Below are 144,179 nucleotides of genomic sequence, written 5' to 3'. Positions count from 1 at the left end.
CTGTGTTGGTGAGGGGAAAAATAGCATCATAACACAACATGAGGCTATTTAATTGTTTAATTGCAGTTTTATTAGAGTGTAAATTTCTGGGAGAGAAACAGGCAATTTACTCCACTGATATTTTCCCGGCCTTTCCTGGATCAGGATTCCCTAACCCTAACCGTAACCCTAATTCCTCAGGAATTCTGGGAGTTGAAGTCCACAAGTCATAACAGGGCCAAGTTTGTAGACCCCTGCATTAAGGCTTATTTTCTGGTTAGGCCTTATATTTGGGAAAACACGGTACTAAATGCATCCCTCTGGCTGACAATCTTAACTGGGGATTATTTTGGGGGTAGGACTTATATTTTGAGTCTTCTGAAAAATCAGAAGTGCTATTTTTCTAAAAAAAAAAAAAAAGGTGCCAGAACACCATTCTGAGCGTTCTATGAGAAGGAAGGAAGGAAGGAAGGAAGGAAGGAAGGAAGGAAGGAAGGAAGGAAGGAAGGAAGAAAGAAAGAAAGAAAGAAAGAAAGAAAGAAAGAAAGAAAGAAAGAAAGAAAGAAAGAAAGAAAGAAAGAAAGAAAGAAAGAAAGAAAGAAAGAAAGAAAGATATAAAAATTTCAGGGGCAAGGCTCAGTTCAGTTCAGACATGCAACTGAGGCTTTGCAGAACTGACTTCAGAATTCCTGAAAATGCTGCAGATTTTGGTTTTTCCGTTAGAGGGCAGTCTCCCCCAGGATGTCTGAACTGCAGTGCAATTCATGCATTTTTTTTGCTGCAAATTGATTTCACCCTACTTTTCCAAACCAACATGCCAACTTGGTGTCCTTCAAAATCCACTCTGTTCCAAATTTTATCATGCAGTTCTTAGGTTTTTGTTTTTTGTGGCTGCAGAATTTCCTCTTTAGGAAAACACTGCACAAAGCAACACTCTAGGTATGAGCGCAAATAACACCAAAATTAATTCTGCTTTTTAAGGTAAATAAATGGTATATGGGGCAGAACTTGCTTATTTGACTGAGGAGTCCCCAGGTACATGCCACCAAGTCCTATCAGGATAGCAATAGCATTTAGACTTACAGGTGAAACTCGAAAAATTAGAATATCGTGCAAAAGTTCATTTATTTCAGTAATGCAACCTAAAAGGGGAAACTAATATATGAGATAGACTCATTACATGCAAAGCAAGATAGTTCAAGCCGTGATTTGTCATAATTGTGATGATTATGGCTTACAGCTCATGAAAACCCCAAATCCACAATCTCAGAAAATTAGAATATTACATGCAATCAATAAAACAAGGAGTGTACATAGAACAATATCGGACCTCTGAAAAGTATAAGCATGCATATGTACTCAGTACTTGGTTTGGGCCCCTTTTGCAGCAATTACTGCCTCAATGCGGCGTGGCATGGAAGCTACCAGCCTGTGGCACTGCTGAGATGTTATGACAGCCTTCAGCTCTTCTGCATTGTTCGGTCTCATGTCTCTCATCTTTCTCTTGGCAATGCCCATAGATTTTCTATGGGGTTCAGGTCAGGTGAGTTTGCCGGCCAATCAAGCACAGTAATCCCACAGTCATTGAACCAGGTTTTGGTGCTTTTGGCAGTGTGGGCAGGTGCCAAGTCCTGCTAGAAAATGAAGTCAGCATCCCCATAAAGCTCGTCTGCGGAAGGAAGCATGAAGTGCTCCAAAATCTCCTGGTAGACGGCTGCGTTGACCCTGGACTTAATGAAGCACAGTGGACCAACACCAGAAGATGACATGGCTCCCCAAATCAACACAGACTGTGGAAACTTCACACTGGACTTCAAGCATCTTGCAGTGTGTGCCTCTCCATTCTTCCTCCAGACTCTGGGTCCTTGGTTTCCAAATGAGATGCAGAAGTTGCTCTCATCAGAAAAGAGGACTTTGGACCACTGAGCAACAGACCAGGTCTGTTTTTCTTTAGCCCTGGTAAGACACTTCTGACGTTGTTTGTTGTTCAGGAGCGGCTTGACAAGAGGAATACAACATTTGAAGCCCATGTCCAGGATCCGTCTGTGTGTGGTGGCTCTTGATGCACTGACTCCAGCCTCAGTCCACTCCTTGTGAAAGTCCCCAACACAATTTTGAATGGCCTATTCCTGACAATCCTTTCCAGGCTGCGGTCATCCCTGCTGCTTGTGCACCTTTTTCTTCCACACTTTTCCCTTCCACATAACTTTCTATTAATGTGCTTTGATACAGCACTTTGGGAACATCCAACTTCTTTTGCAATTACCTTTTCAGGCTTTCCCTCCTTATGGATGGTGTCAATGATGGTTTTCTGCACAACTGTCAGGTCAGCGGTCTTCCCCATGATTGTGATTCCTACTGAACCAGACTGAGAGACCATTTAAAGGCTCAGGAACCCTTTGCAGGTGTTATGGCTTAATTAGCTGATTAGAGTGGGACACTTTGAGCCTAGAATATTGCACCTTTTCACAATATTCTAATTTTCTGAGATTGTAGATTTGGGGTTTTCATGAGCTGTACACCATAATCATCACAATTATGACAAATCACGGCTTGAACTATCTTGCTTTGCATGTAATGAGTCTATCTCATATATTAGTTTCCCCTTTTAAGTTGCATTACTGAAATAAATGAACTTTTGCACGATATTCTAATTTTTTGAGTTTCACCTGTATATACCGCTCCATAGCCCTTGACAGCAGTCTCTGGGCAGTTTACATAGCATTATGTACATATAGCCCCTAATAATCTGGGTCCTCGTTTTACCAACCTCAGAAGGATGGCTGGCTGAGTGAATCTTGAGCCCCATCAGGATCAAACTCCAGGCTGTGGGCAGAGTTTGCCTGCAATACTGCAGTCAGCCACTGCGGAACCAGAAGCATGATGAGTTAGCAGTTAGCTTTCTTTTAAGTAAGAGAAGCAGTCAGCCTCTCGTTGCCAAAAGTCAGCCTTGAAATGTCGAAACCCGAATGAATGGGTTTACACCCACCTTTTGTGGTTTAAACATTTAAACCAAACATTAAAGATTACACCTACCTTTTGTGGTTTTAAACCTGTAAGGTTTTCTCTGTCTGTTTGTTCCTCTCTGTTCTTGAGAAACTTTATTCCCCACCCCAACCTTTATTCTTTTCTAAATTAAAAATAATAATTAAAACGCTCATTTTCTCACAAGGTGCCCCGTGATTAAATGCTTTGCTAAGACGGCTTATCTGCCTTTGAATTTGGACCTCTCCATTCCCAGCCTTCATTCCCATGGTACATTCATTTAACTGTAATCGTTTTTAAAAGCCCCCCCCCCCCAACTTTCTTAATAAACCAGCTGCCTTCCACAAAATAATTTTGCCACTCAGATATTGCGGATAAGAGGATATAAACGAAAGATTAATGAGATAATGCTTGCAAATAATGTTTATCTTTGACTTACTTATCAAGTTGACGTTCACCCATCTTAAAGTGGCCGAGACTGAGAAATGCTGCCCTAGACAAATACAAATACAAATACAAATGCTGCCCTAGACAAATACAATGTTAAAATCCCCTTAAAATCATATGGATCAGTCCATATTTTTTTTGCAGGTAGTCCTTGAGTTATAACTGTAATAGAGTGTAGGAGAAGAGCAGGCGGAGCTGGAGGGCAGAGTTAAAGGTGTCATCGGTGTGGAATCCTTGCGTTGCCACAAGAGACCCAAGTTTTGAATTGTATTCACCCTTATCTACTGCCAATTTAACATTGGCCATTAGTTGAGCAGATTCTTAAAAGTAGTCCTCGACTTACAACAATTCATTTAATGGCCATTCTAGGCTACAACATCATTGGAAAAACTCAGGGAACGTTTGGAGAGATGGTGCTTTTATAGCTTTATGCAAGGCAGACAACATTTCTTTTCTCTGCAGGTAGTTCTCGACTTACAACAGTTCGTTTAGTGACCTTTCAAAGTTAACGGCACTGAAAAAAAAGTGACTTATGACCGTTTCCCACACCTACAACCACTATGGCATCCCTGTGGTCACATGATCAAAACCTGGGCACTTAGCAACTGACTCATATTTATGACGTTTGCCGTGTCCCGGGGTCATATGATCCTCTTTTGCGACCTTCCGACAAGCCAAGTCAACGGGGAATCTGGATTCGCTTCAGAACCGTGTTGCTAACTTAACAGCTGCAGGGATTCACTTAAAATCTGTGGCAAGAAAGGCGTTAAAATGGGGCAAAGTTCACTTAACAACTGTCTCGCTTAGCGACAGAAATTTTGGGCTGTGGTTGTAAATCGAGGATTACCTGCCTAGGTTGCCATCAAAACAACTCCTCTGGGCTTCGAAGCCAACAAACGATCCTGGCGCCTGACACGGAGCCTGCCAACTATTGTCGTACGTTGTGATGCTCATAAAGCAGGCTATCTATCTTGTGATCAGATTTTACGACCTTTTAAGTCAATGCCACAGTTGTTAAGTGAAGCCATCGTTCATGGTGGGGCACGTCTGCTGCAAGCTGGAAGCGAGCGCTAGTTTCCACCAAAAACATTGTGAATTGTGGCTACGTGCGGACCGCACGGGACACTGCAAACAACTGCAAAAGTGGGCAGTTGTTCAGCACCCAAAATGCAGTCATGTGACTGCAGGAGGTGGGGCAGCCATCAGAACTTGGGAACCAGGTCATAAGTTCCCTTTGTGGAGCCTGTCATTACGATGAACGGTCGTAAGTTGAGGACTACAATCAGTTCTCGACTTACGACCACAGTTGAGCCCCAAAATTTCCACTGCTAAGCGAGGCAGTTGTTAAATGTGCTTTGCCCCATTTTACGACCTTTCTTACCACACTTGTTAAGCGAATCACAAGAATTGTTAAGTTACCGTAGTCACATGGTTGTTAAGTGGATCTGGCTTCCCCTTTGACTTTACTGGTCAAAAAAATGTCGCTGGGACCCGGGGACACTCTAACCGTCATAAATACGAGCCAATTGCTAAGTGTCTGAATTTTGAGGATGCTGCAACGGTCGTTACTGTGAAAAAAAAATGGTCCTAAGCCACTTTTTTCAGTGCCATTGTAACTTCGAATGGTCACTAAATGAACCGTTGTAAGTCGAGGACTGCCTGCCTATTTCTGTGTGCAAAGAACCAGCTCACAGATTGAAAATGAACATACGCCTTCAAGATGGGTTAGGTGGAGCTGGGGTTTCTTCCCGACATAACCCAAGCTGGGTTTAGTCTTAAGCTCAGTAAGCTGCAGCTTAGGCCCTCCTAGTCTGAAGGAGTCTCTCAAAATTTCATTGTTTTTTCTTTCTTTCCTGTGTTAGTTTTAAGGTTGTTTCATTTATGAAAGCCTTCAATAAGTTACACCCTCTTGCATGGCCCACGTGACTCCATGAAGACATTCTTTGCTTCTGAATGCATTCCCAGCTTCCTCTCAAGAAGAGCCCTTTTCCCCACCCAACGCAGGTTTTGTTCCGCCCTTTGGCAGCATTCCTGCCAAGCTGACTTGGGACGCAGCCTTCTGCTCTGTTGGCACTTGCCAAGCACAGCCTCTCCAGCAGAGCTTCTCCACCTTCGCAGCGTGAAAATGTGTGGAGTAGCCAGTGTGCTGGGTTAGAGAATTCTGGGAGTTGAAGTCTATGCATCTTCAAGTTGCCAAGTGACTAGGGAGATTCATAATAACAATAACAATGAGGAGAAGAAGAAGAAGAAGAAGAAGAAGAAGAAGAAGAAGAAGAAGAAGAAGAAGAAGAAGAAGAAGAAGAAGAAGAAGAAGAAGAAGAAGAAGAAGAGGAGGAGGAGGAGGAGGAGGAGGAGGAGGAGGAGGAGGGGAGGAGGAGGAGGAGGAGGAAGAGGAGGTGGTGGTGGAAGGGACCTTGGAAGTCATCTAGTCCAACCCCCTGCTGGGGCAGGAAACCCCACACCATTTCAGACAAATGGCTGTCCAGTCTCTTCTTAAAAACTTCCAGTGTTGGAGCATTCACAAATTCTGGAGGCAGGTTGTTCCACTGGTTAATTGTTCTAACTGTCAGGAAGTTTCTCCTTAGTTCTAGGTTGCTTCTCTCCTTGACTATTTTCCATCCGTTGCCTCTTGTCCTGCTTTCAGGTGCTTTGGAGAATAGCTTGGCTCCCTCTTCTTTGGGGCAGCCCCTGAGATATTGGAACACTGCTATCATGTCACCCCTCACTCTTCTCTTCGTTAAACTACACATTCCCAATTCCAGCAACCGTTCCCTATATGTTTTAGCCTCCAGCCCCCTAATCATCTTTGGAGAATAGCTTGACTCCCACTTCTCACTCCTCCAGGTCATGGTTATCCCAAAGGTGGTTTTTCAAGAGGCAACTGGACTTTCTTTGTTTTTCTCTGAAGACGTTTCACTTCTCATCCAGCAGAAGAAGCTTCTTGGATGAGAAGCAAAATGTCTCCAAAGAAAAACAAGAAAGTCCAGTTGCCTCTTGAAAAAAAGCACCTTTGGGTCAAGTTGCCAAGGTTGAGGAACACTGCTCTGCAGCTTTCCAAAACCTCCCTAATGGCCCCACCATTTCTCATTCCTGTTCTGGCCACTCTGTGGTCTTCCTATACAGAATAAGAGTTGGAAGGGACCTTGGACGTCTTCTAGTCCAACCCTCTGTTCAAGCAGGAGACCTTATACCATTTTGGACAAATGACTGTCCAGTCTCTTCTTGAAAACCTCTGGTGCAACCCGCAACTTCTTGTGCCAAGTCGTTCCACTGATTAACTGTTCTCACTGTCAGGAAATATCTCCTTAATTCTAAGATGGATCGCTCTTTGATGAGCTTCCATCTGTTATTCTTGTCCCCCCCACCATCACCTCAGGTGTTTTGGAGAACTGATCGACCCCCTCTAGGTACTCAGTGGTTGACCAATTTTAAATTTGGAGTTCTAATTGCAATTCATACTTCATTCTCTTTTCCAAACTGTGTTAATAACATTATTAAACCCAAACAGGCTAACTCAGAAGCAAATACTGCATCCAGTTCTGATCAACAGAATATAAAAAAGATGTTGAGATTCTGGAAAGAGTGCAGAGAGGAGCAACAAAGATGATTATGGGGCTGGAAGCTAAAACATAGGAAGAACAGGTGCACGGATTGGGTATGTGTAGTTTAATAATAATAAAAAAAGAGTAGAGGTGATAGCAGTGTTCCAATATTTGGAAGAGAAGAGATGGTCAAGCTATTCTCCAAAGCACCTGAAGGCAGGACGAGAAACAATGGATCGAAACTAATCAAGGAGAGAAGCAATCTAGAATTAGCGAGAAATTTCCTAACGGTGACAGCAATCAACCAGTGGAACAACTTGCCTTCAACAGTTGTGGATGCTCCATCACTGAAGGCTTTCAGAAAGGGACTGGGCAACGATTTGTCTGAAATGGTTGAGCAAGGGGTTGGACTAGAAGATCTCCAAGGTCCCTTCCCACTCTATGATCTATATGTTCTATGTTCTAAATCCACACTGTGTGGGTTAAAAGTTCCTTCAGTGTGATAGGATCTTCAATGCAACACAAATGGATAACCAGCATTTTGTGAACATCTTCAGGGATAAGCAGCAAACATAAGAACTAATTTTGTAATGGAGGTTGGAGATTAAATAATCCCTCGTTAATGCTTGGAGAGGAAATTAACCCCCTTCCCCTCTTTTTTTCAGTATTATAGCTGATCCTACTGTAGCCACTAGATGTCTCCTTTTGATCAACCACCCAGGAGGAGAACCTCGCCGGCCCATTCCTGCTGCCAAGATAAGCTGCTCTCCACCCATCCTTAAATCAACAGAAAACGACATGGGCATAAAATTGGCTGCCCCCATTGCCAGCCCCTAATTCTGATCCACAAGGTAGGTCAGCACTGTCCATCAACGCAGAGGAAATTCTCCTCTTTCACCAAACAACCTTCTGCTCCCACTCAAAACTCACTCTGGCTCTTGAGGCTCAGCTGAAGAAAGGGAAGAATTGGTAGAGGCAGACACTGACTCTGCTTCCACGCATGTTGCAAGAGGTCTGAAAAACAGCTGCCAGTGATTGTGAGAATTTGGGCAGAAAAGATCCCAGTTTACCATAGGCTTCCCGTAATATGTTTTTCATACCAGATGATCTATCTATCTATCTATCTATCTATCTATCTATCTATCTATCTGTCTGTCTGTCTGTCTGTCTGTCTGTCTGTCTGTCTGTCTGTCTGTCTGTCTGTCTATCTATCTATCTATCTATCTATCTATCTATCTATCTATCTATCTATCTATCTATCTATCTATCTATCTGGAGAGAGAGAGAGAGAGAGAGAGACAGACAGAGATGGATGATAAATAGAAGGTGGAGAGAGAGAGAGAGAAATAGATGATAGATAGAAGGGCGGGATATAAATGGGATTAAAAAAAGTCAGGATGATTGTACCAGTCCACAGCCTCTTGGGAACTGGGCCACAGAAGTGGTGGGCAAGAATGCAAAGCTTCATTTGTGCGTGCGCAGGATCTAGGTTGCGTGCATGATAGACAGAGATAGATAGATAGAAGAGAGAGAGAGAGAGAGAGAGAAATAGATAGAGATAGATGATAGATAGGAGAGAGAGAGAGAGAGAGAGAGAGAGAGAGAGAGAGAGAGAGAGAGAGAGAGAGAGAGAGAGAGAGAGAGAGAGAGAGAGAGAGAGAGAGAGAGAGAGAATTCTGCAGGGACCACCTCATTAAGAAAAATATGTGTTTTTTTCAATTGCTTGAAGCCAGTCTGGAGAGACTAGAGGGAATGAGACCCCACCATCCTAAAATGGCCGATGTTTTCTTGTCTAATTCTATTGTGGTGGAGTGTGTGTAAGTCTGGATCCCCAGGAGGAAATGGCTGCATCCCAGAGTGCAAACTGGCTGCTAAGGTTAGTTACTTCAGTCAGGAGGAAGAGGGCTAAAACGGCTCCTCCCTATAGAATCAGTCCATAGTGATGCAGAGAGTTTGGCAAGTTTTCGGTCTGTAAGCGAGGAACAATAATGCGAAAGTAACTCCACATGCTTTTTCTTGGTTCCTACAGAACCTGACACCCCCACCCACCCACCTGACCTGGCTGTAACCAACCACCTGGTTGGTGTAGCAAGTCAGGTTGCATCCATAGTAAAAGTATTGCAAAGTATTCCCCACTTAAGGAGGAAAAATGCTACTTTCCCACCGGGACCATCAAGGACAACTTCAGATGGACTCTAGTATGGATTAAAATGGGATCACATTATGACCACATTCCTGCCAAGGCAGGAAAAAGATTGCCAGGGCAAGTTGGCTTGAGATTACTGGTGGCTGTATGAATCTTCTCCTCATAAGTGGGCAAAAGAGAAGCCCAAGATCCGTGAGTTGCCTCTTTCAATTACATGGAGAAACTACTTCAGTGGGGCCTCAAAGGTGCTATTTCAAAAGGCAACTGAACGTAGAACATATTGTAGAATAATAGAGTTGGAAGGGACCTCAGAGGTCTTCTAGTCCAACACTCTACTCAAGCAGGAGACCTTATACTATACCATTTCAGACAAATGGCTGTCCAGTCTCTTTTTTAAAGCCTCCAGTGATGGAGCACCCACAACATTTGAAGGCAAGCTGTTCCATTAATTAATTGCTCTCACCATTAGGAAATTTCTCCTTAGTTCCAGGTTGCTTCTCTCCTCAATTAGTTTCTACCTGTTGCTTCTTGCCCTGCCTTTTGGTGCTTTGGAAAATAGTTTGACCTGCTCATCTTTGTAGAAGCCCCTCAAATTTGGGAACATGTTCTTCCTTAGTCCTTATTTTCATTACGCTAGGTAAAGGTAAAGGTTCCCCCGCACATGCATGCTACTCATTTCTGACTCTAGGGGCCGGTGCTCATCTCCGTTTCAAAGCCGAAGAGCCAGCACTTCTCCGTGGTCATGTGGCCGGCATGACTAGATGCCAAAGGCGCACGGAATGCTGTTACCTTCCCACCGTAGTGGTCCCTATTTTTCTACTTGCATTTTTACGTGCTTTCGAACTGCTAGGTTGGCAGAAGCTGGGATGAGTAACAGGCGCTCACTCTGCTACGCGGCACTCGGGATTTGACCCGCCAAACTGCCGACTTTCTGATCGACAAGCTCAGCGTCCTAACCCACTGAGCCACCGCGTCCCTTTTCATTACACTAGACATACCCAATTCCTGCAACTGTTCTTCGTATGTCTCCAGCCCCCTAATCATCTTTGCTGCTCTTCCCTGCACTCTTTCCAGAGTCTCAGTATCTTTTCTGCATTGTGATGACCAGAACTGGATGCAGTATTCCAAGGAAGCTCTTACTAAAGCTTTGGAAAGTGGGACTGCTGTAGAACTGAAGAAGCTTCTTGGATGAGAAGCAGAACAAGGAAAAACAAAGTCCAGTTTCCTTTTGAAAAAGCACCTTTGGGACAACCATGACCGAGATGACTGAGAATCACCCCAGATATTTCAGTGGGAGTTTTCTGCCAAGCATTCAATCCCAGATAAATAGGAGGGTGACTTTTGAGGGCAAAATCAATGGATTTCAGGGGCAAACTGGAAAAATTGGCCCCAGATTTAAAGGTCATGTTGTCCTACCTGAAAATGGCTTAATAAAATCCTGGACAAGTGAGTGATTTCCAATGCCGAATCAGAAATTATGCCTGCTATTCACAGGAAAGGACTATGACTTGTTCACCACTTGAGGGTTTGCATTGCCTCCTTAATGTTTAACCGCTCTAAGATGCCTTCTGCTTTTATGGAGAAATCAATTCCACAAGAAACGCTTAATGGATTTTTGTTGTTATTTTCCAATCCGGCCCTCTCCCTGCCTCCCTTGCTGCCATGTTGGATATGTAAAGGTGTCAGGCACCAGAAAATGCTTTTACTTGGAATCACGCACACCGTCCTGTTCCACTTCCCCTTCTGTAAAACAGCCCGAATCAAAGAGAGGCTTAAGCTAGGAAAACTCACAAGGAAAGTCCTGAATCTTATAGAAAAGAACATCCACTTTATATGCTTGCAAAAAAAATTAAGAGCCAAATTTAAAAATGTCCCTGAAATTGACTGCTGGTGCTGGCAGGAAGCTTATCAAAGAGAGAAGCAACCTGGAATTAAGGAGAAATTTCCTGACTGTGAGAATAATTGGTCGGTGGAACAGCTTGCCTCCAGAATTTATGGGTGCTCCATAAATGGAGGTTATTAAGAAGAGATTGGACAGCCGTTTGTTTAAACTGGTGTAGGGACTCCTACTTGAGCAGTGGGTTGGACTAGAAGACCTCTGAGGTCCCTTCCAATCCTATTACTCTACGTCCTATGTCTCAGACCCTCCCTGTTGTCACTGCTCTTTCCCACTTGCCAAACTGCAGAGGCGGTGCAGAAGACGTTACATGGATTCTTCACTTCACTTCACCCTTAGAGGGAGGGGATCTATGTTGTCTAGTTTAACGAAGAGAAGGGACAGCGGTGACATGATAACAGTGTCCCAATATCTCAGGGGCTGCCACAAAGAAGAGGGAGTCAGGCTATTCTGCAAAGCCCCTGAAGGCAGGACAAGAAGCAACGGATGGAAACTAGTCATGGTGAGAAGCAACCTAGAACTAAGGAGAAATTTACCTGACAGAACAATTAACCAGTGGAACGACTTGCCTCCGGAAGTTCTGGAGTGCTCCAACACTGAAAGTTTTTAAGAAGAGATTGGACAACCCCTTGTCTGAAATGGTGTAGGGACTCCTACTTGAGCAGTGGGTTGGACTAGAAGACCTCCACGGTCCCTTCCAACTCTGTTATTCTCTTACTCTGTGTTTTTGCAAAGCGGTGTCAAGAGGGCTTCACTTCAAACTTTCCTTGAATATTTGTCTACCAGAATAGCTTAGAAAAGAAACTGGAAGCCATATCTGGGGAGGAGTTTTCAGACGAAAAAAATAGCGAGGGGTATCCATACGGTATCAGACACACCTAGGACATAAAACATAGAATAATAGGATTGGAAGGGACCTTGGAGGTCTTCTAGTCCCACCCCATTGTCAAGCAGCCATCTTGAATTTATTTATTATGCCCTATGGACTACCCTGGGCCACAAATCGCTGCCCTCTTGCCCAACGTTTGCTTTAGGGAGGCAGATAGACCATGCTTGGTGATGGGGTGCGGCTGAGACCTCAACCTCAAGAAGAGATTTCCACTTAAATCAGTTGCTATTTTTACATTGGAAAAATATTCCAGTTCTGGCTCATTCTTGTTTGCTTCCTGGTGTTTCCCTTTCACAGGTCATTCGTTTTTATTTTATTTATTTGGCCATTCCATTTTCCAGTTGAAAACATGGATAGAATTACCTAAGCTTCACCCTGTTTACTGTCCCAGCAGCCGAGCATAACTCTGGTACATTTTTATTCTTAATACAAAAAACCCAGAATTCACTGAGAAATGTTTCTGGCAAATTTTGTCTAGACTTGGCCCTTCTCGGCAGTTAGATGTCATGTTTACACCAGGGGTTTATCTCTGCGGAGTCAATTTCTTGCATTTAGTAAATGTAGATAGTCCTCGGTTTATGACCACAATAGAGCCCAAAATTTCCGTTGTTAAGTGAGATGTTCGTTCAGCGAGTTTTGCCTCCGTGTAGGACCTTTCTTGCCACCGTTGTTAAGTGAATCATGGCAGTTGTGAAGTTAGTGACACGGTTGTTAAGTGAATTTGGCTTACCCCCTTGACTTTGCTTGTCAGAAGGTCACAAAAGGGGATCCCACGACCTCGGGACACGGCAACAGTCATAAGCGTGAACCAGTTGCCAAGCATCTGAATTTTGTTCACATGATGATGGGGCTGCTACAAAGGAGCTAACTGTGAAAAACAGTCACGAGTCACTTTTTTCAGGGCCATGAACTGTTGTAAGTCGAGAACTGCCTGCAGAGAAAGGGGATGTTGTGTGCCTTGCACAAAGCTATAAAAGCACCTTCTCTCTCTCCAAGCATTCCTTGAGTGCATGAAAGGAAATATTGTATATTCTGGTTTATGACCTTTTTTTTCTCCCAATCTTCCAATTATTCTGGCTTTGCAAGAGAAAACCCAATTAGGGCAGCTTTCAACTGCCAGCCTCTTAACAATCCCAGGAAGGTAAATGTGATCAGAGCTTCACGTTAAGTCCAGTCGCAGTCTCTTTTAAAATCATTTTTGATTCCAGCTTCGTCTGCGCCACGGGTGCAGATGCATTTAATGAGGTGTTTCAGGAGTGGGTCACACGCTGCCAAGAAGATGCTAGATGGAGGTTTGGCTGCACCAGAGCCGTGAAGTAGACCTCTGGGTTAAAAGGCTGCTGCAGCGCCTCTGTGTTTCAGGAGGCAGCGAGAGATAGCCGTGTTTTCCCTCAGGTGAAATGCAAAATGGCCTCAGTGTACCACTGACCCACGAGAGCAGGGAGGCAGGGAATGTCGGGGTCCCATCCCCTAAGGAGGTACACCTGGCGGGACCCAGAAGAAGGGCTTTTTCCATGGTGGCTTCCTCACTTTCGAACATCATATCCACCAACATTAGTGTCAAGATTGATGTTGTGTACTGGGTTCTTTGCAGCAAGCAGGAGATGAGGCGAGAGAGTTCAGGCGGGAACATGCTTTATTGAATGCAGGAACTGAACTGTTAACCAAGGCTTCTACACAGCTATTTATACTCTGGCCACTAGATGGCGGCCAATAGGATTAAAGGAACCTATTGCCGCCCTAGAGCCAACCAATGGTGGTCCTGGAGATGGCTTGTCTGAGGAACCAGCGACCGTTACCCAACTCCCTGCTCAAGCAATCTCACAGCATTCAAAACCCACGTGGTACAGTTCAAGTAAAACCAGGCCCAAAACATTACAGTTGAGACTCTAGAAAGAGTACAGAGAAGAGCAACAAAGATGATTAGGGGACCGGAGGCTAAAACATATAAGGAACGGCTACTGGAATTGGGTATGTCTAGTTTAATGAAGAGAAGGATGAGGGAGGACAAGTGTTCCAATATCTCAGGGGCTGCCCCAAAGAAGATCAAACTATTCTCCAAAGCACCAGAGGGCAGGACGAGAAACAACGGTTGGAAACTGACTAAAGAGAGAAGCAACCTGAAATTAAGGAGAAACTTCCTGATTGTTAGAACAATTAACCAGTGGAACAACCTGCCTCCAGAAGCTGTGAATGCTCCAACACTGGAAGTTTTTAAGAAGAGACTGGACAGCCCTTTGTCCGAAATGGTATAGGGTTTCCTGCCTGAGCAGGGGGTTGGACTAGATGACCTTCAAGGTCCCTTCCAACTTTTATTATTATTATTATTATAAGTTTCCGACTGATGAACCCAACCAAGTAAACACCTTCAAGATGGTCCGATCTCTTAATGTTAAACTTTATTGATTGCATCATTTTGGCGCATATGAAAGCAAAACCAGCTCTGGCAAATATCGTTGTAAGAAAGTGTCTCTCAGGCCAGCCAGACACCTGGTGAACTGACCTTGGTTCTCACGGTCTACCCTCTCAATCACGGTCTGTCCTCTTAATCTTAGGAGCCGGCATTCCGTTGCCCTTCCCTTTCCCCCAAGTTCGATGGTAAATTGAGAAGCAAGAATTTGTGGCAACAGCAAAATTGCCCATCAAACCTTGACAATTAGACTGACCTCCACCTTGACACTTTTTTGCAAGGCCTTGAAGGCATTTGCCAACAGGTCTGGGGAACCCAGAATGGGATGGAGTCCATTAAACGGCTTCTTTGATTGATGGTTGTCGCTAAGGGGGAGAGATATTGTTTTTAATGTTTGTATATTGAGTTTTTATATTTGTAAGCTGCTCAGAATCACTGAGGATGATGCTGTAGCTGGCAATAGTAATAAGCTGGTTGCCAAGCACACAAAGTGTGATCATATGACTTTGTGTATGTACGTGCACACACATATATGTGCAGATATCAAAACTCTGGAACTGGGTCATAAGTAGCTTTTGGGAGGGTCCAGTCACTAAGTCACTAAGCCAGTATGTAGCCTTCATAATGACATCTCGTGATTATGTGCAGACATCTATGAACCCTGATAGACACTAGGTTTGTGGCGATATCTTTCATCCTTGCCCTTTCTTATTCTGCTCAGACGGGATCACCTCCACTTGTTATTCATTTTTAGAGGAAATTTCACATTTTGGAAAACCTTTCCATTGTGACACATCTGAGTGCATCTTTTGCTTCTGCTCCTGAGAGCTTAGAATTTGGGGATTACAATATGACAGAATAACAGACAAGGGACCTTGGAGGTCTTCTAGTCCAACCTCCTGCCCAGGCAGGAAACCCTATACCAGGGGTAGGCAACCTTGGCTCTTTTATGACTCATGGACTTCAACTTCTGGGAGTTGAAGTCCATGAGTCATAAAAGAGCCAAGGTTGCCTACCCCTGCCCTATACCATTTCAGACAAATGACTGTTCAATGTCTTCTTTAAAACCTCCAGTGTTGGAGCACTCACAACCTCTGGAAGAAAACAATTCTGATTAAACTGATTAATTGTTCTCACTCCTTAGTTCCAGGTTGCTTCTCTCCTTGGTTAGTTTCCATCCGTTGCTTCTTGTCCTGCCTTCTGGTGCTTTGGAGAATAGCTGGACTTCCCTCTTTTTTGTGGCAACCCCTCAGATATTGGAACACAGCTATCATGTCCCACCTAGGCCTTCTCTTCATTAAACTAGACATACCCAATTCCCGCAACCATTCTTCATATGTTTTAACTTCCCCTGATCATCTTTGTTGCTCTTCTTTGCACTCTTTCTAGAGTCTCAACATCTTTTTTATATTGTGGCAACCAAACCTGGATGCAGTATTCCAAGTGTGGCCTTACCAAGGCTTTATAAAGTGGGACAAACCAGCATCTAAATCCTGAGGACTATGAGAGATGATCATTTTGGAGATGGTTGTTCGCAGACTCTATCCAAACAAGAGATGTGATCTCCAACTTCAATTCTCCTGCAGAAAAGTTGGGCTAATCCAGGACTGAGTTTTGCAATATGTTAAATCCTAAACCTGAGTCAACAAAACTCGATTCCTGTAGTTGTGTAACATGCTGCGCCAAGGATATCACATTATGCCTTGATGTGATGGCTACGTTCACACCGCATGCCAAGCCACAAAATATCCAACTGCATTTCAGTCCCATGAATGTTCTTCTGTGTTCAGACTTCTGTTCTTTGCCATTTGCTACTAATTCGGGCACTAGTTGCCAAAGCTGTCTTCAAATTAGAGAGTTGGAGTCATTTCAACCAAATCTACCAGGAATCTTTCCATATCAAATTGGAAAATTGAACTGAATCTTCTAATCAAAATCTGATGCCTCCGCTTTTGCACGGCTTCCTGCAAAACCTAGGTGGGTGAGAGGGGCAATTTAGAAAGTCAGCCCCTCAAACCTAAAGCATCAAGCAACTTCAGTGTTGTTTCCATAATCAATCTGAAGTGCTGAATCAAGCTTTCTTTCTGGAAGCAATTGAATCAGACGTAGTTTGCAGAACTCCCTTCATTTATGTCGGCTGACAAAAATCTACTGCCTTCAACTTCCCCTTATCATATGTATTGTTTGTCACACAGCAAGGTGTTTAAACGGGATCTGGCACTTTTATACACCTATTGAGTCCCCCAAGAACCTAAGGCAGGCAGATATTGTTGTTTTAATAACAGTCAAGGTCTCGTTGTAGGATGTAAGCTGTTCTGAGTACAACTGCCTTTTGCAACTGACTGATGTTGAATTTGTCAATGCCGATGGTGTTCAAGTGGTGCTCCAGATGTTTAGGGATCATACCAAAGTTGCCAATTGGATCTGTCTTTGCTTTCTTTTGCCACAGCTGTTCTATTTCTATTAGCAAGTCTTTGTGATTTTTTTTCCCAGTTCTTTTTTTTTGCTGTCTCCAGGGACTGTCAGGTCCACTATCCAGACTTTTTCTTTTTTTGTCTTTCTTATCAGCAAGTGTTAAGTCTGGAATGTTATGTGGCAGAATTCTAAAGAGTCAGAGCCCTTTAACTTTTTCATTTCCTATTACTTCGTTTACTTTGTGTCCCACCAGTTCTTGCTTGCAAGGAAATGGTATTCCTTGCAGGTATTCTGAACGCACTATTGTTGCTACTTTGTCATGCCATTGTATGTAATCAGTCTGTGACAGTGGTGGGATTCAAATAGGTGAACAACCGGTTCTCTGTGTGGATGCCACTTCCGGAAGTCCATTCTGGGCCTGGGCAACAAAAGATTAGCTACCGGTTTCTGCCGAAGTGGTGCGAACCGGCTGAATCCCACCACTGCTCTGTGATCTTCTTGTTATTATTATTTATTAGATTTATGTGCTGTATGATTCCCAGCGACAGAGGGCAGTTTTGTCAACTTTTCAGTTTTACAGGTTTTCCAGAAATATTTTAACATTCAATAAATCAGCTATTTGCCTAGATAGACTTGCCTTTCAAAGAGGTGTAAGCTAATCAAGCGATCTCTCCTAGCTTTCTTTAAGCACAATAAATGCTATGGATGGTGTTACTTTGGTAATGAAATGTTTGCAAGAGAACCACCAACCTCAGAGAGCATCAAGGACTCCACCTCCTCCTCCTCCTCCGTCTTCTCTTCCTCCTCCTCCTCCATCTCCTCCTCCTCCTCCTCCTCCTCCTCCTCCTCCTCCTCCTCCTCCTCCTCCTCCTCCTCCTCCTCCTCTAGCACTGATGATGTTACCTAGTTGGGTAATGAAACATCTTGAAGAAACCCACCAAGCTCAGAGAGCACCAAGGACCTACATAGCTACAAATTAGCCTTGGTGGAACAGTGGGCTATTGCCTCCTTAAGTAACACGAGCTGCCTGCCATTAGTGCAGGTTCGAGTCCCACCAGGCTCAAGGTTGACTCAGCCTTCCATCCTTCCGAGGTAGGTAAAATGAGGACCCAGATTGTTGGGGGCAATTAAGCTGACTTTGTAATAATGCCGCTTGGTGTGTGTGTGAAAGCCCTAATAAGCAGGCATATACATAGAATGAAGGCTATTGCTAAGCATATTGATTTGTGCTTAAATTGTAAGCCGCCCTGAGTCTTCGGAGAAGGGCGGGATATAAATGGGATTAAAATAAAATAAAAATACCCTCTTCTATCAATATCGCTGATGTATTTGAAATAAGCAGTTCCTGGAGCAACAAAATCAGATTATTTCCAGAACTTGTCACAGCCAAGTAAGAAATGAAACCTCTCTCTCTTTCCAACCTTTCCTATTTGGGCAAACTATTCTGGGCAAGGTCTTATCCTGGTGAGGATAAATGCATCCTCTTCTGCTGTAGTTAATATCTTCAGCACTCAGCAGCACACATGCCTGTTTTTAATTAGACTTTCCAGCCTTGTTTGTGATGTAAGTTGAGATTTTTCCTCTCAACTGGCCAGAATGTTTCATGGCACCAACAGAGTTGAATCGCCAAGTCTGCATCTGCGCATCTATGGGCAAAGTCAGACAAATGTACGAACAAAAGTTGCTGGCGCCCTGACACCACAATTTCAAGGTTTCCAGCTTCCTTTAAAAAAAAAAGTTATGCGGCTGTCATAGAAACGGGGTACGATCCTGTCAAATCTTTTTGCAGGCAGACTTTCTGAGACAGCCAAAGGATGTCATGGAAGCAGGGAGTAAACTAGTTTTTTTTCCCAACCCTTGCAACGTTTAGACAGATAGACTTCAACTCCCAGAATTCCCCCAGATAGCCATGCTGGCAGGGGATTTCTGGGAGCTGAAGTCCACCTGTCTTAAATTTGCCAGCGTTGGGAAAACTTGGTGTGAACAAAACCAAGAGGATAGCCGCAATGGGCAATTAAAGCAACCCCCACCCCCCACACACATACTTTCGAGATGTGTTGATGTACACTGTGTTGATGCTGCAATTCATTGGGGAATGAAGTGTTATGTATTGGGCTTGTGGTGTTACACCACGTGCGTTGCTGGAGCAGCTAACGGCTCTCCAGCAACCCAGACTAGCTGTCTCCGGTTCTGCAATTGGTTAGCCCCAGAGTGGGTTCAAACCTATTGGCTGCCACCTAGGGGCCAGTCTATATATTGTGGCTGGTTGCAGCCCAAGTTCCAGTACAGTTCTAGCAAGAATAAAGTATGTGTTATCTTGTACTCAGCCTCGTGTCTTCCTTCCTGCACCCAAGAGCCCATGACTTAACATGAAGATCCATTAATGAGCAGCTAAGAAAGACTGAGGGGTTCTTACACTGAAACTATCCGTTGCAATGTTTCTCAACCTTGGCAACGTTAAGATGGGTGGACTTCAATGCCCAGAACTTCTTAGGCAGCATATACTGCTGGGGGAATTCCGGTAGCTGAAATCTGTCCATCTTAAAGTTTCCAAGATTGAGAAACATTCCAGTGCATTGATGATGTTATTAGTTGGGTAATGAAAAGTCTGCAAGCAAGCAACCAAGTTCAGAGAAGATCATGGACCATAGAGTCCTCCTCTTCCTCCTCCTTTGCTCCTTTGCTCCTTCACTCCTTCACTCTTCAAAGCCCACTCCATTCTAGCACTGGTGATGTTACCTGGTTGGGTAATGAAAAGTCCGCAAGCAAACATACATCCTTGGAGGACACCAAGGACTCCACCATTTAACCCTGAGCTACAAATATTCTCTTATATGGATTTATGGATTTCTTCCATTTTTATCTTCCTGGAATCTAAGACAATCATTTGATTTTAAGCGACCGCTCTACACCATCACAATAGAATGTGTAGTTCTATTAATGTCCTGCTACATATCAGTTTGCACATATATGAAAGTTTGCACATATATGTTTGTATCAAGGACCCCACAGTTCAATCCTGAGCTACAAATACTCTCCACTAGTAATATGTGCTTTGCACATAAAAACAGGATGAGCTTTGAGTGCACCAGAGTAGGTGCCATTTTTACTTTTTCTTGACCTGCTCACAGGTGATATGGATGCAGGTTGGAAGCCCCCAATACTCTGCAGAAACACAGCAGTTGAACAAAATAGAGTGACTGGCGTTCTTTTCTTTTCTCTTTTCTTTTCTTTGTTTGCTCTTCCTCATAAAAAATGTCCCATTGTTCTTCATTTTTATTAGCTTCAAGCATGGCATCCCTGTCCTTTTGACTTGGATAAGTGCATAATTGGTAGAACGTACGCAAGGCCAGGCCTCTTGGGATGAGGGCATACAATCACTAGAGACAGGGTGAAAAAGTAACTCTTCCAGCTTAATTAGATGTTCTCAGAACCAAACCACAGATATTGCATTACTTCAACCAAACCCGTCTTTCTGCATAGACTATTAACTCTTCCTGACATGTTTTTAGTCCTTACTTTTTTTCCTGCATCTTCTGTAATGGCATAAGAGAGGAACCCCTGAGTATGCTTCCAAACCTTCCATAGCTTTGCTGTCTTCACCTCTCCATTTACAAGTTCCCCTGGCACTTCTAGGCACAAACTTCATTTGTCAATTTCTATCAAATGTGAAAGATCATGTGAAGGCCCTAGTCAGCTGATTTATTGCTACTCATGCCTATGCACAGGGATCTTCTCAACTAGTGGTTGACAACCTGCTTGGTGTTAGATAAGGGTCAACAGAATTCAAGGGAGATTGGACATGGTTTGTGACTATGTAGGCATTTTATGTTGATCCCACTTTTGACTCCACCCCAGGTTCTGCCTCTCTTCTACAATTTCAACAGAGTCCAGAACATTAAGGGTTTTTTTTCTTCTACTACTCTCCACAGCTGGTACAATTCTTGGACTTGCCACCCCATGATCCTTGGAGTGCATGAGACTGAGCAAAGTTGATCTTCTCCAGCTGGTGAAGTTGACCTCCACTCTCTGGAGCATTACCATCAGCAGGAGTAGAGATCTCCTGGTCGAAAAATAGTCAAGATGGTGCGATCAAAGCTTAATCTATTTCTTATGTCTGTCACGCAATGACCTTTTTGACCATAATCTGTGTAGAATCCAGGTCAGACTTCATCTCCTTATCCAGAATGCCATGATTAAAATACACGACTTCAGCAGGCATGCTGATATTACCTAGTTTTTACAAATGCAAGAGGTGTCAGCACAACAGTTTCTGTTCTCGGAATATTTAAAGCAATGAGTTAGGAACTCCGGGTTGGAAAGTCATTCATTGCAAGCCCACGAAGTATGAAGTATTGTTAATTAGGAATGTGAAAAATTAATCAAAGTCAGCTAGCGTTCACAATGACTTTCCAAAAGTGCAAGTATTAATTCCTGGAACTGTTTATGATTCATAAAATTGGCAGGCGCAATTTCTAGCCTTTTTTTTCAATTATATTGCAATCAGGATAGAAAATTAATTAATAAACAATGGGTGTGAACATGACTGGGTGGCAGCTCATCAACTTATTTGTTTAGAATAAAACAATTAAATGTCAGATGGGCCTGTTTTTTGGACAAAATAAACTTTCATTACAACTAGTTTATTTTAAAATGACACTGGATATCCACTTATAGTTCTCCATTATGTCAATATTACTAATTTTATTTTTACATCAATTCAACTGCTTCTTTTTCTTGATCTTCCTTCAGATCCCGGAATATAGCAATGTAACATAGTGATTATATTTTTTTCTTTTTTAAACAAAAAACAAAAACAAAACCTCTTTTACTTGACTTCTCCAGCTTATTTCAAGACTGATTCAAATTGTTATAAATCCAATATTTCTCTTAGTAGTTCATACCAGCTTTTTATCTTTGTATTTTTAAACTTTAATCAAAAATTTTATTAAAGGAAGAATATTTCTTTTAGTGATAGGATTTAATCTAGGCTTTGCATAAGTTAACAAATGGGAGAGAATGTGTGATGTATGTTTAAGGTCATAAGGATCCAACTTCCAATTAAATGAATATTTATTATTATTTTCCTGTTTATTAGGGCTGCGCAAAGAATCTCAAAATGTATTGCACCAAGAAGATTGGCACCAAGCTTGCAGGCCAAACAGTGGCTATCTCCTAGACCTACTGTAGCTTAAAATGTGTACAGTTTTTCCAGCTGAAACCTTGTCTTAGAATGGAGAGTGAAAAACTTGCCTCTTCTAGCTGCTAATCATATCCAATCATCTTCTGCCTCTTTGCCCTAAATAGTGGGCTTCACAATTTCACAATTCTCACGCTATATCTGGTAAATCAGTGGCTGCCAACCTTTTGGGCACCAGGGACCACTTCCGTCGAGGGCGACTTTTCCATGAAGTCGGGGGGGGGGGAGAGAGAGAGATGGTTTCACATGCTGCCTGGATGCATGAATGAGACCTTGATCACTTGTGCGGTCCAGTTCCTGGTAGTCTGTGGACCTCTGCTGGTCCACAGCTCGGAAGTTGTGACCCCTGTGGTAAATGTCCTCAGTTTTGTCTTCTTTGGCTGCTGCGTTTTTTAGTTTCCTTGGAGAGACTTGTGAATTTATGGGCTACAGAGATGCCACTAGGCTGGAGTAATCTCTTGTTAGTTTCTAAGATGTTTTAATGCATGGCAGAGTCGTCCTTTCCATGGGCTATAATAGTAGTGCTGTGACTGTTTGTGTGGGTAGATATTTCTTTATTAAACTGTGGGGGGGGGTGATGGGATGATGTCCAGATTTCCAGGAGGGAGAAAGTGCATTCCAGAGGAGTAAGAGACAAGGTAGTTTAAATTTAATCACCCCATCAGAATGATTCAACGGCTGTGCTAGACACACTGGTATGTTAATGAACTGTGAAGAAGAGGCACTTCTCCTGAAGGTATGGACGTAGACACACTCACACAGTATGCAAACATGGCCACACCATATTGATCTGGATGCTATTTGGAACCCCTATGTTGTGATTCAGGGTCAGCCTGTGGGTTCGGCATTTGGGTCGGATGATTCAGAGGAGGAGGAGGGGGGTGTTGGAGAGGTTGCTGAGGGGGTTGGAGAGCTGGATGATGAGAGCCCTCAGCCAGGCCCCTCCCACCTGGTCACGACGCAGACCCAGCTGTGTGAGCCTGACAGCGTGGATGAAGATGACCCACAGCTGGCCCTGTTCAAGGACGCCCGACGCAGGAGGCAGTCAATCAGGAGTAAACAGAGGAAGGCAATGGGGCACCTCGGAAGGAGGCAGAGAGAAGCCACGCCCTGAACTGTATAAAAGGGGAATGCGTGGGAGGGCTGGTTTGCTGAAGGCAACCGTTTGAATAGTTCCTGTTTCATGGTTCGTGTTTGCTCTCTTTGCTCTCTTTGCTCTGTTTATGTTTTTATGTTAATAAAAACATAAACCGGCAAGCGCGGGTTCAATCTTATTGGTTGCTACCATAGGGCTTGGCTATATATTGGGGCTGGGTGCGGCCCAAGCTCAAGTACAGTTCCAGCTTGAACAAAAGAATGAGTTTCTCTGTACTCAGCCATGTGTCTTCATTCCTGCTCACCAGAGCCCACGACATAACAGGTACTAGTCCACAGCCTCTTGGGAACTGGGCCATGCAAGTGGTGGGCGAGCATGCAAAGCTTCTGTTCTGAACCAGCCACTACCAGCCTTGTAATAAAGCAAACCCCTGTTCAAGCAGTAGAGACTGGAGAGCGTCTGAGGTTGCAAAGCGTTTGCCAAGTTTAATTCACAAGCAAAACAACAGAACAAGAAACACAGGAACTTGAATCCTCAAGCGGAAGGGTTGCTTTCAGCAACCAGCCCCTCCCCAAACACTCCTTTTATTTAGAGTTCAGGGCGTGGCCTCCCTCTGCCTCCTCCCGAGGAGACCCGCAGCCTTTCTCTGCTTGGTCCTGCTCGACTGCCTCCTGCGTCGGGCGTCCTTGAACAGGGCCAGCTGTGGGTCATCATCCTCCGCACTATCGGGCTCACGCAGCTGAGAAGAGGTCCCCGGCTGAGGGCTCTGCAAAGCCTCCAAGCCATCATCAGCCGGTTCGTCTCCCTCCTCCCCCTCATCTGAGTCATCCGATACATCTGACCCGGCTGCCGGACCCACCGGCTGGCCCTGAGTCATAACAGCTTCATTTGTGCGTGTGCAGGATCTAGGTTGCGTGCATGAAACAATCCCCTCCCGCCGCCTCCGTTGCCAGTCCATGGAACCAGAAAGGTTGGGGACTGCTGCTTTAGTTCATCTTGATTGAAATAAAATTTAAAAGATTTTGAGGCCCATGGATGCAAGGGAGAAGAGGCATTCTTAATAGCATCCCAAAGGAGCTGTTTTCTGAGATTCTCATTAGAGCCGAAGCTGTTCATGAAGCTTCAAGTCTCCCGTGAACTTCCTCCTGGTTGAGGTGAAGTGGCATCCAGGCCTGGCTAGCTAGAAGTAAGGAGAAATTTCCTGACAGTGAGAACAATTAATCAGTGGAATAGCTTGCCTTCCAGGGCTGTGGGTGTTTCATCGCTGGAGGCTTTAAAAAACAGACTGGAGAACTGTTTGACTTGGACGGCATAAGGGTCCTGACCTTGAACAGAGGGTTGGACTAGAAAACCTATTGATTAAGTGCTTGGAGATAAAAACATATGAAGAACGGTTGCAGGAATTGGGTATGGCCAGTCTAGAGAAAAGAAGGACAAGGGGAGATATGATAGCAGTGTTCCCGTATTTGAAGGTCTGTCACAAAGACGGGGGTGGGGTGTCAACCTATTTTCCAGAGCCCCAGAAGGCAGGACAAGAAGCAACAGATGGAAACTCATCAAGGAGAGAAGCAACCTAGAACTAAGGAGAAATTTCCTAACAGTGAGAACAATTAACCAGTGGAACAGAAGTTGCCTTCGGAAGTTGTGGGTGCTCCATCACTGGAGGCTTTCAAGGAAAGACTGGGCAGGCACTTGTCTGAAACGGTGTAGACTCTGCTGCTGTGCAGGGAGTTGGACTAGATAGATGGCTTCTGAGGTCCCTTCCAACGCTATTATTCAGCGTTGTATCTAGGTTACCTCCGAGGTCCCTTCTAGCTCTACGATTGTTCAAAGTAGCAAGCAACAGCCTCAGAGGTGGCCAGACCACACAGAAAGAGCTGGAAGGCTTCTCTCAGCCAGCTCCTCCTTGGAGAAAGGCAAAGGAAGTGGGGCAGGGGAAAGAGGGCTGAGTCTCCAGCCCCAGCTCCAGCATATGCCGCAAATTATATGGGAGAATTTTTAAAGGCAGCTGTAACCAGAAAGCGCCCATTGGATTTTTTTGATCTTTAAATATTTGGAGTGACGATCACGAACATACTTTGTAGCTGACGCCCACGTGAAGAAATACTTTCTTTGGCATCCAGCTGTTGCCCCCAATGATATATGTCTGCAAAAAGCTGTAGGAAATATTTCCCACAATAAACAGCTAATTAGAGGATCCTAAATTCTCATCTGAAGACATTTTTAGATATCCCTATCAAAGGGAAGAGAGCTGGCATTGCTGACTTTTTGTTTCGGCTGGCCAACTGCTGTAAATAAAATGTTGTGCTGATCAACCCACCCACCCACCCACCCACCCAAGTTCAAAAGCTGGAGAGCCAGTTAAAAAGTTGGGATTTGCGGGCAAAGCTTTGCAAATGCACACCATTCTGATAGATTGAAAGGTCTTCTCTAATGGTTGGAGAAAATAATATATGATATTGGATGTTCTAGTCTTTCCAATATCAAAGGGTTGCCAGAAAGAAGAGGGAGTCAAGCTCTTCTCCAAAGCGCCTGAAGGCAGGGCAAGGAGCCATGGATGGAAACTAATCATGGAGAGAAGCAACCTGGAACTAAGGAGAAATTTCTTGACAGTTAGAACGATCAACCAGTGGAACAACCTGCCTCCAGAAGTTGTGAATGCTCCAATTCTGGAAGTTTTTAAGAAGAGATTGGTCAACTATTTGTCTGAAATGATATAGAGTTTCCTGCCTGGGCAAGAAGTTAGATTAGAAGACCTCCAAGGTCCCTTCCAACTCTGTTATTCTGTTATGCTGTTAGTCCAGGGGTGTCCAACCTTGGCAACTTTAAGACTTGTAGACTTCAACTCCCAGAATTCCCCAGCCAACCATGCTATTTGTAGCTCAGAGCTGAGTTCATCAAAGGGCAACTGGATAGTTTTTCCCTTGAGGAAGAAGAAGAAGAAAATGTTTCACTTCTCATCCAAGAAGCTTCATCAGTTCTGATGGCATGGGATCAGAGCTGATGAAGCTTCTTGGATGAGAAGTGAAACATTTTCTTCTTCCTCCTCAAGGGAAAAAAAACTGTCCAATTGCCTTTTAAAGAAAAGGGGAAAAAAGCAGCTTTGAGACAAGTAGGACCTGGATGACTGAGAATCTCCACCAGGCATCAGAGTTGAATTGTGGGGTCCTTGATGTTCTCTGAGTTTTGCTAGCTTAGGTTTGGACCCACTGTCAAGCTGGGAAACATTGATGTAGCGTCATCTATGGAACCTATGGAACCGCTTGCCGGTTGAGCTCCGGACGGCCCCCGACCTTCGCTCCTTCCGGCGCGATCTCAAAACCTTCCTTTTTGAACAATCCGGCCTGGCCTGATGGGATGGGGTTGGGTTTTTATAAATGTATCTTAACTTTTAATGTGTATTATTTTACGGGCATTGCTATTTAATTACTTTTAAATTTTTGTATCTTGTTTTTATTATGTATTGCCCTGTTCACCGCCCTGAGTCCTTCGGGAGAAGGGCGGTATACAAATTAAATTATTAAATTAAATTAAATCTAACCAACACCTCTCACCAAATCTCATTTTTGGGAGGAAGAGTTTGCTATTTAATTGATTTGCAGACTGGCCTCACCTTTTGTTTCCTAAGTGAGATATCGAGAATCAAATGTGACAGCTGTAGGAGGACCTTTGACTGAGGGATTGGTATATTTGTGCCATTATGACAAAACAGCTCATGTGTCAAACTCAGGCCTAATTTAACTTCGGGTCCTTTTTCTAGTTTGTGTGTACCTTTGCTTCAGCGTTCAGTTGATGAATGTGGCGGGCATGATAAGTAAAAATGGAAAGGGGGGGGGTTGAGAAGGGCCAGTTAATTAGAAATGTCTTAAGAAAAGATAAATTGATTTGTTAGGACAGTTGTGTTTCTCTTTTGCTAGAGTTTGTTTGACATCTGTTCCAAAGGTGCCTCTGGATCGACCAGCAATTGCATTGAGAAATCAACGTTTCCAATTTTGGATGGTAGACAAGTTTTTTTGTTTTGTTTTTTTAAGGAAAGAAAAAAAGAATGCTTCTATTGAAATACTGGGAGAGACAAATCAACATGCCGTAGGGGATGAAATTTCAATAGCGCTTGAAAATCATTCACCTCTAATATGAGGCTTGGTTGATTTGGGAACCAAAATCCAAATGGTTTCAGGTAATATTAGGAAACAAGGAAGAGGGTGGGGTGTTAAGGAGCTGGATCGTGGCTTATTTGAAGTGGAGCAGTCTTGGATTGATAATACAAACCAGCTTTATGGAACTTCAAGCATGAATGAAGGAAGGAAAAGTTTTTTGCAGTCAATATCCAGCAATGCCTTAATAGGTAAAGGTAAAGGTAAAGGTTCCCCCGCACATGCCTGCTAGTCATTTCTGAGTCTAGGGGCCGGTGCTCATCTCCGTTTCAAAGCCGAAGAGCCAGCGCTTGTCCGAGGACGTCTCCATGGTCATGTGGCCGGCATGACTAGACGCCAAAGGCACACGGAACGCTCTTACCTTTCCACCATAGTGGTCCCTATTTTTCTACTTGCATTTTTATGTGCTTTCGAACTGCTAGGTTGGCAGAAGCTGGGACGAGTAACAGACGCTCACTCTGCTACGCGGCACTCGGGATTTGACCTGCCAAACTGCCAACCTTCTGATCGACAAGCTCAGCGTCCTAACCCACTGAGCCACCGTGTCCCTTCATGCCTTAATACCACTAAGATTTTTCTCATGCAAGGGAAAAAATACAAGTTTTTATATACAAGAGCATTTTAGGTCCGCAGTCCCCAATGTTTTGGTATCAGGGACCAGTTCCATGGAAAATAGTTTTTCCATGGACTGGCGAGGAACTGGCGGGTTTCATGTGCTACCAGATCCCGCGCATGCGCAGATGAAGCTTGGTTCCTAACGAGCCATGGACCAAGCCCAGTCTCCACAGCAGGGATTGGGGAATCCTGTTCTATATGGTCCTTATTTTAATGCAAATATTCCTTCTGGGTCTAACGGAAAAAGCTTTGGGGGAAAAATGGGAACTCTGATATTATATACGGTGACAGCAGCAAGACTGCTCTATGCACAAAAATGGAAGGATGTTTCAATTCCCACCATGGATGAATGGCAACACAAGTTGATGGAAGGAGCAGAGGTGGCTAAATTAACTGTTTTCATAAAAGACAAAGAATATAAGTACTTGTGTTTCTACTTGGAAGCCACTTCTGGATTTTGTGTTTGAGGTGGGGGGGAAAAACGATGCTGTGATTTGGGATTAGACTGATTTGCTGATACAGAAATGGCTAGTTCATACTGCTATAGAAATGTAAAAAGTCGAGATTCGATGTTAATGCCTTATTTTACTGCAACAGAGAGAGTCGGAAGTCAATGTCTTTTTTTTTTTCCTTTCCTCTCCCTTTCCGCACTCGTCTTTTTCCCCTTCCCCTACCGTTGTTCCTTACTATTTACTTTTGTATTTTATGTTATAAGTGAATAAAATTATTTCAGTGGGAAACCCTGTTCTGTGTGATCCTTGCAAGGCTCTTTTCTATGAGGCATCGGAGACAAGTTGCTACTGGTATATACAGTATGTTATATCAAGTTATATCACGGGGGAATTTCGCTCGGAAAGCTGATTGCATTGTCCTGCACTGGTTTGCATTCTTTTTTATTTGGTTTCATTTGATTTGATATTTTCCGCATGGTTAGCTGTGCAGACTCACTAAGTGGAGCTGGCTAGCCTTATAAATTCTATAAATGATTAAATAAACAGCTTTCAATTTCCCCCCCGCAATTGGTGCCCTTCCTTGGTCTTCCGCCATTCAAAAAAAAAATCACAAGGTTCAATGTTGAATGTCAAGATTGTTGGATTGATTTAGCTGGCATTCATTTATTTTCTACCCAGGCATTTAGAAAGCCTGGTCCAATTACCCCATTTCTCAACTGAACTGACTTCCTTTAAGATGGATGAAGTGTTCACGCTCAAAAGAGCACTGATTTTACAATTTTACAAGGCATTGTACTTTTCTGTGAAGGAAGAGGAGAGAGATCAGGATTCTGAGCATCAATTCTCCAACTGAGAAAGGGACCAGCAATTATTGAAACAATCAACAGGGTGAGTTGCCTTAGGAAGGCACGAGAAACAGACTTGGAAGGGATCTTGGAGGTCTTCTAGTCCACCCCTTGCTCAAACAAGAGACACTATACCACTCCAGACAAGTGGCTGTCCAATCTCTTCTTGAAAACCTCCAGCAATGGAGCACCCAGAACTTCTGGAGGCAAGCTGTTCCACTGGCTGATTGTTCTCACTGCCAGGAAATTTCTCCTTAGTTCTAGGTTGCTTCTCTCCTTGATTAGTTTCCATCCATTTAGGTCCAATAAGATCTTAGGTGGGCATCTCTTGATGAGGACGAAGTTACAAAGTCATAGACTGGGTTCAAGCCCCAGGCTGATTCCCAAATCCCAGATAAACCAAAGACAATGGCTGTCTTTGCATCACATGTGATACCCAAATAAGTTCACAACTTTCTGGCTTATTGCAATGACCAGGTTCTCCAGGCTGCTGAAATAAGGGCCCCAGTACTGCTCCAGAAATGTCCAACGCAATTTTAGTCCAGCTAATGCTTTTACAAACCTAGCAATTGTGTCAATGAATCGCCTTGGGCTGGTGTTTTTTTTTCCCTTTCCATTCCAATAACAAGGAAATACTTTTATCGCTCCTAACCAGCCTTTGGGACTTGAATTCTCTTTTTACAAAAACATTGAGACTTGAAAGCCTCACTTTCATACCGTGTGCCTGGAGATCTGACCTTGCTGCAAAGAACTCCTCAGGCAAAAATCTGCCCAGTTGGGCCTCCTCAAGGACAAAATATCAGCAGCAGGTTGGGTGAGAAGTGAAAATATTGTCCTCAGAGTCAGAAAGAAAAGGGTTTCCCCACCGTCAGAGATACTTGAAAGGCTGCCAGGAGCTTTGGCATTCACTTCAAAGAGATACGATCCAAAATATTATTCGGCTACAGAGAAGCACATGAAACACACACATTCAAGGAGCCTAAAGCAACCGTCTTGGTTTCCAGCATAAGATGTCCCATGACTGGGTGGAAAAGGCAATGTCTCCTTCCACTTGCCCATCTCCTTGGGGGCCAGATGTCCACCCAAGATGAATCAAGGCAAAAGTGGAAGCCTTAAAACCCAAAGGCTTTTGCCAGTGGTGTCACCTAAGCTTCTAGGTTGCCACGGGCACCCTCCATGTGCATCCAGTTTTGGTCACCACATTATAAAAAAAGATGTTGAGACTCTGGGAAGAGCACAGAGAAGAGCAACAGAGATGATTAGAGGGCTGGAGGCTAAAATATATGAAGAATGGTTGCAGGAATAGGGTGTTGTTGTTAGCTGCGAAGTTGTGTCCAACCCATCACGACCCCATGGACGACGTTCCTCCAGGCCTTCCTGTCCTCTACCATCTTCTGGAGTCCATTTAAGTTCACGCCTACAGCTTCAGTGACTCCATCCAGCCACCTCATTCTCTGCCATCCCCTTCTTCTCTTGCCCTCAACCTTTCCCAGCATTAGGCTCTTCTCCAGTGAGTCTTTCCTTCTCATTAGGTGGCCAAAGTATTTGAGTTTTAGCTTCTAAAGAGCAGTCAGGGTTGATCTCCTCTAGGACTGACCGGTTTGATCACCTTGCAGTCCAAGGGACTCGCAGGAGTCTTTTCCAGCACCATAAGGAATAGGGTATGTCTAGTCTAATGAAAGAAAAAGGACCACAGGTGACATGATAGCAATATTTCAATATTTGAGGGGCTCCTACAAAGACGAGGGGGTCAAAATATTTTCTAAAGCATCAAAAGGCAAGACAAGAAACAATGATTAGAAACCAACGAAGGAGAGAAGCAACCTAGAACTAAGGAGGACTTTCCTAACGGTGAGAACAATAATGGCTTGCCTTCAGAAGTTGTGGGTGCTCCATCACTGGAGGGTTTCAAAAACTGGACAAACATTTGTCTGAAATGGTATAGGGTCTCCTGCTCAAGCTGGAGGTTGGCTAGAAGACCTCTGAGGTCTCTTCTAAGTCTATTATTCTATGCTCTATGTTCTACAAAGCTCTGGCCACCCACCTCAAGCATGGGTTGAACTTCTGACTTCAGCTATGGGTCCCACCTTCAACGAACGTGAGCCTGTCCCTTCTGATGATCCATCCCTGCAGCCTCTGAAAGAAATTTTGAGGAAGCTCATCTCTTTTGTCAATGTGGTGATTCACAATAGGACATTTTGGTGCCAAAATGATAAGTAACCTGAGCAAATGGTTAGTCTCTTCTAAGAATGCTTGGAAAAGGTAACCGTTAATGTGAGCTGATCTGATCTGCCTCCTGGACTAATGTAAAGATGAAGCTGCAATTTTCTTTTGGGTTTCATGCTTCTCTGAATGATTCTGGATGCAGCTACAACGGTTTTCATATATTTTGCTGCTATTTTTACATTTCTCTTCCACCATCCTTCTTAGAACCTAAGATATTACTCCTGATTGATATTATCCCTGTCCATTTTATCCCTTCAGGTTGGTATAATGGTTAAAGGCACCAAGCTAAAAACCAGGAGACCATGAGTTCTAGTTCTGCTTTAGACACAAAGTCGGCTGTGTAACTTTCGAGCGGTCACACTCCCTCAGCCCTAGGAAAGAGGCAATGGCAAGCCCCTTCCAAAATCTTGCCAAGAAAATTGCAAGGATTTGGCCAGGTAGTCACCAGGAGTCAACACTGATTCAAAAGCATATGTAGAAAAGCCTACACAAAAGCACACAAAGCCACAAGAAGGCAAAAAGGGCAGGCACTGTGTTCCACGGATGATACTGTACCTCAACACTGAGACATGTCTGACTATTGACCTTTTTTCATAACTTTTTCGCTTGAATCAAAAACAGAGAGTAATTTCTCCAGATCACAGCTGAATTGGCACACCCAGAATAACAGACCTGAAGGGTCCCTGGAGATCTTCTAGTCCAACCCCCTGCTCAAACAGGAAACCCTATACCATTTCAGAAAAAAATGGTTGTCCAGGCCCTTCTTGAACATCTCCGGTGATGAAGCACCCATAACTTCTGAAGGCAAGCTGTTCCACTGGTTGATTGTTCTCATTATCAGGAAATTTCTCCTTGGTTCTAGATTGGTGCTCTCCTTGATCAGTTTCCATCTGTTACTTCTTGTTGCACTTTCAGGTGCTTTGGTGGATAGGTCAACAACCCCCCCCTCATCTTTGTGGCAGCCCCTCAAATACTGGAACACATCTATCCTGTCTCCCCTAGTCCTTCTTCCTTAGACTAGACACTCCCAGTTCCTGCAACCGTTCTTCCTATGTTTTAGCCTCCAGCCCCCAAATCACTTTTGTTGCTCTTTTCTGCGCCATTTCTAGAGTCTCAGCATCTTTCTGTCCGTTCTGTCCCTTATCATTTCATCTCTGTTATAACCAAGTCCAGCATTAGATCCAAATGAACAAGAAAACTGTACTTTGAAGTTAACTGTGTCGCAAGACACAGATCTCCATGATCGTGTAAGACAGGGTTGTCAAACTCAATTTCATTGAGGGCCGCATCAGCATTGCGGTTGCCCTCAGGGGGCTGGGTGGGTGTGGCCTGGGTGGGCGTGGCCTACTGGATGGGCGTGGCTAGAGTGCATGTGGCCTACTGGGTGGGCGTGGCCAGCTGTACATCGTTGGCATCAAGGGTGCCTATGGGGGCCTGGGCAGGAGTGGGACAGATCTGAGGGTCTCTGGCAGTTGGAGGGTCTCTGGGCCAGGGCCAAGGCAGTGGGGGCCGTTCCCTCACTGTTTCCAGGATGGCTTCGTGGGCCGCATGAAACCACTTCGCGGGCCAGATCTGGCCCCCGGGCCTTGTGTTTGACATGTCTGGTGTAAGAGATCAAAGGGAGCTGTGCAATGGAAGAGGAGATAGCTCCACTTTTGCTCATCAACTACAAAGCTGTTCTTTATCAGAGGACCCTCCCTAGTTTTCTTCTCTTCCTGGAAGGAGAAAAGCCAGTAAAAATTACCTTCCAGGTATCATCCACCCAATAGTGAATCTCCTCTATGATCTCCAGTCTACGTGAAGACTGAGCGTGTGCCAATGGCATGCAGTAACTGGTCCACGTTTGGTACATGCCCAGCTATTGCACAAGATCTTCCATCTTCTTCACTGTTCAGTAAAGCAGACTGGCATAAAAGCAGCCAACTTGTTCTGTAATCTTACTGCTGCAGTTCAGAAATGTGGATACCAGAGATTGGTATTTTCTGATTCATAAAGGCTTTGAGCAGTCATAGACGATGTTTAGGTTGCTGGGACCCTTGGTGGGCAAAGGTATGATCTACAGTAGGTTAAGGGGTATCCAATCTTGGCAACTTTAAGACTTGTGGACTTCAACTCCCAGAATTCCCCAGCCAGCATCATCTAGAGATGGACAAAGCACAAGACTAGAGGGCCAAGGATAATTGGGGGTGGTGGGGGGAGTGGGTTCAAAGTGGTTGAGGGACCTTATGGAGACCTGAAGCTTGCGTTACATCGTCTTGGTCCTTATTTTCATTTGTAGGGTTTCATATGGGCTACCAAATCTGCCTTTCAAAAGTCAGGACTGTCACTAGATGGCAATAGAGGAAGACAAAAGTGACTTTGATGCCACTGAAGCTTTTTCCAGCTGAGATGAAGTTAGGAAAGCTGGATGAAGAACATGCCTAGGACATTAATCTTTCTGAAAATGACTATAATTACAACATCACTTTTCTTTTTGGAACTTTTTCTTTCTTACTCCTAAAAAGATCTTTAAAACTCCAGGATCCAGGATACAAGTAGTTTGGCCTTCTCCTCCCTCTCCTCCTTCTCCTCCTCCTCTTCCTCCTCCTCTCCCTCCCCCTCCTCCTCCTCCTCCTCCTCCTGTAATACTACTAAATGGTCCTTGATTCCCACCAATCTCTCATCTTCCACTGCATGAGGTTCTGGCATCAAAGTGGTCAAGTAATATGATTCTGGAGGACAGTCAAGATAAGAGATGCATCTCAACGGCACAGAGGAACTGAACAAGAATCGTCCGATGACTAAGAAGAACAGGGCTTACAGGTCTAACATGGTCACCAAAGACCATCCAAGCTGGTCTGCTTGTCCTCTTCCCCCTCACACTTTTTTTTTAATCAGCCTGCCAATCAATTGGCACCTGATAGCCTGGCTGCTACTGCCTCCCTGCTGTGGTTTTTTTTTTTTTTGGGGGGGTGGCTTGGCCTTGGACAAATGAATGGCCCCTTGTTGGAGCCGAGTTCGCTTGCATATCGCTGTCAGCCAACTCGGCTTTGATTCCCCTGCTTTATTTTCATTCGGAAAAGCGATGGCAAGGAGGGAGGGAAGGAGGGGTGGAAAGAGCTTGGGGGGAGAAATTAAATAGGCCTTTTTGTCAACGGGGTCAAATAGATGCGGCGTTGCAGGGCTCTTTGTGCATAACACTATGCATTTTAGCATCCCGGTTCCCATAAGAGATTGCTTTCCTGGAATGAAATAATAGCTCCCATATTTTTTATTTATGGTACCATAAATAAGGCGGTATACAACCTAGCTAAGAACAGCACTGACATTTTTTTTCCCCCTCTGAATGTCTCCCTTGAGTTTCAGATTACCCATGCTTGTTCTTCTGGGGGCTGATGGTTTTTTTCCCATTCTTCCCTCCCCAACCCAATTTTCTATGAAACCCCGTTCAGATGCTAATGGTTTCAATGGCCCCTGTCTTCCTTCACTTCTCTTCTTACGTGTGCAAAAAAGCAGCCTTGGTGTGACGTTTCAGGGGACAGACCTGGCCATCAAGTGCAAGATGGAAGAGGCTGAGCAGTTCAGCAGTTGGTGAAACACTGGAGAAGTGCAAGCTCTGTTCTGGTTAGTCGTTGGAAACAACATGCGACATAGAATCTTAGGGCTGGAAGGGACCTCAGAGGTCTTCTAGTCCAACCCCCTGCTTATGGCAAGAGCCTCATACTATCCCAGTCAAACGGTTGTCCAGTCTAATTTTGAAAGCCTCCAGTGATGGAGAACCCACAACTTCAGAGAAGCCATTCCATAATAATAATAATAATAATAATAATAATAATAATAATAATAATAATAATAATAATAATAATAATAATAATAATGTTGGAAGGGACCTTGGAGGTCATCTAGTCCAACCCCCCTGCTCAGGCAGGAAACCCTATACCATTTCAGACAAATGGCTGTCCAGTCTCTTCTTAAAAACTTCCAGTGTTGGAGCATTCACCACCTCTGGAGACAGGTTGTTCCACTGGTTAATTGTTCTAACTGTCAGGAAGTTTCTCCTTAGTTCTAGGTTGCTTCTCTCCTTGACTAGTTTCCATCCATTGCTTCTTGTCCTGCTTTCAGGTGCTTTGGAGAATAGCTTGACTCGCTCTTCTTTGTGGTAGCCCCTGAGATATTGGAACACGGCTATCATGTCACCCCTCACCCTTCTCTTCATTAAACTACACATACCCAATTCCAGCAACTGTTCCCTATACGTTTTAGCCTCCAGCCCCCTAATCATCTTTGTTGCTCTTCTCTGTACCCTTTCTAGAGTCTCGACATCTTTTTTACATCGTGGTGACCAAAACTGGATGCAGTATTCCAGGTGTGGCCTTACCAAAGCATTGTAAAGTGGTATTAGTACTTCACTTGATCTTGATTCTGTCCCTCTGTTAATGCAGCCTAGCACTGTGTTGGCTTTTTTGGCAGCTGCAGCACACGGCTGGCTCATATTGAAGTGATTGTCCACTAGGACTCCGAGATCTTTCTCACAGTTACTACTATTGAGCAAGGGACCACCTATACTATACCTATTCATTTGATTTTTCCTGCCTAAGTGTACAACCTTACTTTTTTCACCATTGAATTTCATTTGGTTAGATAGTGCCCAGTGTTCGAGTCTGTCCAGATCCTTCTGTATCTTAAGCCTATCTTCTTGAGTATTGGCTATTCCTGCCAGCTTGGTGTCGTCTGCAATTGATCAATTGTTCTCACTGTTAGAAGGTTTCTCTTTAATTCCAGCTTGCTTCTCCCTTGATTAGTTTCCATCCACTGTTTGTTGTCCTGCCTTCTGGTGCTTTGGAGAGTAAGTTGACCCCCACTTCTTTGTAGCAGCTCCTCAAATACTGGAAAACCGCTATCATGTCACCCTTGGTCCTTCTTTTCATTAAACCAGACCTACCCAATTCCTGCAACTGTTCTTCATATGTTTTAGCATCCACTCCTCTAATTATCTTTGACGCTCTTCTCTGCACTCTTTCCAGAGTCTCAACACCTTTTTTTTTACATCGTGGTGACCAAAACTGTTCTCACTGTCAGGAAATTCCTCCTTCGTTGTAGGTTGCTTCTCTCCTTGATTAGTTTCCATCCATTGCTTCTCGTCCTGCCTTTAGGTGCTCTGGAGAATAGGTCAATTCCTTCTTCTCTGTGAGAGCCGCTCAAGTACTGAAAGACAGTTATCATGTCCCCTTTAATCCATCTCTTTGACGCAGGGTTAGGCAACATTGGTTTGTGCTTAAATTGTAAGCCGCCCTGAGTCTTCGGAGAAGGGCGGGATATAAATGGGATTCAAATAAATAAATAAAATAAATAAACCTTGGCTCTTTTATGACTCGTGGACTTCAACCCCCAGAATTCCTGAGCCAGCATAGCTGGCTCAGGAATTCTGGAAGTTGAAGTCCACGAGTCATAAAAGAGCCAAGGTTGCTTACCCCTGGGCTAGACACACTTAGGTTCCTCAACCGTTGGCCATATGATTTAGCCTCCAGACCCCTTTTCATTTTTCTTGCTCTTCTCTGGAGCCTGACACAAAGCACACGGATGGTTGTAACAGGTTTGCTTTGCACTGTGTTTGAACTGGGGTGGGTGGGAACACCGCTGCTTTTCAGTAAAAATGCTTCGCAAATGAAATGCAAATTATGTGCAGTGCACATTAAAAAAAAAGAACGCAAATGTTCTGCAAGAGCAGTTTTATTCAAGGAAACGAGAGTTCGGTTTCCATTCTCTATCTTCCCTAATTGTCTTATCTTGTCAGAAGAAAGTTGCAAAGTGTGATAACGCGTTTGCAAGATGCCACAACTGTCCTAAATGCAACCCAGAGGCTAGGTGTGCAAACTGTGAAGAAATGAACCATTTCCCCCTTCATTAATATAAGCAAGGCTTTGAGGTCCTAAAATGAGTCCTAAAACGACCCCACTAAAAGGAACATCTCAGGAGATTTTTTTTTCTTTTCTTTTTTGGATTGGAAAATGTCTCAGCCAGCAAGCTTGGGAGAAATGGAACCAGTTCAAAACAGTAACCTCAGTCCCGTCTTCAATATCATAGTCAGCTCAAGAATAACACCAAGAGATTTTGTGTGTTTGGGGGCAGGGGAACATTGCTATACATGCTAGGAATAAAGGATGAAAAAAAATACTTTGCAGGGGAAGTATCTATGAAGATTCTCAGTAATCCAATTCACGGTTTTCCCAAAGGTGCTTTTTCAAGAGGCAAATGAACTTCCTCGTTTTTCTTTGAAAACGTTTCGCTTCTCATCCAAGAAGCTTCTTCAGCTCTGACTGGATGGAGGGGAATGGAAGAACTGAAGAAGCTTCCTGGATGAGAAGCGAAACATCTTCAAGGGGGAAAAAAAAGAAGAAATCCAGTTACCTCTTGAAAAAACACCTTTGGGTTTGCAGGGGAAGAGAACTTTGGAGAAATAGAAAGCCAGATTTCAACTTGGCATTAACAGGAAGGTGCTTGATATAGGGTACCAATGGAGCTGTGTTGGCTGCTTCTAGTCCTCACGCAAAGATAAGCCATCTTAAAGAGAAGGTGCGTCCTTTTGTTAGAAAAATAACACAATCTATTAATGAACCCGCCCATTCTTCCCTTTTGAATCTTGCCAGTGTTGCTTTTCTAACATTCCTGCCTGTCTTTACTCTTTTATTTTGCTTCTTTAGGTCAAATCATTCCTGCCAGGATAATTTGGTTTGGGGTTGTTGTGTTTTTTTTTTTTTGGTGGGCGTTTGAAACTGGGCTGAGATGCAACTCAGACAAGGGTCAAATGTGGCTTTACGGCAGCAGCTTGCCAATCGTAATCCCAGAACCAAGCCCAAATCTCCTTGGATCAGTTCCTTTGGCAAACTTTCTGAAAGCATTGAGTGTCCCCAACATTTCTTTTGAAAAGTAGAGGGCTTGGTGAACTGGCGTATCAAAAACAGCCTCGTTTTCAACCTAAGAAAAAGTAGAGATCGTTGTCAACTTCAGAAGAGGCAGGCACAGCCCCACACCTCTGTGTATTAATGATTCACCTGTGGGGGTGGTTAGCAGCATCAAGCTTCTGGGTGTGCAACTAACGAGTAGACTGGCTTGGTGGCTCAACAGCGAGACACTGGTGAAGTGGGCAGAGCACCGCCTGCACTTTCTGCGTCGCATGAGAAAAGCTCATCTTCCTTCCCCTGTCCTGACCACTTTCTACAGGGGGACGATGGAGAGCATCCTGTCATACAGAAAATATTTACAGTTTGGAAGCATCCCTGCTTCAGACAGGAAGGCGGTGCAGAGAGTGGTGAGGATGGCCGAAAAGATCGTTGGCAGTTCCCTCCCTCCCATCCAGGACGTAGCTCATAAGCGTTGCTTGAACAAGAGCCTTGGTGGAGCAGTGGGCTAATGCCTCCTTAAGTGGGCTAATGCCTCCTTAAGTAACACCAGCTGCCTGCAATTAGTGCAGGTTCGAGTCCCACCAGGCTCAAGGGGGACTCAGCCTTCCATCCTTCCCAGGTAGGTAAAATGAGGACCCAGATTGTTGGGGGCAATTAAGCTGACTTTGTAATAATGCCGCTTGGGGGGGGGGCGAAAGCCCTAATAAGCAGGCATATACATAGAATGAAGGCTATTGCTAAGCACATTGATTTGTGCTTAAATTGTAAGCCGCCCTGAGTCTTCGGAGAAGGGCAGGATATAAATGGGATTAACAAAAAAACAAAACAGGTTCCATAAGATTGTCTGGGACACTACACAGTCTCTTCACGACCTGTTTTCCTTGTTGCCTTCTGGGAGGAGGCGGCTCCGTGGTATCCGCAGCAGAACATCCAGATTCAGCCATGGTTTCATTCCATACAGCATTAACCTTGTGAACTCTGAAGCTTCCTCCTTCCGCCATGTATTCAAGATGGACAGCCTTTTGCAATTGATTGGTGGTGAATTTGTCAATGCCGACGGTGCTCAGTGGTGCTCCAGATGTTTTGGGATTGCACTGAGGTGCCTCTCACTATTGGGGCTACCTTTGCTTTCTTTTGCCACAGTCATGCAGGACTTTGTACAGGCAGTCCTTCACTTACAACAGTTTTTTTAGTGACTGTTCAAAGTTACGACGGCACTGGAAAAAGTGACTTAGGACCATTCTTCACAAATATGACCACTGCAGCATCCCCGTGGTAATGTGATTTATATTTGGATGTTTGACAATTAGTTCGTATTTATGACTGTTGGCGTTTCCCAGGGTCATATGACCACCTTTCGCAGCAAAGTCAGTGGGGAAGCCAGATTCACCATGTTACTAACTTAACAAGTGCCAGTGATTCACTTAACAAACATGGCGAGAAATATCATAAAATGGGACAGAACTCACTTAACAAATTTCTTACTTAGCAACATAAATTTGGGGCTCAAATGTAGTCGAAATTTGAGGACCACCTGCGTTTTCTTATCTTCTCCAGTTCTTTCTCTTCTCTTCTGCTGCCTCCAGATACTGCCATGTCCACTGTACATTATTATTTTTGCTTCCAACTGCTGATATGCTGATTTTTAAAAAAAAAAACCTAACCCAGATCTGTTTCTGCTGCCCTCATGGGAAACTCGACTTTCTGCTGAGGTTTTGGAGGCAGAGAAGTGAGCCAAAAGCATCAAACAGACTGTTTTCTGTTTAAATATATATATTGGAGAGAGACTATTTTAGTTAATTCTTCAGCAGGACCAAAAACGTCTGGCACAGCTTATGCCAATGATTCTCAACCTCAGCAATTTTAAGATGGCCGGACTTCAGCTCCCAGAATTCCCCAGCCAGGCAGGGAATTCTGGGAGCTGAAGTGCACACATCTTGAGAAACATCATGTTGTACAATTGTAGGGGAAAAAAACTAAGCAGAATGTTTAATTGTAACTGGACACAAAGAGTTGGAGGAAAAATATGATTTTTAGAGTTGATTCTAAAAGAGGTACCTGGTTCTCAAACGCACATCTATGTGACAATGTTAGTATCACATGAATGCCTTCAAGCTGAGTAGGCTAAGTTAATTTTTAATAATCATCCTCGCTTGTTTTGGTTTAAACAGGTATCAAACAAGCAAATCCAAACCCAAATCCAATTAGAATTAAGAAGAAATTTCCTGGCAGGGAGAACAATTAATTAGTGGAACGGCTTGCCTCTAGCAGCTGTGGGTGCTCCAACACTGGAGATTTTCAAAAATAGATGGGACAACCAATTGTCCACAATGGTATAAGGACTCAACCAGCATAAAGGATAAAAGAAAAAAAATCTATTAACAAATCAATCAATCAATTTCATATTCTTGTGGCTTATATTTCTGTGTATTTTTCGGGCACAGGGCTGGCTAAATTAAGAATTAGGCAAAGCCCAAAGGAACCTGATTTGCAATAGATTGCACTGCATTGTGGTGTTGATTGATATTAACAGAATAACACACTTGGAAGGGACCTTGGAGGTCTTCTAACACATCCCCCTATATAAGCAAGAGACCCTATACTATTTCAGACAAATAGTTGTCCAATCTCTTCTTAAAAACCTCCAGTGATGAAGCACCAGCAATTTCTGAAGGCAACTTCTATTCCACTGGTTAATTGTTCTCACTGTCAGGAAGTTTCTCCTTAGTTCCAGGTTGCTTCTCTCCTTGATTAGTTTCTTTTCCTACCTTCGGGCGCTTTGGAGAATAGCTTGACTTCCTATTCTAAAATATTATTATCATGTCGTCCCTAGTCCTTCTTTTCACTAGACTAAAAAGGTAAAGGTTCCCCCGCACACGCGTGCTAGTCATTTCCGACTCTAGGGGCCGGTGCTCATCTCCGTTTCAAAGCCGAAGAGCCAGTGCTTGTCCGAGGACATCTCCATGGTCATGTGGCTGGCATGACTAGATGCCAAAGGCGCACGGAACGCTGTTACCTTCCCACTGTAGTGGTCCCTATTTTTCTACTTGCATTTTTACGTGCTTTCGAACTGCTAGGTTGGCAGAAGCTGGGACGAGTAACAGGTGCTCACTCTGTTACGCAGCACTCAGGATTCAACCTGCCAAACTGCCAACCTTCTGATCGACAAGCTCAGCGTCCTAACCCACTGAGCCACCGCGTCCCTACATATATGTGTGTGTGTGTGTGTGTGTGTGTGTGTGTGTTTGTATAAATCGCTTTTTTCCTTTCCTTCTTTTAAATTGGATTGATACATTTCTTCTGAATCCTCCTTAGAGAATTGGCCTCTGCTCTACCTCTCACCCTCATCACCAACCACAACTGCCTGAACAGCAATGCTCTTCTCCTTTATTTTCCAAGAAGCAAACAAACAAACTGAATTATGTTTTGGAGAGATCTTGAAATGATTTGAAACCCGTATCCCATGGCAAAAAGAAAGCGAGAAAGAAATCGCAGCAAAGCAGAAGGAAAGGATGATCCTAGCAGAATTAGAGAAAATTGCTGTTTCTGAATGAAGGCCTTTGATCTGCTGCTGCTGCAGAAATTTAGGAGATGTATCTGGGAATGAAATAAATAAGTGGGAATTATCAGGACATCTCAGATCTCTGAGGAATGGCATGCCATAATAATCCTTCTGGAGAAGCAGCTGTTTAATTCTCTCCTTCCTTTTCATCTGGGAAGGCTGCAGTTCATCTTTCCTTTGTTTGATCCAAAATAGGTATTTTGTTCTGTCCCAGAATTTTACAACGTTTGGTCTTTTGGCCACACAGTCATTGCAAATCAAAGACAACCATACATTTTTTAGCATTAATTAAAGGGAGCAACTGACTTTTCCCCAGATTAAACACAAAATATAACTGTCCTTGCCATCTCCTCTCAACTTTCGGCCGATGACTTATCTAAAATGATGGAGGACAACCAGCGCTCTTTAAAAAGCTTGTTTAAGCAACTGTTAAAACAGGGAGATTGGTTACATGTAGTATGGACACTGAGAGCTTATGCACCGGAGACAAATTCCTTGTGTGTCCAACGACACTTGACCAATAAAGAATTCTATTCTATTCTATTCTATTCTATTCTATTCTATTCTATTCTATTCTATTCTATTCTATTCTATTCTATTCTATTCTATTCTATTCCATTCTACTCTACTCTACTCTACTCTACTGTATATTCTGTGCTATATTCTATTCTATATTCTGTTCTGTTCTGTTTTGTTCTATTCTATTCTATGTACTCCATTACAACGGCACTAAAAAAAGTGACTTATGACCATTTTTCACACTTATGACCATTACAGCATCCTCATGATTGCGCAATTTATATTCAGATGCCTGGCAACTGGTTCATACTTACGACTGTCTGTACTCTGCTACCAAAATCCTAAAGCTGCTAAAAGGCAACTAGAATTTTTTTTTAAAAAAAATGTTTCCCTTCTCATCCAAGAAGCTTCCTCGGTTCTAACTGACTGGTGGGGAATGGAAGGATTTATATTCTTGGCAGTCCGCTGGTGTCTAGCACTTCCAGCTCACTCTCACAACCCTAAGGGCACTAAGGACCAAACGACTGCAAAGACTGTACAGGGGGTCCTCGACTTACGACCACAATTGAGCCCAGAATTTATGTTGCTAAGTGAAACATTTGTTAAGCAAGTTTTGTCCCATTTTACAACTTTCCTTGCCACATTTGTTAAGTGAATCACTGCAGATGTTAAATTAGCAACACCGTTGTTAAGCAAATCTGGCTTCCCCCATTGACTTTGCCTGCCAGAAGGTCACAAAAGGGGATCACGTGACCCCGGGACACTGCGACCGTCATAAATGTGAGTCAGCTGTTAAGGATCCGAATGTAAATCACCTGACCCTGGGGGATGCTGCTATAGTCGTAAATGTGAAAAATGGTCTCAGGTCATTTTTTCCAGTGCCGTTGTAACTTGGGAACGTCACTAAATCAACTGTCATATGTCAAGGACTCCCTGTAAATCCTTCCATTCCTCACCAGTTGCAAATGGCTATAAATGCGGTCCGGTTGCCGAGCACCCAAAATGTGATCACACAGCAGCAGGAGGGGGGGGATGTCAGAATTTTGAAAGTGGGTCACGAGTAGCCGTTGGGGTGTCTGTCATAACTTGGAACGGTCACTAACAGTTGTAAAGTTGAGTGCTACTTGTAGATCTGACCCAAAACGAAGACACTGCACCCTTTTGCTTGGTTTCGTCTTAATTCTTATTTATTTAATTTATTTTTAAATTGGCACGTCGTCCATCCTGCCTCGAGGCAAGTCTAGCCGGCTTTCAACAGAGTACGGTTTAATGCATGGTTTACGGTTTGGTACGTTGTGCAAACCCAGCCATGGTTAAAATGATGGCTTAGTGTAAAGCAGTGAACCTGTTTCAGCACTTGGGGAAATCTAGATGCTAATCTGCACAAGCCAGGAGCCACGGAGAGACAACAGGAGGATCAAAGAAGAGGGAATGTAATTTCTGATTGAACTGCGAGTAAGCTAGTTTAAGTGCCCGTCTTCAAGGGGGCTGAGTATAAGCCTAGGAGATTCCTTACAAAGGAATCCTTGCCTGCTTACTATGCAGAAATAAGCCCTACTATTTAGAGCTTACTGCTTGGGTAAGATTACTACTTTAGTGAGCTGGCATATTACTGCAGTGTTAGCAAAGGTAGCCCCCCAAAAAAATCTCTCATGGAGAAAATCTGGAGCTTCCACAGACGCACCCTTTCTCCGTTTGTTTCCTGCCCTACAACTGGCCGGTCTCCGGAGATGCTTTGAGGGAATCTGCAAAGTATCTCAGGATCTCTGGACACCTTTTTGGGAGAGCAGGTGTCAAGTGGGGAGTAGGGGTGGGCTTGCCCAGGTTTTCCCCCATCCCAGCTGGATGCCCAAAATGGCTGCTTCACTCCACCCAGAGATAGGGCTGGCCCAGAACCTTCGTTTGCTTACCCCCAAGAGCTCATCCCAAAGGTCAAACCCTTTACATGTCATATGCTGGCTGGGGAATTCTGGGAGTCGAAGTCCACCCATCTCAGAAAGAGCGATAGGAGAAGGAAATCGCAAGACCCCTCCCCCCACCTGACGTGACTCACACCTGACCCTTCGCAAGACCCTCACTTGACACACCCACACCTGACCCATCGCAGGACCTACTAACCACCACACAAAGTCCTTACAAGCAGAAGAACACTGACAACGACGTCCCCTAAACTCCACTGAAGGTGTTACCTGGCTTGGTAACGAAACGTTTGGAAACCAACCATACATGTCATATGCTGGCTGGGGAATTCTGGGAGTTGAAGTCCACCCATCTCAGAAAGAGCCATAGGAGAAGGAAATCGATTACCAAAGGAAATGGTTTGATTCCGCCATATCTAAATCAGTATTTCTCAGCCTCAGCCGTTTTACGATGGGTAGATCTCAACTGCCAGAATTCCCCAGCCCGACTTGGCTGAGTTGACTGGGATGGGCAGCTATGGAAATTGAATGAATGAATGAATGAATGAATGAATGAATGAATGAATGAATGAATGAATGAATTTGTTTGTTTCTGGGAGTGGAAGTCCACCCATCTTAAAGTTGATGAGGTTTTGAGAAACATTGAAGGAGGCAAGAGCAAAAAAAGGATGGATTTAAGATCCATAAGTCAGATTCTAGTTAAAACTTCAAAACAGTCTTTCTAACAACAAGAACAGTAGGGCAAGGAAACTGATTATCAAACAAAAAAATAGCTCCTTTTTCCTGCAGCAATTCAAATCAAGGTTGGAGAACCATTTATCTTTTTCAGCCTTGAGTGTGCCCAAGTCTAAATCAGTATTTGTCAACCTCGGCAACTTTAAGATGGGTGGCCTTCAGCTCCTAGAATTCCCTAGCCAGTTTAGCTCAAAAGTTTAAGAATTGAAGCCCATCCATCTTAAGGTTCCTGAGGTTGAGAACCACTGGATTCCATAACTGAACATAGTTGTCTCTAAGTAATCTATGGGGAAGGGACTTCACATCTGGATCTGTTCTATAAACGGGTGACTAGGATTAAATCAGTACTCAGCTAGGGTAAAGCGGGAAACTCAGGCATCTGACTCACAATAAACAATCTCTTGTAACTGAAAATGTTCTTCCCAAACGATGAGTCCTTTTGATTTATTCATGCATTTCCAGAAGAAGAGAGGTGGGGGGGGGGGAGAGAGAGAGAGATCTTTTGACTCTCCTTGTTTTGAAAATAAAGGCTGGGAAAAGAAACTTTTAGCTAGCCCTTCCAGTATTTAGACACGTCTGCTTTTTCTCTGAACGGAGTTGAAATTATGCACTCTTCTGCAGCCAAAGAGTGTAATTTAATACCGGCCTTGCCCTCTTCTCCCAGCATAATTGACATGCTCTTTAGATTGATTGTGAAATAATAGCAGCAGTGTGAAAAAGGCGCTCCTGTTTCCAATCACTAAATGCTTCGCGGCAACCGTAAGAATAATATAAAAAATTGAGCACATAGAGAGAGGGGGAAAAAAATCCCACTGACTAATGACGGGAAGCTAGGAGAAAGTCCTAGGCTGCCCCTTTAGTAAAAACCGGTTTGCTTTCTCCGAAGGGAGGTGTTTTGTGCACAACATCCAAGCAAACCACAAGATTAGGAGTGTAATAAAGATAATAGTAGTCCCTGAGCCTTTGGGTCCCCCTTCTTAAGCAGAGGCTTCCTCATTCTCGTGCTAAACCTGGATAAATTGGTTTTATCGTTTCTATGCATTGACAGGTCAAAAACTCCTGATGACAGGAATTTTAGCAACCACAATGGGACCGTCAACTTGGTTGTGTATTATTATTATTATTATTATTATTATTATTATTATTATTATTATTATTATTATTATTATTATTATTATTATTATTAGTGTGTGTGTTCAAAATTGCTATTAGTTTATCAAAATATAATATAAATGCAAAATGCAATAGAAAATAATGGGAAACTAAGGGAAGAAAAAGGGAAGAGAAAAGTGTAGGGCAAGAGGGAAAAAGAAAGGGAAAAAGCATTGACTTCTGACTCCTTTTGGTTCCGCAGAATAAGGTAATACCACCAAACCTCAACTTTTACTTTTATGTAATAATACAAACTAGCCATTTCTATAACAACAAACCTCTCTGACCAGCAAAACCCAAAATCAAAGATTCGGGGTTTTTTCCACCTCAAGCACAAAGTCCAGAAGCGGTTTCCAAGTAGAAAGAAAAGTAATTGTGTTGTGTTGTTGTTGTTGTTTGCTTTAATCAGAGCCTTGGTGGAGCAGTGGGCTAATGCCTCCTTAAGTAACACCAGCTGCCTGCAATTAGTGCAGGTTCGAGTCCCACTAGGCTCAAGGTTGACTCAGCCTTCCATCCTTCCGAGGTAGGTAAAATGAGGACCCAGATTGTTGGGGGCAATTAAGCTGACTTTGTAATAATGCCACTTGGGTGTGTGTGTGTGTGTGTGTGTGTGTGTGAAAGCCCTAATAAGCAGGCATATACATAGAATGAAGGCTACTGCTAAGCTTGTAAGCCACCCTGAGTCTTCAGAGAAGGGCGGGATATAAATGGAATTTAAAAAAAATGAGGACCCAGATTGTTGGGGGCAATAAGCTTTGTAAAAATGCCACTGGGGGGAGGGGCTGAAAGCCCTAATAAGCAGGCATATACATAGAATGAAGGCTATGGCTAAGCACATTGATTTGTGCTTCTTAGATTGTAAGCCGCCCTGAGTCTTCGGAGAAGGGAGGGATATAAATGGGATTAAAATAAAAAAATAAAAAATAAAAAATAATCAGAGCAGTCAATTTAACCATCTCCATCAGGTTTTGCAGCCGTTCGTCCATTGTGGGAGGGACCACCAACTTGGTTGTTAAGCAAAGGGGTTGCTAAAGGACACCACCCCTTGTGATCTTCCCTCAGCTTTCCTTTGCTTTACAACAGTGTTTCTCGGTCTCAGCAACTTCTTAAAAAGATGTATGAACTTCAACTCCCAGGATTAACCCTGGCTGAGGAATTCTGGGAGTTGAAATTCATACATCTTAAAGTTGCTGAGATTGAGAAACAGTGCTTTACAGACCTGCGAAGGTCATAAATGGAAGTACTGGTCGCACAGTAACTTTTACATCACTGTTGTAATTGCAAATGGTTGCTAAATAAGCCAGTCACTAAACAAGGACTGCCTGTAGCTCCAGTTGAGTTCTGGGACCAAGCTGGATAGCTGCAGCGTGATAAATTATCTATTGCCTGCCTAAACATATAGCTATTTTTATTGTTTTTGCCTGTGGGAAGTCAGCATGCCAGAGAAGGAAATATGAAAAGGGCAGAAAAATATATTTCCTCAAAGGATCTTAAAGAGGCAGAAAAGCATGCACAGTTTTTCTTAATAGCCCCAAGTCTCCCTCCCCCAAGCAGAAACCCCAGCTCTGTAGAAATGCAGATTTATTTATTTATTTATTTATTTATTTATTTATTTATTTATTTATTTATTTATTTATTTTTGGGACTTATATGCCGCCCTATCTCCCGAAGGACTCAGGGCGGCTAACAACAATAAAAACAACAATACAAAACTTAAAAGAAGTTAAATAAACAGCCCCAATAAATAAGTTAAACTAAACAATTAAAAATTAAAAAACATTTTTAAAAACCCTGTCGTCAGTCCAGGTCAGCCTGATGAAAAAGGAATGTTTTAAGGCCGCGGCGAAAGGACCGGAGATCCGGAGCCATCCGGAGCTCAAGGGGAAGTTGGTTCCACAGGGCTGGCGCTCCCACAGAGAAGGCCCTCCCCCTGGGGGTCGCCAGCCGACATTGTCTAGCCGACGGGAACCCTGAGGAGCCCCTCTCTGTGTGAGCGCACTGGGCGATGGGAAGTCGTTCCCGGCAGCAGACAGTCCTGCAAATATAAATCCAGGAAGATTGGAGCTAGAAGTTTAGGAAGACACCTAAAATCTACAGACCCCACCCAAAGTCTAAGACAGGACATAATAGGATTAACTCACAGATGCCAAAGGGACACAGGTCAAAATACATGACACAGGAAATACAAAGCCTCAAACAGGAACAGGAAGTAACCTCCAAACAAAAGGCTCAAGAGGGTATAAAAACCCACTCCCTACATGTGCTCAGCCCTTTTTTCTCTCTCCTTTTTCTGCCAGAGCCATCTTCCTGTCTGGCTCTCCTCTTCCATAAACTGCAAGCTTCTTTCTAAAGCGGTCACCATGTTTATTCCCAGCTTGGACTGAACCATGATGAGGACTTTTCTTCCAACATGCTCCATTGATGTCTATAGCCTAATAATATAGGCAACCTATGGTATCCCTCGCCTGAGTCAAGGTTGACTCAGCCTTCCATCCTTCCGAGGTAGGTAAAATGAGGACCCAGATTGTTGGGGGCAATAAGCTGACTTTGTAATAATGCCGCTTGGGGGGGGGGCGAAAGCCCTAATAATAATAATAAGCAGGCATATACATAGAATGAAGGCTATTGCTAAGCACATTGGTTTGTGCTTAAATTGTAAGCTGCCCTGAGTCTTCGGAGAAGGGCGGGATATAAATGGGATTAAATAAAATAAATAAATTAAAATATATAATTTAAAAGTGGCAAAGTGGGTTAATTTTGCTGCTTTGGATGTAAAATGGACTAATTGAGATTTTTTCACCCTACTTTTGGGACCTTTTTCCTCCGTTGATTCCAAGCACTTCTTTCCTCCAAGAGAATGCCTCTCCTGCTAGGAGGCAGTTTGAGGGAAGGAGGTCAGAAAAGTCAAAATGGTGGACACTTTCATGCACTGAGACGCCATTTTTTAAGTTACCCCCATGTGGGCAATATTGCAGTGATTGGCTTTTCACAAATTTGCTTCTGGGGAGGATAAAGGATGTCAAACAAGGAATTGGACCAGAAGACGCTAAGCTCCATTCCAATCCTATGACTCTTATGTTTTATGACCCAAGCAATAAAATATTATTGATTCTAGAGAGGTGTTTGGTTACTAGGAAGATGAGGGCCCTTTTAGGGGCCCATTCTGCCGCAGAACAGCTTCCCCAACAAAGCTTGATTAATATTCACTTTTTTCCCCTCAGACTTTGTAAATACCTTTTCATTAACTTAGTTATGATCTCCACTTCTGAGTGCTTTGATGTGTGATGTGTCATTTATTTTGCTGCTAAGCTGGTTTAATCTTCCCCCCCCCAGTAACTTCAAAGAGGGTTTTCCCCCACCCCTCCTGGTTTCTCTTTATTCACATTGATCTTGTCCTTTAGCAAAGAGGTCCCCAATCTTTTGGGCACCAGGGACCAGTTCTGTGGAGAAAGGTTTTTCCACAGACCGGAGACTTGCAGGGCTTTTTTTCTCATAGAATGCTCAGAACGGAGTTCCGGCACCTTTTTTGGATGGAACCTTGTAGGGTAGGCAAGGCGGGTTGTATGACATGTGTGAGTTCCGGCACCTTTTTCTTTTACAAAAAAAGCACTGCCGGAGAGTGTGTGGTTTTGTGTGCTTTGTGGGGCTTTGCCTGTTTGTGCGGACTGGTACTGGTCCACAGAGCAAGGGGTGGGGACCCCTGCTTGAGCATTTTATTTTCAACACTTTATCTGTGACCAACATAAACACGCTGCATTTCTAAGTGAAGTATCCCTGGCCTGAAGTTGACAGTCCAACAGCCAGGGCACAATAGGGACAAAGAGGTTTGAAGGAAAGAGGAAAAAAAGGAAGGTGGTGTTAAATAGCAGGTTCTTTGGAGGAAGAATGAAGACAAGGTAGCTGAGTACAAGGTAACACATAGTTTATTTCATGCAGAAACTGTACTGGGAAAAAGGCTGCAACTAGCCGAAATATATAGTCTACCCCAGGGGTAGGCAACCTCGGCTCTTTTATGACTCTTGGACTTCAACTCCCAGAATTCCTGAGCCAGCTAAGAGTCATAAAAGAGCCGAGGTTGCCTACCCCTGGGCTAGCCCCTAGGCGGCAGCCAATAGGTTTGAATCAAACATTGCCACCTGGAGATAGCCAATTGTAGCGCTGGAGACTTGTAGTCTGGGTTGCTGGAGAGCCGTTAGCTGCTCCAGCAACCTACGTGGTATTACTATGAGCCCAGTACATAACAGGTGGGGTTTCCCATTTCTGAAAGTTGATATTACAAGATGCTCAGTATTGCAAAAAAATATAGAGAGATGGCTGGGGGGGGAGAAGAAGGAAGGAAGGAAGGAAGGAAGGAAGGAAGGAAGGAAGGAAGGAAGGAAGGAAGGAAGGAAGGAAGGAAGGGATAGAGAGTCAAGGTTCTTTTATTCTGTGTATCACATTAACATTAGAATTTGAGAGGCCTCTAAATTGATAAAATAAATCTATTTCCTCATGCTGCAACGTCCATCTTTTTTTTTCCTATATACATTGCAATATTGCATGCATTTCAGAATCCTTATTAAAACGCGCAGCCCAGAATTAAATGTCACATTTTCTGGAAAGTACAGCAAAATAAAGTCAAGTTTTTCAGAGATGTGACTGAACAAAATGATGGTTTAAGAGGGGATGGAGGAGGAAACCATGGCTTAATTGTTGTTGTTGCTGTTAGTTGCGAAGTCGTGTCCGACCCATCATGACCCCATGGACAACGTTCCTCCAGGCCTTCCTGTCCTCTACCATCTTCTGGAGTCCATTTAAGCTCACGCCTCCTGCTTCAGTGACTCCATCCAGCCACCTCCTTCTCTGTCGTCCCCTTCTTCTCTTGCCCTCAACCTTTCCCTGCATTAGGCTCTTCTCCAGTGAGTCCTTCCTTCTCCTTAGATGGCCAAAGTATTTCCACTTCAGGATCTGGCCTTCTAAAGAGCAGTCAGGATTGATCTCCTCTAGGACTGACCGGTTTGATCGCCTTGCAGTCCAAGGGACTCGCAGGAATCTTTTCCAGCACCATAGTTCAATTCAAGGCCTCAATTCTTTGGTGCTCAGCCTTTCTTATGGTCCAAGTGGCTTAATTATTGCCTCTAATTTTTCCACTCCAGGATATTCAGCTAGGAGACGTGAAGGGGAGTTGAGTTTTGTGACTATAGCTTTGTGCCTTAACGCAAATCCCTAATAAGACAAATAACTTGGTCTCCTCTTGAAATAAATGTAAGTTCAGCTCTCCTGGCTGATGGTGCAGAATTCAGGAGAGCAGGAGTCCAAGCAACACTCGGGTGATTTTCTCTCTCCCTTTGAAGCTCTCAAAGGTTGAGGCAAATAGATGAAAAGCTTTCTCTTAATTATGATTGTGGGCTGGGGTGGTGGCTCAATGGTTAGGAATGCTGGGCTTGTCGGATGGAAAGCTGGAAGCCCAGGTTCAAGACCTGAGGACCACACGATGGGGTGAGCTCCTATCCTCACCCCAGCTCCTGCCAACCTAACATGCAAATGCAAGTAGATCAAGAGGTACCACTTTGGTGGGAAGGTAACAGCACTCCATGACATCATGCTGGCCATATGACAATCGAAACATCTATGGACAACTCTGACTCAATGGCCTTGAAGCAGAGATGAGCATCGCCTCCAAGAGTCGGCAGCTACTAGCGGAGTAACTGTGATTGCAAAGCTTTTGGCAGCTGTGACCCACTGCTAACTCCCATTCAGCTTATGATTTCAATGGCATGTGAGAAAGACCTTGAAAAGCAGGGGGGGGAGAATTGACGTCTATGGAAAGGTCAGATAAGAGAGGGCATAGCCCACAGCTGAATAATGGGTGGTGAAAGAGAAGGGACTCTCCCTAGCTTCCTATTTTCAACTTGCAAGATTCTGCTAATTTAGTCTTTAGTCAATAAAGTACAATTAGCTCATCTGGTTATGTTTTTGGTCTGTCTGCCTGGGAGAGCTGACAGTGATTTCTGCAATGAGAATATAAGCAATAATGCACCGTGGTGGGCTTGGGGGTAAGATATCATACAGAATAACAGAGTTGAAAGGGACCTTGGAGGTCTTCCAGTCCAACCCCCTGCTCAAGCAGGAGATCCTATACCAGGGGTAGGCAACCTTGGCTCTTTTATGACTCATGGACTTCAAATCCCAGAATTCCTGAGTCAGCTGGGAGTTGAAGTCCATGAGTCATAAAAGAGCCAAGGTTGCCTACCCATCCTATACCATTTCAGACAAATGCCTGTCCAGTCTCTTTTTGAAAATCTCCAGTGAAGCACCCACAACTTTTGAAGGCAAGCCATTCCACTGGTTAAGTTTTCTCACTGAGAAGAAATTTCTCTTTACTTCCAGGTTGGTTCTCTCCTTGATTAGTTTCCATCCATTGCTTCTTGTTCTGGCTTCAGATTTTCTGGAGAATATTGGAACACCGCTATCATGTCACCCCTGGTCCTTCTTTCCGCTATAGAAATACCCAATTCCTGCAACCTTTCTTCCTGTGTTTGAGCCTCCAGCCCCCTGATCATCTTTGTTGCTCTTCTCTCCACTCTTTCTAGAGTCTCAACATCTTTTTTTTACATCGTGGTGACCAAAACTGGATGCAGGATTCCAAGTATTCTTGCTCAAATGCTAACAAGAAATCCCACTGCCCCGTGTGAAAGTTATAATCGAGAAATATGGTGAAAGAGATGGAGGAAAGAAGGTGAATCAACGCTGCTATCATCAAAACAACAACAATGCAAGCCAAAAAGGAATAGATGATGGTGAATTTTCAGATCAAAGCATTAAGGACCATCTTGATGTGCTCAGCATCTGGGTGGGGGATCCTGTCATGGTCGATGCTAGAAAATATTATGTCTTTCTTGTTTAAATGGGAACCGTGTCTTTTGCTACTAATTTCTTCAGTTAGGGAGGCAGCCTAACAACTCTACAATCAGATGCAGAAGTAGCCTGAAAGCCAATTAGTTCTTAATGCTCCTTTTTAGGAGTGCTGAAAAGTGCCCTTATTGCAAACACATGGGCACGGGGTGGAGGCATTTCTTTTGCCGTGTCTTCTCCCCTTCCTTTGACTTCGCTGCCTCAGTTCTGGTTTTATTTCTCAACCGGTCTTTTCTTTTTTTTCTTTTTTTTTTTGAGACATTTCATACCTAGAGTTGGAGATCAAAAGTTACAGAATATTGAGGACAGGGAGAAGGAGGAGAGGGAGGGAGGGAGGGAGGGAAAAAAGAAAGAAAGAAAGAAAGAAAGAAAGAAAGAAAGAAAGAAAGAAAGAAAGAAAGAGGGAGGAAGGAAGGAAGGAAGGAAGGAAGGAAGGAAGGAAGGAAGGAAGGAAGGAAGGAAGGAAGGAAGAAAGAAAGAAAGAAAGAAAGAGGAAGGAAGGAAGGAAGGAAGGAAGGAAGGAAGGAAGGAAGAAAGAAAGAAAGAAAGAAAGAAAGAAAGAAAAAGAAAGAAAGAAAGAAAGAAAGAAAGAAAGAAAGAAAGAAAGAAAGAAAGAAAGAAAGAAAGAAAGAAAGAAAATATTTTGGGAAATATTAAAAAGGCAGAATATAGTTATCCAAAGGAATAATGGAGAAGATCTTAAAGGCAGAAAAGCAAGATCTTAAAGGCAGAGGACAGCTTTTAAAAACGCAAATTCAATAATTCATTCAGGAAGGTTGGGGCCAGGAAGCTAGAAGCTACGAGATTAGGAAGACAAAGACCTCTAAAATCTACATACCCCACCCAAACTCTAAAAGACATGATCTTTGGGGACATAATAGGATTAACCCACCAACACCAAAAGGGCATACTCAGACTTAGGTCAAAGTACATGACACAGGAAATACAAAGCCTCAGACAGGAAACAACCTCAAAAGCCCAAGAAGGTATAAAAACTACTCCCAGCAACATGTGGTCAGTTTTTCCCCAGGGCCATCTTTCTGTCTGGCTCTTCTCTTTAATAAACCACAACCTTCTTTCTAAAGCAGTCTCCATTTTGTTTATTCCCAGCTTGGACTGGACCCTGATGAAGATTTTTCGAAGGAAGGAAGGAAGGAAGGAAGGAAGGAAGGAAGGAAGGAAGGAAGGAAGGAAGGAGGGAAGGGAAGGAAGGAAGGAAGGAAGGAAGGAAGGAAGGAAGGAAGGAAGGAAGGGCAGTGACGAATGCCTATTGAATCCCCAGAGCCCAAAATGTCACAGGGGGCTACCCCCTCCCCAAGGCTTTAAGGCAGTTTTTCCTCATCCTTGGTAACTTAAGCAGGCTGGCTGGAGAATTCTGGGAGTGGAAGTCAACACATCTTCCAAGTTGTCACGCTTGAAAAACTCTGCTCCGGGAAGGTATCTCTCTTCCAAAGCCCCCAGACTCGAATCCAATTTATAATCCTGAGTTGATCACTGGTGTGGTTGACACTGAAAACTGCTTCCACGTGTCGGGACTGCATGTACTATGTGCCCGAATTTTTGGCCTGCTCAAGAGACTGACCTCAGGACTCAAGCTACTCAGATCTCACTTTTACTGCTGGAATGTGCTTTCTGCCCCCCACAATTAACTAGGAACACCCTCTAAAGAGCCACCTCCCACGCCGGCCTTCCCCTGCCCCTCGGCTTCCCTGCTGCTAATTAGAACCACATTTTTTTTCCTTCGTTGCTCTCCCCCAAACATCCCCTCTCCTGCCCAAAGGACAAGATTCAGCCACAGCAGACAAGGGAGAGCCATTTCCTTGCCTAGATTTAGCCAGTTAGGCTGGAGTTACTTCCTTGAGTCACAAAAGCCTTCTTCTCTTCCTTCCCCTTCCTCTTTCTTTTCCTTTCTTTCCCCTTACGTTACCTTCCCTTCCCTTCTTCGTCTATTTACTTCCTTTCCCTTTCCTCCTTCTCTGTTCCCTGTCCTTCCCTTGTTTCCGCTCTTTTCACTTTTTCCTTTCCTTTTTCTCTATTTCCTTCCCTTCGCTGCCCTTCCCTTTCCTCCTTGTCTATTCCCCTCCTTCCCCTTCCCCTTCCCTTTCCTTCTTCTCTATTCCCTTGTTTCCCCTTCCTCTCTTTTCACTTTTTCCCTTTCCTTTCCTTCCCTTCTCTTCTTCTCCTCCATTTCTCCTCTGTTCCCTTCCTTTTCCCCTGACTTCCAGGCAGCACTTAAGCAGAAGCTCAAACGGTGTGGAGTTTCTCAACTGGTGACCACAAAGCTTCTGTCTGGAAGCCTTAAAAGGGGGCAGGGAAAGATAATATTGACAACAGCCCTTCTTGCAGCCCGGAGGCGGTGAGTCACGCCATCCTCTCCCGCCAGCCTAGCACCCTCGCCTGCCTGATTTAACCGCTGCAGAGGAAGAGTGTGAAGCATCACAAGACGTTACTTTCCATGCCAAGAGAAGGCCTGGCATCGAAAATCTTTGCCCTCAGGCAAAGTCTGCTGGAAAACCTATTGAGTGAGGCCAGATTGTGATCTTAAAAAAAAAACAAAAGGCTTTGGAGTGTGCGGGCACATTGACAAGGCACCTGCCTGCCTGTGACTCTTGAAACCAACGTGTGTGTTTCGTGGGATTGTCGTGGAGGGCAACTGGACAAGTCCGGGGAATAACTCAATGGCTTTAGCAATGTCTCCGAAAGTTTCAATGTGGAGAAAAGCAAAGTTTTATATTTGGGCAGGAAAAAAAACCGAAGGTACACGTGAGGTAAGGCCAGGTTTAAAAACAGTAAGCGTGAGAGGGACCTTGGAATCCTAGTGGACGATCACTTGACTATGAGCCAGCCATGCGCAGAAGCAGACAAAAAAGCTAATACCATCCCAGGTTGTATAAGCAGAGGCATAGAATCAAGATCATGCAGCCCTTTCATTATCTAAAGTGGTAATATCATGGGTGTTAGAAGACTCACTCCCTTCCAGCACTGATGATGTTACCTAGTTGGGTAATGAAACGTCTGCAAGAAAACAACCCAGCTCAGAGAGCACCAAGGACCCCACAGTCATTTCCTCCTCCTCTCCTCCTCCTCCTCCTCCTCCTCCTCCTCCTCCTCCTCCTCCTCCTCCTCCTCCTCCTCCCTGCAAACCCCACTCCTTACTAGCACTGATGCTGTTACCTAGTCGGGTAATGAAACATCTGCAAGAAAACAACCCAGCTCAGAGAGCACCAAGGATCCCACAGTCGTCTTCCTTCCTTCCTTCCTTCCTTCCTTCCTTCCTTCCTTCCTTCCTTCCTTCCTTCCTTCCTTCCTTCCTTCTCCTCCTCCTCCTCCTCCTCCTCGCACTGATGATGTTACCTAGTTGGGTAATGAAACGTCTGCAAGAAAACAACCCAGCTCAGAGAGCACCAAGGACCCCACAGTCATCTCCTCCTCCTCCTCTTCCTCCTTTGTACAAATAGCTACAAATATTCTCCTTTATTGAATCTGGGGTGTCCAACCTTGGCAACTTTTAAGATTTGTGGACTTCAGCTCCCAGAATTCCTCAGCCAGCACAGTCTTACGTTTCCCAAGGTTGGACATTCCAGCTGTAGGCATTGTTCTGGGTGTAATAGATAATGTCCAGGGCGGGGTTGATCCGATTGCAATGCCAAGGACATCAAAAGGGAATGCATGAAAATGAGGTTAATGTGACATTCGAAGAAGGTGGGGGTGGGGGTGGCGGGGGAAGAGACAATGATTTAAGAAAACAGAAAGAAAACTTAGAGGGATATTGTTATTGATCTTAGTGTTGGTACTTTGTATGTATTTATGTTAAAGGGGAGTTTTAAAGCACATTATGAATTTGGTTAATTGTATATTATGCATAATTTTTATTTAGAATATGATTATTATAATTATAATCCTGTATTTAGCTCTGGGAAGTGGGGGAGGGGAAGTGGGCGGGTTTGGGGTGGGGGGGATTAGGGGATATATTGTAAAATCTTGTTTTTGTAAAACTCTTTAATAATAATAAAAAAAAGAAAACAGTGGCACGCTCAATTTTTCCTCCCTTGTGGCAACCTCATCGGAAGGTTCCCGTAACTCTAGTTGAGATTCCTCCGCCTGCTTTAATAACTCAGCTGCCAACTGCATCTTCTCTGCAGCTCTATTATAATCTTTTTTCCCCTCCCGCTCTATTTTGTTATGCATCAAGTCAAAGCACAGACAAAGAGGCACCACGCGTATTAAAAAAGAGAGAGAGAGAGAGAGAGAGGAGAGGGAAAATAGTAGCTTGCCTCATCATGCCCAGAGGAAGCAAATATTTTAAAAGAAAACAATTCTCTCCTTTGTCAGTCGGGGGGGGGGGGTGTCGCTGGTTACAGGTAGTCCTTGACTTATGACCACAATTTCCATTGCTAAGCGAGGCGGCTGTTAAGTGAACGTTGCCCCACTTCGTGACCTTTCTGGCCGCATTGGTGGGAGTAATCGCTGCAGTTGTTAAGTTAGCGACACAGTTTTGTTAAGGGAATCCGGCTTGACTTTGCTTGTCAGAAGGTCACAAAAGGGGATCACGTGACCTGGGGACACGGCAACCTCGGAGGAATGGACAGCTGAGTCAGCCATGAGCTGGTCAGGATAGAACTGTTGGCAGTGGGCAGAATTTTCCTGCAATACTGCATTCTAACACTGCGCCACAACAGCTCTTTATTCTGTTCTGTTCTGTTCTGTTCTGTTCTGTTCCATTCTGTTCCGTCCCATCCCATCCCTCCCATCCCATCCCATCCCATATTTTTTATTCTATTCTGTTCCATTCCGTTCCTTTCCTTTCCATCCCATCCTGTCCCATCCCATCCTATCCCATCCCACCCCATTCCATATTTTTCTATTCTGTTCTGTTCTGTTCTGTTCCATTCCATCCTGTCCTGTCCCTACCATCCTATCCCATATTTTTTATTCTCTTCTGTTCTGTTCTGTTCTGTTCTGTTCTGTTCTGTTCTGTTCCGTTCCATCTCATCCAATATATTCTATTCTATTCTATTCTATTCTATTCTATTCTATTCTATTCTATTCTATTCTATTCTATTCTATTCTATTCTATTATTTTTTCTCTGTTCTGTTCTGTTCTATTCTATTCTATATTTTTTCTATTCTAGTCTAGTCTAGTCTAGTCTAGTCTAGTCTATTCCATTCCAAAGCCTTTGGGATGTGTTGTCTCAATAAAGACAGCTAGCACTTCTTGTGTGGGTTACCTTACAGGCTAAGAGAATGCAAATAAAGTATTTTTCTCTAAATGCTTTGAACCAAACAAATTAGTGACAGGTTGCCAGTTTTCTGCATGCAAGCGTGTTATGGGACCACTTGCAAAGAAGGAATGGGTTGTGATTTCTTCAAGTGCCATTTTCGGCACGGAAGACCCCAGCTGATGGAAGAGAGGCCCAGATGTTTCCAATGCAGATCAACTGCTTCTTTCCTATCCCTGAAATCTGCCTTGACAAGCACTTCTCCATTCCAGGAAAAGCATATTGATATGTCAATTATTGTTTGCTTAATGGCCAAGGGCTGCTGCTGAAGGAATGGCAGCGCTCCAAAAATTCAGAGATGGACTAAGTTTTCAAGGAACAAGACTGCAATGGCTTGCCACATCTCGGGTACTCTGGAACCCCATCAGATGCCCTCATGGATTGATGGGCCACCCCCAAGGTACAATTTTTGCAGGACACCCGGCATACACCTCCAAAAAGGTACAGCCAGAAAGTTTAACAAAGCAGCCCTTGAAATGCAAAACACAAGATATGATGATCAATAATTAGCGTAATGTCTGCACCCAGGAAGAAAAGAAAGCAATGGAGAGGAAAGGTTAATTAAAAGTGCCCTTTCCAATATATATTAGCAGGTGCCTAAATTCTGTACACCTAACATACACATTAATGAGGCTTTTTAGGTAAAACATATTAAGGATTTCTAGCAATGCTTATGGGAAAGATGCTTTAAAAGCTCCCAACTTCACTGGATCCTTTTGTTTGCCAGGGAGACCCAGGTCCATGCAGGTAGTCCTCAACTTACAACAGTTGGCGACAGTTCAAAGTTACAACAGCAGTGAAAAAAGTGATTTTTTTTCCCACACTTATGACCGTTGCAGCATCCCCATGGTCACCCGATCAAAATTTGAACACTTGGCAACTGGCTCATATTTACGACGGCCGCCATGTCCCGGCGTCGCGTGATCTGCTTTTTCAGCCTTCTGACAAGCAAATGTCAGCCAGCTGCCAAAAAAGCCAACCCAGTGCTAGGCTGCATTAACAGAGGGATAGAATCAAGATCACGTGAAGTGTTAATACCACTTTACAATGCCTTGGTAAGGCCACACTTGGAATCCAGTTTTGGTCACCACGATGTAAAAAAGATGTTGAAACTCTAGAAAGAGTGCAGAGAAGAGCAACAAAGATGATCAGGGGACTGGAGGCTAAAACATTTAAGGAACAGTTGCTGGAATTGGGTATGTGTAGTTTACTGAAGAGAAGGGTGAGGGGTGACATGATAGCAGTGTTCCAATATCTCAGGGGCTGCCCCAAAGAAGAGGGAGTCAAGCTATTCTCCAATGCGCCCGAAGGCAGGACAAGAAGCAACGGATGGAAACTAGTCAAGGAGAGAAGCAACCTAGAACTAAGGAGAAACTTCCTGACAGTTAGAACAATTAATGAGCGTTGCCTTCAGAAGTTCTGGATGCTCCATCACTAGAAGCTTTTAAGAAGAGACTGGTCAGCCATTTTGTCTGAAATGGTATAGGGTTTCCTGCCTGAGCAGGGGGTTGGACTAAATGACCTCCAAGGTCCCTTCCAACTTTATTATTATTATTATTATTATTATTATTATTATTATTATTATTATTAATAATAATAATAATAATAATAATAATAATAATAATTCTTCAATGGGGAAGCCAGGTTCACTTAACAACGATGTTACTAACTGAACAACCTGCAATGTTTCACATAACAACTGCGGCAAGAAAAGTTGTAAAATGTGGCAAAGCTCACATAACAAATGTTTCACTTAGCAGCATAAATTTTGGGCTCAGTTGTGGTCCGAAGCCGAGGACGACCTGTAAATGCTTTCTGAGAAACCAAGAGAGACGGGAGAAGCTGAGTAAGCCCACAGCAATCACTGTGTCTGGTGAAAATTATAGTTGTTGCATTATTGGACTAGCCTGCATAAGCAAGGCATCACCTTCGGATAGGCCACTGGGGCAGAGAAGATTGTTCACAAATCAGAGGCCTGCAATTATTAAAGCAAGTTGATTCTTGCACTCAGCCAAAAGCAACGTCTTAGAACTTCATGGTCTAACTCTGGGGTGTTCAATCTTGGCAACTTTAAGACCTGTGGACTTCAAAAAAAATCCTCCCCCCCCCCAAATTCCCCAGCCAGCCGTGCTGGGGTTGAAATCCACAAATCTTAAAGTTGCCAAGTCTGGACATCCCTGACCTAATTCCAAGCTCCACTTTGCAGCAGTCCAGATAAAGATGTACACCTGATCCCCTTCCTTTATGCCCACACCTCTACAAGAGATAGGACTAGCAAAAACTGCAAGCTTTTGCACACCCGTGTGAGGTACACAAGAAATGTACACATTGTAATTTTCCATTTCTGCTAAAGGAATAGGCATATAGAGGCACTTAGCTAAGGTATTTTTAGGAAAGGAGATGTAGTAAGCTGGAGGAATAGAGAGGAACTATGTACACTGACTTAAAGCATACTTTTAGAATAGTGCACACTATTGTAGAAGAGCATATAGCTTATGAATAACATATTATCCACTTATGTAAGGTTTATTCTTTATAAAAGCTGCCTAGAGTTAGTATTTTAAACTGTAACTATGAACTAAAATGCAGCCATGTTTAACCGAAGCATGAACTCTGTTACACACATAGCTTTTAGATGAAAAGTAAGCACACTTATAAACAAGGGAAAACATAAATATGTTATAATTGCAAATTGCAGATAAGGCCTATACCAGGGGTCTTCAAACTTGACCCTTTTATGACTTGTGGACTTCAACTCCCAGAATTCCTCAGCCAGCAAAGCTGGCTGAGGAATTCTGGGAGTTGAAGTCCACAAGTCATAAAAGGGCCAAGTTTGAAGACCCCTGGCCTATACACTTAGTTAGCACACTATTACAAATCATGCCACAGAAAAGGGAGGGAAGATAAGACAGGAAGAAAGCGGGCTTTTTGATCTAATAATTGGAGGGTTTGGTAATTGTAATGGTTGCTAGGCGGTCGGAAAGCATGTGACCGGGTGGGCCTGTCAACTGGGCTCACTTTGGAAGGATGTGGCGTGATGCACAGGACAGGGTATAAAAATCTATGCAAAAATTGATTCAGGTGTGGACTCTGGGATTTGCCACAAGCAAGAGTTCCACCAGCTTTTTTGCAAAAGCTTTAATAAAACGTGTTTTGCTTTCCAACACCCTTGGAGTTGAATTTTTATTCCTCACACCAGATGAGCAAGTTGGTTGGGCAAAACAGAACCCTAGAACATAAAACCATAAGGCTGGAAGGGACCTTGGAGGTCTTCTAGTCCAAACCCCTGCTCAAGCAGCAAGTCCTATACCATGTCAGACATGTCCATTCTCCTTATAAACCTCCAACGATGGAGCACCCACAAATTCTGGAAGCAAGCTGTTCCATGGATTAATTCTTCTCACAGTCAAGAAATTTCTCCTTAATTCCAGCTTGGATCTCCCTTTGAAAGGCTTCCACCCGTGACTTCTTGTCTTGCCTTCAGGTGTTTTGAAGAGTAGGTTGTCCCCTACTATCAAGTCACCCCTAATTTTTTCCCATATGTTAGACCAGTTTGTTCTGGACACCGTTCCCCACTTAAAACAGCTTTGCCTTAGTTCTGTCCTGTCCTGTCCTGTCCTGTCCTGTCTTGTCCTGACTCTTTTTCCGGTGGCTCCGTATTTTTTTGAGGCAACTGCATTCCTGCAAGGGGTTTTGTTGGAACTGCGTGACCTGTTTGCTTGTGGTTATTCAAAGTCGCCGATCTTAATCACCATTCAGGAATCTCCAACCTTGGCAACTTTAAGACTTGCGGACTTCAACTCCCAGAATTCTGGAAGTTGAAGTCCACAAGTCTTAAAGCTGCCAAGGTTGAGAAGCCCTGCTCTAGACTGTAAGACTGTGGTATGTTCTTCCAACTTGGTTGCCTAGACTTAAACCTGGTGAGAGGTAGAGTCTCTCATGTTTTATGTACTGGAAGATTTCTAGGAGTCAATAGCATGTTTATCTTATTCCACTCTCGAACTGTGTGTTGTTGTTGCCCAAGATCAGGAGGGGCAATGTTAGGAAGAATAGGGAGCCAGGAGAGCGGTGTGGATTTAAGGGTTCCAGGTATTGTGGGGTATGAAGTATAGACTACCTCCATGATGAGCTACCCCAGGCAGTGTTCCATCTTAATAGTGTGGCTAAAAGTCTATACGCACAGTGTATATTGCATCCCTCCTGGTCAAAAACGACAGAGGTGGCAGTTAGTGAATCATCCTAACCATTATAAACATGGCCAGACCTATGGAACCGCTTGCCGGCTGAGCTCCGGATGGCCCCCGACCTTCGCTCCTTCCGGCGCGATTTAAAAACCTATTTATTTGAACAATCTGGCCTGGTCTGATGGGTTTGGGGTTGGATTTAGTTTTAACACAGTTTTATTATTGTATTATATTGGGCATAATTATTTAATCCTTTTTAACTTCTTTTTTAACTTTTGTATTTATATTTTGATATTTATTGCCCTGTACACCGCCCTGAGTCCTTCGGGAGAAGGGTGGTATAAAAAATTTAATAAATAAATAAAATAAATAAAAAATCTCCAGATGCTTTTGACCTCAACTGAAAAAGAGCTTGTTCTGGATTCCTTCAAAAGTTCTCTATCAAGACTTTTTCATCTGAGTTGATATTTTGGCCACAGGAACATCATCCCCTTTTTTTTTCCCCAGTCAGGAGCTCAGCTCTAGATTTATTTATTCCGACTTTTTTTTAAAGTAATTATCTTGGTAGGTGATTAAAGGATCCTCCACTGCTAATCTCCCTGATTCTCTCTCTAAAACACAACGGATTTTGCCACTAGATTCACACCTTGCCCTAAACAATCCTGTGGTTAGTTTGGCTTGGGATATTGTTGTGAACACAGGCTTTGTGGTTTGCATTAAGGCTGGGCACACTTTCACAATGATTCGGAAGATAGTATAATGGTATCTAGTGCCAGTGCTTCTCTGATACTTGTTAAGAGTCACACAATAGAACCTAATTAGAGAAGCTGGTCATTTGCATCACAACCATCACAAACTGCAGGTTGCCTTTTTGATATCTGGCATGGCTTGGTATAAACACCTAGGAAGGGTGAAATATGGGAAGGACAGAGCATGTGTGCCACTTGCTGTCCTGCAGGGATGCCCAGCTGGGTTAAAAAATGAGTGTTATGGTATGTGAGAAGGACCTTGGCAGATGGGTGAAGAGATGCTGTTGAGGGACTGGCCAAATAAGAGAGGCATCGTGTGTGTGTGGGGGGGGTTAATGGAGTCAGAAAGGACCCTCCCTCAGGTCATAAAGGAGACAGGAAGAGATTACACTTTCAGATTTGCAAGATTCTGAGAAGGTACCTTTGCAATAATTTGATTCTCTGCTGGTATTTGCTGTCTGATGTGCTTGATACAACCTCGTTGGCTAAGGAATTCTGGGAGTTGAAGTCCACACATCTTAAAAGTGACCAAGCTTGAGAAACACTGGGTGAAATGCTGCTGCTTCTGCCTTATGTTGACTTGGCTATTACCTCACACAATGTCTGTGGAGATTCTCAGTCATCCAGGTCATAGTTGTCTCAAAGGTGTTTCTTTTTTCTTCCAAAGACTGTTTAAAACAGTCCAGTACAATGATAGCAAACTTTGTAGAGGCCGAGTGCCCAAACCGCAACCCAAAACCCACTTATTTATCGCAAATTGCCAGGGCCACATCAGCATTGTGGTGCCCTGGGGGGGGGCAGGGAGGCACCTCTGAGTGCCGCCTCTGACACACAAAAACCGGGGGCGCAAAAACGGGCCACTGTGCTGCAAGGTGCAAAAATGGCCGCCGCCGTGCCGCAGGGTGCAGATACAAGGCACTGCACCATGCAAGAACGGGGCAGGGCTAGTGAGTATCACGCAGGCCCTAGCCCTGCCCCATTTGCAGTGTGTGCATGCTCGCAGCCCCGTGCGTGCATGCACACATGTAAAATGCTTCCCCCTCCCTTTTCTTCCAGTCCGCCAATCGACAATGGTTGGTGACCTCTGCTCTACCACCTCTACTCGAGCTGGCTAGTCAGCAGCTTCGCCTCCTTTGTGCTGGGTGGGGCTCCTGCTCCGGGCAGCGGTGGAGGCCTAATGGACCTGCTGCTGGCGGCGGCAGTGGCACGTATGGCAACAGAGAGGGCTCTGAGTGCCACCTTTGGCACGTGTGCCATAGGTTCACCACCACTGGTCCAGTACCTTTGAGGTACCTCACACAATATGCTACCCCAACCATTCATTCCCTCAGGGGCATAAAGTGTCCCCCGCAAGGGTAGGTCAAGTCATCCCTTGGGATACAGAAATAGAAACCCAGATTTTTTTTCCACCTAAAAAAAGAATCTGCAAATAAGCAGAGATTTTCAAAGCGGAGGGAGCCATGAGCTTACACTTCCAATATCAACTCTGCCAAAAAAAAAAAAAGCTTTTTTTCCCAAAAATGGGTTTGGGCTTCTGCCAAGGGAAGTAAGGCGTATCACCATCACCCTAAACCTCCAGGGATCACAGCAAGCTTCCACCACACCCAAATTCCGCCACTAGAGATGATTGTGGAGAATATTTGACTGGTTATTAGGTTTGATGTCCTTTTTTGACAGTTTTGACAGGTAGTCCTTGACTTGAGTCCAAAATTTCTATTGCTAACCAAGAAAGTTGTTAAGTGAGCTTGGTCTCATTTTATGATTCTTTTTTTTTTTACTACAGTGGTTAAATTAATGACATGGTTGTAAAGTGAACCTGGCTTCCACCCGCTGATTTTGGTTGACAGAAGATCCCAAAAGGGGATCGTGAGACCCCGGAACACTGCAACCGTCATAAATATGAAACAGTTGCCAAGCATCCGAATTTGATCATGTGACCGTGGTAATGCTGCATCGGTCATACGTCAGAAAAACGGTTATAAGTCACTTTTTTCCCCCAGTGCCGTTGTAACTCTGAATGGTCACTAAATGAATAATGGTGAGTGGAGGAGTACCTGTACTAAGAAGCAACAAAGGTGCTGGATGGGACCAAACCTCCTTTTGCAACCTGACCTTCCAGCCCTGATCATTTTCAGTCTGACTTTTAGATCCAGGCCATCCAACCACTCTGTCTTCCTTGAAGACATGTACAAAGACAAACAAAGAAATAAAAATTTCAGAAAACTAAGGTCAAGAACTCTTTTTGTAATTATTATTATTATTATTATTTAGGAATCTCCAACTCCTGTTTTTAGATATCCGATACCGAAACTCATATGAGAGTCACTGTATTATTGTGAAGTCCAAGGAACAGCTCAGAAGTGGCAGCTGGGGTGATGTTCCCAAAAGGAGGTCCCACTTGAGCTCTTCCGGGTGGACAGATGGTCTAGCAGTTAGGAATGATTCAGGCCACCACGTCCAAACTCAGGCAGCATGAGCAGATTTGCGTCCGAATCTTGGAAAGAACTGTTGGTGCGCTGGAAGATCTTCTCAGCTATAGCGGCATGGAAAGGCGGCTTAGATTTGGAGGCCAGGTTGAAATTGGACAGTGCCTGCTGGAACCCAGCAGCGTACTTTTGAAGGTCATTGCTGAGCCAACTCGCAATGTTGGCTTCTTCCGAGGAGCCTTGCTTGAAAAGGCAGACTGTGTTGATGGCATTGGTCCGTTCGTTATCTTTGATCACAATGACATTCTTCTCTTCCAAGTTCTCCAGGGCCAGATCAAAGTCGTTGGAGGACATCGAAACAATGCTGGACTCACTTGTGGTCCTCTTGGCTTTGAACTGGTCCTTGTCCTTTAAACTCAGGGTGGCTACGTCAATGAAACAAACCACCTCACAATTCTCATCCCGGGGAATGTCGTGTCTGTATAAGTCTACTGGACACAGTCCTGCCTGGCTATTGAGCCAATCAATTTCCTGAGCCATCTGTGTGACTTTGAGAAATGAAACTGTAGAGATCTGAGGTCTTTGAAGGGTTCCGTGTTCAGTTGACTGGCCTGGATGACTCTGCCAGGTTTACGATGCTCCTTCTTCTCTCTACTTTTTTTTCTGCTCCTTGAGAGCAGAAAGTCTTGTCCTTAGACAAGAACTCCTGGTTTCTACAGCAACAGTGACATCACAAACCATCAGTGTCCACCACCCACCAGGGACATACATCTTGTCTTTCAACAAGAGGGCCTGCTCAACAACTCTCCGGAAGGACTCAAAGAAAGAACGGGATCCCATAGGTCTTTGAGCTGGAACTCCAAGCAGCAGCACTTTCACTGGTGACAGTGTCGGTGAAGTGGGCACAATACTTCAATTGGTTTAACTTTACTTTACAACCCTGACTGCTCTTTAGAAGGCCAGATCCTGAGGCTAAAACTCAAATACTTTGGCCACCTAACGAGAAGGAAGGACTCAGTGGAGAAGAGCCTAATGCTGGGAAAGATTGAGGGCAAGAGAAGAAGGGGACGACAGAGAACGAGGTGGCTGGATGGAGTCACTGAAGCAGTAGGGATGAGCTGAAATGGACTCCAGAAGATGGTAGAGGACAGGAAGGCCTGGAGGAACGTTGTCCATGGGGTCGCAATGGGTCGGACACAACTTCGCAACTAACAACAACAATAATTTACCTGGGCGAAAAAAATTCCTAGCAGGTGCCCTATCCAGAATGCCTCAGTATAATAGCACCAAGAAGGAAGCGGTAGACATTGTCATCCCCTCCTATCCAACAGCAACATCGGTCATCACCAAGCCCAGCACAAGGAGCTGCAATAACCTTGATCTCTGAGTTGTGTTGGGAGTCTCCCGATACTCCCATGTTACACCTTTGCTCCGCGAGCTGCATTGGCTGCCGGTTGCCCTCCGGGTGAGATTCAAGGTGCTGGTAATGACCTACAAAGCCCTACATGGCATGGGTCCAGATTACCTACGGCAACACCTGCGGCCAGCGTCAACTTCCCTCCGTCCAGTGCGCTCCCACAGAGAGGGCCTCCTTAGGGTGCCGTCGGTCAAAGAGTGTCGACTGGCGGCCCCCAGGGGGAGGGCGTTCTCTGTGGGCGCGCCAGACCTGTGGAACCGCTTGCCGGCTGAGCTCCGGATGGCCCCCGACCTTCGCTCCTTCCGGCGGGATCTAAAAACCTATTTATTTGAGCAGTCCGGCCTGGTCTGACATGTTTGGGGTTGGGTTTTTAATATGGTTTTAACTATTGTATATATCGGGCATAAATTATTTAATTGTTTTTAACTTTTGTACTTTGTTTTTTAATATTTATTGCCCTGTACACCGCCCTGAGTCCTTCGGGAGAAGGGCGGTATAAAAATTTAATAAATATAAATATAATATAATAAAGCTATATCTTTCCCATCATACTGCATCCAGTTTTGGTCACCACACTATAAAAAAAATGTTGAGACTCTAGAGAAAGTGCAGAGAAGAGCAACAAAGATGATGAGGAGACTGGAGGCTAAACCGTGTGAAGAAGGGTTACAGGAACCGGGCATGGCTAGTCTAGTGAAGAGAAGGACCAGGGGAGACATGATAGCAGGGTTCCAATATTTGAGGGGGGTCTCAGAGAGAGGAGGGGGGTCCACCTATTTTCCAAAGCACCTGAAGGCCAGACAAGGAATAATGGGTGGAAACTGATCAAGGAGATTTTCAACCTGGAAATAAGGAGAAATTTCCTGATTAATTGTGAGAACAATCAACCAATGGAACAGAAGTTGCCTTCAGAAGTTGTGGGAGCTTCATCACTGGAGGCCTTCAAGAAGAGACTGGACTGCCACCTTTCAGAAATGGTGGAGGGTCTCCTGCTTGGACAGAGGGTTGGACTAGATGATCTGCAAGGTCCCTTCCAATTCTGTTATTCTATGTCTAATCGAATGGAGCCAAGGATTGGTTTTATCTAGAGGTACTATCAGACTGTGGGCAGTCTGATAGTAAGCCAGAAGTGAAAACCAAGTACCAAAATCCCTAAGTTCTACTTTTCCCTCCCTTAATTGTCTCTCACTGCTCACTGCTGTGTAATCAATTAGGCTCAGGCAAGATGTTTTCCTAACAGTCAAGTGTAGTTTGGTATGCAGCCCCTTCTTTCCAGCTGGATGACCTTGAGGCAGCATCTCGAGGAGATACAGAACTTACTTTCATTTCCCCAAGAATTCCCCCCTCCCCACAACTCATGGCAGTCTGTCACTGCAGTGATGCACAAGCAAGCATAAGATGGCAGCTGACAGAGAGATCCTGAGAGGTGTAGTTCAGCAGTTTTTGGAAAGCCAAAGCCAACAACAAATTTCTACATATTCTCCTAAATTTTACAGATTGTTATTAATTCTGACTCTTGGGAGACAATCTTCTTTCTCCTCCTCCTTTAACCTTTGCATGTTTGCTCTCCATGTATGAAGGTCCAGTCTTCCTTACTGGGGGGGGGGGAAAGACGGGAAGATTTTTTTATTAATATTTTCATAATTTCAGGAGTTTTGAAGCACAGAAGACCAGTATAAATTTTTGGTAGCTTTTGATTATTGGCTGCAACTACAATAGACTCATTTTTATTTTGTGTTTTAGGGGAAATGCATCAAAATTACATTCAGTGGGCAACCGATGTCTTAAGAATACTTTTCTCCAGGGAGGAGTTTATTTTAAGCAGGAATGTTAAAATGTCTTTTTCCTCAGTTCCAGCTGGATGATGGCTGGCTGTGCTAACATTACTTTGGGGAAATAGTGGAGGGTGGAGGGGAAGGGGAAGGAGGGGGGGAGGGGAGGGGAGGGGAGGGAGGGCAGAGGGAAGGGAAGAGGAGGGGAAGAGAAGGAAGGAAAAGTGAAAGGAAGGAAAGAAGGAAGGAAGTAAAAGGAGGAAGGAAGGAGAGGGAGGAAGGCAAAAAGGAAGGAATAAAGGAAGGAAGGAAGGAAGGAAGGAAGGAAGGAAGGAAGGAAGGAAGGAAGGAAGGAAGGAAAAGGAGGGAGGGAAGGAAGGAGGGAAGTAAAAGGAGGGAGGGAAGGAAGGAGGGAGAGGAAGGAAGGAAGGAAGTAAAAGGAGGGAGGGAGGGAAGGAAGGAGGGAGAGGGAGGAAGGCAAATAGGAAAGAAGGAAGGAAGGAAGGAAGGAAGGAAGGAAGGAAGGAAGGAAGGAAGGAAGGAAGGAAAAGGAGGGAGGGAAGGAAGGAGGGAAGTAAAAGGAGGGAGGGAGGGAAGGAAGGAGGGAGAGGGAGGAAGGCAAATAGGAAAGAAGGAAGGAAGGAAGGAAGGAAGGAAGGAAGGAAGGAAGGAAGGAAGGAAGGAAGGAAGGAAAAGGAGGGAGGGAAGGAAGGAGGGAAGTAAAAGGAGGGAGGGAGGGAAGGAAGGAGGGAGAGGGAGGGAGGCAAGAAGGAAGGAAGGAAGGAAGGAAGGAAGGAAGGAAGGAAGGAAGGAAGGAAGGAAGGAAGGAAGGAAGGCAGTATTCTCAAGTCTCATTATTGTGACAGGAACAGGTTACACAATGAGAGTAATACATTTTATGTCATTATATTTTATTTCCTGGTCAAGAATAACTCAGCCATAATGAAGACACCTTAACTGTTTATCCCAAAGGAAGTTAAGTTGAGGCCAAACCAAAACCAGTCATGCATAGGATTAAGCTAACTCCGCCCAGTGAGTCATATCTTTGGAATAATGAAGCCCAATTAACTTGGCCCATTTTCCGTCTTTAGGTCTCTGCCAAAAAAAAAAGGTGAGAGAGAAAGAATAGGTGAAAATGCAAGCCCCGAATTATGACCTCTCTTGCCACATTTGTTAAGTGAATCACTGCAGTTGTGAAGTTAGTAACACAGTTGTTATGTGAATCTAACTCCCACATTAACTTTGCTCGTCAGAAGGTGGCAAAAGGGGATCAAAAGACCCCCGGGGACGCTGCAACCGTCATAGGTATATCGGTATGAACCAGTTGCCAAGTGTTGAAATTTTGATCATGTGACTCTAGGGATGCTGCAATGGTCGTTAAGTGTGAAAAACGGTCCTAAGTCACTTTTTTCAGTGCCGTTGTAACCTTGAACCATCACTAAACAAATTGTTGTAAGTTGAGAACTACCTGTATTACATTTTAACAAATGCTAACCTATTTCAGGTGGTCATATATAGGCACCAAGTTGTACAACCGCACAAATCTTTTACTGCCCTGTTATTTCATCCTTTTTCTCAAAAACAAATGGTTGCATTAAACCAGGGGTGGGCAACCTTGGCTCTTTTATGACTCGTGGACTTCAACTCCCAGAATTCCTGAGCCAGCATAGTTGAAGTCCATGAGTCATAAAAAAACCCCTGCATTAAACTATTTCTCTTTTTTTACTGTACTCTTTTGCATTGTAAAGACTGGCCAAAGATAAAGAGATTTGATTTGATATATATTGAAATGGGTTTCAGAGCACCACCAAGGCCCAATTCCAGGTTTGTGAGAGTCCTGTTAATGGCCTTCGGTGCTGTGTGTTGATGCAAATTTAGACTGCAGAAACAACCATGCAAATATGCAGTATTATCTCCCTACCAGGTGGCTTAATACATGGTGTATCTCTTTAAACTGGACAGTCTGCAGTTTACAATAGAACAGCATCCGCGCCGTCTCCTTCTTAGTATTATTTGCTTCTTAACTATTTTGAAAACATCCTGTTTTTGTTTTGGAAAAGCTAGCCGTTCCATCCAAAGACTGTCCTTGTAAAGCAGCGCCAAGACAGAGTCAGCCATTGCTAAATTTATGGGCAGAGGAGTTCTCCCAGGGAGAAGAAAAGGGCTCTAAAATATAAAACATAAAAATAGTTCTTGGGATTGAGAAGGGTTGGGGGGGAAAAGGGTATCAAAGGAAAAGGTGGTGAGCATGTTCTTCAGATAAGTACTAGAGAGAAATGATGCCAATCGGGTAAAAAGAAAACGCAGACAGGCTGAGAGCCAACATATTTAGAATGTTTAAAGAAGTCTTTTTAAAAAGTACAAAGCTTCTTTCAAGGCAGGCTTGGAGAGAAAAATGCAGACAGTGAATCAAATTAATTGCACTGCAAGAGACGGTCGGGTTTGCGCCGCTACTTCTAAAGCTAAACTTACCTGAATAAGGAGGCAATTAAATAGGAGAGAGTCACTTTGCATATTTTCAAATGCATGTATTTTTAATAGTTCACTTTCCAAGAGAGAGCTAACTTTTGAAAACACTAAGGAAAATAACTTGTGCCATGTTGGCTTGGTAGCAAGATAATTTAATTACCCAGAGGAATGAGTGACTTTGCTTAAGTCATTAAGCCATTCCACTGGTTAATTGTCCTCACTGTTAGGAAGCTTCTCCTTAATTCCAGGTTGCTTCTCTCCTTGATTAGTTTCCATCTATTGTTTCATGCCTTGCCTTCAAGTGCTTTGGAGAAGAGGTTGACCCTTCCTCTTCTTTGGGTCAGCCCCTCAAATACTGGAAGACTGCTATCACGTCCCCCGTCATCCTTCTTTTCTCTAGACTGGCCATATGCAATTCCTGCAACCGTTCTTCTTATGTTTTAGTCTTCAGGCATTTAATCGTCTTAGTTGCTCTTCTTTGCACTTTTTCCAAAGTCTCAACGTCTTTTTTGTAATGTGGTGACCAAAACTGGATGCAGTATTCCAGGTATGGCCTTACAAAGGCTTTATAAAGCGGTACTAAGACTTTGTGTGATTTTGATTCCATGCCTCTGGGTTATGCAACCAAGGATTGTATTCTCAAAACTAGGACAAAACAATTTGTTCTCAAAACTGGCCTAAGATTGTCTCCACGTATGACACACATAAAAAGGGGTGGGGCTTCAATCTTGGGGTCACGTCTACCAATTTTACTCTCCTGCAATTGTCCCTTTGTCCACTTTTGAAGAACTGGACCGTCTGCAAGAACTTAGGTTCTTCTTTAGATGTTCCCCTGAGATTCTGTTGAGCAAGATTTTAGATTAACAGCAAAAAAACAAAGGTGCCAAAAAACCTATGGGGGAGGGGGCGGAGTTCAGGTTGCTTTTTTAAAAAAACAAAACAAAACCACACACACACACAATTGTTTCTGTGTGCTGGAACTCAAGTCCTCACAACTGATCACCTAGCATCCATTCGAAGTTATGGCGGACCTTTGGGTACCCCACTTGCTCACTACTTGGTTCCGATAGCTGCCCACTCCTACGGTCACGTGATCACATGTTGGGCTTTCATCCAATCATCATTTACAGCCGTGGTCACATGACCCCGTTTAACAACAGTTTTACCAAAACCCGGCATTTACTTCTGGTTTCCATTGGTTCGCTTTCACAGCCGCAGAGTCCAATTTACAACCATGGTTTTCGCTTTACGGCCATCCCACCCAAAAATTGTAAAACAGGATCGATCAGGTGAGTGACCCGTTTTATGACTATCGTGCCTTACGACTGCATGGGCAGCCTCTATTACGCTGGTTAAGCCGAGGAATACCTTTAGTTCGTGTCAATATTAGCGCACAGATTCTTTGCTATTCTTTTTTGAGCTGAAGGGCTGAAATTTGAGGATTTCACTGCCTGATTTCTACCTCCCCTAGGAAGAAGAAGAAGTAAATCAAATGCGCTTTCCAAAATTGTGGAGTAATAAATGAGTTATTACAAAGTGCACACGCTAAGCACAACTCACATAAATCCTGAGTAAAGAACGGGAGTATTCATAAACATGCACGTAAATATATATATGCATACCCACACAAAACAAGACAGTCTAAAACAAGAGGGGCCAAAAAAACAATTATGTTGTGATAAGCTGATGATGAAATATTTAATTCAGAAAGGTATGCGATGGAGCTGTTCTTGTCTGACACCTTACAGGGAAACATAAAACAGCTCTAAATGACTCAGCCTAACATGCTCCATCTCGGCAAAGATTTTGCCCTACCATAATGCATTTCTCTATATTATGTGATTGAATCATTTCTTTCAATGCACTGCAACATCAGGACAAATAGAATAATAGCCAAGTTGGTTGCGATGTTGGTCTCAAGCCTATTTGTGTGCTGTGAACCTGAGAATTGAATTCATTTCATCTTGGCTTAATGCTTAATGCAAAGCGACCACGGTTTAATGAAATTATGACACTGTGCTTTGTATGAACACAGTCCAGGGTTTTTGCAGGGAACTGAAATTGGTTGGGTTTGGTTCCATTACATCTGCTCCATCTTGCCTATCTGAATGAGGGGAAAAAAGGTTTTTTGGGGCTCCAAAAATGACACATTAGTAATAAAAAGGAACATCTTATGTAGGAATCCCCAGACTTCTATACTATTCCAGGGGTAGACAACTATGGCCCTTTTACGACCTGTGGACTTCAACCCCCAGAATTCCTATGCTGGCTCAGGAATTCTGGGAGTTGAAGTCCACAGGTCATAAAGGTGACATTGTGCATCCCTGCCCTTCTCCGCATGGCTGGGATGGGGGAAACCCACAGAATCTTGTGATTTCCTGATACACAATTTTTTTCTCTCGCCTCTACCTCTCGGCTACTACCCACAAGTTTAGTTTGGATCCAGGACCTCAAACCAAGGAGTATTTTTAGACATTACTGATCTGCAGATATTTGCAAAAGCAAAGCAACGTACAAAAAAAGAGAGAGAGAGAGGCACCAGTATAAAAGCAAACAAGCCTTCCTTGTTTTCCAAACCATGTGAACAAGCAGCCCAGATTATTTAGCACTATATTTAGAGGAAGCAGAACCGTTGTTCACAGTGGTTTTATCAGGCTGGCAGGCTCCCCACCCCGGTGAAAAATGTAGGCTTTCTGCACTGATTGGAAGCCATCCAGCCCTCTAAATTTATGGTAGACCAGCGACCACCTCTTTCTTGGCACTCTGGAGAGTGAAAATGGACCTTTCTTCCCTTCGTTGCATTGGCTAGATTTTCAAATATAGGAGTTGGGAAAGGAAAGCGTTGGGGTACACAAACAGCACATGAACAGCAAATACAAGTTATGAGAAAAATCTCAGGGAATGGATTTTCATGGTGGGTCTGATCCGTTGCCCTCTGCCGTTGATGGACCACAGCTCCCATCATCCTCAGCCAGCCCAATCAACGGTGAGGCAAGCTAAGAGTTCTCTTTTAGGGTGTCCCAACTTTGGTGACTTTAAAGACGTTTGGACTTCAACTCCCAGAATTCCCCAGCCAGCACCATGCTGGCTGGGGAACTCTAGGATTTGAATTCCACACATCTTCAGGTTGCCAAGGCTGAGAGACGCTGTCCTAGGGAGTTCTCTTCTGCTCTCGAGATTTCATCCCTGTCATTCTTTTGACTTCACCTGTCCTCCTGACTGCTTGGTGAGGTAAATATGAGGCAGACAGGACCACCTTGCTGGCCATGATGGGCACCAAGACGGATTGTAGTGCTGCAGACATTTCTTAATCCTGTTATCGCTCTACAATAGGAGGAACGAAAGGAATCAAGAAACTGTTGGAAGTCCATATGTCTTACAAGTTGCCATGGTTGAGAAATATTACCTCAGCCCTGTGGGAAGAAGCACCCTAGTCATGGCAAATATCTGTAGCTCGGGTGTAGGATGAGGCTGAAGATTCCTTCTCCCGAGCTTGTGGGTTCTTTTCGGAGCATTTTGTTACCAGTCTAGGTAACATCTTCAGAGGACTTGAGGGGATATCTGCTCTTCTGTTTATAAGGGCTTCAGGTGAGGGGGTGTCGAGTGAGGGTCTTGTGATGGGTCAGGTGTGAGTCATCAGAGAGAGGCTTGTGATAGGGAGGTTACTTCAGGTTAGGGTCATCGGAGGTGACCTGAAGTAATCTCCCCATTACAAGACCCATCACAAGCCTCTCTCTCATGACTCACACCTGACCCATCACAAGACCCTCACTCGACACCCCCTCACCTGAAGCCCTTATAAACAGAAGAGCACCAACACCGACATCCCTTAACCCAGGGGTAGGCAAGCTTGGCTCTTTTATGACTGGTGGACTTCAACTCCCAGAATTCCTGAGCCAGCATGGCTCAGCATGGAAGCCTCTCCCTTTTCCCTCAGCGTGGCTGGCTCAGGAATTCTGGGAGTTGAAGTCCACCAGTCATAAAAGAGCCAAGCTTGCCTACCCCTGCCCTAAACGCTGCTGAAGAAGTTACCTAGCTTGGTAACGAAACGTTCAGAAACCAACCCACAAGCTTGAAGAACAAACCTTCCCCCTCAAGCAGCCTAATAAATTAGCACTGATGATGTTACCTAGTTGGGTTATGAAATGCTACAAGAACACAAGCAAGCTCAAATAGCATCAAGGACCCCACAGTTCTCCTCCACCACCACCACCACCACATCCTCCTCCCCTTTATCTTCCTCCTCCTCCTCCTCCTCCCAAACCTCCCTCCCTTCTAGCACTGATAATATTACCTAGTTTGGCAACGTCTGCAATGAAACAACCAAGCTCAGAGACCAGCAAGGACCCCACAGTCCTCCTCCCCTTCCACCTCGCAAACCCTTCTCCCTTCAAGCACTGATGGCGTCACCTAGTTTGGTAATGAAATGCCTGCAAGACCACAACCAAACTCAAGAGGCCACCGAGGACCCCACAAACTAGGACCGACTCCATAATCAGCAGCTCAGCCCAGAGAAAAAGGCTGGCCCTCGGGGGAGTCCATTTGACCCCAAGCAAGGCTAGGCCTGTTTGGGGCTAAAGGTGGCTCTCGGTTACAGAACGAGATGGAGACGTTTACATTGTCCATTTCCCTGCCTCTCTCTTGAGTGATGCGAATAGGACCCGGTTGTTCTCATCATAAAAAAAACCACCAAAAAACAGGATTTGAATAAACTGTAAATAAACATTACTTTGTTTCTCATCTTCCCAGCCCGCTCGTTCTCTTAAGATGCTTCAGGATGGGGCCACTCCGTCTAGTCTCACCTTCTGGGAATTTGGGCAAGTGGTTGGCTCCGAGCCGAGGACCTAAAGAATCTGCTTCGTTCCTGTTTCACCATTTCCACTCAGGCACTCCAACGATTACGTCCCACTGGCTCCAGATAAAATCAGAGGAGCAGAAGGACCAGACACGTTGCAAGCACAGGTGAGAAGGCACTTCCACGGATCCCCACCTCTTGATACATTGCTCAACGTAAGTGTGAGATGGTCTCACGAGGTCGATGGATCGTTAAGGTGCTTCCAAGTAAAAAGGCATCACGCAGAGATGCAATCATATGAAGCTTTATTTAACAATAGATTAGAGAGAAAGAATTACTTGGCATGGAGGCATCCATGCCTGCATGTGAGAGAGAACAAAAGAACAGAAGTAGACTAGAAGAGAGCAGAACTAGAACAAAGAGCAGCCCCTTGAGCAGAGGTATTTATGGGGGGGTCTCAGCCCCTCCCTAACCATAAAACTCTCTCGCCAATGGGGCTGCAGGGGCCTGGGACCCCTGATCCATCAGTGGAAGCAAAGAAGCCTCTTTGCTCCCATCTGATGACCCTTTTGGGGAACTGCCATGGCTGGCACAAAACATCTAACAGTAAAGGCAAATAAGAGAAAGGCCAGTTTTAAGGCACGAATGAAGGTGAACATACGTGTCCCAGGATGATGTTGGAGGACCCAATCTGGCTCAGTCGCTAAGGTTTTAGTCTTCCAAGCTTTCGGAGTTGTGTTGAAGCCCATCCCCAGCTCATTATAGGGAAACCCAATCTGGAAGTAAGTGGGAATTTCCTGACAGTGAGAACAGTTAATCTGTGGAACAGCTTGCCTGCTCTGAATTGTGGGTGGTCCATCACTGAGGTTTCCAAGAATGGGCTGGACAACCCTTTGGCTGGAATGGTTTAAAGTCTACTGCATGGAGCAGGGGGGTTGGACTAGAAGACCTCCAAGGTCCCTTCCAGCCCTAGGAATCTAAAATAAGCTGTTCTATTTAGGATCCTATTAGCATACAGCCATTCTTTTAGCCCTATCTACCCATAAGGTGCTGTAGTTATAGAGAAAACTCAAAGAAAAGAGGGCTGTGTTCATCGGTTTCAACTCCAAAACAAAAAGTCGATAGAAATCTAAAAAATAAGCATAAAAATAAATGCTGTAACCCAGACAATCACTTGTTTTAAACCAGAAAATGCTTTCTTTCTTTCTTTTTTTTTTAAAAAAAATCCATTTATATTAACATGGTCACGGAAAACTGCAGCTAAAGCCAGAACAAATGTGTTTGCATATTTCTGAGCCTGGCCCTGGCTTTTTGAAATGCAAATGGGCACACCAAATCGTGAAAATGAGACCATTCTGTAGTCTTTGGCTGCACTCATGCAACAGATGGGACTTCGGCCCTGAATTTTCCACAAGACAATGAACTCTAGAGGAACAAGGACCAAATGCATGAAGTAGAACTATTGAGTACAGATGATTCGAATCTTTTGTGTTAAGGAAAGGAAAGGAAAGGAAAGGAAAGGAAAGGAAAGGAAAGGAAAGGAAAGGAAAGGAAAGGAAAGGAAAGGAAAGGAAAGGAAAGGAAAGGAAAGGAAAGGAAAGGAAAGGAAAGGAAAGGAAAGGAAAATGGGAAGGGAAGAGAAGGGAGAAGGAGATGGGGAAAGAGAAGGGGAAAGAAAGGAAAGGAAAAGAAAGGAAAGGAAAGGAAAGGAAAGGAAAGGAAAGGAAAGGAAAGGAAAGGAAAGGAGAGGAAAGGGAAGGAAAGGGAAGGGAAGGGAAGGGAAGGGAAGGGAAGGGAAGGAAAGGAAAGGAAAGGAAAGGGAAGGGAAGGGAAGGGAAGGGAAGGGAAGGGAAGGGAAGGGAAGGGAAGGGAAGGGAAGGAAAGGAAAGGAAAGGAAAGGAAAGGAAAGGGAAGGGAAGGGAAGGGAAGGAAAGGAAAGGAAAGGAAAGGAAAGGAAAGGAAAGGAAAGGAAAGGAAAGGAAAGGAAAGGAAAGGAAAATGGGAAGGGAAGAGAAGGGAGAAGGAGATGGGGAAAGAGAAGGGGAAAGAAAAGAAAGGAAAAGAAAGGAAAGGAAAGGAAAGGAAAGGAAAGGAAAGGAAAGGAAAGGAAAGGAAAGGAAAGGAAAGGGAAGGGAAGGGAAGGGAAGGGAAGGGAAGGGAAGGGAAGGAAAGGAAAGGAAAGGAAAGGAAAGGGAAGGGAAGGGAAGGGAAGGGAAGGGAAGGGAAGGGAAGGAAAGGAAAGGAAAGGAAAGGGAAGGAAAGGGGGAAGGGGAAGGGGAAGGGAAGAGAAGGAGAAGAAGGAAAGGAAAGGAAATGGAAGGGAAGAGAAGGGAGAAGGAGATGGGGAAAGAGAAGGGGAAGGAGAAGAAGGAAAGGAAAGGAAAGGAAAGGAAAGGAAAGGAAAGGAAAGGAAAGGAAAGGAAAGGAAAGGAAAGGAAAGGAAAGGAAAGGAAAGGAAAGGAAAGGAAAGGAAACACTACATTTCGTCACAGTTATTAAGGATACTATGGCACCTTTATTTCTTCTATTTGACATTAAGGCCAGTCCTCCAGGCAGCTAAGGGGTGCTCCATCACATCTCCTGGAGTTCAAGCCTGCTAAGGTACCAAGTGCTGATCTGGAGCTTCTGCCCCTCATCCTCAGTGCAGACCTTGTCGCTAGCTCAAGCTAGTCACAAAGCTGATGCACGAATCCCAGGAATTTCGGTCTCTCTGCGGGTGGCCTGCGTTTGCAGGTGCTCCATTGCTGGAGGTTTTCAAGAAGCGATTGGACAACCATTTGGCCAGGAGGGCACGAGGACTCTTGCCTTGAGCAGGGGGTTGGACTAGAAGACCTCTGCGATCCCTTCCAGCTCTAAAATTCTATCTCCTGCACTAACAGTAGGTCACCCAAGTCATCAACCCAATAATCCTTTTTTAAAGATGCAATTCTTTCTGCAAAAATAAAGCCAAGCGGGGTATGACATAATTCTGTGTATCCGTTGTTTGTGTATGTGTGTGCTTTCAGTGGAATTATTTCTTTTTAAAGGCATTTGCTGGAAATGGGGGGGGGGAACAGCTGTCCTCCCTTGCCAACATACACATAGTTAGCACTGAATCACACTCACAACTTGTTATTTACCTTTTGGCAATTTCCAAATATGAAGGAAGTCATCAAGCTAGAGCTTGGGAACATCTGCTGACCTACAGTAGCACTCTCTCCCCTGTTGCATCATCAGGAATGAATAGCCAATTCTGACATGCTCCAGTTTCTTTCCATCTGGGTTGCTTGGAGAGCTTGACAAGCTTCCATTGATGGACGGATGGATGGATGGACGGATGGATAGCGTTAACCGCGAGCACCTTTAAATGCAGCTTTGTCAAAGCAGAACAGTTGCTCCACTATTCTTCTGCCAAGTCACTGCTTGGTCCCTGAAGGACCAAAGCGACAACAATTTAAAAATAGCAGAGAGAAACATCCCAGAACTAAGGAGGAATTTTCCTGATAGAACAATTAATCAGTAGAACGGCTTGCCTTCAGAAGTTGTGAGCGCTCCAACACTGGAGTTTTTTTTAAAGACGAGATTGGACAACCCTTTGTCTGAAATGGTACAGGGTCTGCTGCTTGAGCTGGGAGTTGGACTAGAAGACCTCCAAGGTCCCAACTCTGTCGTTCTATGTTCTGTCCCTGAAGCAGCTTCAGAGAACGTTCTTCCTTCCTCTCCGCAGCCTCTGAAAACTGCACAAAAGCATGTCCCGTTCTCACTTGATTTTCAGACCCTGGAGGCCACGCAAGAGCACACTCCATTGCCATGCAGCCTCCCCAGTATCCAAAAATCTCATGAAAGCACACTCTATTCTTGCATGATTTGGGGGAGGGGGGAACCCCTGGAGCCTATGCAGGAGCCCACCCCGTTCTTGCACAGCCTCTGCGAATCGCATAAAAACAGCTTGTGCTTTCAAGAATCTCTGTTTTCGGGTATGGAAGAAAACTGCCCTTTCACCTTGGACACACCTGTCGTAGATTCGCCCTCGCAGTGCAAAAAATGCATCATGTTTTTATCCTAAGGACCCCTTTTTTGTTGCCCCCCCCCCAAAATGTTAGAACAGGGTGCACCATTGCATCGGTGAGATAGATGCACGTCAACACTTCCCTTGGAAGTTTCAAGACTCTTCTGCTTCTTTTTTTTTTAAAAAAAATGAGAGAGTTTCTTTATCCTCGTAAAAGCCGTGGTGGCAGATAAAAAGGAGAAAGTGCTCATTGTTATCTTTCCCCCCCCCCCAAGGAGCACTGAGTTTATCCCAGTCCTGAATGCTCCCAAAATAGGACTGAAGCCAAGCCCCACCCATGCCTGCAAGGTTGACATACAGGTGAGATAAAGCAAGAAGGGAGAAACGTCACTGATAGGTGAAGACAAAAGTCAGCAATTCGGCTTTTGTGCGGTCCAGGTTTTCAGCGCGAGGAGCAGATTTCGTGCCTTGCTGTGTCTAATAGCTTTTAAGCAGCCATTGTTTTATTTGACTTGATTGGCGAGCTGCTTGTGGGTACTTGCCCCTGTTCCCCCTGATCACATCAGGGGGTTGGTTTCCCTGACTTTGCTTTCGCTTTAATCCCTGTAATCCTTGGTATGTAAATAAGACATGACTCTACCTGTAGCAGGTAGCTCAAATCATGTCATTGGAAATTGCTGCAAGGAATCCCCTGGCTTCTCTTGGGCTTCACAGAGTTTGCGGAAATGAAGCCAGAGAAGGGAGGGAGGGAGGAAGGAAAATGAGGAAGGAAGGAGGGAGGGAAGGAAGGAAGGAAGGAAAGAAGGAGGGAGGGAGGGAGGGAAGGAAAAGGAAGGAGGGAGGAAAGGAAGGAAGGAAATAAATGAGAGAAGGAAGGAAGAAAGGAAGGAAAGAAGGAAGGAAAATGAAGGAGGGAGGGAAGGAAAGAAGTAAGGAAGGAAATGAGGGAGGGAAGGAAGGAACGAAGGAAGAAAAATGAGGGAGGGAGGGAGGGAGGGAAGGAAGGAAGGAAGGAAGGAAGGAAGGAAGGAAGGAAGGAAGGAAGGAAGGAATCAGCCTAGAATCTTTAAGTCCCCACAAATGGTCCATGTTCAGCCCCCCCTTGAATTCCTTTGACTAATTTAGTGCTGACCATCAGTTGATTAGATTCTTGTGAACTACCGTATTTTTACATGTATAAGACACCATTTTTTTCCTGCAAACACCCTGTTCAAAAATCAGGTGCGTCTTATACAAGTGCAGCGTCTTATACACAGGAAAATAATGGTAACCTCCACAACCTGGGGTGTGCCTGTGTGGGTTGCCATGCCCCCTGGTGCAGGTGTCAAGCCCCTGTGGGCCTGCCACTAATGGAAGGGGGGAGGGGGCAAGATCGTCAACCGGCCAAACTTCCGGATTTGCCAGCTCAGCTGTTTGGCGCGGAGAAACTCACATGCCAGAGCGTCTTATACAAGGGTGCGTCTTATAAACGGAAAAATACGGTATATAGGCATGAGCATCCCAAAGGTACATTTTCCAAAAAGGCCACTGGACTTTCTTGGTTTTTTTCTTTGAAAATGTTTCACTTCTCATCGAGGAAACATCTTCCATTTGAATAATTTTCAAAGAAGAAACCAAGAAAGTCCAGTGGCCTTTTTTGGGGGGAAAAAGCACCTTTGGGACAACGGTGACCTGGAGGATTGACAATCTCCATAGACCCAGGCATGAGCAATAAATCATCTTAATAGGAACTTCGGTGTGGTCCCGATTCTTCATGCCTGAATTAAGTAACTTGGGGGGGGGGGGAAAGGCGGGAGGAAAGTCCAATAAATAAATACTGAGGACTCTAATGATGGAAATTGAGGTTTTCTGTAGGCAAAGAAAGTGTTCTGCAAAATAGGATTGTTTGAGCCTGTTAATTTGTGCCGCAAATGAGAACTCTGGGTTGATTTGTTTGAGGATCCATTGATTTGTTTTCTTTCTCTCTTCTCCTGTAGTATTCTCAGGAGTCAGCTCCAGCACTAAAATGTGTCAATACTCTTCTCTCCTAATTCTTCAAAGTCCAACTTTCGCTTTCACAGAGTGCCCCAGGGAATAGCAATAGCACCTAGACTTATGTATTGCTTCACAGTGCTTTTAAAGCTCTCTCTAAGCAGTTTACAGAGTCAGCACATGCCCCCCCCCCCAACAATCTGGGTCCTCATTTTACTGACCTCGGAAAGACGGAAGGCTGAGTCAACCGTGAGCCAGTGAGGATCAAACTCCTGGCAGCGGGCAGAATTAGCCTGCAATACTGCATTCTAACCACTGCACCACCATAGCTCCATAGTGCTTTACTCTCTGGGCAAATGTCAGCATGTTGCCCCCAATAATTTGGGTCCTCAGTTTACTGACCTCAGAAGGATGGAAGGCCGAGTCAACCTTGAGCTGGCGAGAATCAAACTCCTGGCAGGGGGCATAGTCAGCCTGCAATACTGCATTATGACCACTGTGCATCATGGATGGATGGATAGAAGAAAGGGCAATAACGATACCACTTAGACTTATATACCACTTCACAGTGCTTTACAGCCCTCTCTAAGTGGTTTACAGAGTCAGCCTCTTGCCCCCAACAATCTGGGTCTTTGTTTTACCGACCTCGTGAGGATGGAAAGCTGAATCAACGTTCAGCCAGTCAGGATCGAACTGCTGGCAGTTGGCAGAATTGACCTGCAATACTGCATTCTAACTACTGGGCCACCACAGCTCTTAGTGGACTAGACCCGTGGCTTTTATGAATCCAAGGAGGAAAAATTTTCAGCCTAACACTACAGGTTCATTTAGCGACCGTTCAAAATTACAACAGAACTCAAAAAAAATTTGACTTATGACCGTGTTTCACACGTTCAACCATTGCAGCATCCCCGTGGTCCCATGATCAAAATTCAGATGCTTGGCCACTGGCGTGCATTTATAACGGTTGCAGTGTCCCCGGCGACATGTGATCCCCCTTCTGCGACCTTCTGACAAGCAAAGCCAACGGGGAAGCCGGTTTCACTTTACAACTGTGTAACTAACTTAACAGTTACAGTGATTCACTTAATGACGTTGTCAGGAAAGGTCGTAAAATGGGGAAAACTCACTTAACCACTTAACCTGAAATTTTGGGCTTTATTGTGGTAGCAAATTGAGGACTATCTGTATTATGGGCCACGGTCAGAGGCTCATAGGCGCTAACCAGTGCCTATGGCAGGTCCTCTCAAGACACTGATTTGGTTGGATGCCTGAAATCAGGCAGTCACCCACTCCTCAGGGAAGGGGTATAGTTCCAAAACTTTTGAAAAGATTTCTATAAATGTTTTTGCCCAACTTGGGGGCGGGGGGGGGAGACGACTAACAGAAGATGAAATAGCAAAGATCCCAAAGATCAAAATCAGTTACGAGAAGGATTATTTTTTTACTCCACCTAATAATGGTAGGAGCAGCCTTGCACAATGCTGATTTGTGTATGCTTCCCTTTTGAAAATAGAACAAAACAAAAAAAATCAGGAAATTCCAAAACTGAAATAGGGAAACCATAGAACGCTGCCACCTAGTGGTAATTCCCACAAGATGACTCCCACCCCCTTTACGTCCGGCCCTTGTACATACATATGCGTTCACACAACAGGCTTAATTCTAGACCAGAGTTAACAAATAACAAAGCCTGTACTCAGCTAGCACGCTCTGCTTAAACCAAACGCCACCTTACGCCGTCATGCGATGGTTTCTTGGTTTACACAACTGCAGAGAGAGAGAGTGCTTCCTGGAACAACAGAATCCTCCCAACTCAATTTTACTTCCAGGTTAGAGGTCTATGGGAGATGCTCAGTCACCCAAGGTCATAGTTATCCCAAAGGTGTTTTTTTCCCTGGAAGCAACTGGACTTTCTTGCGTTCCTCTCAAGATGTTTCGCTTCTCATCCAAGAAGCCTCTTCCGCTCTTGAGGAGTGGAATGCCTTCAAAGAAAAAGCCGCCCTGAGTCTTCGGAGAAGGGCGGGATATAAATGGAATTAAAATAAATATATATAAATAAATAAATAAATAAATAAATAAATAAATAAATAAATAAATAAGAAAGTCCAGTTGCCTGGTGGGGGGGGGGAAGCACCTCTGGCTTCAAGGTTAAACTTAATTGGGTTAAGCCAGCCAATAGGGCTCCAGCAGGGGAAGAGAGATCTCTGCAACGAAGATGAAATTAGCTATCCACAGGCAACCCGTTCCATCGAAACTGATGGCCGGGGGTGTCTGAAGGACTTTTTTCCCCCGAGACTGAGATGGAGAGCTGCTTAAAAAAAAAAAATATCTGCTCTTTGAAGAAAGATAGGAACAGCATTGCCGGCTTTAAACTTTGATGCTGGAGGTCTGAGGATTCCAGAGAGGCGAGAAAGCAAACCAATGAATCATTGGGGGTGGGGGGTGGGGGGGGGAATCCACCCAATCAACTGTTCTCATTCCAGGCACAAACAATCAGGCTGAAATTTATTCTACTTTGTACGTCTTCTGTGAAGAGCTGGTCTCCGGCTTGAGCAGGGGGTGGGACTAGAAGACCTCTAAGGTCCCTTCCAGGTCTATTCTGATTGACTGATTGGTTGGCCTCTTTGAAAAAAAGGCTGTAACACTACCAAAAGTGGAGGGAAAGAGAGAGAAAAAAAGAGGACGAGCAGCAGCAATGTCCACAGACTCAGTTACAGCGGTGAAGGGCTTATTTTTTGGAAGACCTGAAAGACCACATTATGGACAGACTGCCATGGAGAGTTTTAAAGAGCACCAGAGCTGGAAGGTCTTCTAGTCCAATCCCTCGTCCAAGCAGAAGACCTTATACCATTCTAAAGAAAACGGTTGTCCAGTCTCTTCTTAAAAACCTCCCATCATCTGATGACAAGCCGCTCCATTAGTTAATTGTGCTCACTGTTAGGAAGTTTCTCCTTAATTCCAGGTTGCTTCTCTCCTTGATTAGTTTCCATCCATTGTTTCTTGTCCTGCCTTCAAGTGCTTTGGAGAATAGGTTGACCCCCTCTTCTTTGTGGCAGCCCTTCAAATATTAGAACGCTGCTATCGTGCAAAATCTATTCATGTACTTGCTAAGAGTTCATACTGAATTGAAAGAATGTAAACACTCTACAAGAGGGGTCCCCAACTCCCAGTCCGCAGCCCACTACAAGTCCATGGCCTATTTTGAACAGGGCTGCACGAGCTCAAAGCTGGCGTACAATGTTGCCACCATTATTGCTTCTCAGCTTGCCAACGCACTAATGGGAAGGAGAGGGGGAGATGGGATGGAGGCTCCGGACATCAAGAAGTCAGCCCGTGTGAACCAAGGACATTTCAGGAGGTGTTTGCCAACCCCCAGAGACACTTTCTCATAACAATATTTTGACACTTGAATGAACAATGTGACCTGCACTAATACGGGGGAGGGAGGGAGAAATCTGTACTTCAATTATAGTGGTTTGTGCGGGAAATAACCAGAGCTGGTTTTACTCTCATCTGTGCCGAAATGATGTACTCAATAAAGTTTTGCATTAAGAGATTGGATCGTCTCGACAGTGCTTTGCTCAGTTGGGTTCGTCAGTCGGAATCTAGACAGCGGGTTGGTGCATGTGCTCGCAGCGCTGAGCTGCGTGCATGCCACGCCCATGATCCCATTCCCCTGTCCTCGTCCCCAGCCTGGCTGCCGAGCCGCGAAGGTTGGGAACCATTGCCACACAAGTCTATCAAGGCAAGACCCAGCACCGTGGAGACATCTGTAACGCTGGGAAGGATGGAGGGAAAGATAACGACCAGCAAGCAGCAAGGTGGATGGACTGAGTTACAAAACGACACAGAATTTCCATTTCTAAGCAAGGTGATTGTTTAGCGGGTGGCATCTGATTTTAAAGCTATTTTTTCACCACAGTTGAAACAAATCCTGCAGTTGTTATGTGAATCATGTCCTTGTTAAGTGAATCCGACTTCCTCCGTTGAGGCGGCTTGTTGGAAGCTGGCTGGGAAAGTTTCAAATGGGGATGATGTGACGCTGGGAGGCTGCAACCGTTGTAAATACGTGCCGCTTGCCAAGCGCCCAAATTTTGATCATGTGACCCTGGGGGATGCTGCAAGTGTCCTAAGCACGAGGGCAAGCTGTAAGTCCCCCTTTTCAATGCTGTTGTAACTTTCGAACGGTCGCTAAATGAATGGTTGTAAGCCCAGGAATACCTGTACAGCAACCATGAATTCTCGATTGAAATTCTTCTGGGCTGGGGGGACAAATTCTCCTAAGTTCAAAAACACCTTGACGACACAAGACTAATCAACCGATCAATCCAGAAATATTCTATCATCCTCCGAGCTTCCCATCCACCCTGAAACTAGAGCAGAAACAAGTGGAGATGGGACAGTTTGTCGCAATCCCAATCCGGAATATTTTGTTCTTGTTTACTTTTTAACTCCGGCAACAACGAAGAAAACGGAAACGAGAGAGGAAGTAGCAACTTCCTTCCTGCTGGCTCTACAAAGGGTTTAGAAATGGCGAGCATTATGAGAAACCCAGTGATGCTGGCTTGCAAGCTGCCAGCATTCAGAGGTGAGCTAAACAGGTCAGAAGAGGCAAGCGTTGCAAAGAAGGAACTCCCACGTAGGAACTTGGTATTTTTGATAACAGATTTAGGTCCCATTTAGTGACCATTTGAACGGAGAAAAGTGACACGCGTTTTTTTTTTTCCTTCTGTCACATTTAAGACTGTTGCAGCATTCCCCTCGGTCACATGATCAAAATTCAGACGCTTGGCAACTGACTCACATTTATGACGGTCGCAGTGTCCTGGGGTCGTGTGATCCCCTTTTGCGACCTTCTGACAAGCAAAGTCAATGGGGGAAGCCAGATTCGCTTAGCAACCGTGTCACTAACTGCACCGATCCACTTATGAACCACGGCAAGTAAAGTCATAAACGGGAGCGGGGGGGGGAGAAGAGAACTCACTGAAGAAATGTTTCTCTCAGCCACGTAAAGTTTGGGCTCGGGTGCGGTGGTAAGCTGTACTGGCATCAAGACGGCAGACCTGATGGAGGAACGATGTTATGTTTTAATAGATGCTGCAAAGCGGCTGGAATCAAGAGAGGCTGATGAAGGGTTACTGGCAATAAAGACCTGGCTGCATTGCCAGGATGATGGATGACTTGGCAGGTCTCCGGTAAATGCTCTTCACAGATCAAAGTTCAACGTGTCTGTATTCGTTGTTTAAAATAACCTAATTGCTTCCACTAAATGGGATGTGATATCTTTTTTTTTATTAAAGTTTTACAAAAACAAAATTTTACAATACAGTATATCCCCAAATCCCTCCCACCCCAAACCCGCCCATTTCCCCCCCCCCACTTCTCAGAGCTAAATACAGGATTATAGTTACAATAATCATATTCTAAATAAAAAATATGCATAATATACAATTAACCAAATTCATAATGTGCTTTAACTCCCCTTTAACATAACTACAAACAAAGTACCAATAACAATATCCCACTAAAATCTACTCATAAGCTAAATGGAACTTTTTAGTCCCATATTTATTCTGAATATAATCTATCCATCTCCTCCAAACTGAAATATATCTTTCCTGTGAATGATCTTTCAAATAAGCAGAAATCTTAGACATTTCTGCAAGATTCGAAACTTTAAACACCCATTCTTCTATAGATCAAAGTTCAACGTGTCTGTATTCGTTGTTTAAAATAACCTAATTGCTTCCACTAAATGGGATGCGATATCTTGACTACAATGGAAGTGGAGGCTGAAAAGCAGGTTGCCAAATGCTTTCACCCACCCACCACCCACCCCCGTGGTTCTAAGGCAGGAGCCACCGTTTGGAGACTCGGACTTCACAAAAGCCAGTTCCATGTGTGTCCAACAAAGATGCAAGGATGACGAAAAGAGATATTCCCTCGGAGAACCAACAGGCGGAAACCAACACTGAGCTTTACCCCCACCCCCGAATTTCTCCCAGCTAGGAGATGGGAGATCAATCAATCAGAATAGAGTGGAAGGGACCTTGGAGGTCTTCTAGTCCAACCCCCTTCTCAAGCAGGAGACCCTATACCAGGGGTAGGCAACCTTGGCTCTTTTGTGACTCGTGGACTTCAACTCCCAGAATTCCTGAACCAGCATGGCTAAGCATGGAAACCTCTCCCTTTCCCCTCAGCATGGCTGGCTCAGGAATTCTGGGAGCTGAAGTCCACGAGTCACAAAAGAGCCAAGGTTGCCTACCCCCGCCCTATACATTCTAGACAAGTGGCTGTCTTGTCTCTTCCCGAAAAATTTCCGGTGATGAAGCACCCACAACTTCTGAAGGCAAGCCCTTCCAGAAGTTGTGAATGCTCCATCGCTGGAGGTCCTCAAGAAGAGACTGGACAGCCACTTGCCTGGCATGGTCTAACATTTTTTAATTGAAGATGGAGGAACTTTTTTAGTCAGGACAACCCCCTGCGTCTCTGGCCACAGAAGATGAAGCTCTCATTTCAGACCTACCATCTGGTGGCACCTAGCCTGCAGAGGGAGAAGGATGGATGAGTGAGTCCTTGCCAGACTCTCCTTCAGCCACATGATCACCAAGATCGGTGATGAGGAGACTAAGCTCAGCACCACCACAGACTTGGGCCGCTGACACCCGTTTCTTCCTCCTTTTTCACATTCCACAAAGGTGCCAGGTAGAAACCTAGATGCCCACTGAGATAAAGTTCCTGAACGCTTGGATGCACCCAGGAGCTCCTTAGATCTTGTCCAACTTTGGCAGATTGACCAGTCCATCAGTTGGAGCTATTAGGAAGTTAACCTAACTTCTTAAGACTCCTTGGTGCTCTGAGCTTGGTTATTTTCAGGTAGATGTTTCAGGGCCAACTACGTAACATAGTCAGTGTACTGGTGGTGTTACCTACGGTAGTTGGGTAATGAAATGTCTGCATGAAAGCAATCAAATTCGGAGAACACAAAAGACATCACAGTTCAATCCTGAGCTACAACTATTCTAACCCAGCGGCTCCCAACCTTTTCTATACCCCGCACCCTTGGAATGCTTCTGATATTCTCACACCCCTTTAAAAAGTTTGAAATAACAGCAATGAATTATGCATATACACTATGATTTTGAAAAGCCAAGTTTTTGCACCCCCGGAAATATTGTCTTGCACCCCCAGTTGGGAAGCTTAACCAAACTAGGTAACACCATCAGTTTTAGGAGGAGGAAGAGGAGGAGGAGGAGGAGGAGGAGGACTGTGAGGTACTTGTTGGTCTCTGAGCTTGGTTGTTTCCTTGCAGACGTTTCATGACCCAAACTAGGTAACATCATCAGTGCAACAATCCAGGCAAAGTGGTGCCACTCAACATGTTGAGCTTGATGATGTTCCCTGGTTGGGTCATGAAACGTCTGCAAGAAAACAAGCGAGCTGAGAGAGCACCAAGGATCCCACAGCCCTCCTCCTCCTCCTCGCAAAACCCACTCCCTTCTAGCACAGATGTTGTTTCATAGTTTGGTAATGAAACATCTGCAAGAAAACAACCAAGCACCAAGGACCCCTCAGTTCAACCCTGAGCTACAGACATTCTCCTTTGCTGATTCTGTTCTATTATTGGAATTCTTGGAGTTAATTGGATAAGTCAGTTTGCATTTAGCCAGGACACAGATGTGTTGGGTGAAGAAAGCCAACATGGTCCCTTCTTATCTTGGTTTGTTTTCCCTTCATTATAATCCCAGAGACCCTGATTCATCCCTCCCATTTCATTTTAACTGTTTCAAAATCTCTATGGATGACAAGTAAAAGATGTTTTCCCTGGAGTTGAACCCATCCACGTCTTTTGTTGTATTTCCTGGCTATTTGGAAGTGTTTTACCAGAGGATCAGGGATATGATCAGTTTGAAACTATAAAAATGTTTAAACTTTTTAAACTTCAATTTAAAACTTTTTAACTTTAAAGAAAAAGTTTAAACTTTTTAAACTTTGATTTAAAAATCTTTCCGGGGGGGGGGGGGGTGAGAGTTGTTTTTGTTTTGCTTTGGAAACTTTCCCCAATTCTGACTCTGAAGCCGATATTATAAATAGGAGTACAAAAATTAAAAATAGTCCAGTGGCAGAATGATTGGGCTACATAGTTGAACGGTAAGAATACAGGAAATGGCTGCATTTTAGGCTACTTGCTCAATTACCAATGCTGTGTAGCATAAGATCATCTTTCCTGCAAAGGACTTTGGCATGTATACTTGTTACAAATGAAAAATGTACACCTTTTTTATTTTATTTTTAAAAAATGAATTAGCCTTTGGTGGTGACTCTTTGGCAGAAGATCTTTCCCTACTGCTCCTACTGAATCTTTTAACTGCATATGCCGAAGGCTAGGAAAGTGTGAGAATTTTATTGTTCATTTTTCTACAGGAAAGTGCTGTCACCTTACATAAAAGGGAGGGATGCTGAGATGGAGGAGGAAGGAGAACGCAGGATCAATTTATCTCTCTGTTCGCTTTAAAGTGATGGCTGCTGTTTCTTCCTTTTGACAAAATCTGGTTGTGTTTAGTGTAGAATAACCTCCACTCAAACACAGTCAGGAACATTTACAATCGGAGCAGACAGTTTAAAAAAAGATGAATCAGAAAGCAGTGGGGGTACTAGCATTCTGAAGTCAAGATGCATTAGATCTCCATTTCAAATTTAACTCTAAAAAACAGGCCTGACTTTTCCAGACAGACAGGATAGAAATGTATTTTTTCCCCGATCATTTTTCACTGCAATTTTTAATTCTTCTTCCTCAAAAAAAAAAAAAATAGTCTGTCCGGTTGCCTTTTTTCAAAATTAACTTTTGATACAGCTATGACCTGGATGACTGAGAATCTTCATAGACACTAAAAAACTGCAGTCTTCAAGTGCATATCCATCTTTAGATAATTACAACAATTACAACTCTTCTCAGATTCATCTTTAGCATATTTAACCGTCCTAATTAGGTTTCCTATTATATTTTCCATTTTCTTCCGGATGGGTAAAATCAGCTTAGTTAACTCAGTGAATGAGTTTGATCGGTAATTGTTGAGATTTTGTGAGGCTACAATTTAACATTGACTCACTTCCTGCAAAGCCTTCAAAAGAACATTTGAAGAGTAAATACCAATATTCTCCTAATTGTCCATCATTTCTCTGATCTTCTCAACTAAACAAGCAGATTCTTGCCTAGGAAAGCTCATGCTAGAATAGAGAAAGTATGTGGGGTTTTTTTGTTTTTCTGGATGTGATTTCCTACACAAGTGCAATTGAGCTGTGTGAGTTGGGATATTCAGGATAGCCATTCTTGGAGAATCAAGAAGTTTTAAGATTTATTTACATTTTCTCACTTCTTGCAAAGCCTCCAGAACTTCTGGACCAGGGGTGTCAAACTCAAATTTCATTGAGGGCCACATCAGCATTGCGGTTGCCCTCAGGGGGCCGGGTGGGCGTGGCCTGGGTGGACGTGGCCTACTGGGTGGGCGTGGCTAGAGTGCGTATGGCCTACTGGGTGGGCGTGGCCAGCTGTACATCGTTCGCATCAAGGGTGCCTATGGGGGCCTGGGCAGGAGTGGGACAGATCTGAGGGTCTCTGGCAGGAGGAGGGTCTCTGGGCCAGGGCCAAGGCAGTAGGGGCCGTTCCCTCACTCTTTCCAGGATGGCTTTGCGGGCCGCATGAACCCACTTTGCGGGCCGGATGCGGCCCCCGGGCCTTGTGTTTGACATGTCTGTTCTGGACAGTCACTTGTCTGAGACGGCACAGGTTCTCCTGCTTCAGCAGGGGGCTGGACTAGAAGACCTCCAAGGTCCCTTCCAACTCTATTCTATTCTGTTCTATTCTAAAAATGAAAGGTAAAATGTCCACATTCTCCTGTCAACCCATGTGGGTTGATAAAAGAGTGAAATCATGAACCGACTCCCTTTTCTGCGGAAAATTTAGAATCCCCGCCATCCTCAAAGGGGCAAACCAGGTCTAAGAACCCGGCAGCTTTTGCACATTAATCTTAGTTAGTTTAACCAGTGAACTCCAGGCATTTTGTTGGCTTAAGTGTTCAGGGATGCGGTGGCTCAGTGGGTTAGGACGCTGAGCTTGTCGATCAAAAGGTCGGCAGTTTGGCGGGTCGAATCCCAAGTGCCACGTAACAGAGTGAGCGCCTGTTACTCGTCCCAGCTTCTGCCAAGCTAGCAGTTCGAAAGCACGTAAAAATGCAAGTAGAAAAATAGGGACCACCACGGTGGGAAGGTAACAGCGTTCCCTGTGCCTTTGGCGTCCAGTCATGCCGGCCACATGACCATGGAGACGTCCTCGGACAAGCGACTAGCACGCATGTGCGGGGAAACCTTTACCTTTACCTTTTAAGTGTTCAGGGGCTTGTGTGTACCCAGACAATGGGTTAATTCAGCAATCAAGCATGTCGTACAAACACAGCCACGTTTGCCAATTTCCAGAGGGATAACTGTGGTCTGTTGAGGCAAACACAATAGACAGTGGAGGCTTTGTTCACACAAGACAATTACCCAGGCAGAGCCGAACTGCAGTTTGATCAAATCGCCCAACTTGAGGGAGATCGAATGACACTCTGAACCCTCGAGTAAAGTTCAGAGACTGGGCTCGCACAACTCACGAGGAGGCTAAGACGAGATCGGCTTGTTCGACTTTCGCTATGTGGGACACATACACCCCTACTTTGCAGCGTCTTGACGAACTGACCTTGGTTTCCTGCAAATACACAACTTATAATCATTTGTTTAGTGACCAAAGTTGCAACGGCACTAAAAAAGGGAGGGGACTTACAGCAAGCCCTCACATTTATGAGGCCCGCAGTGTCCCCAATCATGTGATCAAAACTCGAACGCTCGGCAACTGGTGTATATTTATGACGGTTGAACCCTGCTGGGGTCACATGCTCACCACTGGCGATCTTCCCAGCTGGCTTCCAGCAAAGTCAAGGGAGGAAGTTAGTTTTGCTTAATGATCAGGTGACTCACTTAACCACTGTGGCCAAACGGTCATAAAATCAGGTGCAACTCACTTAAGGACTGCCTTGCTTAGCCACAGAAATTCTGAACCTGTTGTGGTCGTAAGTAGAGGACTATCTGTACCCTCCACGTTCAACGACAGTCCCAAATCCTGTGGCTTAAGCAACGACCAGGTGATTCACTTAACAGCCATGCCCAAAAGGTCATAAAATCAGGTGCAACTCACTTAAGGACTGTTTTGCTTAGCGACAGAAATTCTGAACTTCTTGTGGTCATAAGTAGAGGACTACCTGTACCCTCCACGTTCAACGACAGTCCCAAATCCTGTGGCTTAAGCAACGACCAGGTGATTCACTTAACAACCATGGCCAAAAGGTCATAAAATCAGGTGCAACTCACTTAAGGACTGTCTTGTTTAGTGACAGAAATTCTGAACCTTGTAGTCATAAGTAGAGGACTATTTGTACCCTCTGCATTTAAGGATACCCCCAAATCTTGTGGCTTAAGCCGCAGGCCCTGTTGTTGTTAGCTGTGAAGTCATGTCCGACCCATCGCGACCCTATGAACAACGTTCCTCCAGGCCTTCCTGTCCTCTACCATCTTCTGGAGTCCATTTAAGCTCACGCCTCCTGCTTCAGTGACTCCATCCAGCCACCTCATTCTCTGTCGTCCCCTTCTTCTCTTGCCCTCAATCTTTCCCAGCATTAGGCTCTTCTCCAGTGAGTCCTTCCTTCTCATTAGGTGGCCAAAGTATTTGAGCTTTAGCTTCAGGATCTGGCCTTCTAAAGAGCAGTCAGGGTTGATCTCCTCTAGGACGGTTTGATCGCCTTGCAGCCCAAGGGAATCGCAGGAGTCTTCTCCAGCAGGCCCTGTTGAATGTGCCCCAAAAGGATCCTGCACATTTCCACTTCAGAGAAGCCCAGGTGCCTGCCTCTTTGCTCCTGCCCGGCTTTGCACGCTGCTGTTTTCCCACAACCAGGGCACCCGAGGCAACCCCTAGGACAGCGTTTCCCAACCTTAGGAACTTGAAGATGTGTGGACTTCAACTCCCAGAATTCCCCAGCCAGCATAGCTGGCTGGGGAATTCTGGGAGTTGAAGTCCACGCATCTTCAAGTTCCTAAGGTTGGAAAACGCTGGCCTAAGAAGCCAGCAGAAGCAGAACGCGAATTGCTCGCTGGCTGCAAAAGCAGGAAACAGGAAATCCATCAGACGAGGCGAGCGAGTGAGTGTGTGCGCGCGTGCAAAGAGGCAGAAAGGGAGCAAGCAGGACGTGCAGGGTTGCGCGCGGGGTAGGGCGCAAGAGCGGGGCTCGGAGGGCTTCCGACGATCCCACTCTCCGCTTTCTGCTTTTTCCCCCCACTTTTGCAACGGGCGGGCCAGCTCGGGGACCCACCCGACCTCCGCGGCCGTCTGCAAACTCGATCCTCTGTCTCACCCCCACGGATTTAGGATTGCTCCCCCACCAGCAGAGCCGCCCCAGCGGTGGATCCGATAGCTTTTCCGTCCCCTCCCCGCAGGCTCGCCCCTTTTTCGCAAACCAGCCCCCACCGATCCGAAGGGGGAAGAAATGAAGGGGCCACGCCGAGCAGCCCGATCCTAAGCGCAACACGCAGGAAAAGGGCATCCATTCCCCGGGGGGGTCTCTCGTTCACTGGGAGGGTCCGGTCCCCGCGAGGTTGCAAAAGGCGCGAGAAAATTCTGGATCGGATTCCCGCCGGTCGTAGATTTCCCTCGTTCTGGATTTACGGCGACTATCTGGCTTTCGACGGCGAAGCAAAGCCCGACGGGCGTCCGCTTACTCGCGAGGAGGGCCCGGTGGAGGGGCTGCCTCTTTGCAAGCAAGGAGCCCCACCCCGGGACTTGGGATTCCCGACAGCAGGAGTCCGTTTGCCTCCCGGCCGCACCACTCGCCATTACAAGCAGTCCTCGACTTACAACAGTTCATTTAGTGACCGTTCAAAGTTACGACGGGATTGAAAAAAAATCGACTTGGACCCGTTTTTCCAGACTTTTATGACCAGTGCAGCAACCCTGCGGCCATGCGACCCAAATTCAGACGTTTGGCAAATGACTCATATTTAAGACGGTCGGTCCCAGTTTCTCCCCCCCCCCCGTCATATGATCCCCTTTGGTGACCCGATAAGCAAAGTCAGTGGGGAAGCCAGATTCACTTAACAAACGTGTTACTAACGTTTATCAACTGCAGTGATTCACTTAACCACCGTAGCAAGAAAGGTCGTAAAATGGGGCAAAACTCACTTAACATTTGTCTCACTTAACAGTAGAAACGTTGGGCTCCGCTGCGGTCGTACGTCGAGGACTACCTGTAAAAAGCTACCCCCGTGCGCGAGCTGTTGTTCCGTGGTGCGGGCGATGGGAATCGGAGTCCCAAACTCCGGAGGGGCTTTGACGTCAGCTCCATCTTGCGGAAGGGGGAATATCGGAGGGAGGACGTGCGTGGGAATAATTTTTTTTTACAACTTTTAAGAAAATTAATTTGAACAAGACGAGGTCGGTGCCAAGCGACCACCTTTCTCCAACGGCCTTGTGGAGTTCCCATCCTCCGCAGCCAGGCCCTTTTTCAGACCGAGAAAGGGCCAATGCAATTACAGCTGCGCTCCCAAAGGCGAGGCGCACGCTAGTCACGCATAGCACGTGTGAATAGATTCCCAAGACACTTTCACTGATCTGCTTAAGCACGTTTAACTCCTGGTCTGGGCGACGCTACCTTCGCCCGGTAACTTCAACCCCCCCCCACACCTCCTCGATTTCCACAACGCGTCCCCGAACGAACCCAAACAAACTCAGCCAAAGTTTTTAGCACGTTGCACAACCTACACAAGGCGGCCGCCTCTCCTCCCATCCGGTTGACTCGCTCGCTGCGAAGATCCCGACCGAAAGTCCGGGCGACTCGGAAGAAAAGTGGGCTCCCCACTCCCCTCCCCCGCTTGGAAAGGTCCCTTCTAAACCCGCGGGACCCCGAAAGCTGTCGCGGCCCCCCCTCCCCCCCCACGGAGAAAGGAGACCACGGCGAGATGCGCATCCCGCCCTGAGCGCACGCCGCTCCGCCTCGCCCCTCCTCCTCCTCTTCCGCGCATGCGCGCCGCCCCTCCCCGCGGGCAGCCCTTCGGCGCGGCTCCCTCGGCCGCGTCCTGTACCTTTTCTTCCCCTTCCTTAATGGGAGGCGTGGGGGGGGGGGGGGGAGAAAGGCGGGTGGGCGGGGCCGCGCACGCGCAGCGGGGAGCGCTGGCTGGTTCGCTCGCTTCTCTGGCGCGCGGCGCCTCCGCCCCCCTCGGCTCCCCTCAGAGGCTCCGAGACGCCTCAGCGGCGGCAGCGGCGACCGTTGGCCGTCCGAGCGGGCTCCTCCTTCTCCCGCGCTCTCCGGCTACCTGTCTGGCCGCCAGCCGGCTTGTCCCGGGCGCGCAGGGTAGCCGGCGGCGGGACGCGTTTTGCTGGTCGCCGGCCGGCCGGCTGGCTGGCTGGCCGCGGCGCCTTCCGCGCACCATGCCGCGCGTCGTCCCGGACCAGCGGAGCAAGTTCGAGAACGAGGAGTTCTTCAGGAAGCTGAGCCGGGAGTGCGAGGTGAGGCGGCGGGGCGGAAGTGGGGCGGCGGCGCTGCCTTCCCCGCGCCCATCATCCCCAGCCAGGCTCCCCTCCCGGTCCGCGGGAGCCCCGCTGGCCTCAGGTGCCGGATTCGGAATCCCCATCATCCCCAGCCAGCCTTCTCTCTGCGTGCCGGGTTCCCTCTTCCCTCCGGTTTCTTGGTTTTGGGAGCCCCATCATCCCCAGCCAGCTTTCCTTCGGCGGTACTTCTATCTCGGGCGTTGAGTTCGGAATCCCCATCATCCCCAGCCAGCCTTTCCCCTCCTGTGTGCCGGATCCTACTTCCCTCCAGCTTCTGGGTTCGGGATTCCCATCATCCCCAGCTAGCCTTCAGTGATCCTTCGTTCCATCTCTCCCCTAGTCGTTGGGTTTTCGTTCCCATCATCCACAGGTAGCTTTCTCTAGCCCCGGACTCCACTTCCCCCTGTCCCGAAGTTTGGAATCCCATCATCCCCCACCAGCGTTCCCTCTGTTGGCCCATTCATTCCACCCATCTCTGCTTCGGTGGCTGGCTTGGAATCCCATCATCCCACGCCAGCCTTCCCTCTGTAGTCCCAGACCCCCACTTTGCTGGATTTGGAATCCCATCATCCCCAGCTCACGTTCCCTCTGGCATTCATTCCACCCATCTTGGCTGCAATTGCTGGCTTGGAATCCCATCCTTCCCGATTTGCAGAGAGCTACCAATGGATTTGGTTTGGATTCCCATCATCCCCAGCCAGCCTTCCTTCTTTGCCCTGGGATCTCACTTCCCCCATTCGGTTTTGACTTCTGTCTTTCCTAGCCAGTTTTTCTTTGACACACCAACTACCCCCTTTCTCCCCCCCCCCCCTTGCAGGTTTTTGGTTTTTCATGCTCTCATCGTGTCCAGCCAGATTTCCGGTGCTTCTCCTGGCCCCCCAGCTTCTCCTTTCTCTCCCCAAACTGGTGCTCTCTGGACTTCCATTATCCTCAGCCAGTTATCTTCTTTTTTTTTAATCCCATTTATATCCCGCCCTTCTCCGAAGACTCAGGGTGTCTAACAATCTAAAGCACTAATCAATGTGCTTAGCAATAGCCTTCATTCTGTGTATATGCCTGCTTATTAGGGCTTTCAGGGGGCCCCCCAAGTGGCATTTTTACAAAGTCAGCTTATTGCCCCCAACAATCTGGGTCCTCATTTTTTTAAAATCCCATTTATATCCCGCCCTTCTCGAAGACTCAGGGCGTCTTACAATCTAAAGCCATCTCATCTTCCCCCAGTGGGGGATTTGCAGACAAATAAGATCTTGATCACCATCATCCCCAGCCAGTCTTCCTCTTGTCTTCTCCCCCCCTCTTCCCAAGTTTTAAAATTAAATAATTATTATTTTAATCCCATTTATATCCCGCCCTTCTCCGAAGACTCAGGGCGGCTTACAATCTAAGAAGCACAAATCAATGTGCTTAGCAATAGCCTTCATTCTATGTATATGCCTGCTTATTAGGGCTTTCGCCCCCCCCCCAAGCGGCATTATTACAAAGTCAGCTTATTGCCCCCCACAATCTGGGTCCTCATTTTATCTACTCAGAAGGATGGAAGGCTGAGTCAACCTTGAGCCTGGTGGGACTCGAACCTGCACTAATTGCAGGCAGCTGGTGTTACTTAAGGAGGCATTAGCCCACTGCTCCACCAAGGCTCTTGGCCCTCTCCAGCTATGTTGGACTTCTGCTCCCATCATTCCCAGCCTGTCTTCATTTTGTGATCCAAACACCAGTCCTCTTCCCACCCTCCCCTTTCATCCCAAACCAGTCTTCAGCTTTTAGCCCTGTAACCCTGCCAGCCAGCCTCAAGCTGTGGGGTTGGGTTGGGTTGGGATTGAACTCCCATCATCCACAGCTGCCAACAAGCTCTGCTCTTAGATAACCTGCCTTGCCTTAGTCTTTCCCTAATCCGGCGCCTTCCCGATTTGCAAAGCTACCAAATTTGGCGGATGAGCCATATGCAGAGAGTGGCAGGGGAATGTCATGCCTTTGGAGACACCCACATCTGAATACATGAGTCCCAGAGACTGGAAAAAAACCCTCTTTTTCCCCAAGCCTTGATTTGGAAATAAGCCTTCCTTCCCCAGGCAGGCAGCTGTCCAACTGAAGCTGTGTTCTCATCTGCAGGGTAAAGATGGAACTGAGCTTCAGCCCTCATCCTGTAAGGGTTATCAGTTTAGGAACTTTAGGATCGAAGTCCGCTCCACCAGATAATAAAGGGGTTGAACTGGGAAGTGCAGGAATGTGCTTTTTTTTTTTTGCTGAAAAAGAGCTAATAATGACTACCCTTCTGGAAATGAGCTAAGGGCAGGGAACGTTTGGTCTTCCTTTGCATTTTTGCAGGGGCAAAAGCTGTGTGCAAGTATCTACCTCGTTTTTTTTTAAGAAGTATTTTTATCCTACTTTTTTCTTCAGTTGAGGAAGCTTTGGGTGCTTTTGAATGAACAGGTTGCCATTCTGTATCTGTGCAGCCCCCATCATCTCTCAGAAGCTACAGCCCGTCTCATTCATTTGTACTCCAGGGAATTGATGCCCTCCAGATGTGTACTGCTTCAGCTCCCATCATCCCCAATCAGTCTAGCCAAACCTGTGCAGCCTGCAAATGATAGATAGTGTTTGGTGCCCTACCCAGGTTCTGAAGTTAGGGAAGGTTTAAATTATAAACTGAAATAAAACCCATCATGTGTAAGATTTCAGCCCCGTTTCCAAGTATTTTTACTTGGAAATAACCCCACTCTCCTCCCTGCCCCCATGCAGGAGAATTCTTAAAGTTGCAGACGTGATAGCATGAGCCTCAAGGGTAAAAAACAAAAATAAAGGGGATCCTTACTGAATTTAGGGATGTGAAGCTTCTTCCTGTTCCTGTTTTGTACATACAACTGATCTGGCCCGGTTCAGAAAGAAAAAAAAATACTTCTCCCCCTCCCCCATTCCATTAAAAAAAATTTGCATTGCTGTTGATTAGTTGGAAAGTTGAGGAATGGTTACCTTTGTCTTCTGTACTGATTACTTTTCATGGATGTTGAAAAAAAGATCTGCTTTACAGTCAGGTTGGTTATGACTCAGTATAATTGATGAGAACTATTTTATAAGATGGTAAAAGTACACTTCTACAAATGTTAATTTGAAAGCAAGCTCTGCTGTTTTCATTGAGTTTTACTCTATTCTAAATAGGTGTACAATTGTAATTTCAATGAATATGATTATAACAGCGCACAATGGAAGAATGGCGTAAAATCCACCTTAATTGTCTTGATATTATATGTACTAGAGCTATGGTTGAATGCAAGGATTAAGAGTTAAGTGCCCGTGTTTTGATTCCATTTCTGATCTTAGCACAGCAAATTATGCTTTTGGAATCCTTTTGTATCATTCAAGGAATGGTTAAGAATGATTCCTGAAGAAAGATAAAAAGGGATCCAGTGGTTGTGTCCTCGTATAAATCTAACCACTTTTTTATATAACTTTGGTGTATATTAAGTAAGATAAAGCTCTGTAGTGTTAGTATGTTTCCTGCTTGAATATGGTCCAAACAGCTAACATTTATTCCAGATAAAGCTCAGATGAAGATGATCCTATGTATATAGTGGGGGTAATCAGCACTAGTAAGCACCACATATTTCAGACATTTTTATTCCTATATGTTAAATGTGAAAATTGACAGTTTAAAATATATCAAATGCTGAAGTTGTTAAATTTTAATTAACTAGAATTAGTAAAAATTCAGTTTCTAGCACGAGAGCTGGATACTTACTATTTTAACATTTATAACAACAAAAATATATCGTGGGAACTTTCCTACAATATTTCTTAAGGCAGTGGTGGCGAATCTATGGTACGCGTGCCGGAGGCGGCACTCAGAGCCCTCTCTGTTGGCACGCGCGCCACCGTCGCCAGCAGCAGGTCCATCAAGCTGCCACTGCCACTCAGAGCAGGAGCCCCACCCAGCACAAAGGAGGTGAAGCGGCCGACTAGCCAGCTCAAGTAGAGGTGGTGGAGCAGAGGTCACCAACTATTGTCGATTGGCGGACTGGAAGAAAAGGGAGGGGGAAGCATTTTACATGCGTGCATGCGTGCACGGGGACGTGAGCACACACATGCTGCAGATGGGGCGGGGTGAGTGCCTGTGTGATACTCACTAGCCATTTTTGTGCCCCCAGTTTTTGCATGCTAGAGGTGCCTCCCTGCTCCCCCTGAGGGCAGCACAATGCTGATGCGGCCCTGGCACTTTGCGATAAATAAGTGTGTTTTGGGTTGCGGTTTGGGCACTCGGTCTCTAAAAGGTTTGCCATCACTGTCTTAAGGTGTCATGTTGTGAATGTGCCCCAGCGTCCATATGGACACATTTTTCTCTAGTATATTCCTGATTTTATGCACTCATGCAGCTCCTGTTTCTCTTTTTTCATTTTCTGTTCTTGGCATCCTACTCATCTCTGGCATTTATTACCTCACATCCTACCAACACCATTAAAACAGTTATGCTCTTCATTTCTGCTACCGGAGACAGGCCTTTCCCCATTTGAATGGTAGACACATGGAATATTTCCTTTGCCTGAGACACCACATGCAGTTCAAGCTGCATATTATTGAAATATAAGCTTTATGTGGATGTGCATTTGCACTAATCTTATATATAAAATATGAAATCAGTAATCTATCATCTGTTAGGTTACTGCGAAGGATAGACTGATTAACTGGAAAAAAGTTCAGTATATCTCTTCATTTATGTCTGATGTTCTGCTGTCAATTATGTTTATGCTTTATGATCTTCCTACGAAGATGGCTGGGATTTTGTTTTTTATGGCCATAATCCCATCCACTGACTGCAAAATTCTGTAACTTTAGAAGGGCAGGCCTCTTTTCATGTATTTCTTTGCTTCTTAGGCAACCACGTTGATATTTTTTCTCCCGACTCTTTGCCTTTTCCATTTTGCTGCAGCACTTGAATACGAAAGTGGTAAAATAAAAAGTTGGGAAATCTGTAAAAAAAAAAGGGGGGGGGAGTTAATTTAAAGTTGGGAATGGGTGGTGGCATACTGTACTGATATTCACATATATGTGAATATACATATTCGCATTCTAACCATCATCTCTGCAGGCTCGCCCTTATCTCTTTGTTGGTACTGTAAAACAGGCATGATTCAGATTTTGATTTAGTTCCTGCTCGTTGCAGATTAAATATACTGGCTTCAGGGATAGACCGCATGAAGAAAGACAGGCCAGGTTTCAGAATGCATGCCGGGATGGACGATCTGAGATAGTAAGTTTATGCATTTATATTTTTATTTAAGGTACTTGTGTCTTCAATTTGAACTGCTCGGTGACTCAGGATAAACTGCAGATTTTTTAGGAATCTAGCCCATTTCTTATGCTGTTAGCATTGTTCTTTCTCTCTATGCCTTTCATCTTTTGCTTGCTGCAAAATGTGAGATAATTACATAAGATTACGTAACTAAATCTTATTTGAAATAATATAGAATGTGAACTAATTAACTCCAAATTTATAATTTAAACTGCATGCTACACAGTACAAAGTTAATCAACGTGTTACCTCTTCTTAAGAGTTGTTTTATAATACTGGTAGTTGTTACATATAAAACCGAAAAATATCCTTCAATTTTCCTTCCAGTTCATATAAACTAGAAAAACACTGGCTATTTGCATTTTTTTTTCTTTTGTGTCATTCATTTATTTAAGCAAGGCATGGTGTTTATCTGTTTACTCATACTTTACTCTAGGCACTTGAGGTGGTTTAGAAAAGCATGTGCTTAATTGACACTTTTTAACAGTTTTAAAAAAACGTGAATCTCTGTCTAGATTCAATTACAATAGAGTAAAAATTGTAGAAGTCTAAACTAAGTAAATAGTTCATATGCTATCAAAAATGCTGATAACTTTATAGGAGGAAAACCCTTCATTAACTATTGCTAAGGAGGAAAGACTGAAAAGGGCTTTCAAAGAGATAAATTCAAACTTGGTTACAGGAAAAGATTTCTCAAGGCTCGGGATTATTGGATGCTAAAAAGTACATTGTTCAGTCATGTAATTGGACATAATGTTGATTCTTTGAAAGAACTGCATGAAATTCATTGCTTGATTTTAGTTTCTGCTTTTTAATTGTGATCTATTTTATTATATGGTAACATGATATGTAATATTTAGTTACATGGATTTTTTTGTAACCATTGAGATCTTCAGGTGTGCTGTTAAAAAAGCAAAGAGGATAATTGTATACTTTATGTTGAAGGCTGACATAGATACTTGTAAGTGAAACTCTTGAACATCCTGACAGCATATACCTTATGGAAGTTTTTTTATCTTTCACAAATCGTAATTAAACTAACTTTTGCTGAATTGTTATTCAGTAAATAGCATGGGACTTGTTCAGTTTAATGGTATTTTTTCCCATTGCAGATTGGCCTCCTCATAAGGTCTGTCTTATATAGCAATAAGGCTACCTTCTACAGGTCATGGATTTACATGGTCTGTACAGTAATATTTGTCCTGAATGAATTAGTTGCATGCTGTCTACACTTAATTTAGCATAATAAAGTATGGCATATTATGACAGAGCCTAAAGTTTATACACTATACTCTCACTATTATCAAGGTCCAAACTTACAGAAGAGCTGTATGTTTTTTTTAATTAACTCCGCCTGTTTCATCTGAACCTGACAAACTCTAGTTAATCTAATTGTAGTTTAGACTTTGAATATAAATAGAAACTACTATTGCTAAAACAGTACATTAAGAATTGGCCTAAAATGCATACATTTCTCATTTGGATCCATAGTTTCTTTTAGTTCCAGAACAAGTGGTATTATGGAACATTCATACATAGACTGTATTTTGTTTGTCAGTTATATTAAAACTTACATAAAATATATATAAGGGACGTGGTGGCTCAGTGGGTTAGGACGCTGAGCTTGTCGATCAGAAGGTCGGCAGTTTGGCGGGTTGAATCCCGAGTGCCGCGTAGCAGAGTGAGCGCCTGTTACTCGTCCAAGCTTCTGCCAACCCAGCAGTTCGAAAGCAAGTAAAAATGCAAGTAGAAAAATAGGGACCACTACGGTGGGAAGGTAACAGCGTTCCGTGCGCCTTTGGCGTCTAGTCATGCCGGCCACATGACCACGGAGACGTCCTGGGACAAGCGCTGGCTCTTCGGCTTTGAAACGGAGATGAGCACCGGCCCCTAGAGTCGGAAACGACTAGCACGCATGTGCGGGGGAACCTTTACCGTTTTAAAGTATATATTTTAAAAAGTAAAAAGATGGTAGATTATGTTCAACTATTAAGGCAAACAATATACCTAGAATTTTATGATAGTGTAAAAATTAGTCCTATCTATCAGAATAAAATCTGTTTAATCACACACATTGTATCATTTGAAGTACCTAAGAAGATTGTTCATTGGCTGTTGTCAACAAAGTTTTATGATACACTGTTTGAATTCTGTTAATTGAACTGAGTTTGAATGCGGGTAGTTTTTCAAACCATATTAGCACAAAAAGACAAGTTCCCAACAACTAGTTTACTATTTTTGTTACAAATAAAAATGACTGATTTGTTCCTGTGTAAATGCTATCTTTCCCAGCAGTCACAATCTCAAATTTTAAGTCTCTTAAAGTTGTTACAGAGTTCTGAGACAACTGTTTTGATAAGATAATCTGGAAGAACGCCATCTCTGTGAATGGTTGTTGAATATTTTAATTTATTTTATGGACAAATCTCAAGACCACATGTGGTTACTTATATTCATTTAGCAGCTCATTCATGTGTTTTTAATGCAAAATTGGTAATACAGATAGTTTGTTTACTATAAACCTTGTGTCTAAAAAATTAACATCAACGAATATGCTGATAACCTTTGTAGGTTGCAAGAAAGTAACATTTGAGTCTCACTTCACCACCTACACTGCAGACAAATTTAAATATATTATTTCTGAGGCATTATTTCACTTGTGGCCTTCCTCCATTTTTAACAGAGATCATAAGGAGATTTATCTTTATTCCACATGTCTTACAAATGTAGTCTTCTGAACACAGTGGGGTTCTCTGAACTGTATTTTGATTCTGTCATTATGTACCTATAACAAAAGGATGTGGTATAAATTCAGCCCTAAGTAGGAAATTCCAGTTCCAGGGGGAAAAAAAGAACTTCCCATTTCAGACTTTTATCAGCCTAAACCATGAGGCTTGTACTGTCTGTGACCCTTTTCCTTCTCACCCACCCAAAACCTTTGTGTACCATATTACATAATGCCAAAAGTTCAGGTTTGAAACTTTAAACTATCTTTGGACATTATCATTTAATTACCATACAGTTTAAAGCGTGGAAGAATTACATGTAGTTTATGAGCTCTAGGAAATATGTGTCTCTTTTTTTTTCCAATTCCTGGAGCTCCTGTCATTTCCTACTGTAATTTGGCAAGAGATGTATGAAAACAAAAATGTATTCCTTAACATAGAATTACCATCATCTTTTTAAAGTCCCTCGCAAAACTTTCTACATTCATGAAAATGTCCATTTATTTCATGCCCACTGTTTGTTGTTTATTTATAACATTTATTTATTTATTTATAACTATTTATTTATTTATTTCATACCCACTGTTGTCCTGAATCTCTCCCATAAGTCTCCCCATCCCAGTTACTTGTTAGCCCCTGGCCATCAAAGTGGTGTCTTTTCCTCATGCAAGAACTTTAGTTAAATCATTGCTATATTCATCTGAGCATAGACGTACTTCTGCAGTGCAAGGCTTGATTATATTGTCCATGGCTACAGTTAACACACACTGAATTATTTCTGACCCTTGCTCCTACATTTGCAGAAATGCAAAAATGAAAAATATAATTCAGATTGTAAACAAATCTTTTTTTAAAAAAAAACCCACAAAGGGGAGGAGATCTGACTTAATGATAAATTCAAATGATGTAAAGGTCTCTCTAGCTTTCTGTTTTCTGCATGTGCAATATATTTTGTACATTTTGGAAAAAAAATATGAATGGGATTTCTTCTTTGTCTTCTCATCTCATCTGTGATATTAATACCTAAAATACCCCTTAAGGATTGTATCTCAAGGGAGGTGACTGATTTGTTGCCTTATTTCCCGGAATCATGTTGATTTAATACAGATACACTTCTGACTTTGCTGTTAGAAGAGTTATTCTGGCAATGGTTTTGCTCCCTTACAAAGTCTTCTTTTATTCCTGAATTGATTCCCAAAGCATCATTATGTACATTTTGAAACTCTTTGTATTTGCTTGGTTCCCTTTGGCACACAGTTTGCTTTGCTCCGAGCTTTCGGTTTTTTGAAGAGATGCATACAGTTGAATTTACAAATTCTTGACTTCAGTAGAAAGGGGTTAATTAATATTTCTGCAGCACGTCTGAAGTAAGGTTTGAATGAAAATGTTACTTTCAATATCTGCAGTCATTTTCCTCCCTTGCAGTTCCTCTAGTCAGCTTGTGCAATAGATACACCGGTCTTGTGTTCCTCTATTTGTGCGAGTGGTGGAAAGAATTTGAAATTGACAAAGTTTCAGTAAAGAACGCTCAGCCTTGCTGTACTACACTAAGCTCCCCACACGATTCTGAGTAGTAAAGCAAAGGTAAATAAATGTAACTAAAACTGAAAGCGCTTTTTTATAAAATTACCAGGAGCGGGAAAATGTACCTTACAAAACATTTGAGGGCTAAAAACTCATGCAGGAGTTTCAGACGGTACTTGGAATTGTAAAACGTCTTCAAGAACAATTTATAATAAAAAGTATTGATTCCATATAAGTATCTTATTTTTCCAGCAACCTGTAGCAAATATTGTCAAAATGAAATCAGATGTCTGTAACTCAGTCCTTAAGAAAAACGATGAGTCCATGTTTGGGACTTTTGAGTATCCTCTGTGCAGTTCAGCTTTAAGACATAAACCGATGTAAAAATAAATGACTGCTTGCATAATTTATGTAATGTCTTGCTCCCTGATCCTGTTTGTATTGATTTTTCTAAAAGGCTTTTGTGGCCACAGGAACCAATCTGTCTCTCCAGTTTTTTCCGGCCAGCTGGCAGGGGGAGCAGCGGCAAACACCAACCCGAGAATATGTTGACTTTGAAAGAGAGGGAGGCAAGGTAAGGACAAAAGGATAGATGGCAGCCATCTAGATCTGTCTTCTAGAGGTTTTAAAACAAACTTTAAGCATTACATGGAATGAATGTGCTACTGTCATACACATATCCATTTTTATGGAGATTACCGTAGTTGCCTGAAACTGCTATTTCCAGCACATTGTCCGTGCTGTCTGCAAAATATTCTGAAGCCCCAAATTGCTGTTTCAGTAACAATACTGTAGATAAATTTCTGCCTGTTTATAAAGAATGTTTTTCTGCCTGTTAGAAGTGTGGTGGCCTTTAGATATTTGTTTTCATTATTGAAACTTGTTTAAAATTTGTATACACAATATTATCCTTAAGAGCTGCTATGTTTTCCTCTATAACCCTGTGTAATACGCCTTTTGCTAAATGGTGAAATACACATGGTATACAAAGATTTTGGTTGGATGTCAACAGATAGCAATGATGTGTTAGGGTATGGAGAAATTAACAGCATTGGGTGTTGGAAAAGAAAGAAGAGAAAATTGTGTTGCATTTCCATGAAATAATATCTGTTTTAAAGAAAAGGGAAAATTTTGCTTCATGAAATGTAATCTTTTATCTACATTCTGACAGCGTTCAGAACAGTCAGATTCCAATTCAGCATTCAGATGATTTCAGTTTATAGTCAACTTAACATATGGCAGTTCATCTACATAGATACAGGAAATCCTTGTAGAAAAGGGTACATATTAGAAAACACAGATAATATTTGTTTTTCTTTCAAAAGTAGTCAGTTAAAATAATCTCACCCTGAATGAATTCCATGTGTATTTTTAGAATCCCCAAATTGCATTGGTCTACTTTTGCCTAACATTACTATATTTTGCCTATTGAAATTCACAAAATCTGCACCGGATGTATTTGAAATCTACTTTTACCCTAGTATAAGAACAAAATAAATTATGCTCTTCATTATTGAGTAATGTAAAATGTAAAAGATAAATTTGCTTATAATTCTCCAGACCATGGGCGCTTCTTTAATAGCTGTATATTGTTCTATTTCACCAATCCTTTTTTAAAAAAAAAATCAGAAGAAAAATCTTGTAGTGACCTGATTTTTTTTCTATACATGGACCTCTAAAAGGAATTATATAGCAACACAAATAGCTATTTTCTTATACACAGTGTTCCATCATCTAACATTTCATCCTGTTCCTTCTATTCTGAAAATGCTCCGTTCTTACAAATGCACTTAAATTATTGGAACAGGTCAGAATGTTTTGCACACCCAGTTTAAAAATGTGTCCCTTTTTCTTCAAGCTTCTCATTTTAACTTCACCTCTAAACAAGTATAATTATTGGTCAGAAAAAAATCTTAAGTAGGGGAGGGGCATCCAGCGACATATTTCTCACAATGTTTAATTTGTTGCAAACACACATAATTAAGTTTGCTGGTTTTTCTATGCAATCCTTTGCAGCGCACCCAAATCCCATGGAGCCTTGTGTTGCTATTTTCATGCCGTTTTCCATAATTTGGGTCTGTCACGGTCAGGGAACCAAAATAGTATAGTGGCAAGCAGAAATTGACAATCACTTCTACTTTCACTTTTCCCTGGTATTTTCAATTTGGATTGAATTTTTACATGGAAAACCTCCCCTTAATTTTTTTTAGCCCCAAATTCTGCTTTGGTTGCTGGCAAAGCACAACTAACAGGCTTTGGTTTGGTGGCGGATTGCATTTTTGGGATTCTGGAGCCAAACTGCATATTATGGGTTGTATTTCTGAGAAATCCTTGTCTACCTGTGTAACTACCAATTTTTGTGATTGTAATTAATATTTTAAGAACATTTTGTTGAATAAAAGTTTTCTTTAAAAAAACTAGTCTTCTTAAGAGTACCGCTTTTGAAATAAACTTTTAAATTGGCCATGTTAAAGTTTGGAGATACATTACTTATAAACCTGAACTTACTTTGCAGTTGTCCATTTAATTTGTTGTGGGATTTGTTTTTTTAACTTTGTTTTAATCTCAGTAGAAGAGAATAAACTACAAAGAAGCTCTGATTACTATTACTTTTCTTCCATGGTTTAACAAATGAAATATTAAGCTATAATATTAGTAATGAAATATTAAGCTATATTATTCTTAATAAATATATTGGGACAATCGTAGTGCCACGTCTGTTATTCAGATTTTGATGTTATTATTTATACAATATCATTTGCTTTGTGAAAGAAGAAAGCAGCTAAAAACATGCATTGCAGTATAATTGCCCTTTTGATATTTATCTCTGGTTTATGTGATTTCCAACTGACGTTAAGATGTTACTTATTTGAATTAATAGTCGATATCAGCAGGTTTTATAAAAACAGTATAGTAATTATGCATGGCACTCGTAAACTCATAGAACATTACGTATGTCTTCTGACAATGGAATTCTCAAAAGTTACCTTTACCTTCTATTACATGTGAAAGTGTTCCTTAAGGTGTGTATGTATGCATGAGAGTGAGAAATAATTCAGTGAATACAATTTTCCTATTTTTGTGCACTGTGCCCTTAGTATGGATCAAGCAACAAGCAATTATTCTAGCATAAAGAACAATAAAGACTTAACCGTTCGCTACAGATATATTGTTCATTTAGCTGTGTGCAGTAGGCTTTCTAAACTTGACACTTAGCTTAATGAATGGAATTGTTCATTTTAACAAAAGTGGTACATTAAAGCACTTTGTGCTAGAATAGTTAATTTTGTCCCATACGTAGAATTTATGTATATAAATTTAAAATGTTCACCTATCTGCGTCAGAAAAGAATTCCTTCTTAATTAAAAAATTAGCTTGCAATTGCAGATGCACAATGGATATATTCTAAGCATTTTATCATAAAACAATGTAGGAAACACCTCAGTTGTGTCTCTGTCCTGAAACTTTCAATCCAGCAGTTCCTCATCCACTTTTGGTGAAAACATTTGCGGCGGCTGAACTATTGCATTAGGTATGTTAAGTGGCGAAACTTCTAAATGTTTAGATATTGCGAACTGGAGTAGATTCATTACAATTTTTCTGTTGATAAGCACACAATCTGAAAATTGCTGCTGGGGCTGCTACAAGATACCCAAAATAAATACATGAACATGAGATAAATAATTATTTTTCTTCTGACTCATCATGGCCTGAAGCTTTACTTTTGTACGATATGATCCTGCCATAGTTTCACTAAGTGTTCAGGTACCAAAGATAACATCAAGACTAACTGATCAGCTTCCTGTGGCAGGTTGTCTGTACTAAAAGGGAAACAGCTGGTGAGAAAAAGGCGACTAGGACAGCAACGGCCTTAAAACATCAGTACTTCCTTTTGCTTTTTACGGTTGATCCGGTAAAATTGGCATCTTGTACATAGCTGCTTGTTACCCTTGGGGAAAATAACAGCTCTCAGAGTAAGAGCTATCCTATTGGATAAAAGCCTGTAAGACGGACATGTTATAAATATTCATTTCCTGGGACTATGCTGTTTATATCAGGGTTCTCCAGCCTTGGCAACTTTACGATTTCTGGACTTCAACTCCCAGAATTCCTCAGCCAGCCCTGGGAGTTGAAGTCCACAAGTCATAAAATTGCCAAGATTGGAGAACCCTGGTTTATATGATCTTTGGTAATGCCAGTACTCCTCAGCTAATGATTTGTTACTTAGCAACTGTTCAGAGTTACAACCGACCTGAAAAAGGGGACTTACAACCCAGATTCAAAATTGTGATAGTGGGGCCCCCTCTGCAGGCATGTGATCAATTTACAGTCATTTGTAGCATCCCGTGTTCACATGACTGCATTTTTTATGATGGTTTTGCTCAAAACTGGCACTTCTGATTTTCAGCAAAACTGCTCCCATAACAAACTACTGACTTAATTACCCTGGTGTTTGTTTAATATCCACTGCCAAAAAAAGATTGTAGAATCGGTTTTACAACTATTACAACATACACGGTAGCAAACAGTTTCCATTATTGTCACCTTGTCATTCCATTACGGCAAGATCATATTATACAAAGTAAAGCTTCAGGCCACGATGAGTCAGGGAAAAAATAATTATGTATCTCATGTTCATGTATTTATTTTAGGTAGCTTGTTGAGGACATACAGCACCATGGCAATAGGTGCGGCATCGGTGACAGCAGTGGCTGCAAGTGAGAAGGTAGTCCCCAACATATGATCATAATTAAACCCCAAATTTTCTGTTGCTAAGCAAGACAGTTAAGTGAGTTTGGCCCCATTTTACGACCTTGCCACAGTTGCTAAGTAAGTCACAGCAGTTAAGTTAGTAATGCAGTTGTGAAATGAATCTGGCTTCCCCACGGACTTTGCTTGTCAGAAGGTAGCAAATGGTGATCACATGAACCCGGGACGCTGCAGCTGTCATGAGTCATTTGACACATGGCCAGATACCGATCACGTAGCCATGATCGTGGGGATGCTGCAGCGGTTGTAAGTGTGAAAAATGATCTTTTTTCGCTGCTGTTGCAACTTTGAACAATCACTAAACGAATGGTTTTATGTCGAGAACTGCCAAATTTGGAACGCAGGAATGGCCGTAAGCCGTGGTAAACCTCTCTGGAAAGTAGAGACTATTGTGTGTGGAATGAGGCTTCTGTGGCTTAGCCACGGGAGGAGGAGTGCATTGGACCAGGTTAGCACACTTGAAACGCCAGCAAAGGACACGTGGATCACCTGTCTTTTTGGAGAGTGGAGAGTGGGAGCAAGGCTGGGTTGGGCAGTGAGTCATATCCTTGGATGAGTCCTACAAGTAAGATCAATCCTGACCCTCCTTGATAACTCAGCCACTTTTCACTACCAGTGACCACGAGATTCAGGACGATTTCTAAGAGTCGTTCAGGCACTGTGTCACGTTTTCCTTTCATCACTTCCAGCCAGGATGGAGGTTGTAGAGAGAGTGAGCCGAAAATTCCTGTTTTGCCAGGGCTCGTATGGGCTCAATGGTCTTCCCCAAGGGTAGCCGTCATCTAAAACTCTTCCGATATTTTAAGAGATCTGAGTTTTATCTAGCTCCTGTTCTGTTTAGTCCGTATGTGGGAAATCCAGATAAATAAACAAAAGAGTTTGGCAAGTTTATACCTACATATGTTTGCATCCAAATGTGCACGCTGGGGCAAAGTATTTTGTGATTAGGCTTCTGTATGCTTCAGATTGGACTAAGTGCTTCAGACTGTGTAGGGGCACAGATGTAGGATCGATATGTGACTCATTAAAGCAACTGCACCATTTCCAGGAGGGGGGTGGCTGCTGTGAAAGCCTCCCAGCAGCAACTCTGGGAAATCTGGAAACATATGTGGCTGCTGCAATGAATCAGAGACAGGTGCTGCTTTTATTCTCTACACATTCCGAAGCCCTTTTTCCCCCATTGCACTGGAACATCACACCGCACTGTTGAGATTTAATAGGATTGTTGGAAGCCTCTTGTGCGCTCAGAGTGAAATTGAGTAACATCATCCAAAAGAAGTAGGCAGTTGTAGTCTAACAGCTGTACTTGGGTCTTTCCTAATTTCATCCCAGCGGGATATTAAGGATATTAATTCAGCAAGAGCAGTCTTGGTTTCTTCTGTTTGTTACGCAGGAGGAAGGAGCGATGGGAGAAAAATGTCAGCGGCTTCATCATCCGTTGCCATTAAAGGTAAAGGTAAAGGTTCCCCTGCACATGTGTGCTAGTCGTTTCCGACTCTAGGGGCCGGTGCTCATCTCCATTTCAAAGCCGAAGAGCCAGCGCTTGTCCGAGGACGTCTCCGTGGTCATGTGGCCGGCATGACGAGACACCAAAGGCTCACGGAACGCTGTTACCTTCCCACCGGAGTGGTTCCTATTTTTCTACTTGCCTTTTTACGTGCTTTCGAACTGCTAGGTTGGCAGAAGCTGGGACGAGTTACAGGCTCTCACTCTGCTATGCGGCACTCGGGATTCGACCCGCCAAACTGCCAACCTTCTGATCGCAAGCTCAGCGTCCTAGCCCACTGAGCCACCGCGTCCCTTATCCGTTGCCATTACAGGTCGCTATTCTTCTCCTGGTAGGAAAAAAGCTCCCCTGCTCTTGTTGCAACAACTTTTTCCTTAATTGTTTTTAAGCCTTGCTGACTTCGTAAACCCTCGTTCTCAAAATGACAAGGCAGGACCCCGTCTGCTGCCTCTTCAGACCGTAGAATAGAAGTTGGTCTTTCACTTCTTGTAAACTGCTGTCACTTGACTGACACTGTTCCAAAGCTGAGCAGTATATTGGTTATTCCTGTGAGGTTTGTTGTCCAGATGTGTGGCAGAATGCCAGCTGGCAATCATGGTGGTCTTACCATGAATAAGTGCTTAAGGGAAAACACTGCAATTCATTTGTAGACTTTTATTCATTCATTCCCCCCCTCCTCATTTCATTGGGTCATAGAGTATCATTTATTTACAGATAAAGGAAGTAATTTTAATAGGGTTTAATTACATTGCTGTGTTAAACCATTCATAGAAACTGATGTTTCTTTGCTGGTTGCCACATTATAATAATTTGCTGTGAAGACCAGCATAATGCTACATCTTCCGTTTCCATCAGTTTTACATACACATTCAAAAATAAGTTGTACATTGTAATAATTATGATTACAGGACACGAACCTTTGAATTAAATTTTGCTTTCCCTATGAAGATAAAAAGAAAAGACCTCGCCGTGGTGGTCCAGCTTCTTTTGATGCTTTTCTGTGTATGTATTTTGAAATAAAACATTGAAATAAAATGCCAGCTTCACGTCAGTGGACATGATTCTCCAATTTGATGCATTTATATTCTTTATAAAGGTCTGAGTTTGCCGTCACCACTGCTGGGACTTCCAGCCCACCTATAATGACTCAACTTTATTGCATTATACCAATATTTATCGTATATACGGTATATTATTTTCCATCAAATGTGGACATTATATTTGTATCCGCCTAATATTTGTGAAGTTACCCAAATTCCTAATCTTAAATCTTGAGCCTAATTCAACATGTCTGATGAATAGAAATGAATGAAAATTGAACCTAACTTCGTCTTAATTTCTTTTTATTGTTCCTGCTAAACTACTTTGAACATAGACTTCCTACTTTGAACTTGCTTTGGCACAAGAGGAACCATACTGTGTTTAATTTTTTGTTAATGATCCATAATTAGTGATGGCCAAATTTCCCTCATCTCATTCTAGACTGTGATTCACCTTACAGTAGTGACCCTTCTACTGATGCACTCATGATGTTACCTAGTACAGTAATGAAATGTCTACAAGAGAACAATCAAGCTCAGACAGTACCAAGGGCCCCATTGATTCCTCTATGCTAATGTGTCCATATGTACTTAACTGTCTTTATATTTCACTTCAAAAGTCATATCTTTAGGCCACCTCTAAAAGACATCAAGGAGCAGAAAATTAGATGGCGCAAAAATATGTAATCTTACCTAATACGAGGCAGAATAAATTGAATTACAAGTATGAATTGGTATGAAACAGACCACTTTAATACATTTGTACAGTCTATTGAGTTTGAACCTGTTCTACTGGATTGTTTCTAACCTGTTAGGAGCCATTTATTTATTTATTTATTTATTCATTCGGTTTATATACCGCCCTATTCCCGAAGGACTCAGGGCGGTTTACAGGGCAGAATTTAAAAACAATACAATATAAAATTAAAATAAAATTAAATTAAGTATAGCCCCAAAAAGTCAAAATCACAATTTAAAATCATTAAAACCCCTCAGTCCAGGCCAGATAGCTCAAAGAGCCAGGTTTTTAGGTCCCGGCGAAACGAGCAAAGGTCAGGGGCAGTCCGAAGTTCCGTTGGCAGTTGATTCCATAGGGCAGGCGCGCCCACAGAGAACGCTGTCCCCCTGGGGATCACCCGCCAGCAATCCTAAGCCATCCGGAGTTGCTTAGATGAGACGGGCGACCATACAAATTAGAGCGAATAAATAAATAAGCATTTGAAAAAGAGACAAAAGGAAGCAAATTACAGCTTAAAAACAATGAGGAAGAGAAAAATTACAGGGGAAAGGGAAATAGGAATGATAATATTTGTGCTCTTGCAAAACGGCAGTAGTGACAGGGCTTGGTGGCAATAAGGTTGAAGAGAAGTTGTTGCCTTTGGCATTACAAAACCCCCCAAAAGAGCAAGATCTCCCACCACATTTGGGAGAACATTTTACACAGAAACAAGAACCACACCTTTCCTTGGGTTCATTACAGGTAGTCCTCGACTTACAACAGTTCATGTAGTGACCGTTCAAAGTTGCAGTGGCACTGAATAAAGTGACTTATGGCCATGGTCACATGATCAAAAATTCAGATGCTTGGCAACTGGTTCATACTTATGACGGTTGCAGCATCCTTTTTAGGACCTTCTGATGAGCAAAGTCAATGGGGAAGCCAGATTCACTTAACAACCGTGTTACTTACTTAACAACTGCGGTGATTCACTTAACAACTGTGGCAAGAAAGTCATAAAATGGCAAAACTCACTTAACAAGCGTCTCACTTAACAACAAAAATGATGGGCTCAGTTGTGGTCGTACGTTGAGGACTTACGTCTATTACAAACGGAGGCATAAGAGACTTGAATTTCTGTAGTTTGCTGGGCAGCTCCCGTTCCTCTACACAGCTTAACCTTAAAAGCGACATTAAAAACCGCTTAGGTAGATTGATAGAGGAAGGCACTAGTACTGGTGGGTGCTACTAATCATCATGGTCACACGATACATATACCAGGAGAAGTATACCTCTGAAAAGCCAAGTATTAAGGAAAATGTTAGGTATATGTTGTACCTAAGTTATAGCTCTGGATTTCCACCTTGGAAGCGACCAAGTTATGGACAAGGTAGGTATTTGGCTTTGCACAACTAGCAATATAGTTCTTAACGTTTTCATGCTGAGTGAAGGGACTACTAGAGCAGAGGTCCCCAACCTTTTGGGCACCAGGGACCGGTTCCGTGGAGAGAGGTTTTTCCGTGGACCGGAGGGTGCGTGGTTTCGTGTGCTGCCTGCATCCTGCAGATGGGGCTTTTGCTTGTTTGTGCCGACCGGTTGCTGGCGTGCCGTGGCCCGGTACTGGTCCATGGACTGAGGGTTGGGGACCCCTGTCCTAGAGCATAATTAAAGCTCAGTTTCATTCATGGTTTCACTGATGGAAACTGGAGTACCAGGCCTGCCATATTGAACTGGTCAGGCAGATGCTATGGGAGACAGGTAGTCAAGCTAGACAGGTTTGTTTCCTATCATGGATACACACACACACACACACACACACACACACACACACACACACACACAATTATTCGAACACTTGGCCCGTTTTAAGTTTAATGTGTTAAACTGAAGGCCAACCTATTCCGAAAAGTGTCTTTGAGAGCTACTTTACTGCTTGTAAGTCAAGGGACAGGACCACGGTAATTAGCCCCCTATTCTTTTGAGGTATTTTATCAACTCAGTTGCAGTGTTTATATTTTAAAGGCTAGACAGCTTGAGAAAGGAGTGTTTGTAATTAGAGACCTAGTAGGCTTTCGAAGGGCATGTCTGTCCCTTTTAAAACAGTGGTGGCAGGTTGCCCTTCTGCGTAATTGATGTTGGGTTTTGCTTTGGAATGTTTGTGATGTAAACAGTAGAGAACACCGTTTGGCCAGTCACAGATCAAAGTGATCCAGTGTGCTGTTGCTTGGCAAAGATTTCCGGGTGTGACTTCTAGGTAGACGTGGAATATATATTACCCTTAACACTGCTGCTGTTGTAATTATAAGGATAAACTGTTATTTATTTTTTCTAAAGTTGCTGTTTATTATCACAACGAATACTTGTCAGCCATTTGAAAGATTTCTCCTAAGCACGTTGGTCAGATTGCAGCAAAGTTTTCAGAGAAGCTGATAAAATACAAGCTGTTCTTTGTTGCCACTGCAGCACTATTTTGTTCTACTTAATGGTGCTTAGTAAAAGTACAACATGAGAATGCCATTTCATTCGTCTAGTTTAGTAAGATGATTCAGAGTCAGTTGAGATAAACATTCAGGCTTCGTTGCCGTATCTAATAAGCAGACAGACTGTTAACTGTAGTTCTGTGAATAGGAGAAGTGTATAGGATGATATTTGAGCAGTGACTCACCTGAGTCTATTCTGTAAGAATGCATGATAGATATAGTTGCTGGGAATATGACTGAAAACAAATTCCAATGCAGTGGGATGTTCTTACTATTTTACGGTTTCCATGTGGTGGCTCTGACAGTGCTGACTCATTGATGGCTGGCAGTTGGTCAGTTACACGCATTCAGTTGAGTTAGGAATGATTCAGTTGTCTTTTTAAAAAGGAAAAAAAAGATTTTTGACAACTTTAGAATACATATAGTCTGAACTGGCTTTCTATAGAAGCTTACATTAGTAATAGTAGCTTAGTAATACTTAGTCCCTTAGTAATAAGGGAGGCGGTGGCTCAGTGGGTTAGGACGCTGAGCTTGTCGATCAGAAGGTCGGCAGTTTGGCGGGTTGAATCCCGAGTGCCGCGTAACAGAGTGAGCGCCTGATACTCGTCCCAGTTTCTGCCAACCTAGCATTTCGAAAGAACGTAAAAATGCAAGTAGAAAAATAGGGACCACTCCGGTGGGAAGGTAACAGAGCTCCGTGCGCCTTTGGCGTCCAGTCATGCCGGCCACATGACCACGGAGACGTCCTCGGACAAGCGCTGGCTCTTCGGCTTTGAAACGGAGATGAGCACCGGCCCCTAGAGTTGGAAACGACTAGCACGCATGTGTGGGGGAACCTTTACCTTTACCTTTAATACTGGGCCCGAGTGCTAAATTACATATCAGGATGTAAATGTTCTTGTGCATTTGTGTGTAAGCTTCATACCATAAAATGCAGTTGATAGAGTGTCATAGGATAAGTGTTTCATGGATTTGAGAGTCCATTGGTGGTGGGCAGCTCAAAGATAGAAAGTTGCCATCTGAGAAACATTAGGATGCTTTTGTGACACTAAAACATGCTCGTTTCCTCAGAAATCAGGAGCATCAATAAAGATACAGTTCATATTCTTGGATATTGTGAAAATCATTATTGGAGTTAAAACTTCTGTAATTCATAACATTTCCTTTATACATTTTAATATCTTACCACCGAAAATAGGCTCCAGCAGATAGTTAGCGAAATTGATGTGTTATCCAAGGTGCTACAATTTCAAATTGCTGACTTGGCTTGCAGTAGATTTTCACTTCTGTTCAAAGCAGCTGCTTGTTAACGCATAAGCTTCTAACCATCACTATTGACTGCTCACTGTCGGTCATTGAGTCATGATGTTTCTTTCAAGATACTTTTGTAAAGAGTCCCAGTGAAAAGTTGTGTATTAAACTCGTACGTCTAAAATTAGTGTCTGTACTACTTATATGGGACGCGGTGGCTCAGTGGATTAGGATGCTGAACTTTGTCGATCAGAAGGTCAGCAGTTTGGCGGGTCGAATCCTGAGTGCCACATAACAGAGTGAGCACCTATTACTCGTCCCAGCTTCTGCCAACCTTGCAGTTCGAAAGCACGTAAAATGCAAGTAGAAGAATAGGGACCACTACGGTGGGAAGGTAACAGCGTTCCATGCGCCTTTGGCGTCTAGTCATGCCGGCCACATGACCACGGAGACGTTCTCAGACAAGTGGTGGCTCTTCGGCTTTGAAACGGAGATGAGCACCGGCCCCTAGAGTCGGAAACGACTAGCACACATGTGCGGGGGAACCTTTACCTTTACTTTACTGCTTATATGTAAATTTGCATTAATGATGGAAAACAAGTTGATAAATAATGAGGTTTTTTAATGTCATCTCAAAGCTAAAATAGCTTTCCCTCTTAACAATTTGAATACTAGAAAAAAAGATCAGCTATTGTATATTTGAATGCCAGGCTTCCAGGAAAGAATAATTTGCTGTAGCCCATTCTAGCTCCCTTTTACCTGGGAAAAGGCAGAGAGAGAAGATTTTGTAGGCCCTTGTCCCAAATTTCTGCTCTAGCTCTCCAGTACACGTGCATTTAATATTACACAGATTCGTAGTAGTGTTAACTTAAAGTAAGGCAAGTGGAACCTTCCTTGTAAATCTTGACTAAAGGTGCAACAGGAGGCTCCAGCTGAAAATCGGATTTCAGATTTTATGTACGTACTAAGCTCATTTTAAGCAGTTTTGTATTTGAAGTTTCTTTGTATTTTACTAGAAAAAAATGTATATGTGTGTATCACAGGTACCGTTTTTAAAACAGATGCAGCTTGAAATATAAACGTTATTTCTGTATATAGCCTAGCGTTAATAATGTTCCCAAGATTAATTTTCATGAGATAAAATTTCGGCTGCTACTTTGCCTGACTGTGAAATAGCACGCATTGTTTATACATAGCCTTAATCGGAGTTCTTCGGAATTCTGAGCTATCAGACGTGAGCAATTTGTCCTTGGATCTTCCTCCCAGCTGGTGTAGATTTGTTTAGCATCTCCTCCACTAGGATCCAAGGCTTCAAGCAATTTAGGAGAGAAGAAAACAAACATCATTATTTGGGCGTAAAGTAACAACTCGGTCAATAGAGGCATCTTGGTTTCCTGGTGCCACTTGCAGGTGGCATGAGTGAAAAGCAGCATATTATTCCTTGATCAAGATTCCTGGCTAAAGTGTTCGAATCATTCAAAAGACTTTGGTCTCCACTTAGGTAATTTTACTTGGTCACTGGTTTATTTTAAAAGTTGGAACTGATTGTTAAGAGGATATGACAGCTATAAAACCCAAAGAGAGCTAGCAATGAAGAGGAAACCAATTTTATCTCTAAAAAGGAAATGTGGTCAAACGGCTTCAGCAATAGCAGCAGTTTCTTCCAAGCTGCAAACGTAGGCTTCTTTCTCTGACGGGGGGGGGTGGGGGATATTCATTTACATACTTGGAAGAAAAATGTCAGAACACGGGGCTGTGGGACTTGCCTGTACATTGGGAAACAGTTTGGTTGGAAGGGAATTTTTTTTAAAAAGCCTATTCTAAAATAAATTCAGGATTACAGCAGGGAGCCAGATACCACCAGCATTATGGAACAGCTTCCATTTGAGTATTAAATATGCCCTTACTGTGGTGGCTTCTGGAAAATATTGGAAACATAATTTTAGAAGCATTTTAAGAGCTGAAGATTGTCTATTGCTACCTTGTTAACTGATCAGCAGGATATGGTGTAACCGTCACCGAATTGTGTAATAGAGATTATTAGTGTGTTGACTATAGTAAGGTGTTACTCTGCTTGTTTCATTGTTCTGTAGGTGTTTTCGTGATTTACTCTTGATTGTTCGAAATTTTATATTTGTGTGGGATGCTTTACTGTTGAGAGTGCTGCACGTGCTAGGGATATTTCCATTGCTGTAATGCTTTGTAAGTTCAGTGAAATTGGTCACGTATGAATTTGGTAAATAAATAATGCATAATGCCCAACTGCTGGAGTACCAAGCATATTTGCGGGCTTTTTTTTATCATTGTAATTCAGTTTTGCCAGCCTGGATTATGTTGAAAAGTGAGATAAACTCTCATTTAATAGTTTAAATCCCACAAAAATGTGTAAAAAGTATTACAGGTAATGGTTATTTGTACCAAGTGTCTTGGCTTATAAACATGAGTGGAATGTACATGAAATAGGGGGACATTTCATCATGCAGTCACAAAAGTTGTGTGGGAGTCCACACTACAGGGAAGACCTCATGTTAAAAATGAACAAAACTGAACCTGGAATTGCTGTCACTAAACTGCATTTATAACCATTTTTATGACAGTTGTAAAATGGTTACTGCAGTTGTTCAATGGAACACAAGGTTGTTAAGCCAATCCATTCTCCCGCATGGGTACTTTTTGCCAGAAACCAGTGAAAAGTGCCAAAAACTGGGCAAAAGCATTGCAAATTATGGTCACGTGATGGCAGGGCTCTGCAGTCCAACATAAATGCAAGCCAAGCACCTGAAATGTGATCATGTGACTGCAGGGTGTACAATAATTGTAACTTTAAGTGTAGTCAAAAGTAATTTTTTGGGGGTGTACTGTGGTAATTTCCAATGGTCATTAAGCAACCTGTTCTTAAGTGAAGACTACCTGTAAATGTACATATCCAAAACTAGAAAAAAATAGCAAGAGAAATGCTTTTAAAAGTCCTGTAGCAGAAGATTCAAGCAGTAACAAAGTGATAAAACATGTTTTTAGAGCCTTACTGCACAAATATCCATTGAGCTGAATACAGAAAAGATGTGACAGATTCACCCTATAAAATAGACTGGCAGAAACAGACTTCCCTGGCAGTGTGTGCATGAAATAAGAAAGAAATTGTTTTTGCTCAGAGCAGCACTTTTGACAGATTCGGTGTTTTGCTACAGAATATAAGTGAGGGTGGCAGAATGTTTGTTTGAATCAAATTTGCTTGTTGGGGGGGTTTATGTTCTGTGACTTGGAACAAAACTACTTGAACCAACCAAGTTTAGTTCTGAGGCTGGAGCAGAATTGTCATCACACATATTTCTCACCCATTCTGCACGCCCCTGTTCTCCCCATATTCTTGCTTTCTAACGGACACGCTGCTTGCACAATTTACATTTGGCAGTCTCCCTCTAAAAAAGAGCCCGATTCATGAGACGTCATTGCACTGCTTACTCACGAATAACTTTCTTACTGTAAACAATTTAAAGCAGCGGCAAACTCACCTGCCAAGTGAGCAGTGATCTTCACCACCACCACCCCAAGTCTCAAATGGTTCTAACTTTTTAAAACTTTTTACTGATCTTCCTTCAGCTCCAATTCTCCTCAAATACTTTCTGACAATAAGATGTGGATGAAACCTGTGTCTGATGTTTTATAAAGGTAAAGGTTCCCCCGCACATGCGTGCTAGTCGTTTCCGACTCTAGGGGCCAGTGCTCATCTCCGTTTCAAAGCCGAAGAGCCAGCGTTTGTACAAGGACATCTCCATGGTCATGTGGCCGGCATGACTGGATGCCAAAGGCGCATGGAACACTGTTACCTTCCCACCGTAGTGGTCCCTATTTTTCTACTTGCATTTTTACGTGCTTTCGAACTGCTAGGTTTTTTTTTTTGGAAAAAAAGAAAAGGAAGACGAATGCCTTATTTTATTCCACATTGGGAACAAAACTCTGTTTCGTTCTAAGCTCTGAACACTCATTTCAGTCAAAACATTATGAGGTTGGGATGATTTTGAGACTCCTACTTTTAAAAAGACACTGTTGTCCCAGAAGCGTTATCATTTTGCGGCTTCACTGTTTGTTCCTTCCTCCACCCCATTCCCCTTAAAAAGCCTTGCTGATGCGGAGTGCAAAAGTTCTTTAGTCATAGTGTCATCTTCAACTTTCTTTAATAAGCGCCCTCTGGAGAGAGGCATTTTTAAAATGGAAAACTGTACTGGAATCTCATTATTGAAGACAGAAGCTCCTACTAGTAGGTTCAGTTTCAAACAGACAAAAAAACACCAAAAAAAAAACAACCAAGCACAATTCATTCTGCAAACTGTTTGTTTGCAACTGTTGGGAAACAACTTAATGGGAAACAGGGACTTTTATTTCCACCCACAACAAATAAGCTGTAATCAGTGCAATACCATACCCCTCTTAATTCAGATTCGTGCAATAATTCTTGTGCTGTTTCAAAGGCATTAATGGGTTAAAGGAGGACTTGGATTTGTTAACCTGATTTTGATGTGGGTCTCTGATAGAGCTCCTTCCAGCCCTGCATCCTGTTTAAGATAACCTGTCTTAAGATAACCTGTTTGCAGTCTCCGGATTTTCATCATGTTTTTTTTTCCATGATAAAATTCTAGTTATTGGTAGTGCAGTTGCTATCACAGGATGGATCTGATGTGACACCCACAGGCTCTAGATAGATAACTCTTGGATTTTTTTGCTGGGGGTGGTCTGAAAAACAAAATTCTGAAGAAAGAAAGAAACGTGAGCCGTCTAGGTTGTTTTTGGAAAAACAAGCATTTAAATGGAGTTAAGTAAAACTGAGCAGGTATCTAGCTTCTATAGCTCTTTGCTCAGTTTCTCCCTAAATTTTGGCAATCATAAAATGAGTTGCAGGGGTGGGGGATGAGAATTAATACTGGTTATTTTCATTCTGAATCAGCCAAATGAAATACAACTTGTAAAAAAGAATCTTCTTGTATCACCAAGCCCTGAGGAAGTATGCCTATATCCGATGAATTATTAAAAAAAAAACTAAACTAAAGACCAAAAAATCTTTCATGATTCCAATAGATTTTATGGGTAATCTTGCTTGACAATTAGGATCAGAATGTATGCCTTTAAAGCAATGCATTTTGAAGCATGACATCACACAACTGTACTGCTTAGTGACAGCAGTTCTAGTAATCCCTGGTTATTGTCTTTAAGCAAGGAACTCACATGATTGTGATTTCCTGCTGGCTTCCCCACTGACTTTGCTTGTGGGAAGCTGGCAAGAATCACAATCACTTGACACTGCTACAGCCAAACCAGTTGTAACTCTCACTCACTCAGCACTTATTGAAATGATTATTAAACAAGGGGCACCTATATTGAGTGACTCAGAATTTTCTTCTCAAATGAAACCTGGGGTAATTTAATTCAGTTCCAGAAAGGTCTCAATCCTCTGCATGGTGAAGAGCTCTTAACAACTTTTTTTTTTACAAAACTGTTTCCAGGAACAATATTTATTGTGCCAGCACTTTTAAAAAGATACACTTTTTTCAATACAATTGTTATGATCTAAACACTTTATAAAAGCTGTTACTGCTATAAACGCTGACCAGTCTGTTGTTATTTAATGGTTTTTCACTCTTGGTGGGTTCTTTCTTAATTAAATGTATTGTGCAAAATGAAGAACTAAAGAGCCTCTTTTTGCGGGTGAAGAAGGAGAGGGCAAAAGTTGGGTTGAAACTTAACATTAAGAAAACCAAGATCATGGCATCCGGCCCTCTCAATTCCTGGCAAATAGATGGGGAAGAAATGGAGGTAGTGACAGATTTTATTTTCCTGGGCTCCAAGATCACTGCAGATGGGGACTGCAGCCAAGAAATTAAAAGACGCTTGCTCCTGGGGAGGAAAGCCATGGCAAATCTAGATAGCACACTAAAAAGCAGAGACATCACCCTGCCAACAAAAGTGCGTATAGTCAAGGCTATGGTCTTCCCAGTTGCAATGTATGGCAGTGAAAGCTGGAACATAAGAAAGGCTGAGCACCAAAGAATTGAGGCCTTTGAACTCTGGTGCTGGAGAAGACTCCTGTGAGTCCCTTGGACTGCGAGGCGATCAAACTGGTCAGTCCTAGAAGAAATCAACCCTGACTGCTCTTTAGAAGGCCAGATCCTGAAGCTGAAACTCAAATACTTTGGCCACCTAACGAGAAGGAAGGACTCACTGGAGAAGAGCCTAATGCTGGGAAAGGTTGAGGGCAAGAGAAGAAGGGGACGACAGAGGAGGAGGTGGCTGGAGGGAGTCACTGAAGCAGGAGGCGTGAGCCTAAATGGACTCCAGAAGATGGTAGAGGACAGGAAGGCCTGGAGGAACGTTGTCCATGGGGGTCGTGATGGGTCGGACACGACTTCGCAGCTAACAACAACAACAATTGTGCAAAATAATACGGATTTTTGTTTTTTTATGCAGGACTTAAGATGTGGGGAAAATACAGATCACAAAATGTATTTGAATGTCTGTTTTTCCTGTTACCATATTGTACATATTTGAAAGTAAACCTATGGCTTGAATATTTTAAAGGTTGATTTTTTTTTATTTTTTGCCTGTGTCCTGCTATTATCCTAATTAGAATCTTAATTAATATACCGGTAGTAGCTGAAGTTTTGTTTGTGTTATCAGTCTGATTGCTGTGGTGGTCTGCACAAAAGTAGAGGCAGTTCAAAACAGCTGAAAAACACCTTGTTCCAACTCAGATTCCTGTTGGTTATTTTTCTTGTTTTGAGGTAATTTCCTATTATCTGAGAACTTAGTACCAATACTTCAACTTTGGCTGGCTGAGGAATTCTAGGAGAGGAAATCCACAGGTCTTAAAAGTTGCCAAGGTTGGAGAACCCTGGTGTTGAAAAGGTTCTGTGTGTGTTTGAATTTATTATTACATTTTGCCCATTTTTGTAGGATTTATCCTAATGACGTTTAGTATTAAAAGTTGATACAGAAAGAGATAATGCGGTGATGTGTTTAAAATCTCTGCCTAGCTTCATCTTCCTCACTTATCAGCATTTGTTTTTCTCACTTTCCAGGTCTACTTAAAAGCACCCATGATCCTTAATGGGGTTTGTGTTATTTGGAAAGGCTGGATAGATCTCCAAAGGCTGGACGGCATGGGCTGCCTAGAATTTGATGAGGAACGGGCACAGGTAAAGAAGACAGCCACAGGCTTCTCACGTGCTATTTTGTGGTTTCAAAACTTGGTGCATTTTGGTATATGTTTATAACTTGAGGGTGAAGGAGTCATATAATAAAAGGGGGCGGGGGTCTCCCAACTTGGCCAATTTAAGACTTGGGGATTTCAGCTGCAGAATTCCTCAGCCACCCATGCTAGCTGGGGAATTCTGGGAGTTGAGGTCCACAAGTCTAACAGTGGCCAGGTTGGGAGACCTCTGATATAATGCATTGAAAACATCAGCGGAGTCACGGTAAAGATGTAGGTTCAAAACCTTTGGATCTGCCTGATTCTTTTTTCTTTTGACTTTAGGTTGTTTTTTTTTCACTTCTTTCTTTAGCAGTCATTGCTCATAATTATAGGTCCACAGTTTTCTGGCTTATGCGTCATTCATTAGAGTAGAGTAGAGTAGTGTAGAGTAGAGTAGAATAGAATAGAATAGAATAGAATAGAATAGAATAGAATAGAATAGAATAGAATAGAATAGAATAGAATAGGATGGGATGGGATGGGATGGGATGGGATGGGATGGGATGGGATAGAAAATAGAATAGAATAGAATAGAATAGAATAGAATAGAATAGAATAGAATAGAATAGAATAGAATAGAATAGAATAGAATAGAATAGAATGTAGGAATAGGAATAGGAATAGGAATAGGACAGAACCTTAGAGGTCTTCTAGTCCAGCCCCTGCTCATGGAGGAGAACCTATACCATTTCAGCAGGGGGCTTATGTACTGACTTTGTAGCTCAAGAGAAGGCAAGTAGAAGTTTGCTCATATCTGTTTGAATGATACAAATTTCATTTGAGTTTGGGCTGGTGAATACCGCTAGATTGTTACAGTGTATGCTTTACTGGATGTTAAGTATTTTTCTTGTGGTAGGTGATACTTTGTAAAATGACTAAAAATTCTTATTTGTAAAAGTGAATACTGGGATCTGCATGGCTACAGAGAGCTTTGGGACCTCTGTACGACTTTGGTCCTCTCCATCCCTTTTTACATCATGAAATGGCAGCTGCTGAGACCATGGTCAGGAACAAGATTCCCAGATGGCAGTTGGTGTTATGTTCCATCTTGGCACATTGAAAAGAGATTGCATTGTTTTGTACCCAGATAAAAATTGACCAAAAGGGCCCGATCTACATGAAAGTAGAATCCAGTATCCAGTGTGTATGTTGCCTTTCGGTGCAGATTGCTGAGGCCTTCAATGATGTTTATTGATTAATAGAAGTTGGTATTAAATTAGGCAAAGGCCCTCAGATGCCCTTTTACATCATTTCTCAAAATAGCTTAAGGGCTCACAAAATGCCTTAGGCATCAAAGGCAATTTAATGGGGTTTTTTTGATATAATCATTTAATTTTTAGATTTAAATTTTAATGTACTCGGAGCATATTAAAATATAGTTGGATTTTCTGGAGCCAAAGCAATTATCAGCTGTAAATGTTTGGAAAATCTGATTACTAATGGAATATGAGCAAATGTAATATGTTTATATCAACAATTATACAGGCAGCTTTTGATTATTAGCAGGGTAATACTAAAAAAAAGATAAATATATTTTTAAAAAATAGCGTCAGAACTACATGTTGTCGTGTATGGTTGGATATGTAATTCCTCAGCATAGAATAGTTAATTGAGAAATGTTAGCAGAAACCTGATAATATTTTTTAAAAATAAATATACTAGACTTATGCAACAAAAAGCTTTCCAGATTATAAAACTTACGGTGGAAGATTCTCATGTTTGGTTTGAAAATGTCAGACTGAAATTATAGACAGTGATAATCAATAAAGCCTCTGGCAATTGAATAATATCAACAATTTTACCCAGCCGTATGACATTTTTCTTCTGATAACAGCCAGGTTTATTACTGTATTATCTGGTGCACTACACAAGGGTTAATATTATAAAGAGATGATGCCAAGATAACACCTTTTCAACTGTCATATCAAGACTTAGAGCAAGCCTAATTTCTTAATTTTGCTGAGGTGCAAATCACAGTGATTCTCTCATACAGGTTGCAAATCATTTCTGTTCTTCATTGCCTGCATGGCAGGGACAAGCACCCTGTGAGAATCCGCACAAGGCCACGATAACAGTAGAGGAATTAAGCTGTCGTGCACGAAGGCAAATGTACACGTCCCAGGATAACGCTGCAGCCACCGATGTGAGTCGGGTCAGCGGGAGAGAGGATTGTTCTTCCAAGCTTTCGGACTCATTCTGGGGCCCATCCTCAAGGAACCTCTCGGTGTCCAGGATGTGTTCACTGGGCAGTTCTGTCTCGAGAATTTCTGAGGATGGGCTTGGAAGAACCGGCCTCTGGTCCCACTGACCAACTCAGACTGAACTGAGCTATGCCCATGCCACCTGACAAAACACCCAGTTTGAACTTGAGAAGAAACAGAATGACTGAAGGCGGGGTGGAGGGGGAGCGCACCATCTTAAAAATGCCGCATTTGTTGCTCCTCAAGACAACAGAGGCGCAACCCCGAGGCTGCATACGGCCACGGATCTGCATTAGCAGTATCTCACTCTCCGTGGCACGCTCTTGTTTCGCGACGCATCGTGCCTATTTCTCCCACAAAGGGTAGAGCTAGGCCGGGGGACGGCTTCAGCCCCAGCAAACGTTTGATCCCAAGGCAAGTAAGACTGCTTTTCTCCTGACTCTGCTTTCTGGTTGGTAGCAGGAAGATGCATTAGCACAGCAGGCTTTCGAAGAAGCCCGGAGAAGAACTCGAGAATTTGAAGACAGAGACCGGTCTCATCGGGAAGAAATGGAGGTGAGAGTCTCACAGCTGCTGTCAGTGACTGGTTAGTACTCTACCAAACCTCTAGATTTATTTATTTATTTATTTATTTTACCATATTTGATATTTCAGTTTTGTGATTTTTGAGAACTCTCGTTGAAGACTTGAGATTTTAGCCCGTACGTTTGTAACAAATGTCAATCCGTCTATTAAAGCGAGTTTTTGGTTTTTTTTAATGTGGAATGTTACTGGTCTCAAAGAGTCCCTAGGTTAGCTAATTGTTTGAATTGTTTGGTCCCTTCCAACTATTATTATTATTATTATTATTATTATTATTATTATTATTATTATTATTATTATTATTTTATTTTTTTATTTTAATCCCATTTATATCCCGCCCTTCTCCGAAGACTCAGGGTGGCTTACAAGCTTAGCAGTAGCCTTCATTCTATGTATATGCCTGCTTATTAGGGCTTTCATACACACCCCAAGCGGCATTATTACAAAGTCAGCTTAATTGCCCCCAACAATCTGGGTCCTCATTTTACCTACCTCGGAAGGATGGAAGGCTGAGTCAACCTTGAGCCTGGTGGGATGCGAACCTGCACTAATTGCAGGCAGCTGGTGTTACTTAAGGAGGCATTAGCCCACTGCTCCACCAAGGCTCTATAATTATTGTTGTTGTTGTTGTTGTTGTTGTAATATCAGGGTAAACCAAACTTGGAAACCAAAGGCACAAAAACTAATGCAGGTAGTCCTCAACTTATCACCACAATTGAGCCCCAAATTTCTGTTGCTAAGTGGAAACATTTGTTAAGGGAATTTTGCTCCAGTTTACGACCTTTCTTGCCACAGTTGTTAAGTGAACCACTGCAATTGTTAAGTTAGTGACGTGGTTGTTAAGTGAATCTGGCTTTGCTCATCTGAAGGTTGCAAAAGGGGATCACGTGACTTTGGGACACAGCAACCGTCATAAATACACGCCAGTTGCCAGGCATCCAAATTTTGATCACATGACCCTGGGGATGCTACAACCGTGGTGCGAAAAACGTTCATTTTTTTTTCAGTGCCGTTGTAACTTTGAACAGTCGCTAAATGAAATGTTGTAGGTCGACTACCTGTACGGGTAGTTCTCGCGTTATTACTCTAATGGATCTTGCCCATCCCAATCATAAACGGGGTCCTCCACATAACGGAACTGATTTTATAGCCTTTTTCATGGCTGTTGTTAAGTGAATCACCATAGTTGTTAAGCAAACACTGCAATCATTAAGCAAACCAGTAGTTCGCTAAGGGTTTTGCCGAAAGCTGGAAGTAAATGCCAAGTTTGAACAAAAACATCGAAAGATGCAGTTATATGACTGGGATGCTGCAAAAGGCCCTAAATGTGGCCTACTTGCTGAGCACCAGAGCACGGTCAGGTGCTTCTACTGGGGGTGGTGGAAATGGGGGGCTAGGGGGAGCTGTTGAAACTACAAATCCAGATCCTAAGTACCACAGGAAGGTCCATTGTAACTTTGAACAATCACTAAGTGACTGGCTGTAAATTGAGGGCTACCTATGTTACTTTCATCGTGAGGGTACAGGTAGTCATGGGGTTATGACCGCTTGGTCGGAGATCATTCAGAGTTACAATGACACGGAACAAAAGGGGTCTTGTGCCCAGGCCTGGAAGTGGCAACTGTCATATGACCAAGACATTGCCTCCAGATGTTGTGAGCGCTCCATCACTGGAGGTTTTTAAGAAGAGGATGGACAATCACTTGTCTGAGGTGGTATAGGGTCTCCTGCTTGAGCGGGGGACTGGACTGGATGACCTCCAAGGTCCCTTCCAGCTTCTATTCTATTCTATTCTATTCTATTCTATTCTATTCTATTCTATTCTATTCTATTCTATTCTATTCTATTCTATTCATTATTTTATCTACTGTATTGTATTCCATTCCAGGATATATCCTATCCTATCCCATCCCATCCCATCCCATCCTAGTCTAGTCTAGTCTATATTCTGTTCTGTTCTATTCTATTCTATTCTCTAGTCCAGGGGTCTTCAAACTTGGCCCTTTTATGACTTGTGAACTTCAACTACCAGAATTCCTCAGCCAAGCACACTGGCTAAGGAATTCTGGGAGTTGAAGTCCACAAGTCATAAAAGGGCCAAGTTTGAAGACCCCTGCTCTAGTCTATTGTCTATTGTCTATTCTATTCTTTTTCCAAGTATCAGCCTCTACTCTACTCTATATTCTGTTCTATTCTATTGCATTCCATTCCATTCTATGGCCTGCCCCTAGGGCCACATGACCGTGATTCAAGTGCACTTACCAAAGTTGCAGCGTCCCAGGGTCCCGTGATTTCCATTTGCAACTTCTCCTCTGGCCTCCCACAGGCAAAGTCAGTGGGGAAGCTGCCAGGAGGTCCCAGGTCGTTCCCGCAAGTCACTCCCACTCCTCACTGCTGCACACTCCGTAGCAGCTCCCGGGTTTACCTCCCATCTGCACTCCGCGGCTCCTACCTGCCCACCACTCTCACCTGCTGAGTTCCTGTCTCTTCCCAAGTCATAGTCATGTGCGGTCCTCGATTAACAACCCACGCAGCCCTTGTTGTCACGCTTTACGACTAAGTGATGGAAGTCCTGGTTGCGACTGCTGTCATAACCCAAGGACACTACCAGTATAATAAGAGCATCTTGCAAATCTGAATGTGCTTCTTCCCCCACACACACCCCTTTTATCTCTAGAGACAGTTATCCTTGAGAGCTTCCTCAAATTACATTTCTGTTCCAGACTCAGACTTCTTTTATAAGATGAGATGAGAAGAGATAAGATAACCTTTATTGTTGTTGTTGGTTTTTTTTTGCTGTGGGCGCAACGGCAAACATCAAAAATGAAATTAAGTCGCCCACTCTTAAAGTGAACACGTACGTGACACGCACCTAAACATACTGTATGCAACATATGTATAGACCCACACCCCCTACATGTACATAACAAATAAATATTAAACACTGTCCATCTTGAACATATAACGGAAGGAGGAAGCTTGTGAGTTCACAAGGTTAATGCCGTATGGAATGGAACTATGGCTGAATCTGGATGTTCTGGATAGATGCTATCTATCATCTTGCTTGCAGCTCTTCCTTCTGTTCCTCCAGATTATTCCCTCTGCCCCCTTACACAGTCTTAGGGATCGCCCCCATATCTGAATTATTTTTTTGGGTGGAGGCTTTGCTCGTCTTTCTGATTTTTGGGGGGTATGCTAATTTAAAGAAGGGAGACACATGTTGGCAACGGCCGTCTGTACACCACGAGTGGCAGCTCCACACTAGATACCGTTTGGTTTGTTCCAGGATTAAAACCCACCGTTTAGAAAGTAAGGCTGGCTAGCAATTTTATTGTTTACATTTTCCTTGATTTTCCTTAGTTTATACATTTCAAATTCCACAATTCTAGAATATTTGAAAAGATTCAAAATTGCTGCCTTGAATTTTAGCTCTGTTCTCGGAGAAAAATTGGGCTGCTGTATAAAGCTGAAGTTGAAGCTGACTCCTTTTCAGATTGTGAGGTTCCTGAACCCGTACAATTAGAATGCTTAAAGATTAAAAGTCTCATTGTTACAAATGGACATATAGGGTTGCTGCGAAGTCTGCATAAAAGTTTCTTTTATAGATATAAAAAAAAATCCTGCGTAGTTTAAATTACTTTAATAGATACCACATTTGAGCTCAATAAAAAGGGAAATCCCTATACTCCTTGGTCTGCCACTCCTCAAAAGAGGCGCCAGCTCTTCGGAAGTATTCATCCAACTCCTAGCAGCATATGAAAATGATCACAGATTGTATTCTTTATTTATACAATTCCTTTCCCATAAAGGATTTTTTTATTTGCTTTAGTCTTCTGCATGTGCAAAAACTTAGAAGAACTCTTCCACAGGGGTCTTATTTTAGATTAGCCTCTGGCAGTTTTGAAGGCCGGCCATGAATATCATTCTCAGACACGTCCTAGCTGCCCCAGAGCGACACTCGCTTCAATGGAAGGCTTCATTAATACTCCCACAAGCAACTTTTGTATGCATCCAATGCATCTTTTTTGGCAAAGTCAAGTTAGGGAAGAAGATATAAAATACAGAATGAGAATATTTAACCACTTTAAACATAATTTGAAAAAAAAATATTTCTAATTTCGGCTTAGCAATTAAAACAGTTTTATCGGAAAGGTAAATGATCTACATCTTATGGAAACCTCTATAACATTTTTTTTGGGGGGGAGGAAAAGAAGAGGTGCTATTTTTTTAGCACAAGAACTTGCAATTAAATGTACCAGAGAATTTTAAGAGAAGCCGTCTCCTGGAAATCACCCTTAATAAATCAGAATTGCAGTGATATTTAAAGCAAATGAGAGAAAGTTACAACACAAGCAGTAGCAGATTTTGAAATTAAAAAGACGGCAGCACTGGGAAGTCAGGACCCAGACTTGCAGTCACAGCCAGGAGACAAAAGATTCATGTGGATTGATGCTGCATACCATGTGGCAACATCTGGAAAATATTACTTACAAAATTTCTTTTTATGTATGGAAAGTAAAGTGTATCTATCTTCCTGCCTTGACTATTTTAAAGTCTTAGTGATCTTTCAGAGTAAAGAAGCGCATGCAGTGTAACGTTTAATGAAGGCCTTTTACAGGGGTTAAATTTTCATGCAACTTGGAACCCAACATCGTTATTATAATTTAAAGAACGCTCTCCCTAGTAGTTGATTACTCTTCCTCATTGACCAGAGAAGCAAAACAAGCATATATCATCGTAATGCCAGTCCTTGTAGTAGTATGTGTTGTTATCTCCTCTTGGGCAGCAGCACGAGCTGCAGAAGCTAAGATAGATAGGCCAAGCTAGCTGCTTTGCTTATCCCTTTTGTACAACGTAACCTGATATATAAATCAGTTCAAACAAGAACCATTGCAAGGATTTTGTTTGCTGGATACACTTTAATGCCACAGACAGGAGATTGCCAGTATGCTGTTGTTGCTGCTTTTCTTGTGGTAGCTTTGTCTCACCACAAGTCCTACCACATGATGGGGATTTTACAAAAGATGCCGTTTTGCCTTGTGGGAAGACAGTAAATATACTTGCATTAAACTTCCAAAGCATACATGTATCTTTATATAATGATATAACCCTTTGACTACACTGTAGAAATTAGAATTCTGCGTAGTTCAAGCAGTTCTGTATTGAAGCAAGCTTTTAAAATGTGTAGTCTAGAGGCAAGAAAAAAGTTGCCTTGAGTATAAATATAAGAAAATTATTATGTCTTACCCTTTGGTAGATGGGTTTCTATAGAAAACAGAGAAGGGGAAGTGACATTTAATATCAGGCTATATGGTCATGGAAAAATTGCTTTGCATGTTTTGAAATACTGAACTCAATTCATTTAATTGAGGCTGTGATAGCCTTTGTTTATTTAAGAGATGTTTAGCCTGTTTTTCAGGACACACAAGTCTTACCAAAGAAGCTTGTAAGATTATAAAACATAAGAAAATACAATTACAGTAAAAACCAAAAGCTTTTCCTTGAAAAAGTAACATGAAACTGTAAGCTATGGGCAATTTCTCAGCTGAAAACTGAATCCTTGGCACATTAATTCATTTTTCTCAGCTGGACAAATCTTTATATGCCTTTTGAAAGTCCATTGCAGGTCTTAGCTTCTTCGGTATTTTTTCCATTAGGAAAAAAATATGCTTTTATTTGAAAAAGAACTTTCATGTTAATAGTGATGCCATAAATATATAATTATTATTGATCACTGTCGGTCGTGTTTCACTGTTGCTCAGCCCTTTTTAGCCTGTATTGACTGAAAGACAAACATGTATTACAGGATGGCTTGACTTGCAAAGATTATCTGCTCTGCGCTACATTCAGTGCAAATTCTAGGCAAAAAGAAAGCAGTCCAGCCTCTTCTTCAGAAAGAAGCCATACACGAGAGAAACATTGTCTGGAAAGATTATTATGGGATGGCTCCTTAGCGATCAATTTTGCTAATTGGAAATGAGGAACTATTGGCATTTTTCAGGGTGTTCATAAGTAACTAAGCAGCTGTATATAAGTTGAGGTTCAATAATAACAACAACAACAATAATGATAATAATGACACGATAACTTCTTTTTTAAACTATGCTTTAACATACAGGCTTGTAATTGACTTTACCATTAAAGCTGATATAATAGATAGGCCTAGGTTCACTTTAATTGATGTTCATAGATAGACAGACGGACATAGATATTGTATTTGGATTTTCTACTTTGTTAGTTGCGAAGTCATGTCCAACCCCTCGCAACCCCTTGGACAACGTTCCTCCAGGCCTTCCTGTCCTCTACCATCTTCTGGAGTCCATTTAAGCTCACGCCTCCTGCTTCAGTGACTCCATCCAGCCACCTCCTTCTCTGTCATCCCCTTCTTCTCTTGCCCTCAACCTTTCCCAGCATGAGGCTCTTCTCCAGTGAGTCCTTCCTTCTCATTAGGTGGCCAAAGTATTTGAGTTTCAGCTTCAGGATCTGGCCTTCTAAAGAGCAGTCAGGGTTGATCAAGGGTCTAGCAGGAGTCTTCTCAGCACCATATCTCCTTAACCTCACTCAATTTTTGGATTCGCAAAATTGTAATATTCCAAAGTTGTGTAAAATATATTTAAATACCTGAAATTCTGTATTGGACCACAGCTGTCTATCTGAAAGAAAACCTTTGGTATATGAATAGGACTCTTTTCAGCCCTGGGGCTGGTTAAAATTACTCCCAAAGATTAAATCTTATTGTATGGCTAAATAAAGAGGCCACTAATTCTTCCCAAAAGTCCTGAAATGAAATAAATCCGGAATCTGTTTATCAAGAGTTATGGTAGTATCAAGCATGGGGAGCAAGTAAAAGAATCATATCAAGACATTACAAATGTGATATTATTCAAAATATGAAGGAATGGTTGTCAGAAATGTGTGGTCGAAGCTGTTTTGGGAAAGACAATAACTTATATCAAAGAACGTAACAACATGGGTTATTATGGCCGATATTTTGTAATGCCTTGCAATAATATCCTATATTATTCATATTACACTAGTGAATTTATTAGTAACCAGTAACTATTGTTCCTTATAAAATAAAATGTGGATTTTCTTATTTTTCTTTCTTAACTTGTATTTTTTAATTCTTTTGGAGTTGTCTCTTCTACTTTTTTTAAGTTTAAAGCTTGTTTTGTTAATTGTGTATGTTAAGAATGCTAAATAAAAAATAAAACTTCAAAACAATTGAAAGAAAATAAAACCCTTATGCAGCTAAGTTTAATAATGTCACATTTATGTGTGTAGGTATATGCACATTATGTTGATTTATTTAAATGTTTCAATATTTAATTTATAGAAATTATCTGAGCTGCTTTAACAAACAATAGATTTGACAGTTTTGTGGGGTTCCAATAAACAAAGCAATATCTACAGTGATATTTTGTTTGCTCCGGGAGATACTTAAGAGTGAATGTGCATTTTTTATTATTTCTGCCTTATCATTCTATTTTAATGAGCTTATACATTTTCTGTAATGGCTTTCATATTGTGTCTGTCATGCAAAGATTTGATTTAAATGTATATGGTATGAGGCTCTTGCAAGAGGTGGTTAGTCATGTTGTTTAATTTTTAACGTAACTGTACAATTAGAAAATTTGAGCTTAACTTCTCTCATAAAATGAGTTCCAGTCTAACGAATAATGGTGATGGCAGTGAACTTTTCTTGAACATAAAGATACAAACTTTGTAGTACAGGTAGTCCTTGACTTATGATCACAACTGAGCCCAAAATTTCTGTGGTTAAGCAAGACAGTTGTTCAGTGGGTTTTGCCCCATTTTACGATTTTTCTTGCCACAGTTGTTAAGTGAACCACTGCAGTAACAAGGGTTATTAAGTGAATCTGGCTTCCCCATCGACTTTGCTTGTTAGAAGAATCTCAAAAAGTGATCACATGACCTCAGGACATGGCAATGGTCAATTATGAGCCAGTTGCCAAGCATCTGAATTTTGATCACATGACAACGCAATGGTCATCAGTCACTTTTTCCAGTGCCGTTGTAACTTTGAACAGCCACTCAATGAATGGTTGTAAAGTCTTGCCACTAAATATCCTTTTTTTTCAAAGGTGGTAATAAAACAAGATGACTTTAGCTTTTCATAATGGTAACGCAAGAAAGATGGAAGCTGTGAAATGGAAAATTCCAATGTGAGGAAAAACTGGAATTAGTGGAGACTAAATCAGGGTGAAAGTGAAAAAGCAGAACTCTGGCACTTCTTGCCTGGGGTATCTAACTCTGTAAAAATATAGGAACAAGCTCTGCAAAAGAAGAGAAGAGTTGCCTAGATAAACATCTAAATCTAAAACTGGATATTTTAAAACCTTCCAATTTGGGCACTGACACAGCATTCTGAGCCCAAGACCGTCTGCCGTTCCATTTTCAGGTGGTTAGTTGTCCTGGTGGTAGTTTCAAATGTCATCGTAAAACATTTTGATTTGATGTGCAAAATTCTATTATCTCTAATTTGTGTTCCGTCCCCTCTTTCTGTCCTCTGTGTCTCGTCCAGGCAAGAAGACAACAAGACCCTAGTCCTGGATCAAACTTGGGAAGTGGCGATGATCTCAAATTGCGTTGAGAAGCAGTGCTGTGCTTTTTAAACATGGCAAATGATGGAATTCAAAGACCAGAAACTGTGATGACTGGATATATATATATAAGGATATATAACCTTTTCCCTGATCTGCGGCAGCCAAACTATCATGGCCTGCCATGGTTTGCACTATGTTTGTGTTGCATTACCTGTATTTCTGTTCTTTAAGCATGTCACCAGTGGGAATTTGAGATTCTTGTTTTTCTATGCAAGCTTATGATTTCTTGGCACTATTTTAGCAAAGAGAGAATTTTACGCAGCCATAAAAACGTTCCTCAGCCGACACGTGTTCATTTCAGAATGGGTCCAAATAAATTTTTGTGAGTTCTTAAGAAACCAAAACTTTCTAAACTAATTTTATATGAGATGTTGGAAGTTTGTTGTAGTGTTCTTGCTTGTGACACACACCCTTTGCGGTTGTCTCTTTTTGCACTTTTTTATCAACTTGCAAAAGACTTCCCCCTTTTTGCATCATGCAACCTGAACCAAGTAACACAAGTGTTGTCTATTGATTTACTGAATTACATGGTTTTTATTTTTAAAAGTGCCGTGGTGGCCTATTATTTTAGTTTACATTTCCAGTGGCAAAATGTTTAAGGGAATCTTAACCTGTCAGCATATTCTGCTGTAAATTGAATTCTGAAATTGTTCTCCTAAAACTATTTTTTTCTCTAAATGAAATCAAGACATTGAAATAATGGTTCAGTATGCACAAAATCTCATACTGGTTACAAGATTCCTTTGTTTGTGTGTGTGCTTACTTCGCATTGATTCAATATTTTCCAATAGGGTTAAGATTTGGGGTAACCTTAATCACTATTCACCCCACCCTGTTTTCTTCCATTTATTATTCAAGAAGTATTCTGTGCTTTGTGTTGCATCTAGTAGTTTTGCTCTGATTATCTAAGCAATCCACTTGAAATACCTGTCTACAATATTCATTTAGATGTTTAGAGTGAGCAGATAACGGTCATTGGCAAAAGTGTGGATACTCCTTTTAGGTTGAATCACAGTTGTCTGAATTTTCAGTGGGGTTTTTTTTTCAGTTTTAAAATAGTCTGCCATCCCTGTAAAACCCAAGGCAAGAGGCCAAATGCCAGGGCAGGATTCGGTCTGCCTATATTTTGCAAAATTAACATACCTCCTTGGTCTTCCAGTATTTTTAGTCAACAAATAAAGGGCTTGTTTGTTGATAATTGTGTAATGCAGCAGTTGACCATCAAAACACCACCAAGGACTTTAGTGTGAGGGTGAGTGGGCAAGAAGGTGGCTAGCCAAGATGAGCACTGGCAGCAAACCAGGAATGTGAGGTTTTCCTACTTCAGGTCTTTAGGCTTTTTAAAAATTGACATAGCACCATTCCAAATCGTGTATGTTGGTGTGGCAGATGAAAGCGATGACCAGCTATGGGTTAAACAAACCAGTAACCCAGCATACGAATACCTCTCTCATTGAGGAAGGTCAAGGAGAGACCTTAAAGCTGGTAATTAAGGCTGCACATCATTTGAACCTCAGGAGTTTAAAGTTCTGCATACTAACTTTGAGGATGTAATAATGGTATAACTGCAATCATCTCATCTAATTGTTTCCTATCGGTTATTTTTTGCATTTATATTTTTACGGTTTTGTATATACTCCTCTTCCCCAAAAATATTCTACTGATCCAAGTAGAATAACTATGCTGCATTATTTTTTTAATAATGGGAGCTGAATGAAACAACTGCAGATTTATGTTAATAGCTGGTGAAATTTCCCATGACAACCCTGGATTTTATCTTTACTGTAGCGGTTGATTGTTGGTACTATTCTCAGACAGATGTCCAAACAGAGAGTTATCACTGTCACACTTCATTTTATTAATTTTGATACTCTTTTTTTTTCAGTGTATTTTTTACATTTTCCTTAAGAAATAATGCTTCAAAGAATTTCTAGCTGCTGTTATCATCCATAATGTTCTGTTCCCTTTTACTCACAAATAGCATGATGTTATCTGGTTGTTTCCAATATGATTTGAGGGAGGAAAAAACCTTAAGTATGCAAACTATATTATTGCATATTGACCTTTGTGTGTAAATATTTTTATCCTATTCCTTAAAACTATGCTACTTATGGTCAATTCCATTGATCACAGCTTGGTTTAATAAGGTGGGATAAAGGGGCTTTGCCCATATTTCCCGGCAGTTCACAGTAGAATCAGTTAAATCAAGACACCCAAAATTGATCATGGTTTTCAATTTCCAATTATTTAGAGAATAAAGCGGAATATGAAAGACATCACAATTTTGCAATCTAGTTTCCTCTTGACCGGAAGTTCATTTTGGTTTGGATTACACATGAAACTATGGTTAATGAGGAATTTCCTGATTTAATGGCTTGTGATGCAAGATATGATTGTCAGAAGAGGCCACTATATCTTAATGCTGGCATTAAGATCAACAAGTGTTTTCCTTCACTATTTAGTGCAAACCTGTTCAACTTAAACGTTAAGTTATTGATGCAATTTGATATTTTCATAATTTCTATTTAAACAGAAGTTGCATCATCTTCATAGAACATCTTTTAAGAGTTGCCTTAAAGCATCAACATTGCTTTTGCTGTCTTTTTTCTCTGTCATGTTCATAATAAACTTCTGTATAGTGAAACCAAGTGGCTGTTTATTTCTTTATAACGATATTCTGAAGCAATGCAGGCAATCTTAACATTTAGGATCAGAAGTACTGACTTTTTAAAAAAGAAACATTTGGCAAATTATTGACCTTTTCTAAGCCATATTCCTGAAGTGTAATGTAACAGATTCTCAGTATACAGTTGAAAAATTAGAAATTTCAGATTTTTGCTTCAGTCATCCGTAACATTTCATATATTTTTCATTAGTTTCTGGAATATAGAGAATTTAATTCTGAACTTTATTTTCAGAACTAAATGTCAGTTTACTGAAACTTTTCCAGTGCATACTTTCCTAGAAAAGTTTGCAATGCCTACTATTTAATTTTTTTAAATGTAATGCAGTTTGAACTATTGGGTCTCTTTAAGTTTAATTAAATTGCTTCTTTTGCAACCTCAGTAAAAAAGCTATTGTTAAAACAGGACAGAAGAATGCAAACAGTGGGTGTGACACACAATTACTGAAAAAGCCCACTTCCAGCTGCTCGGACTTGGCACAGGATATGCAAAATCGCAAACAGAAGAGGCTCCAAGTTTGTCCCAATTGTTCCAGAGCGGGTTCAAAGGCTACCTAATGAATTCCCAGCTAAACTAACAATGATGGAACTACTCAACTGTCTGGTTTCATCAAAGGTAATTGCAGCTGTGGTGCACGCCAAGAACAGACCACAGATACACCTGTCATTCTCTCCTGGGTTGTGACCCAGCGCTAGATGCATCCGTTCTGCCACACAGCAAAGGATGCTAGCTTTGCCTTGCTGGTTTTTTTACATTTGGGGTTTGAACGATTTCAACAAGCAGGTCCCGTAGACGCCCTTCCAAAATGGCTGGTGGGGAATCGGTGATACGTTGGGAACAATGGAAGCAGGTGGAGTGGATTGCAAGGAGGAAGCAGGTGCAGAGATATTTTTTTTATTACCGGTACTCAGTTTTCACAAAAACCTCGTGGAAAGGTTTTTGAACGGGCAGAAACGTCCTTGGGGAGTTGTAAACACAGCTGCTTTTTTTTAAAAAAAAATTCCTTGCAATGTAATACAATTTACATCTGAATAATGTAAACTGTTCTACCATTCATGTCATCTCTGCTATTTTTTAATGACAGCAACCGTCAAAACCAGCCGAGAGCAGGCAAGCACGTATTTAAAAATGCATTTAGTGAGAGCAAAGGACCAAACTTTTATCAATCTTCACAGAACTGCAGAGAAAAAAAATGTTCTAGGACCGCCTCTCTCCTCTGGGGGGGGCGCGGAGGGGTATTGCCGACGTAAGGCCTGCTTAGTGAAAAAGAAACTTGGATAGTCCTCAAGTTACAGCCATCTGTTTACCGACCATTCAGACGTAAGAGCGCTGGAAAAAAAAGAGAGACTTATGATCATTTTTCAGACTTTACAACTGTTGCACCAACTGGCATGTATTTGTGACCATTGCAGAGTCCCGGAGTTATGTGATCCCTTTTTGCGACCTGACAAGCAAAAGTCAATGGGAAAGCCAGATTCACTTAACAACCATGTTACTTAACAACTGCAGTGTTTCACTTGCAAACTCGTGACGAGAAAGATGGCAAAATGGGGCAGAATTCATTTCACAACTACCTTGCTTAGCAATGGAAATTGAAGGGCCCAATTGTGGTCATGTGTACTGATGTGCAGTAAACGTTGCTGGCAATCTCGCCAACCAATCTAATCTGTTTTCCTTCTCTCCACAGATCAAAACTTTTTTTTTATTGAAAAGTTTTAACATACATTTTATCTTTAACAGTCCCCCCTCCCCTCTCCCTCCCTCCCTACCCCTCTCCCCTCCCCCCCCCACTTCCCAGAGCTAAGTACAAGGTATAAAAACAAAGAAAAAAACGATCATAAACATCCATATGCTAACAACCATAAACTCTAAAATCTATCACTCTCTGGCTCATATAGGATAATACAAACACTATTAATATTAAATATATATAGGAAAAAAAAGCAAAAAGAAAAAAAGAAAAAAAAAGAAAAGGAAGACTTATTCAAATGCTACATGAAACTTTTTAGTCCTATATTTGTTCTGGATATACTCAATCCATTTTCTCCATTCCATAATATAATGTTCTTGCGAGTGATCTTTCAAATAAGCCGAAATCTTTGCCATCTCTGCCAGGTCAGAAACCTTTAAAGTCCATTCTTCTATAGTCGGCAGTTCCTCCTTCTTCCAATACTGACCTATTAAGAGTCTTGCTGCCGTAATTAAATTCAACATCAACTTAGTGTCCACAACCATAGCATCTGTAATTATTCCCAACAAAAAAAGTTGCGGACAAAACTTTATCCTTTGCTTGAAAATCTTCTGCATATTCCACCAAATTTTTATCCAAAAGGCCTTAACCTTTTTGCAAGTCCACCATATGTGAAAATATGTTGCATCTTCATCGCCACACCTCCAGATCAAAACTATTTATTTGTTTATTGCTTGCATGTTCTACCAGCCTATTCTCTATCGAGAATATCAGCAATTAAGTAATGAAAAGATTAAAAAAAATACACTGAGGCAGAGAAAGGATAATGGTGACCTTCCAATATGAAGGTTGCAGCTGAAAAACATAGTTGGACCTGCTTTGTTTCCTTCTTCTGGAAAAAGTCGGAGATGACCAAAGATTTGATGGGGTGTATGGATCAAATGTATAAAGTCAAAATGGTCTTATAAGTGGACCAGCATGGAAAACCAATTATTCACTTAACTTTTTTAGAATTAGAATAGAACAGAACAGAACAACAGAATAAAATGGAATGGAATGGAATGGAATAGAAATACAGGATGGAAAGGAATAGAGCAGAGTAGAGTAGAACAGAACAGAAGAAAAACAGAATAGAACAGAATTCTTTATTGGCCAAGTGTGGTTGGACACACAAGGAAATGGTCTCTGGTGCATAAGCTCTCAGGGTACACACAAGCAATACTGATAAATCATGATCATTACATAAAAATACATTCATCATAAGATACAACACACCATAAATCATGCAACCTAGTCACAGGATGCTAGCTAAGCAGCATAAATCTTACTAGGATACTAAATATAAACTAAGACAGGGCTTTTCAACCTTTTCACCCATTGTACCACTTTTAGGATATGGCAACATCTGAGTACCACCAATCGCCTACCAAGGGGTCAAAAATTTGATGACCAAAAAAAAGGAAAAAGGAAAAAAGTGATGAAGTACAGGTAGTCCTCAACTTACAACAGTTCGCTTAGTGACTGTTCGAAGTTACAATGGCACTGAAAAAAGCCCCCCAAGCCACAGCCGAGCAAGACACCTGCCTGCCTGCCCGGCGGCGCTCTTCCTCCTGTCCGAGGTTTTCACTGTTGTGAGCATTTCTGTTGAGGATTGGCAGCGGGGGTGGGGTGGGGGGTGTTCGTTTTTTATTCCTCCCCCTCTGCTGGATGGTTGCAGCAGGTTTTGGTCACTTCACATGACCCTGGGACACTGTGACCGTCGTAAATATGAATCAGTTGCCAAGCATCTGAATGTAAATCACAAGACCCTGGAGATGCTGCAACATTCCAGCTGATCGGTGCTTCTTCTGGGCTCAGAAGCGCCAGGATCAGCGTTGAGCTCCAGCTGGAGCCTGGCACTGATCCTGGCGCTTCCGCTGAGCCCTGACAGCCCTGCAGCTCCAGCCGTCTCTCGCTCAGGCTTGTGCGGTGCTGCCACCGGTTCAGCTCATTCCCCTCCCCCGCTACCACTTTTCTAGGATGGTCGAGTACCACCTGCCAGGTGCCAATGTACCACAGGTGGTACCCGTACCACTGGTTGAAAAGCCCTGAACTAAGATACAAGCAACACAGTCATAAGAAGATAAGGATAAGTAATAGATAAGATGAGAATAACAGTAATACAGCTTTACTAAGTTAGCAGGAGTTAGTTGCTTAGCAGAGTGAAAGCATAGGGGAAAAACAGCTCTTGTGTCTAGTTGTTTTGGCATGCAATGCCCTGGAATTTCGTCTTGAGGGGAGAAGTTGAAACAGTCTATGTCCAGGATGTGAGGGGTCTGTAGACATTTTCTCAGCCCTCTTTCTGGTTCATTTAGTACAGAGATCCTCAGTGGAAGGCAGGCTGGTAGCCATCGTTTTTTCTGCAGTTCTGACGGCTCGTTGAATTCTACGTCTTTGGTTGCAGTTCCAAACCAGACAGTTACAGAGGTGCAGATGACAGACTCGGTAATTCCTTGGTAGAACTGTATCAGCAGCTCTTTGGACAGTTGGCCTAGGTCAGGGGTAGGCAACCTCGGCTCTTTTATGACTCATGGACTTCAACTCCCAGAATTCCTGAGTCAGCATAGCTGACTCAGGAATTCTGGGAGTTGAAGTCCATGAGTCATAAAAGAGCCGAGGTTGCCTACCTATGGCCTAGGAAGAACCCAAGGAATCTTTTTGTGGCCTGACCATCAGCGATCCCTCTACCAAACCCCTTGATTTTAATCTGCCTGTCTCTGGACAAAACTGAACAGAATTAGGTGTATATATTGGAAGAAGTGGGGATGGAAAGCTTCCCCTAGTGATTGTGGTGCTGATTCAAACTATTAAACGTTGTGGAAGGTTGCTGACAATGTGTGTTCTCTGGTTCCTTAGAGCAGAGGTCCCCAACCTTTGGGGCACCAGGGACCATTTCCGTGGAGAGAGGTTTTTCCACCGACCGGAGAGTGCGTGGTTTTGTGTGCTGCCTGTATCCCACGGATGGGGCTTTGCTTGTTTGTGCGGCCCGGTTGCTGGCATGCCGCGGCCCGGTACTGGTCCACGGACCGGGGGTTAGGGACCCCTGCCTTAGATGAACTGCATGAAGTAGTGCCAGAGATTCCTGGATAGCTGAACTGGACATGAAGTTAGGAAGCCGCTACCTACCGTCATAGACGTTTTGTACGTAATTACAAATTGTCTGTATTGTGT

At 43.1% G+C, this 144,179-nt stretch overlaps 1 protein-coding gene across 4 annotated transcripts; it reads left to right on the top strand.

Annotated features, from left to right (window-relative positions):
- Positions 1 to 96,295: 96,295 nt before the first annotated feature.
- Positions 96,296 to 139,233, top strand: CBFB (core-binding factor subunit beta). Of its 4 annotated transcripts, none has more exons than XM_083370186.1 (6): positions 96,296 to 96,600; positions 101,798 to 101,884; positions 106,634 to 106,750; positions 125,013 to 125,129; positions 127,849 to 127,941; positions 136,514 to 139,233. In XM_083370186.1, exons 1-6 carry the CDS (start codon positions 96,523 to 96,525, stop codon positions 136,580 to 136,582), a joined length of 561 nt encoding a protein of 186 aa, XP_083226312.1. In that variant the 5' UTR covers positions 96,296 to 96,522; the 3' UTR covers positions 136,583 to 139,233. The 4 variants fall into 4 exon arrangements, with proteins under 4 accessions (XP_083226312.1, XP_083226314.1, XP_083226311.1 ...); XM_083370188.1 differs by having other exon boundaries at positions 127,849 to 127,972; XM_083370185.1 differs by having other exon boundaries at positions 127,846 to 127,941.
- Positions 139,234 to 144,179: the final 4,946 nt, after the last annotated feature.

Source organism: Vipera ursinii (genome assembly GCF_947247035.1).
Source record: "Vipera ursinii genome assembly, chromosome: 10".
NCBI classification, from domain to species: Eukaryota; Metazoa; Chordata; class Lepidosauria; order Squamata; family Viperidae; genus Vipera; species Vipera ursinii.
This window is presented reverse-complemented; position numbering and strand designations above follow the sequence as displayed.

What these genes read in the sequence shown, in the direction of transcription:
- CBFB (XM_083370185.1), top strand. Translation starts at nt 96,523, where the DNA reads ATGCCGCGCGTCGTCCCGGACCAGCGGAGCAAGTTCGAGAACGAGGAG. An exon ending in AGCTGAGCCGGGAGTGCGAG is followed by an intron (nt 96,601 to 101,797) that starts GTGAGGCGGCGG and finishes TGCTCGTTGCAG; the next exon opens with ATTAAATATACTGGCTTCAG. An exon ending in TTGAAAGAGAGGGAGGCAAG is followed by an intron (nt 106,751 to 125,012) that starts GTAAGGACAAAA and finishes CTCACTTTCCAG; the next exon opens with GTCTACTTAAAAGCACCCAT.